Source organism: Myiozetetes cayanensis, unplaced genomic scaffold (genome assembly GCF_022539395.1).
Source record: "Myiozetetes cayanensis isolate MyiCay16 unplaced genomic scaffold, myiCay2020 scf5-8, whole genome shotgun sequence".
Taxonomy (NCBI): domain Eukaryota; kingdom Metazoa; phylum Chordata; class Aves; order Passeriformes; family Tyrannidae; genus Myiozetetes; species Myiozetetes cayanensis.
Window position 1 is genome coordinate 43,598,962 of NW_026087742.1, and position 144,179 is coordinate 43,743,140.

The 144,179-nt window shown below is 39.9% G+C and overlaps 2 protein-coding genes across 4 annotated transcripts in view; both read right to left on the minus strand.

Annotated features, from left to right (window-relative positions):
• Positions 1–869: 869 nt before the first annotated feature.
• Positions 870–82,790, minus strand: XPO4 (exportin 4). 2 transcript variants are annotated; one of them, XM_050332625.1, is made up of 23 exons: positions 82,583–82,790; positions 60,822–60,927; positions 57,890–58,031; positions 57,502–57,640; positions 46,049–46,165; positions 45,125–45,278; positions 36,341–36,453; positions 33,756–33,913; positions 33,313–33,487; positions 28,597–28,773; positions 26,285–26,427; positions 26,014–26,159; positions 24,555–24,732; positions 22,628–22,787; positions 20,798–20,967; positions 19,691–19,865; positions 18,288–18,581; positions 17,204–17,384; positions 15,567–15,685; positions 14,547–14,677; positions 13,637–13,754; positions 12,282–12,374; positions 870–9,154 (listed from the first exon to the last, which is right to left on the minus strand). In XM_050332625.1, exons 1-23 carry the CDS (start codon positions 82,661–82,663, stop codon positions 8,957–8,959), a joined length of 3,468 nt encoding a protein of 1,155 aa, XP_050188582.1. In that variant the 5' UTR covers positions 82,664–82,790; the 3' UTR covers positions 870–8,956. The 2 variants fall into 2 exon arrangements, with proteins under 2 accessions (XP_050188582.1, XP_050188583.1); XM_050332626.1 differs by lacking the exons at positions 36,341–36,453; positions 45,125–45,278; positions 46,049–46,165 and having other exon boundaries at positions 82,583–82,684.
• Positions 82,791–107,198: 24,408 nt separating this feature from the next.
• The window catches only part of LATS2 (large tumor suppressor kinase 2), a 48,942-nt gene continuing 11,961 nt past the window's right edge, over positions 107,199–144,179 (minus strand). For both annotated transcript variants that reach the window (XM_050333070.1, XM_050333071.1), the window contains exons 3-8: positions 120,381–120,513; positions 115,506–117,043; positions 112,655–113,237; positions 111,843–112,025; positions 110,538–110,644; positions 107,199–109,789 (exon numbers count right to left, since the gene is read on the minus strand). In XM_050333070.1, coding sequence (XP_050189027.1) covers positions 109,295–109,789; positions 110,538–110,644; positions 111,843–112,025; positions 112,655–113,237; positions 115,506–117,043; positions 120,381–120,513 — 3,039 coding nt within the window. In that variant the 3' untranslated portion in view covers positions 107,199–109,294. The remainder of the gene's footprint in view (positions 109,790–110,537; positions 110,645–111,842; positions 112,026–112,654; positions 113,238–115,505; positions 117,044–120,380; positions 120,514–144,179) is intronic.

Below are 144,179 nucleotides of genomic sequence, written 5' to 3' on the forward strand. Positions count from 1 at the left end.
TTGGGTTTTATGGTTCCTAATCTTTTTCTTGCAGGAAGATGTTTCTAGTTAAGCTATCGCCCCTGTCCTTTCACTGACAAAGCCATGTCACACAGCAGTGACACCAGTGTCCTCAAGATGAACCTGATGATATACATCACTGCCTCTTCACTAATAAATTTGCTGTATCAGAAAGTTTTTAAAAACACAGTACCCTGGAAAGCAATAGCAATTGTTACTCACAAGGCTTTTGTGTTTTGATGTTTATTATTTTTACTTCAGTTTTTCTCAAATAATGAAATTCTATACTTTTCTTCCTCTTGCTGTAGCACAAGCTACAGCCATATGAAAAAGTATAATTAGTCAGCCTCTTAAAAGCTGGCAGTCTCTACACAAATTCAAGTACAGTAGTGAGCTTTCATCCTCAGATAGTTTACAGACTCCCAGCTCTTTCTCTATGGAGATACAAGTCTTAAGAAACATGACAGTGATGCATGATCCCTGTGACTTCTATTTTGCCAGGCTTTGTGGATCTCTTGGAAGTAATTCAGGGGCCAAAAGGAGGGCTACATCTTCAGATTGAAAAATGCTCTACTTTAGTCACTTTTTACCACCTAGTATTGATATTTTAAATGGATTTTAGAAATGTTTAAAAGAACCCCCAAACCAACAACCCTGAAATAGAATTACCAGTATCTATCTATACCTTTGTACATTTTTGTATCCCCATCGATTTTACCATTGCTCCTGATTTATGTAGTTGTCTCAAAAAATGTCCTGAGATAAACAGTAACATACAACCTTCATGGAATTTTCTGGCCCCAAAGCCTTCTCGTGGTTGTTTTTGATTTTTTTCCCCAAACGATGTAGTCACTCTGCCATCACAAGAAGCAGGAAGGAAAATATATAAAATATATTTAGCAAAACCAGTAAAATTAAAGTGGAACAGAAAATGCAGTCAAGTAGCAAACATGTACAGCAGCAGATTTTACATTTTTTCCTACACATACCTCTGCACTTGTTTCACACACACTTTTTAAGGAGAAGAAAGAAAATAGAAATCAGATAGTGTTAAGAAAACATTTTTTTCCTGAACACTAAATGGGGTTTATTACTGCTTTTTGCTTTTGAAACTTCAATTCAGACTATATATACCTCTAAGAAAAATAAGAGGACACCCTTTTCTCTGTCCCTAAAGCAAAATTACACTGTCCTCATTTTACAGACTATACTGGTATCTTAAATAGTTACACTCACAGGATCTAGACATTATCTGGCCATCTTAAGGGATGCAAGTAACAAACATTTTAACCAAGATACAAAATAGGTATCCGATTCTTCCAGCTTTCCTGAGGCTGAGTGAATTGTTTAAATACATGTGCGCTTATCAAAATCCATGTTACAGTACATTTTAACAGTAGTTTGTTAAGAAATCATGAAAGTGCAAAACAGCCTAAAAGCAGGCAAAACGTACTTCAGAAGAACAGTCTTTCCTTAAAGTGGCAGAAGAATATAAGCCTTCCCCAAAGTAGTGTTGACCTTGTGTGAGGACATCAGTGATCTTCCTAAAGACTCCACAGTGTGGTGGGTGGGGTTTGGGCCTTGGGGTTTTTTTTCTGAGTTACAACAATCATTTGAACGAACAAAAGACCATTAGTAGTACTGGTGCAGTTCCAAAATTAAAGCGAATGCGCTGACAATTTGTTAAAACAAGTTACAAGTGAGGCTTTCACATCAATACTTGTGTTGGAGTCTAGTGATGCTTTTCATTCAGTAAACACCAAACAAAGACACTGGAAGCAGTTTGAATATGCCAGAAGTCTAAATGCAGCATCCAAAACAATAAGTTAAAGCAAATCAAACATACATGTCTTTATAACCATGAACACTAGGCCAGACACAGAAGGGAAGAAAAAGGGAAGTACACTCACAGCTTTGCTCTACTCTAACTTGCAAAGGCAACAGCATGTCAGAAAAATCAAATCTGATACCATCTAACAGATGTTAAGGTGAAAACAGCTGTTCCATAAGATTCAAATATAGAAAGGAGAAAAACTAGTAATGAATTATGTATCAGTCACAGTGGGTAACTGCAGTGTTCTCTTTGGAGATGCAGATTTGTCTGGAATGTCTTCCAAAATAAAGAAGCATGTATTATTTAATCAACAAAACCTACACTGATAATATTGCATTTCATTTCATAAAATTCCAAAATAGCTCCTTCTCCTTTCCCCAACTGTGTTGACAGAACAGCAGACTTTTATTAATCCCTATCAAGATGTTATGGGCTACAAAGTTACAGGATAACACTTGTATTATTGATTTCTTTTTCTTCTTGCAAAGTAGCTTGATTTATTTTTCTTTCTCCAGATAAGGTTGCAAAGTTTTTAATTTCTTCTCCTCCTCCTTCCCTCTTCCAGTTCATATATGACCTCCTCCTTGGCTGACAGGCCAGACAAATTCCACTTGGAGGGTTGAGCTTTCCTACCTTTCTGCTTGCAAGGCATGGCAAATCACGGAAGAAAAAAACCCACCACAACTCCACCACTCACAACTGAAGCAAATTTAGGTTCCATAAAGGCAAAATTGATGGAGTTTGTGTACACTTAGACAGACAAGTGTGAATGAAGGCTTTGTACCCAAATCATTCAAGTTTATTCCAGACCTTGTATTTAAGGTAAAGCAGAATAGTTCCATTTTCTACATGAAAGGCTGCTTGGTTATGTTGCTGTGTTAGTCTTACCAGCTGCTTTCAGGAATTTCCTCAAAATTACCTTAAATGTTTCCATCCTTCACCAAAATGTTCACTAAACTAAACCATGCCAATATAAATATAGAACTGCAGTAATTTTACTTCTGAAACCAGTAAAATTCTAGTGCTACATACAGCCAAGATATATAGCAAGCTGTCACCACCATAGCTGTCGCGTAGTTTTACTTTCAGGGTTTATAGTTTTGCCTTTTTTTTTTTTTTCTTTAAAGACGTGAGTGCATGGAAGTAAGAAGGGAGCAATAGAAAATAACTGTACTTTATCCAAATGTAATATATAGCACATTAAGAACTGCTGCCTGCAACTGAACTTCTCTGATATCCATGAAGTAGCATACTGTTGATGTCCCTTACATGGAGAACATTTCCGTGCCAGATATCATCAGAAACAGTTTAGATGAAATACCCACACAAAATTGAAGACCCAGAAATCATTCCTTCTGGGTAGACAAATACCACCAATAGTAGTGACCTGAAAGGTCACAGTTAAAAATTTTTTTGGAAAAGATTAATTTGATTATATATTTATTCACGGCCATTTCTGGTAATTGCAGTCCAGTGTGAGATACTTCTGTTGTACTCCTAATCACACATTTTTTCTGCTGACGGGCAAACTCATGTTACCCCATGAACTTTTAACCTCATTACTGAGTGTTCACTGTAGTTGAAGAGCAAAATGTGTAGCCCAAGGTTTCATAATGTTCCTATTTTTTTCTTTCTACCATAAGGAGGTATAACAACTGCTATTTCAGGGATTCAACACAGGTGAGATTTTAGAAAAATATTAAACAAGAATACACACAAATCACACATGGCCAAAACAAAATAATAAAAGTCTTTAGTGGAAAACAATTTGATCCTCCTCCTGCTTATGGATCTTAAAAATACACAAAGTGATCATTTCAAAATTGAAAAATCAGTTGTGATAAGGCTTGATTACACAGCCATTTCCCAAGTCTTATTGCAATAAAAATTGTGAAATACTTCTATGCAACTTCATATCTTCAACTGTACAGGTAAAACAATACTTGAAATTGACTAGCACTTCAATCCCTGTGTTTTTAATATATAAACTCAACACAGTACTGAATTATACATTCAAAATATTTACACACTTGACCAACAGCAGTAATTAGCATTTATTGCCTTAAAACTGCATGTTCACTGCATGGAGATTCCTTATTTTGCACAAAGGGAACAAATAAAAGAGGATAATATTTTTTTTTCATAATTATAAACTCTAGAATGGTTCAATGGGAGATTGAAACATGCTGGGGAATGCTACTACAAAGGTTTTTATCAATTTCAAGTATCAAGCTGTAACAGGTTGGAAAATCACATGGGTAGTATCTTTCTCTTGAGGTTGGAATGGTCTTCCAAATCCACTTCAGAATGGCTCACAAGGACAGGAAAAGCAGGATAGGTAAAGGGAAGAAATGAAAAAGCAAAATCATTTTCAATCCACTGAGGAAAAGGGAAAGCCAGGGATATCTTCTCAGTTGCTAGGGCCCCAAGAAATCTCATACTGACAAAGGTGTTTTATAAGACAGCTGAGAGCTTAAGGCCCTGGAGCAAAACACACTTCATGATTTGCTTCATGATCAGTGCTAGAAAGCATTAATATAATATGCTGTAAAAAGGGCATAATCTACACATACTAAAACCAAATTTACAGGGTGGGAGGAGGGGAGTAGGGATAGCTTCTTAGATTTTGTGTTCATTAGGCTTTGGTTATACCGAGTAACTGGAACAGACATGGTAGAAATGAGTGGTGTTCATTCCTTGCAGAAAAGTATAAAAAAACCAAGACCAAACCAAACAAAAAACCCTACCACAAGCAGCACTTGTCACAAGTAGAGGCAACAAAGCCTGAATAAACTAACAACTGTCCTCTCCCTGTGTAGACCAGAACTGAGGCACACTGGTGGGGAATCTCACCTTATTTAAGAATCCACCATTTCAATAAGCTGTAATTGAAATAACAACAATTTACAGCAAGCTTTCCTGTACTGCAGTAGATCAGTCCTGGGGAATACTGCACCACTGCTGCCTCTCCTAGGCTTTATCATTATGAAAATCTGTTCTCATTACAGTAAATCTTACACCTCACAAAACTAAAGTATATAATATTTACACAGCATCTCAGATCCTCAAAGCATTTTATAGGCATAAACTAATCCTCACAACATCCCTGTGAGGTAGGTAGATGTTAATGCTATTTCAACAAGAACACAGTTCTAGCAATTTGCCAATGGCCACAGAGGATCCAGTGGAAAAACTTATTAGAAAATTAGAGGAGCCTGGCTCCTACTCCTGCGCTTATATTCATCAAGCTACTTCCATTAAAAAAACAAACAAACAAACAACAAACACAAACACTCCTTCTTATGTAATTACTTAATCAAAACTGAAATTACTTGAGTGTTTTACAAGAGAAATGCTGCAATTCGTACTTTTACTAGTTTTACAGACCACAAATTAGAATTTGCTTTCCCTTTTAAAGAATTTTATATTTTAAATGGACAAATGACTGCTCTGAGCAAGCTTATTTTCTAGAACTACATGGCTTAGACATAAAGGGATTTGCCCAGGTAAACACTGGGGCTTTAGTGAGTGCTGTGCACTACGAAAGAGATGACTCCAGTTCACATCCCTCTCTTTCAACTAGTAGGATTTGGACATGCTGAGAAAACAAGTTTCTTGTTCCTGAGAAAAAAGGTGAGCCCTTTACCACTAAACAGTGAAACACAAACCTCTGGGCAAAAAGTAGCAGATTCTGGCGGTGATTCAGTGAAGCTAATTAAGGCATAAATGCACGTGAAAGTGGAAGTTTCATGTGAAAGTAGCAGTCCACTTCTGCCTGTCCATACGCCTCTGTGCTTTCAAGGTCTTGAATTTTATGACTGAACTTGATGGTCATGCTTGTCAACATCGAAAATGCTATGCTGAACAACAGAAAATTATTATGTCAGCACTAGAACTACTATAATGGGAAGGAGATAGCAAAATGGGAAAGCTACTTGATTTTTAGCTCTCAGAATGAAAACACTGGATCAATAATCTGTTTTACCAAGCGAAGTCCAGACAAATATATTTGTTACATTTATATCATGCAGCATTTATAATTCAGTTTGAGTTGCCTTTTTTTCCCTTCAAGAAACAGGTGCATTTTTAGAACCATTATTCACTTTGCACAGTGAATGGAAAATCAATGCAGTGACGCTGTAAAACTTTCAGAACACTTACATGGAGCCAGCTCTCAGTGTTCATTAAAAATGGTCTAGGAGTCTTTCCTGTGGACCTCAGTGAGCTTTCACATCCAGATTTATAGCAACTGGATGTGTAGAAGATCACTGAAGGACTTTTTTTTTTTTTCCTATTTTTTTGGTAGGGATATAGAAGCCAAATAGTTCAGGTAGAAGCAGCCACCAAGCCAGCAGGAGTATGAATGAATAAAACTTATTCCCAATTTCACTGATGTCACTGAGCAGAGACATCTTAGCATATGCTCTAAAAGAAACATAAAATGGCATGGAAAGATCCCTGCTGAATATATGAGAATGTAAGAAAAATTAAGAAACAGGGAAATATAATATTAAGCAGGAAAATTACAAAAACACCCCAAACCCTTACTAGGACATCTTCCCTTTAATATAAAATATTATTTTTTAAATGAAGGAAAAAGGAAATTCTTAAATAACCTTCAAAACTAGTCTTTGAAAGCAGGTATTCATACTTAAGCAAGACTTGATATTCAGGAGATGCTATGTGTCTCTGATGGTTACAACACAATGGGCCTGATAAGAAAAATATTGGGTATGCACATTACTTTGTCCTGAATATGAACTCAATTTGTGCTCCAATTCTTCAATTACAATATGCAAGAGGACTTCAAAATTTTAAAGTTAATAAATACTTTTAAATAGTGAGCCAGTTTTAAGATTAATAAAACAACAGTGACAGAGCTAGTTATAAAAGAAACCAATGAAATCAGTTATTCAGTCAGATCCAAACAAATTGAAAGTACTTGCTACGATGTCTTTGAAGACTTTGGTCAAGATATTTGACATCGAGCACATCATAACAAAGTAGCAGCTCCTACTACTGCTTATGTTCCCAGGCTTCAAAGCCCTTCATCTGAAAAAACCGAGGTTTTGGAACCACTGTCCCATCCACTGTACAAACTCAGAAAAACTCCAGAAGCAGTTTCAAAAACATAGCAAACCCCAGACAATTAAAAAAAAAAAAAAAAAAAAGGCAGCCAGCACAACAGTTTGAAACAGAAGGATCTGCCAGGATCATTATCTTTTGTGCAAGTGCACAGCTGAGAAATCCTTTAAAGAAATGCATTAGAGTTTCAAGACAAAATTGCGAGCAATACTCCTCTTCTAAAATACTATGCAAATATCTTAGAAATAAAATAGCTGCGAAGGTACATTATTATCTAACAAGTTTTATGGTCACTTTGTAATGTGTAAATCTGCCCTCGCCTAGTTTTGACGTCAATTAAAAGAGAAAAGTATAATAAAGAGATGGCATTTTTGGCCTTGTGGATCCATGGCTGAGACACATATGAATTTAACTTAAGGGAAAACAAAAAGCCTTAGAGCCTTAGATCACTTATAGCACAGTATTAGAGATTTGTGTCTTTTAAAAAATCTGGCTATTGTGACTAATTTTGAGATGAATAGCTGAAGAATGGCACAGAATTGCAAACATGAAGTTATACATAGCCACATAAAGGTGTATACCGTACATTTTATATAAATTTAAAAAACACGTGGGAAATATTCAACAGCATAATCTAGCAGAGATCTTAAGCAGAAGGGCCCACTTCTTCCTCCATGTATTTCCACAAAAATAATTTTACTAGACGTGCAGCATTTGTGTTTGCTTCAGTTTTCTCTGGCTCATGACAGGAGAAAAGCAGGCCTTGCTTTCATACTCGTGTGCAGCTCTGCCTTGTTGGTTCTTTATACTCAGGGCACTATATTCTGCTATTGTAATAGCTAAAGTGCTGATACAAAAAACCAAGTAAGAGCAGAGCAGCTGGGAGGGCTCTGCAGAAGTAGAGCTAGATTCAGCAAAACTAAAAAATCCTCCCACAGCACTAGACATCCCCAATTACCTTTCCCTGCTGGAGTCAAACACACACAAACCTTGAGTAAAAAGGTCTGATGCCACTGTGCTAGCATAGTTGTTTTAGCTAATGCCCCAACTTTACAAAGTTTGCCAGTAATTCACACCTTTTGGGTTGTTATTGCTTAAACCAACTGTTCAGCGTAGAAATACATTGTAGTTTCGCGCAACCCCTTAAGAATAAAAACAGATACTCAAAGTAAAATTACACATGAACCTTGCATTAGACACTCATTCTAAAATGACACATCATCATGAAAGGCTGCAACATGTAGACAGCAGCTCAGTGCCAACATCCTAAACCAACTCTTAAGAGTCAAATCTTGCCTTAAATCTTGCCTTATATTTCTTATCTAAAGTATATGAGCTTTTTTTTTTTTTCTTTTAAATTAAGGCAATGAAATGGCTACAGTTCCTAAAGTTCATTTTAGGGGAATAAAAATATACACCTTTTTTCTTCGAACTTTAGGCAGCAGAACATAATGTAAAAACATGCATTGCATTAAACATGCAATGTTGGGTTGATGTAGAAAAACAGAACTGAACGCAAGTTAAAATGCCATTTGGTTTTTCTTCCCCATTGGAACACTCAAAGGGAGGAAAAATAAAGCTTAAAATCAGCTAAACTGTTTAGAGCTTTATATGTATCTAAACTGTTTAGAACTTTACATGTATCTGCATCACACTCTAACATGATTTTGGGTAGAAAAGAAATCTGTATGTTTATATGACCACTCATATTTTAAACCAGTGCAGGGGGAAAGGCACTGCATTTATTTTTCATTGTGCCCATATCTGTTTGCACATATATGGAAAAAAATTAAATTCAGATTTTCTGTTCATTCTCTCCCACACACAAGTATGACAGATTGCAGCTAACACATAATAGCAGAAGCTGATTCAAAGTTGACCTCTCCTATTCCATTGTTTTATGTTCAAACTTCCAGGCTCTCTAGAATCTGAGATGGCTGCAAAGAACCCAGAGACAGGTACAAGATTTAGTCAGCATTCAGCATTTCTCAGTGCATTTCGCAGAAAGGGTCTACATTAGGCATAGAGTTTTGTTGTTTATTTTACACAGAGAAGTCCACCAACATTTGCCATAAATTCTTCTAAACTCTTTAAGAAGGCCATCTTCTGCTTACGGTCCAGTGTAGGAGGAGTGCTGCTTGCAGTAAGTTTGTTGAAGGCATCTGCTAACCGCTGGTAAATTACTGGATCTTGCTGAGTTGATAGCAGTGTTTCAACTAGCTCTGAATATTCAGCCTGTTAAATAAACATTAAAAAAGATACAGTATATACAACTTCTCTCATCAGGACAAGATTCAGAAGAAAAGCTGTGACAGAAAATTATTCAGTACTTCTCCACCTGTTAGCCAGTTTCACTGACCACTGTACCAGCAGCAACTATGGACCCCACAGCCTTTCACCTACCTCTAAGCCAGATAAAGTCCTTCATCCAGGCTGAGTCTTTTAGTAAGGCTAAAGAAGCCTTCAAAGCTAGGTACAGTGCTTTGCAGCACAGAGTAAGATGACAATTTCAGGGACACACTTTCAAAGGGCCTTCTGTCTCTTTCTTAGCATAGGCTTATTCCTGCAAACTGGACTGCTCTTTTTTCATGCCTGCCCCGTGTGTGGTGTGCCATGCCAACCACCTCCTCCCCACAGGTTCTCTGTTTTCTAGGGTTCCCCCTCTGGGCTAGAGAGCTTAGATTCCCTTCTAAGAGCTTCCTACTTACTCTCACGCTTACTCGGACAGAAATGGAAGACAAAGAAACATTTTAAACCTGACTAGAAGGACACTGCCAAGGGAGCACACAAAACTGGAGCAAGTCCACAGTGACTGTGCTCTGGGAGCATGGGTGAAGGACACAGGAGCCAGAATGGCCTTCCTTTCAATTTTGTCAGTGAGGGGTTGGGTGGAGGTAGACACAACACGAATTTGCCACCTGTGGGTGGTATCACAGGATCTTTTTCTCTTACATGATTATGAGTCCCTTTTGAGGGATAAGGCTGCTAGCAAGAGAGAGGATCCCTAGGACAAAGTGGCTTAGGAACATCTTTGCCAAAGGCTTGCCAACCTAGCAGGAAGGACTTTAAAGGGATTGTTGGGGGATGGTGGTAACAGCTTGTAGGTAAGTGAGGAGACAGAGACCAACAGTATTAAGAACACAGAGAAGTGTGATGGGTTTAATTGTGCTCATTGGGAAGTATTAAACAGGTTGAAAGGAGGTCAGTCTCAAATGTCTGTGTAGCAAATGCATTCAGCTTTGGAAACAGACGGAGCTAGAGCTCCATGTGCAGGTGCAGAGCTGCAACATCGCTGCAGGCACTGAGATGTGGTGGGACTGGTGGCATGACTGGAGTGTTCCAAGGGACAGATGGAGGCTCTTTACAGAAGAAGACGACAGAAGATTGCCACTTCTGTGAAAGGACAGCTCAAATTAAGGACACTTTTCTACAGATGGGGAAACAATCCAGTTGAGTGCTTATGGACGATGATCAGAGGAGAGGTGACAAAGATGATATCATGGTGGGATGTTGTTACAAATTCCCAGTGGCTTTTACTGGACTGAGTCATCTTCAGGCAACTTGAGGAAGTTTCCAGATGAGACTTAAAAGAGATTATCTCTCTGACATTTGCTCAAATACCAGATGGACTACCCAGGCATGTGACTCTGCATCTGCTACTCACAGCTAGGAAGAGCTGTTCAGGGATATGGTAACTAATGTCAGCCTTTCAGGGATCCTGAAATAGTGGAGATAAGGATCCCCAGGAAAGCGAAGAAAAAGGGCAGCCAAGTACAGAACCCAGACATCATGAGAGCAGATTTCACCTTATTCAAGAGACTGATGGGTAGTATCCTGGGGGAGTGAGCTCTGGAAACAAAAAGCTCAGGAGAGCTGACAGGTCTTTAAGGACAACCTCTTCCAAGCACAGGAATGGCCTGTCCAGATACTGAGGAAAGCAATATAAACACGTAACAAGACTGACTCAGCTAAGCAGGGAATTCATGACTGAACTGCAGGCTGAATGAATCAATGCTTTATTTGCCTTGGTCTTCACTGATAGGTTTTTCCAGACCTTTGTGACTAGAGACAGGGTTCAAGGAGGAGTAGTAAAGAGGATCAACCCAGTAATTTCTTGAGAGATCTTGAGAAATCTTAATGAATACAAGCTCATGAAACCTGAGAGAATCCATCCAAGGGTTCAGAAAGCTGGCTCACATCATTACAAGGTTGCTTTCTATCATCTTTGAATGACTAAGAAAATCATGAAGTACTCCTGGAAGCTATCTCTGGGCATGTGTAAGAGAAAGGGATTGAAAACAGTCAGTGTGGATTTACCAGTGATAAATCATGCTTTACCAAAGTGTCTTCTATGACAAAATGACTACATCTGTGGATAAGCAAAGAGCAGTGGATGCCTGACATCAGCAAGTCTTTAGCAGTCACACACAACATCCTTGTAACTAAGATGTGATTTTCTTGCCTAAATGGGTGGGCTACTACACGGGTGAAAACACACCTCTATCATCAGCCTATAAAGGCTTGAAGTTAATGGCTCATATTCCACCTGAAAGATGGTTACAAGTAGCACTGAGAGCTCTCATTTGGACCTTGACCTTTTAAATATTTTAATCAGTGACCTGGAAGAGGAGAAGAAATTCACTCTCCTCAAGTCTTTGGATGAAATCCAAGCAGGGAATACAGCCAGTGCATTCAAGGGCAGGACTGACATTTAGTGCCACCTACTCAGGCTGGAGGAATGAACTGATGGGAAACTCACCAAACCCAACAAGGACACATGCAGAGTCCTGCAGCTGAAACAGACTGAGCCCCTGCAACAATACAGACTGGGAACTGACAGGCAGGGGAGCACTTCTGCTGAGAGAAGGGCCTGAAGGCCCTGGTGGACTGCAGGCTAGGCAAGTCAGCTGTGTGTTCTGTCAGCAGTGAACACTAACTGCATACTGGGCTGTATTTATTGTTTGTCTTTACACTGCACTTGTTAGATTAGATGTGCAATACTGTGTCTAGTTTTGGACTCCTTAACACAAGGATATTGATGAACTTGAATGAATCCAGTGGTGGGTCAATGAGTCTGTCTGGCAGGTGCTGAAAGCATATGAATTATATGGATAATCAAGCACTCAACAGGCCAGTTAAAAAGGCTTTGGAATATCCATCTTGGAGGTTTTCAAAACACAGCTGGAGAAGCAACTTGATCTGATTTCAACATTGACTCCACTTTGAGAAAGAAGTTGGACTACAGACCTCCTGAGGGTTCCCCCTTCCAACCCAACTGATTCTATGATTTACCAGGCACACAAGTAACTAACTACTCTCCTTTAACAAATTACTTCTTTTCAGGGTGTGTCTAATGCCATACCTGATGCAAACACACTAATGTGTAGAATGCTTCACCTGCTGCAGTTGTCATTTCTGTATTGTGCTTCTGAAGTACCAGCATATCAAAAACCATCTGAAATCGCAAAATAGAAGTAGTTACAAAGTGTCAACTTAACTTTCTACTTTGTCAACATATGCTGCTGAACGTCATCTTCACTTCTGGTAATAATAATGAACATGTATTTGCAAGCATCCAAGGTTGCTCTTTGCTTTGTTGCGCCCCCCTTTTTTTTAAATTGAGGTTCCAGTAATTCAGAAGCCAAGTTCTTTTAGAAGTTGTCTTGGCTTAACAGCATAAATTCACATCTCAAAGCACTGAAACCTGTTGTTGATTTATATCAACTGTTCTTCAGAGAGAAATGGCACCTCTTGTATTTTTCCTCAAAAGCTGCAGATATGCCAGAGAACTAATGAAAAAAGCCTTTGCTCTTCCAGAATAAAACATGGAACTTTTTCCTCAAGTTTTGGAGACTCCTAGAGCTCACAGAAAGTCAAAGAGGGGACAGATTAATAAGAGCAGTATTATAATTTTGAGTGGAAATTTAGAAATAAGGCACGAAGCTATGTTAACTTAGAGGATATATAAAGAAAAAATTATTCAAGAGTTTCCCATTCTCTCAGCTTGGCTGATGCGTGCTTTTAACAAGCAATCCCCAGAAGTTCCAATATCAGTTTCATAAGAAAAGATGTCTTAAGCACAAATTGTTCTTCGTCTTAACTGAAGTCTACATAAAATCAGAAGACAAGCACACAAATTCCACAATTACTTTGTTGCTAATTAGTAGGAACCTGGTTGCTACCAGGTCACTCCAAAATTTGGTCAGACTGGATGGTCCTAAAAGGAAAGTACTAAGTGTGCTACTGAATTAAGAAAACACCTAATTCATTAGATACATTGAATAAATGACAGCATTTTCTTTCTAGTTCTCATCTATGATCTTTTTCATGTCATTTGTTTTAGCGCTCTACTCAGCCTCCAGTTCACACAATTCTGGAAGCTTTCTTTTCACAGTAGACATAACTGCTAAAATTGTCAATCAGTTCTAGAGCTCCCATGTGGAGCATTGGTAAATATAAATTGCATTCTGAGAGGCTCAAGTCTTTTGTTTACTGGCATTACAGGATTGCTTCCCTTTACGCCTCCATCCTACTTTGTACTCTAGTCCAATATCTTCAGTTCTTCGTGCCCTCTTTCCTATTAAACTGCCCTGTTTTTTTTTTTTAATTAGGTAATAGGCTGTTTCTTACTATATGTGTGATTCTCATTAATCCGGATTTGATCACTGTTAGGCCTCTGGATGCAAAAAACCAAATAGGAAAACATAGATGCCTTACCTTAAGAAAGTGCCTTGTTGCTAGAAAAAGAGTTGAATCTGTTTCTTGTGCTTTTGCACACTGTTCTGCTAATGGTGTTACAGCCTCCAGACAGAGCTGGCAAACCTCTGAGCTCATTCTGATAACGGGCATTAAAGAATCAAAGTCAGATTTCAATTACATTGTGCAAAAATTACACAGGTGTTACAGAAATAGAAAATATTTGAAATGCTTGTAGGTTCCAAGGTTTCTTTTCACTATAAAGCTGTTAACAAAAAAAAAATTGAATAAAAACCCCAAAACAAACAAACAACAACTAGAAAAAGGAGAGGAGAAAGAATTCAGCTTCATTGCCTCCTTTTATTAGCTACAGGCCCGAAGGTAACATAACCCTCTCTGACATAACATTTGCAGAAAGAGTCCCTTATGGTCAAGCTCATCTGTTTCTGACACGTGCCACAGATTAGAGAAAATGGTACTCCCATTATGAGAGGGAGAGCCCATTGGCACACTGACAGGAAATGCTCTGGAGCCAGCCCAGTAGAACAGCAGCAATGTTTTATATTACCAGCTGAGAAACTAATTCAGGAATGGCTTTGGGATACCAGCTGAAGGCTTATGAAGTTACACACTATGAAATGAAGTAATGGAGGAGGCAGGAATGGCTGCCAGAAAAAACTTACATGGTAAACTACTTAAAGGCTGCCCCCAAGCACAAGTCAGAGGCAATTCAGCTAATACTAGAATCTCTGATAGACACTACAGTGAAACTGTCAATCTCCAGACAGTTATCAATATACAATTATAGATACAGATACTGATAGAAAAGGAAAAAATTAAAAGATAAAAAATGAGACTTTTTAACATGTCCTTATAGTTGCTTATAGCAACTTAGATTTTTTAAAACACTCCCAAATTCTACAAAGGATACGATGACATCCCTAACTCCAGTGAGTACATTAGGCTCTTAAAGAGGTCTTCTGGAAGTTGTGGAATTTTCTCAGGGAATATTTCACAGATGAAAGTGATTAATTTGTAGTATTGATTACACAGGGATGGAAACTGTCAAAAGAAAGACATGGTTTTTTTAGATTTAATCACATAACTATTCTGGCATAATGTTCAACTGTATAAAGAAAAGAAGAAAAGACAATTTTAGTAAGCAACTTCAGTCAGAATGGCTACAACTTTATTAGCAAATGCTGCGGTAAAATAAAAAAAAGATTGTTAAAGCTAAACAGTTGATGGTGAGAGTCTGGTATCTGCTCTACACAAATTCTAAGAGTTTTACTTCAGACATGAACAAATGTAGTTCTGTGGGGTTCTCGTGAGCATTTGGAGCACAACAGAAGGGCTTCCAGAGTGCATCCTTTGACTTGGTTTCATCTAAAATGGGCACAGCCCTCTCACTCAGCGAGTGCACAGATGAGAAGGCATGTAAAGAGGGGACAACTGAGATGCACAGAAGTGTTCCCCTGATTTAAAGTAAAACATTAACACAGTGCAACCCAATGAAATGCTGTTGTCCCACTGTTTACTGTTCTACTGAGAAGCTGATGATAGTCAACTTCTACTGAGAAGTTGACAATATGAAAGTCATCTGTATTGTAAAAATAAAGAGCTACTTTTAACTAATATTACTGTTTATGCTTCCTATCATATTCCTGACACTATCTGAAAAAGGATTCCATGAGCCACATCTCAGGTTTGGCTGTGGATCTACTCACTCGCTTTTAAAAGAAAAAAGTTGTGTTTAGGACCTTCAAATATACATCTTCTCAACTTACAACATTCTTTTCAAACAATATCTAGAACTACGAAACAGTTACTCACATTTATAAAGCCTAGAAAACTCAGCTAATGGAGATGAAATGCATATAGGAATGAATTCTGGGAACTCAATACTCCAAAGCTTTCATATTTTAGCAGCTCTGTGTAAAAACACACTTACCTTCAGCAGATCTTGGGACATTAGAGGCAGAACTAGATTAACCCCATATAAGACAACATCTGCTGCTGATACTGATCTATTTGTAGCTTGCCCAGGCTCATGTCCTCTAAATACTTCATCTACAGAAAAGACAAAAACTATTTTGTATAAAAGGATGATTAAACATATTGAAGGTATATTTCTTTATAGTGAAGACATTTTAAAAAATAGGACTATTACCCTCTCCAAACAAAAACATGAGGCACTGTATTAAAATAGAAACTTAGTGAGTGGAGGCTGTCACGTAACTCTATATTTATTCACTAGGACTAAGCATTTCATAATCACTTGTACCAGATGGCTTCCTAAACCAGAACGCTTCAGATACTCTGAGGGCTCCCTTCCATTACAGAACATTGCATTTGTTTCTAGTGATAGCTGCTTCGTGCCTTCACACAGATCATTAATACAAATATTACTGCATTTTTGTACTATATATGTGTGTGTATATATATAATATTTACATATGTTTTAATATCTTTTATAAACAGAAGGAGAAAAAGAATGGTAAGTTAATATAGAAAATTCTGTCATTTGGTTGTTGCCAAGTTTTCTCCAGTTACAGGCAAGACCTACATTTCCCATCAGCTGACAGTGACCTTCCTGCATTGAGTCAGCAGCAGTATGCAGTCAACTTGCAATACATTTTGATCTCTGGGCATTACGTTCAGGTTTTATTCACATTACTTAGTGTCATGGTAAGCATTTTACTTTAAGTTGTTTTCCACACAACTAACATCCAAATCTCAAAGAGAATACGTTACATAGCACTTGGTTGTCCATTCAATGAACAAAGTCTATATCTGGTTCTGTATTTGTGTTGTGCATGCAGGGTGAAAAAGTAGAACGAAATAGCACTGAACTTTGGAGTACAAGGTTCTCTCTTTTAAGGCGTACCTCAGAAAAGCAATGAACAACATCAAAACATGCCTGGTATCAAACCGAATCTGCCTAGGTTCTTTTCTGTGCAAGCTTAAATGCATGGTGAGATCTGAACCATGCAAATGTGGTTTTGCTTATTCAAAAGCAATGCACAACAGATAAGCTAGAACTGGCAGATCATATTCAGGAGAACTGCAATTTTAAGTGGTAAATACACGTAAAAAAGTAACAGGCTGGGATACAAAAAGGCACCCTTAATTACAGCCACAAACCATAAAACATCTTCTGTGAAAGAGGAAAACAGAAGATGCTCAAACATGATGGAATTTTAATGAGTTTAACATTTCACAAAAGCTGAATCCTATACTAAGAAGACGATACACCTGCCCTCTTGCATTAGTTTACTACTCCAACTTCTCTATGGGCTTTTTGTTATGAAACTGCTGCTACTACATGTTCAGACTTGCAACATTCAGATTTCAAGCTGTTTCATGTATGCCCTATTTATTTTATGAGAGCAATAATATTTTCAGATGCCAGAATACGAGGGAAAGTCCTTCCTTTGCTACTGGCACATTAAACAGTAATTTCCATATCCAGATCTAGTCAAGCCTAAACTTCAGTTTTCACTTTACATGGATTGAACACATTCCCCACAACAGTTCTTACAGTTTAGAACACAAGTTGTGGTTTAGCAATTACCAGTTCCTTAATACCTGTATCACTGAAATCTATGAATTCTTTTGATAGAAGATTAGTGAGAAGCTCCATAATAAGAAGGAGATCCTGGTACTGGTCTTCTTCTGCTGTAACATCTATCCGTTGTCGACCTAAATTATTCTTAGAATACACCTGGAGCAGAGTTAGGCAGGCCTCATACAAGTTCATGGCTTTGGCCTATAAAACAATGTTACATAGTAAGAAAACTTCCATATGCTAAAAGTGACTATTTTGTTTTAAGATGGTATTACTTGGTAGACAATACTTCAAGATTTTAATTTCAGTATATGACTACATTTTGTAACAACTGCACAAATATCATCAAGGAAACAGCCACCTTAAACAGTCAGAACACTTACAGTTGTATATTGATGTGCTGTTGATTAAAACAGCAGACCACTACTTTTATCGATTTCTGAATCTTAACAAAAAAACCCAGATGAGTGGCTTGGGACAGGAGGACACGTCTCATCACTCTCACGAACTAGATAACCAACAAAATCCCTTGGGGCACACTTCAGCTATAAAAGTTTCGAGTCACACTACATTGTGCATATCCAGTTTGGAATAGGCTGGAACTCTTTTAGATGCGATAGTAAAATTAGCCAGTGGTGCAAAGATGTAAGCACACTGCACGGACTCAAAATTTATTTTAACTGTTAACTTCTTGGTATCTATTAATGCCTTGTCTAGGACCACTGTCTCTTTGGTATACATTTGTCACATAAAACAGTGCTGCAATTCTCTTAGATCAGACTTTGAAAAAGTTTGATACAGTTAAAAAAAAAAGTACTCAGCATGGTCTGTCCTCTTCTGCCACCCATGCATAGAGTTAGACTAGTGATAAATTGTGCTTAAATTTATTGGTATACGAACAGTTTAAATATCCTTTTAATCTTTGCAAGCGTATGTTTTAAAACAAAGGAGTTCCTTAACAGATGTGAACACATAGCCTTTCTTTCTCTATGTAAAAATCACTACATGTAAAAATCACTACACTATATTTTGTTTAAGGAACAGCACTGTATGCACATGCACACAAACACTCTTCCCCCTCCTTCCCCTTCTGGCTGTATTTACCTCTCCAAGATAGCAAATTTGTTTATGTGCAACTTCAACAAAGACTTCTATTATGAGGTTAACAGTCTCTGGTGTGTTTTTGTATACTTCCATTAATCCAATGCAATTATTAAGGAAGTCCATTAGGAAATTGAAGAGAATTGCTACGTTATCAATCTGGGTAGCCTCAGCAATGCCACAGAGTGCTTCTAATGTAGCAGTGATTTCCTGTTTCACTTCTTCCTCCTGACAGATCTGCTGAAAGTTTTCCTGGTTTATCACATTCAAGAATCGCTGCTGAAGTGGCTGAAGAACCTTGAAATTTTTTAGAAAAGGAACATTAAGATAAGCATATTACTATATGAGATGTAAGGTTCAAGTAATCTGGCAAGCTCGTGGGTTGCTTTTGGCATGGCAGTACAAGAATCAACCACTTCCAGTTTCCAGTGGCTCAGTTATGTTATTGTCTGCCACATTAACATAAGCTGAAGTGGTAGCGATTAGTGCTTCTCATTACCCATCATTACTTGCCCACAGGTTTTAAAATGGCACCTCCATAAGTATTTTAGGTTATTTTGTAGTGTTGCAAAGAATGACAGTGACCTTCTCTGGCTCACACTATTTGGTTCTCTCCCAAATGCAGTATTAGGAGAAAAAATTGTTAACAATGAAAGCATTAGGATTAACGTTCACACTTATCATTGCCATATTATGATTCTAAATAGTGCAATCACTTCTGTCGTCAGCTGTGTTTAGAAACAATTTAGAAACTTCCATAAAAATAATTGGTTTTTTTTTCCAATTTCTTCCAGTGCGTTATAGTTGTACCTTAAATCACTAAGTTCATAGCTCTGCTAATAAAAGCAAGGTTTTCTCAGAAGGTCAGTGCTTTACAAACTCCTGTGGTGCTTCCTGATGACATTTCAGCTACTTTCTTGCACCAGCCTTTCCGGTATTAAATGTCTGAGCTTTAATGTCCATTAAAGCCAAGGCACAAAGAGCTGGTCAAGGCTCTTTGTTATGTTCCACGTTACCTTTTTACTTACTGTTGTTATCATTAAGTGAATAACTAAATAATTCATAACACCACCAAATTAAAATAAAAGAAGAAATGGCACAGTTCAAGGAAAATTATTGTATCTTTAATAATAACCGCTTTTAAGCATATTGTTGTCGTATTTGCTTCAGAAAGCTTGAAGTTAATTATTAGAGGTTTCTGTTTAAGTTGAGATATTTTAGATACAATTTAGATACAAGACATATGACTACTGACCTTCAAAGAGAAAATAATTTTTAAAATTAATTGGATATTAAAACCAAAAATATGTTATATGAGTTTACTTTGTGCCACCATAAAACTCCCTAAATTAACTTGTTGTACTGCTTGCTAAAGTGGAGGTAATAAAAGCACCAGAACAGCTTACCTCTGTCCAGTATTGTTGCTTTGTTTCTGTATCCATGTGAGCAAAACCTCCTAAAACTAAAGCTTTCATTAGTGTTCTCTGCACAGAACTGGACAAATAATGAAGAGGAGGGCTTCGCCTTGCAAACTGTTTAGCTAAATTCCACCAGTTTTCACACTGAATAACTAAGTTTGCCCTAAAAGAGGGAAAAACAGTTTAAATAAGGACTTCGCAAAATTGTATCAACAAAGCACATCAGGTTGCTAGCGGTTGTCAGAAGTTTGTTAAGTTTTTTTGAAAAAAATTGCTCTATTCTAAGGCTAAATTGCCTTTTGATTTTCATCTTACTAGTGCCTGAGGTCTAAGATTTCTAAAGCATATACTCTGAAAATATATCCATTCATATGAGAGAAAAGCAGGGAAGTGCTTTAGTTTTATGCACATACACAGAGAGTTAATGGACATATTGCATGGATTAAAAGCTTAGTCTCATTATGTCATGATAATATAAGCAGTTTATTCCAAAACTGGCTCCTGTGGGGTTTTAATTTTTTTAAAAGAAAAATCCTCAAGCTTCAGAACAGTCTTTTATCAGACTGTGAATGTATGATTTCACGTCATTTCACAGAATTAAAACATTCAAGAATTTCCTGCTTCACAGTATGCAATACCAAAGAAAACTTTCTGTAATTTGTCTGAATCCACAAAATCCTGGATTTTAAAAAAAAACCAACATATGTTTAAAAACCACATTTTATACTGGTTTAGCCAATATCTGAACTCTTAATCAACAAAAATTAATAACACAAAAATCCCTGCAATAAGAGGGGAGACCTGGAGAGGGTTTTCTTCCCCCCTCACTTTAAGAGTGAGGCACAAAGGTAAAAGTAAGGAGAGTACACGTCTAAACAATAACAAAAATTACGTGATGTTTTGTCAAATATAGGTCTCACTCCTCACTTTGTTAGACAACTTTGTTGGGGTTTTTTCTCAGTTATAGTATGTTACTAAAGTAATCTGACTTACAGAAACGTAAATATGAAGTGCCCTACATCTGGATTACTTTGGCCAAAAAACTTTAAAGGAAGCAAAAGAAATGTTTTGACTTCCAGAGGTATAGCAACTTACCGCTCTCTCCTTTCCACTAATGTTACTAGCAGCTGTACAGTATCATTTGCAAGGTCCTGCTCTGAACTCCACACTGCCAGGTTACTGATCACTTTTTCTAAAAGGTAACCCACAATCCACTGGGAACCCTCTGTATCAGCACCAAATGCTGTACTAAATGGCAGACTTATCTATAAGAAAAGCATTAAAATGAGTGAGTTTTACAGACGCCAGAAGCCCAAAGTGTATGGTAATCATTGTCAGCAAATTCTTTTCAGGCTGTCACTTCTTTCCTACTTAAGTCACACAAATGTTACACAGACAAAGGCAAAGAATACACGTAAAAGAAAAATCTTTGCCAAATTTATTTTGCAATTTTAAGCACAACACCTAAAACAAAGAAAAGTTTCAACCTTATTACAAAATCAGGTTTGAGTATGTGTAGCTTTTAAGGCCAAAGAAAGTTCAAAAGCATTGATAATTAAAAGAAAGATCCCGAAATCATGTCCTAGAAGAGTTTTCATGAATTTATGACAAAATTCCTCAAAATTCAGCGATAAAAGTTATTAGAAATAAATCTAGCTCTTCATCTAGATCAAATCTTTAAAAATCTATTTTCAACTCAATTTTTCTGCATCTGCTTTCTGCAGATGCTTCCTTCAATCTACACATCTTTTAGGAAAAATGTCTCACAATGGTCCTGGCACACTAAAATATGCTTCCTTGAAATTGCCTGTTCTCCTGACTTTAAAAAAAAGCTTCTCAAGAATGAAATCCAAAGACTTTTTCAGTAATTGTGCAGGGGCTCCCTGTCAGCACACCACTAACATTTCTAACGTTAAAACTCATGATATATACATGACTGAGCATAAAGTTTAAATAGAGGTTTCAATCACTTCCATATGTCAACACGAAATAAATGTGTGCATTTCCTAGATGTTCTGTTTTGTTTCTTGACATCATTTTTAACATGGATCTCCTAACATGCTCTCCAATTCTTCCCCAGCTGGTACCTTTATAAATTCTTAGCTGTGCTTTTATGTACAAGCTAAATAGTACTATTGCAAATATCTGCAAGTCTATGGTATACCTATTTTTGTTAAGGAGGGGCCTCCTGAAGCATTAGTATTCTTAGTTGCTTCAATAGTTGAAATAAAGGGAGGAGGAGGAGGCTTCCTTCTCAAAAAGTTAGAGCCAACAGGACCTCCTCAAGACAAGTGGCCTCTGTGAGCCAGCTGGATTACAGTTAGTTCGATAAGCAAAATCAGGGTCAAATTCTAATCAGGATTAGTGCTGTCCAAACATGATATGAAGTTGCCCTTTACAAAGAATGTATTGTTGAAATCACGGTATATACAATGAGAACAGGGACAGAGAGAAAGTAGCATGACATTAGCTAATGTACACTACTTTGTGATGGTGTTAAATATCTCATAATTGTCAGCAGGTTACTCACTAAATTGTCCATCAAGGGCAACCCCTGTATTAGAGATGAACTGTAAGATCTGATGTGCAGTCAGAAGTAGCTTATAAAATCAGTAAGTCAGTGAGTTTCACCCCACTATGCGGCCTGAGAGCACTATGTTATTCTGCTATGGTGATGGCTACCAAAAAAAAATTAAAATATCACATTTGCAGCAAAATGTGCAAGAAGAGTCCCCTAACAACTTGTATTTCTAATTAACAAATGGAAGAAAACATCAAATTTCAAATTCCAAAATAAGCCACAACACATTTAACACTAAAAATGCTTTAGCACTGCTCTTTTAAACAGCTACACTGACATCTGCATTCACAGGGTAATATTATTGCTAATACTCACCAATTAATTCATAAAAGTTATATCCTTACCTGATCATACAACTTTTCATCTACTAGGAGGTAAGTCTTTGCCCAGCGCTTGAGGAACCACACAATATCTTTGCCCATCTGGGGGCTCAGGAGGTGGGTGAGATTTGCCCTTATTGCTCTAGATTCTACTTCTGACACTCTTAAAATAGCAGATAACAACCTGCAGATTTAAAATACAATGAGGATGCTGAGAGTGGTTTTTGGAGAAGCAAAGCAACTAACAAACATTTCCATTTTTCACCAAATATGACAGGTGGATCTGGATAACACAAAGCAGTTCAACTCTAATCAAGCAAAAAGCACCTGAATTTATTGTTTCTTGAAACGCAAGGAGAGAGGGAGAGAGAGAGGTAGGACAGACTGGCAAGTATCCTCAAAAATTATGCTTTAAAAGGTGAACTTTGACATGAAAATTACTGCAACAAAGAATGCTCACAAGTATTGTGACAAATGGACTACTACTTGGAGTGCTTGAAAAGCTTTTTTGAAAAGCTGCTTCTCCCCTCCTTGCACCAGAAAGTTTACTGACCAAATCAGTCCTAATTATGTAGCTGTCACAGTGTGATGCATACTAAAAAACAAATAGAGAAATGACCATTTTTTAAATTTATCTCTTGTTTATTGCTGCAGAAAACCAGTCTGAAATAGCAGAACATCACGTGATCACGTTAATAAAATCAGTCTATAAAACAACATTAAATATTAGTTTTTGCAGTATGTCAAATTTTGTAAGAACATGATAGTGCACAAGAAATTTAGGAGTTGACAGTGGGTTGTATCTTGAAGACATTTCAGAGCTGTTGAGAGAGATCCTAAAATCTCTCCTTATTTAGATCTAACTTTATTCCTCACCACTGAAACACTGCATCAAGAAATCCTGTTCAGTGACCACTTTTTGAAGCAGCCAATAGTATCAGCAGGAGATATTTCAAGCTTCTAAACATTAGGCACATACATCATTGCTAATGAAGATCCATTTTTTCTAGCTTCTTCCCAGAAGACTTTTAAGTACACAACAACTAATCTTGGGTGAAGAATCTTCCATGTCAATTAAGAGTTGAATGAAATCTTCTGTATTGTGAAGATTCAAACTAAGGAGTCCTTCATCGGCATCAGCCTTCTTGCATAAAGGAAGGGAAATCTCTCCTGCTTCTTTCATGAGCTAACAGTGATATGTGCCAAACTCGAGCAGTAACTCATGTTCACAGCAGACAAGCTCTGCTGATGCTCTGGAAAGCATTAGCTTAAGATGCACATGTGCTGTATGAATTTTAGAGTATATTATTATCTAAAGATCTTGATCTACCAATTTTTTTTACTTAAATACTTTTAGGGAATCTCTGTAACAGATAGATAACAGAGGAATTTTCAGTAGAGATATAAAAATATTTCTACTTATTTCCAAGACTTTGGCTCATGTCCTCTGTTAAGATTATTAGGTATTAGGTCCATCTAGTCACTTCAGCATTCCCATCTTGACTCAGCGTTGTCTGTTTTGATACCTTACTCTCATTTTTCTTTTCAGTCCTTCCCTGGATTACCTTGACTTGAAATATCATCTATATTTACCCTGCCTTTCTTTATCCTAAAAAACAAAAAAAAAACCTAACGCCCCCCCCCAACAAACAAACAACCTCCCCACAAAAAACCAACCAACCAACGAACAAAACACAAAAACCCCCACTTCATCCTTTTCATCTTTTCTTAATGCTCTTTTACAGCATTACCTTAATATGACTGCTGTAAAACCATTCTTCTAAATCACTTGCCCTTACTTTAATAGTAGTTAAACAAGACATTTCTTTTTCAATGTTCAGTTTTTCAGTACTGCTTCTTTACTTTTCACATTCACCAAAGTCCACTCACATTCTTATTTTTTCTCTTAAAAAGCATTTAACAAACTTAATAGCACAAGGTACATCCTTACCTAATTACAGAATCAGTTCTGTTGTACCCTGGGATGGAAGAGGCCTTTTCTCCTGGAGATCCCAGAATCTGAAGTGTTGTATTGATGTCAACCTCAGTTGAATGTTTAATGGAATATTCCATTACTTCTGGAGGTATTAGCGGAGTCTCTCCCTGAGTATCATTAGCCAAGAGGTAGCCTTACATTAAAAAAGAAAGAGTGTTCACAACCTTCTACCCTAGGTTAACTTACGGCTTTCTGATTAGAGAATCCATTGGCTTAACTGCAAACATCACACCAGAACCAAATTTTTGTACAACCTGACTAATGCTGCTTAAATAAAAAGGAGTTAACTTTGAAATCCTTAAAGCATTTCAGCAGAGAAAAACCTAAAATGACAAGAAGAAACCAGCAATATAAAAAATAACTAAAAAAGAGGTAAATTTTGCTTCATGTAAAAGTGCTACAGTCAATTCAACTATCTGGGAGAGGGACATCCCTAAACATTTTGGTGTGACTTTTTTCTTCTGTTACATGATAAAAAAAGCCTTGATTTTACAGTTTCCCCATTGGGTTCATCTCATTTGGGACTTCTGTTTTGCTAACATTTCAAATCTGTTAGAGGTTTTCAGACATCAAATACACGGCCTGTAATACAGTTTCCCTTGCAGAGCAACTGCAGATCAGGTGAAGCATGGGATTTTATACAATACTCTGGTATCCAGATAATATTAATTCCAGCTTTAGTTGAGTTTTCATTGTCTGATCTGTGAGCTACAAACAAACTCCATTCCACAGTCTTATGAAATTATAAGTACATTCATGTCAACATCTGAGTGATTAAAACATCAGATATAAAAAAAATTCCCATAAAATACATATTAGAATACAATCCTACAAAATGTATAATAATTTATATATTTTTTCTAACAAAGTAATAGTTATTATGTTTTGCAAACATAAGTAAAATATTTCCATCTAAAATTCAAAACTGAAAAGGTTCTAAAATCAACTTCCCTGAAACATAACAAAATGGCAGGACATGGATCATCAGCACTGAGAAATTCTAGAACTTGATTCTTGGTCACCACTGAGTACTACCATTATCCTGATCTCACACTGGTTCCCTTACAAAGTCATGTGCCCTCAGACAATACCACTGGTACCATGAACAGACTAATTTCTTGAATAGGCTGACTGATAACAGAGCTGAAATCTGTAATAAAATTAGTTGTGGGCATTTCCAAAGGACTTTATCTCATGTAGGGATTTCATCAGTCTTTTAAACATTCATGTTATTCAGGCAGATGAAAGTAAAACAAAGACTTCGCAAGTACTCTATGTAAGAAGAAATTATCATAAAGGATAAAAGGTAAAGTCAATTAAGAGTAGTTGATATACAGGGTTTTTTTTTTTTCCTAAGGTGTCCCAGTTGCAACAATACTACCAGCATAAGTACTATTTAAAACTGTTCACTAACCTGTGACTAAAATAAGCCAATGAATATCCTCATACAGGTCATCAAGCACTTTATTGTCAATTGAACCTGATGCTGGTGAGGCAAGTAACTGCTGCTGATGTCTTTGCAACTGACCATGCAGCCTTGTCACTCGGTCTTCTAACAAACTGTGGACAAATAACAATAAAATAACTTCACTGCTTTTAAACTGTTTCAGCCAACTCAGGTATTTCATATGTGATGGCTTTACTGGTTTGCATTCATGACTATTTTTTTTTTTTTTTGTACTTACCTTGTAAGAAGAGGTATACAGTGTTCTGCAGCAATTCTCCCCAGCATGCCTACACTGGCCAACTGGTCACAGAACTGGTCTCTGTCATCTTCCTGCAGCTCACTTATTTCTTCTTCTTCCCGAGAGGCCACACCATTGGCAGTCTTTGGTTATTTTAACAAAATTAGAAGCAAACAGTTAAGAGTCATACTTGTTACATTTACCACCACCACAGTTTTCTGCATTATTTTGGCACTTTCTTTCAAGGTATTTTACATGGATGAACAACAACTTTGTACTAAATTACACACAGAGGAGTTAAACAGAGTCAACATGGGTTCATATTGTTTTAAAATTGTAATTTTACAAACTCATTAGCAAAATGCCACATCCAGTTAATTTGTCTATTTGCTACTGTTTCCAATAGTGCTCTCAAGTCAAAAGATTCACTGTGAAAAGTGTTAAGAATAGCACTTATGAAAATTGATACTTGTCATTAATAGTTCAAACACAGGCTAGTCAATAGCAAAGCAGCTTCTCTACACTTTATAAATCAGCTCTGTTGTGTATCCACTGCTAGAAGTGTGACATACGGTGCTGAACTACTCTGGCTCACAGAGATGGCCTGCAAAACCAATGATCAAAAGATTGCTGAAGTACATTTGCACTTCAAATCACGTATATAGCAAGCCAAGAACCATTTTAAATACTGGAACTTCCATGCTTTCTTCTATTCATTAGTCGAAGATATTGTTGTCAATTGTCTGAGATCTTACATAAATCACGTAATAGGTAGTATTTTTCAAGATGAAATGAAAAATCACCTCTTTCATTAAGGATTTTCCATAACCTACTGTTTGAGAGAAAATAGTAGTTTAAAAAATACTATTTAAAAATAAAAAAGTACTTTAAAACATAAATGCTGTAACCACAGGAGAACAGAAGACTAATAATCATCATCATCTCAGTTTTATTGTTTGCTGATGCAAAGTTGCACTGTTCAATTTCTCAGTTTATCTTGGTTGCATTATAAAACTATTAAAAAAAAATCAGATCTTATTCCTTGAAGAGATAAACCATGATATGTAGAAACTAAGTATCAATAAAAAATCTTGAATAATCATAAAATTTATGCAAGTAATAAAGTAAAATATAAGAAAGAAAGCTATCAGTCTGCTTTATTTCTACAGAGGTCCTGGAAAACTGGATCCACACACAACTCCTTATACCAAGTGCTTTTAACCCATCTTTTCTTTATGTAACCCAGCAAATCATTCTCTTTTGGCAACTTCAAAGTTGCAGCTGTTTACTGAAGGGTGAGCCTCTTCTCTCAAAGCAGGGATTGAAAGTTCCTGTTACTGCTTTGATATTGAACAAGAAGCATTCTAAAACGCCAGCTGTGGCTTTTAAAAGGTTACCCATGGGATAAATGACTTATCTCACAGAATGACATGAATTAACCTGTGTATACAAGTTATGTCAAGACCGCCTGATATGAATTCAAGTTCTCTTGTGAAATATTTCTCTTGGTTTTGGCACTGTTATTACCATCTGTTACATATTGAGATAGCAGAATTAAGTTTTATATGGTGCCTTTCAGAATGAGGTATCTCAGAGATCTTTGCACAGCATCAAACTAAAGAGAGATTTTATACAGTTATTGAATTGAATCTATGCAATTCAATTCATCTAACATCTACAACTAACTTTTGGTAAAATAATCTATTTCAGGAAGATCCAGACTACTTGCAAATATACTAATCTGTTTTCTTTCTCAATGGCTAAAGAGAAACTCAATGTACTTTGAGGCTTTCTCTAGAACAGCCATCTGTTCAAAAATTCAATCAGGAATTCAATTTATCCTTAAGGACCACATGATATTCCAAGTTTCTTCTATCCTGAGCATAGTCAATCTACATTTTTTCAGATATTTATACATTATACTTTGAAGGTAATGTATGGGAGCTAACAACCATAAAAAATGCTTTTAATTTCTTCACTGAGAATTTTAATCAGGACTCTAAAGGACATCCAGAGAAGGATGGTCAAAAGTTTAGTCACTGTATCTGTGGGAAGAAAGCAAGATACACATTGATCTGAATTACAGGTTTATTTTTTTCTAATTTTTTTCAGTGATTTCCAACTTTGCATTTCTTTATTTCTTCTTCAGAATGTGAGAAACAGACTGGGAAACGACAACTGAGTAACAAATTGGTAAATTTTTTCATTTCCAAAGTCACAAATAGCAATTCTACACTCGCTGCCTTGAGTTACATAAGACATGGGCTAGTTACTATAAGTCATCATCAAAATCTACTAGAATGAGGGCTTACCAAATTCCTTGTGCCATCAGGAGCAGCTAGATGGCACTGAATGTAGGAATTAAAGACTTGAACAGCATGTTGGGTAAAGAAACCTTTATGGAAATGTTTGTCATCTTGTACCAAAGTAAGCCAAGATTCCAGCAACTTATCATATGCCTCCATATACACCATGTCATCTTTGTCAAGCTGTAGGAGATGAAAGAAACAAATCAAAAATCTTACTCCTAAACTAAACCAGAGGAACATGCTTATACTCATTATTAAACAGATGTTCTTCTACTGTTGAAACAAAAAGAAATCAGTCACAAAACCCATCTAAGGATAGCCAAGATTGAAGCAATTCATCAAAAAGGTCAGTGCAGCTTTCGTGTTTGCTAGGCTTTAAAAAACTGTCAGCATGTTTAGCTGTTGCTCTTCATCTGATGTTGCACACAGATTTATATGTATTCCACTACTACTGAAATCAAGAGAGAGAAAAGACAGTGATTCTTTGTTCCACAGGAAATTATCGCAAGACTGCCATGTGTTCAAGAAACCTTACTGCAGGTAGCCAGTTTTGATGAATAATCACAACTTCTCATTCTATAGGCAAACCAAAAACCAGTGAAATGGCACAAAATAAGCCTGCATCTGCAATTACTTGGTGCATTCCAACTGATGCTCCGTGTTTTTAATTATTCATATATGCTTGTATTTAGTACTTAAGCTGCAGAAGGAAACAACTTATCTGAAAAACAAAGTCCTGGGTTACAGGCAGACTGAAAAACCTGAACAGCAAAGAGGCCATTTCTTTTAGAAGTATTTTTAACGTAACTATCAACTTTTTGTCTTGATGTAAAAATTAAACTTTTTTAAATACATCCAACCTCAAATACCTCCAGTGTGACTGTGCAGATAAACATGTTGGTAAGATGTTAAATCCCTCTAAGAAGTCTTCAAGTTTTAACCAACAGGATGGTTCACAGAAGTTACTTTCAGATAGCAGAGCTTAGTAAAATGGTTCATTGATGAAATAAAGAGACATTAAGGCCTTAATCATGCTCCAGACACAAGAATTCCTGACTTCCAGTGAAGTTACAAACATGGTTGAATGAACAGGCAAGAAAAAGAAAACATTGGCTGATTAAGAGGAAGAGCTGATATCACGCTGGAAGTGTTTCAACATAGCTTCACTGCATCATTTTGTAACTGCAATGTGATCCTATTTGCATAAGTTAAAATATGGGACACCCTGATGCAAATCACAAAAACAAGAGCTGAAGATGACAAGGAGAGAGGTAAAATTGTATTCAACAGTAACATAAGCCACAAATTGAAGAAGGACAACACAACACGTCTTTTTAAAACTTGGCTAAAGGTCACGTGAATTTACAGACAGTCGTTCAATCCTGAAATATTTTTACACATATGTAACATATTTACATCATTAACTTACACACGTTTCATAATTTATAAGAATCAAGAGCATAAACAAATAAACAGACGTCTTTATGAACAAAATACCCTGAAAATTTATCAAATTCATTTACTTGAAGAGATAATAAAGAAGTTAATGCCATGAAGAAAAATTATTTTAACTCTAAGGTATTCTCATAAGCAATCTAGGACTAATATGCCTCTATAAAATAAATACCCAATAGTAGAAAGATTTTATCCATAGTGAATTAATATGGTCCCAAAGGGATCCTACTAAAAATCCCAATCCTTATTTCAGATCACCTACATCTGAGCTACCAAAGACGTCCTACAGATAAAGTGCTGTGCTGTAGACTGAAGAGCTGAATCATTCTGATGGATCAGAACTCAGATCTTCAAGAAAGGCAAGATAAAACAACCAAAGTTTAAGTAAAGGTGCGTAACTCCTCTAATATGGGAAACAAGAAGAAATTTGGTCCTTCTTCCTTCACAGTTTGCTGACCCTTTGAAGGAAGAACACTACAAAAAATTGTCAAGCAGCAATAAGCTAGAAAGAGTTGGAAGCACAGCAGAGAAGACCAAATTTGGCATGATCTCTGCCATCACATGATACTTAACGTGAAACAGGAACAATGCATTGAGATTCAGTTTGCGAAAAAGAGGCCTTTGATATAATTTCTTAATTTAAAGTCAAGTATAATTTGACTTTTCAGTCAACATCCTGTTCTTCATACTCTTCACTAATTCAGATGGACTATTTGATTTCTACTTTTGCAAAAGCACTAAGCACTAGGTGTTGAGCAAGGCAGAGCATAGCTGTGGATAAGCATTTTCTCTCAGACCCAGTGCCATTAAAGGAAGAGATTACTGGTCCGACTTGCACCATAAACTAACTCCCAGTATTGCTGAAGCTCACTGCCCTCCCTCCACCAGTGTAGCTGTTCAGGCAAATGTTTTAACTTCCTTCAGTCAACCTAAGCAGCAGATTAATGTGAAACAGTTTGAACACGATACTTGGATTGTGGGTTTTCCCCCCTTGGTTGAAAAACACTATTAGCTGCTTTGAAGTGGTTTGCATATTTTGATTCAGTGCCTCCATGTTTTGACAGTTTTCATAGCAGGTCTTGAGCAAAGTAGATTCCTTGTCCCTCATGGGCTTTCTGCTGTGTTCACATGATATGTTCCGCTGGCACACAAAGTGGCAGAAATATGAGGAAAACAGCTTTTTTAACCAGCAAAGCTTAAGGAGGATGCCTGCCTGCCTGCCTTCTGCTGCACTTTGTATTTCTGAAGAGCTCTGAGAACTCTACTGAGCCCAACACACATGGTATTTTATATATCCAAAAGCTCTTAATTACAGGCAGCACGTGAACTCACAGAAGGTATCACTACACACATTCTAAGCAAGAAGCTTGGGGAACACATTAATCATGGCTGGGACATTCCTAAGCCAAAAGATCGTTTCCAGGGATGCAAAAAAGTACTTCTACAGGCACAGCACACAGTATCATTACACCATCGGGACTAAGTTGGGAGTCACTTGAAAATCTTGGTAGCACAACTTATTGCTCATGCACTGTTAAAGTATAGGCATTATTTTTTGGGAAGGCACACCACTACAGAATCCTGAAAATCAGAGAAACAACATGAAGTTGAGACACCTACAAGAGCAGTAACAGAACGGGAGGGGTGAAAGTGTAATGTTTCTCTTTTCGCAGAACGATTCAAAGATTGAAGGACAGTGAGAAAATTCCCCAACAACAACAACAACAACAACAAATCTTGCATTCTCTCATTTTGATGTTGCCTAATCTGAGAACATTTAATACTGACAGGAGTTTCTTCAGCAAAACCTATGGGATTAAATACGTGTAGCAGTCACTAAGCATAACTAGCTAGTCATTTCCAAAATAAACTTTTCACCAGGTAGCATACAGGCTATTGTAAGATTTTGCTGAGAAATTAAGTGTTTTGAATGGTATTATGTTGTGCACTGTTTTCATTAAATATGATTGCATATTCTAGAACTCAAGTAACAAGAGGCTAACTGAGGAAACAAACTCCCTTTAGTCCCTTGAATTTAAATGACAGCTGCCTGTGGTTTTTATCTTTTCTGTAAGGGCTTCAGGAGCATTCCTAAATGTATCAGTGAGCACCAGAACACGCATTCAACATTCTACTAGAAAATGCCCAAAGCAAAGCAAAATTTGACCAATAAGGTCAGGAAAGCAGCTGTATTTCAGATTCTGAATTTAATCACCAATTTTGTGATTAAGACATGAAAAAACTTTAAAGTTTAAGCAAGCACTGGGTCAAATGTAATACATTTTAACCTTGCAGTGAAGAGATGATCTACTGCTCTGCAATGAATCTTAATTAACACACCTGTGTTCTCTAGTAATGAAACATGTCCACCAACTTCGTAACTAAATACTTCTATAATTATTTTCAAACTCAGGTAATTAACCTCAGTTATTATACCAAACTAGCAAAAAAATCATACTTTCTCATGTTAATAGGGAAATATTGGTTGGTATCTTGATAATCTCATTTTATATCTACATCTACTGCATATAAATAGTTTAAGTGCAAGATTATTCACCTTAATTTTTATGGGTTTTTTCCCTTGAATTATGTCTCCTTAGGAGTTTTTATTTTTAATGCAATTTTTAGAAGCAGAAAACTTGGACTTCCCCACTGGTCTTTTAGTGTTACAAACAAAATTTGAATGAAGAAAACAAAAATCCTCTTAGTTCATGTGCTAGATGTGTACACACAATTACCATCTGAACTGTGTCAGTGACGAAGGCATGATCTAAACAGCTTAGAATTTTGGGGTTAACAACAGATTTTAATGGTTACATTCACTTAAAACAGAAACCCTGAAACAGAACTCTTGACAGCAGTTAATTTGCAGTCTGTCCATATGTTCATGTAGTCATTTTAAGCTTTTGGGACTGTAGCATGTTCACTACCTACAACAGTTTTCAGAGAAGTCCTACAACAGTAGGTCAGTAATATTTTAAGCCTTTAATATTTTTAAATTAATCCATTCTTTTTAAAACTAAAAATTTTAAGACAAGTGCTTTAAATCAAAACAAAGTCTGAAAGATGCACACAGTGTGTAATTTTGGTCATTACATTGTGTGAAATAAAAAGAAAACTCTTGATGTGATTTCAGAAATATCTAGGACAAAAGCACTGAATTCACAACAGTTATTAACAAAACAACCAAATTCTCATGTCACTTATGCTTATCACAAATAGAGAGAAAAAGAAAAAGCCTACCTACTATTTGCAGCTACTTACCACTTCTTCCAAGGCAGCACTTCTTCCAAAGGAACAGGTGAGGTGTGCGAGGCAGTTAACAAATGAAGAGAAAAGTTCATTTGGAATGGCCGTTAAAATATTGCGAGGAAATACAGTTATTAGGTTGCTGATAATACTGGAAATTCCCACTGCTTCAGAGTCTTCTATTTCAATTCTGTAGATAGAAACAGTAGGTTTTCGCCATTAAGAAAAATGTTAAAAGGGAATAGGTTTTGTTGATACACTTTCAATCAATAAATCTATTTCATATTATGTAAGAACCACCAACTTTAAACTGCCTTTTCTTAATTTAAGCAATCCAACAATACGTACAAATTATATCCAGAAATAAGCAAGCCATACCACTTCTCCACAGCGATACGCTACACCCCAAACTGAAGATTAAAAGATGCCATCTAAATTTAGAGAGCAGGCATACATACCCATTGATAGTATTCAGTAATCCCTCAATGAAGTGTGCCAGGTAATCAACTTGTGAACCTTCATCAGGAAAGACTGGCCCGTGCAAAGACGCCAGCTGTGCCAGGCACTGTAATGAATCTTGGGCCATATCTGTATCTTCTCTGATTTTTCGATGTACCTTTCAGGAAGTGAGGTAGTTAATAATACACGAAAACAGGGTGTTCTTACAACAGTCACATGGCTCTCAATCCAAAAGAGCACACACCAAAAAAAGCTTACTATAACTTCCCCTCAGTCTGAAATGCGAGGGTTTGTACAACTCCCTAAACCATGGCAAATGTCAAGATTGTGACTCAGCTCACAAAATCGCAAGCCGTGAATTAGCTCACTGAAACTAACATTTAGTTAAGGCTCACCTACATGTTGAAAACTGAACTGTCTGCTGCATGTTATGTCTTAAAGAGAGAAACAGATGCCAGCCAGTCAGACATGCTGCTCCTTCTAAAAACAGCAATAATGACAGTCATCTCTATTATGCTAACTATGCCTAGGCTATAGAGTCTTGCTAAAGTTAGTCAACGAGTTCAATCAAGATTATATAGATGCTTCTTTAGCAGAGGTAAACACTGAAGACATATACAAAAATGAATGCATCACTTCCTTGGCAACACCCTCATATTATACAAGGCCAACAGTAATCTTCCTGTATTTCTGCAAACTGTTATGTCATTACTCCTTGTTATTGAGACTTCCTAGATTAATAACCTTACTATTTCAACAAACATATTCTCACATACTTATCTGAATCGTCAAGTATGGATTTAAAGAATTTTCTTAGGCTCATGCCTCCTGTTTTTTCACATAAGATTTACTGGATAAATAAAGAAATATAGAGTAGATTTTTTCACCCAGGAGCAAAATTTAGTTAAATTATTTCAGCAATATTATACATAAAAGCGCAGTTAAAACACTAACCATTTCTCTGTGGTGTTATAGTTGCAAGTTCACCCAACTCATAACTAGTTGGATTAGCTGCACAGTTAATCCCTGAAAGATCAAACTAGCAGGAGAAACAAACCCTGCAACAGAAATACCCTTCCTAATATACATCCCACACGAGGCTGAGATTAGAACTGGAGGCACTCATTTTAACATGGCAGGCCAGCCAACTTTTGCAAGGCTATTAAAATTTCTCAGATCAGATAAATGAATAAAAATTACTACCATTCACTTACGTTGCTTCAAACAGCAAGCTACTACTACAAGCCTCAACCACTGCAAATCAGGAATCTAAAACCAAAACAGACAGCATACTGCCCTGGCTAGTGTTCACTGAAATACAGGCAAGCTTTGGTTACTATTAAGTAACACACAAAGGTACTAAAACAAATCTGCATATTATTAAAAAATTTTTTTCTTATCACAAATAAGTAACTGTAAACCAATCAAGGAAACAGATACCTAACTCTGACAAGTTCATACTATTAAATGAGGAAGGGTTAAAATGTAAGCCAAAAAGTTATTTGCATGTGGAGGTTCACAGCTGACAGTAGCAACTGTCTGGATAGTCCAGACAGCTGTTCAGATTGTGTGTAGCTGCTAAGAGTTCTGCCAGTGATTTTTTCACCTTTTCAAAACTACTGGAACAGATAAATTTTTTTCTTTTACTGCAAGTTTTAAAACAATTAAATGCATCAAAAAATCCTATAAAGTAAGGACATATATCCAAACATACTGTCAAGCAGCACTGGAGAGTTAAATTTACATTGTCTAATAACAACTTTGTTCAAGTTTTGAGCCCATTATTTCTCCGCTTTGCAAAAATGAAAAAACCTTGAGAACGCTGAATTCTCAGGTCCCAAGAGATGTAATGTAAGTTAAATCGCATAGTAAATGAATTTATAAGCCAATATATGTTGCTGCTGCAGTTAAGTCCCAGCTGAGTAATGACTACAAACTTCTCCCAACAGTTGCAGAAAGAAAGCAATACTAGTTTTATCCATTTTTAATACTGTAGGGTTTTTAAGTTATAGAAATTCAGCATTACATTCCCCTCTCCCAACACTACTTCTTCCTCGTCCCTCCTAACTTACATTCTATTTTAACTTGTTTGGATTTACTTTGTGCTGACGAAAGAGGTACAGAATTCAGTATGCTGAAACTGGCTAGAAAACTACAACTACATTATTTATTTTCAGCTACTCCCTTGAGTAAATGCTTTAAGATCTGCAAACACAAACTGCTCATCTGATCTTTTCTGAGACCCCTTACACCTTATCTCAAAGATATACTCTACTACTGCTCACCAGGCTTGGTTTTGTCTGATGAGAATATGCCCAGAAGTATTAAATGTATAAAAGTTTAGATTACTATAAAACCTTTCTCTTTAGCTAACAGTTATCAATTTAAAATAATTAATAGGCAAAATACATATTCAGTAACCTAGGAAAAAGGTAATACTTCTGTCTGCTTTGATAAGCAAGCTGAAGTTAACAGAATCAGTCCTACCTGATGCAAAAGGAAGAGTCCAACAATACAGTTTTAGAACAGGAAGGAGCTGCTTTCCCTGCGGTCTGGACTATGAAAGTTGAAGAAAGAAACTTACTGTAAAGAAAAGCTCCATAACTCTGCTGTCCAGGAGAGTCTCGCGCCAGGATTCTGTTGGCTTTAGCATCACATTTTGTGAGGATTCAAACATAGCTATATAATGTCTGCCCAGTTATCTGGTGTCAAGGTCAACAATAACATTCCTACTTGGCTTTAAAAAAATCCTAGATACAACAGGATCCATTCAGAAAGAATGTAATGGAAACAAACTTTAAGCCTCTTCACATACACAGCATAATTCATGCATGAGGCCAAGGAATAAAAGGTATTAAGTATTGAAAAAAAGAATGCTCCAGGAATGTTAGATAACGGTTTGATCATAATTATGAGACATACCATAGCGATACGATCACTTTGATAACCAGAGTGTCTAATGTGACACAGTGAGAAGGGAAAAAAGCAACCGCAATTAACAGGTGTTAAAATTTATGCAAAATAGGAAATAATTTTCTAAAAAATTTTCCTGGCAGCTTTTAAAAAGGCCTTACCATAGCTAAAGATAGCTCAGTGAAATCTATATCCTATTTTTCTAAATAGCCAAATATGCATCACAGAATGCAGATACGTTAGCTCTGCATGAATCTACATTTTCTAATCACACCGAGAACAAAAGCGTAAGACAGCACAAGGCATCGTCATATTAAACATGTTTATAAGAGACGCACATGAAAAATGAGCACACTGTGAAACCATGATTTTACTGCACTTGTTTCAGCTCTCACTGTGTATTTTGGCATAACTTAATTTACAAAATTCTGCAAATGTTCTAGTACAGAAAAATGGAGACATAAGCAAAAACATTTAAACAAGCAGGTTCAATTCTTTGTCTGGTCATGCAGAAGAGTGTTCAAAGATTTTTGGAAGTGCTTCCTTTTGTGACACCACCCAATCCAAGTAGTAGTAAAAACGCTTTAACTCAGCAACTTACATTTTATTTGTCTTTCTTAAACCCTACATTATCCTCCTTGATCCCTTTCTAACCCAACCGTCAGAGTAAGTAACAGCATGTTCAGCTGCACGTAATTTACTTACTGGTAATGAACTGCATTAACTTTTGTACTGTAAGTAATAAGGTATTATAAAAAATGTGTATCAAAACCTACTTCTATGTCTATAAAAAATAAATTCTATGATGGTATCATGCAATAAAGTAGACCCTTTAACTTTTGATGGGTTTTGTTTGAGGGAGTAATATTTAAAGCAAGCATCTACTTTAATATGAAGAATTGTGTCACGATGGTAGGATGCACAATTATAATTTAGTTATATGTGTCTTCTGAGTTCTGCCACAGAACAAAATTCCTAACAACACTGTGCAAAACCACATTCCAAAACAGGGACTTTTTCCACAGCTCAGTACCAAGTGGACCTTCACTGGTGCTACGTGTCCAGAACTGCTGTCAGCACATTATACTGCCTAAGAACAATCAGGGATTTTCACATTAGGGCAAATCAAAACCAGTTTCACAATTTTAAAAATTATCAGTGTATGCTGAACCATACCAGATCTGCATTCTTTCAAATGGGGAAAAACTAAAAATCACACAACTTTCTATTTTACTTCCCTCTGAAATATAGACGGAATTTAAGTGATCAGAAATGCTTTGGGGTTCTCCCCAGTGGAAAAAACCCCACAATTTCATGCCCATATTTTAAATATCACAAGCAAACATGCCTTATCAGGAGCAATATTACAAATTAAAACTAATTTTACCTGGAAAATTAAGTTATGCCTTTTTTTCCTTTTCATGTGGAATGTTTTAGTCAAAACAGTATTTTAAAACTGTTTACTAACAACAATGCCCTTTGCTGTGACTCTCCAATAAACAAATGGCTTGGAAACACACCAATATCAGGAGACAATCACAGATACATTATCGATCTCTTAAAATAAATTTGCTCTTTGCTAGGTTGAGCCTACAGAGGGGATCAGCTACAAAACGCTTTTCATGTGGAATGAAAGAAGGGCTAGTTTGCTGTCACTATTTTAACAAGGCTCACTATTTAGCAGCCCTATCCTGTTATTTTTAGTCCTGTTTCTCACGCTAATGGACTGATGACACATCTGACAATAGGAGATTTGTGGGTAAAATATCTGTTCACTGAACATTACAAATGATGCTTCCACCTATCAGTGGAGATCTTGAACCCATTTTCCATCACGTACTAAATGTATGCAAACATTAGCAGAAGTTGGCTGTGGAGATGCTCGCTGCCAAGAAATACTCCAGCTTGTACTGTGCTATGGTTCTGCCTTATTAGCAGCCATCTAGTTATGCCAAACCTGAAAAAAATGTCACTAAATTACCTAGTACATGGGTTACACAGGACAAATGCAGTCTCCTTCATCTAAAATTAATTTACTTCTCAATACTTATGAAGAAACAAAAAGTACAGTACTAGCACAGCACTCAAGCTTAGACTTATGATTTAGAATTTTAGTAGAGATTTATGGTAAGTGTAGATCAGTCTACTGTGACATCCTGGAGAGTTTGGGAGGACTTTTATTTGTTTCTAAAATGAAAAACAATTGTAAACCACCTCTGGTAATAATACAAATGTTTCTAACATTCCTAGTTCTAACAAGGAATTATTAACTGTTACTGCAATTCACATTGAATGACATGGAAATTCAGGCTAGGAAACAGCTGCCATGTCAGCGTTTCACCCGTTTTGCAAGACTTAGGGCACTGATTCCTTTACAGACTAGAATCTTCTGCATGAATCAGAACAGATTATTCAATAATGTGAACCAAGTTCTTTTGAAAAGCATAAGAATATAACTAGATGCCTTCATGTGTGATAAGGTTCATATTCTCACTATTAGAGTCTAGAGAGGAAGAGGAGAAGATCATGATGTTTAAAGAGAGATTTTCTTTTGTCTTTGCCTATATTTATGCATGTAGACCTTATATTTGGTTTTGTTTCATGAGCTGGAAAAATAAGAGTAGTATTTTAAACCTACAAATTTTTAAAACTAATTTAGAAAACAGTTTGAGGTTTTATGTGCTTCTTGGAGAAATATATTAAGAAAAAGAAAATAAAAGACCAGCAAATGTGGAGTTTTCCTCCTACTCTTAGCCTCTGACCCAGGAAGGGACTGATCGGTGAAGATGCATATCAAGTATTTCATATCCTAAGGCAGCCATGAGGGATTATAATGTTTCACTTTAGTATTTGCTACAAATTCCAGTATCTGAGAATGGATCCCACAGTCTTTTTCCTAAGAGAGGCAAGGCTTGTTCTTCCACAAAGCAGTAAGTTTGGAACTCAATAATCAAAGCTGAGATTTCTCCTATTGGAACCCAATTCACAGATTTGTCCACAGGAAACAGAAATGGAGGAAAAGCTCCCAGAGTGCTAAGGTCCAAATATCTTTCTTAAAAGTTATTTTAATCACTTTACCTTTGAAATATTTCTGGACAGTTTTGTGCCAGTCTTAGACTTGTATTTTACAAATAAAAAACTGCATTAGAAAGGTAACTGCTTGGAGATCTGCCATCCAGTGTTAACATACTGATTTTATTCGGATTTTTAAGACCTCCTCTGGCTTTCTAGCTAGTCAGCCAAGCACATGGGATCAGTCTAAGGAGCAACTGCCTAAAACTGATGCAGAGGCTTGCTGCCCCCTATGGAGAAATTCCTCACAGACCTTTCCATAACTTACACTCTTAGCAAATACATGTGGCAACCAGGACAAGGAACATATGCTTAAATATTTAATTATTAAACCACAACAACTAGTATTCTTAACTATCGTAAGAATGAAACAATGCTTTGTGTTGGAGACACTGGACTCGGATTGCAGCAACAGGGGAAGGAAGTGTAGGAACATCCAAGCTAATTTTAAACCTGGCTGATTCCAGAGCCTCCAGCAGTTTAGCCATTCCAGTACCAAGGCTCATGACCACCCAAGTGGATTCTGCAGTTCCTGGTACATTCTGCTGCTATGGTTATACAGCTAATGGTATGCAAGCTAATCACCTCAAGCCTAACTTGCATTTAAAGCACCTATGCACAAGTGGTTGCCATGCAGATGTGGCTTACAAGTCATAGTGGCTGCCATCTAGGATGCTGATGACTACCTTTAAAAAACTGGAACCTTAAACCTACTGGGGCAAGCTAGCAGAACATCAGCTCCCCTTCATAAAAAGGGTCATTACTAAGATGTTCTTACATTGCAATCTGATTTCAAAATTCATTCAGGAAAGCCTAAATGATGAAAGACTAGTAGTTAAAAAGTTCAATATCAATACAAATATCTTTAGTGCAATTGTGACCAAATTCAGGGGATCTGTAAATCTTACTGATTTTGACCAATGTTGTCTTAAAAAGCTGCTAGAAAGGATTGCCAAGAAAACACGTAGTACCCTAGAAATTTATAAACATCAGGGATTTCAAAGTCATGTCAGCTTTCACCTAAAAGTGGTAAGTCTAACAAAAGTAAAATGTAGCTCTCTTTTGCACTTTTTTATATACAGCTATTTCAGTTACATTGAATCCCAAATTCAGTTACACTTTACATCCCAAACAGGGACAATGCCTCAATCCTTCGTTTTTCAGATAAGGACAGGCTGTTGTAGTAAATTCAGGATAATTCCAGGCTGCTAAACACAAGGCCTAAGGAAAGCAGCTGTGCTGCTGAAGAAATCTGTGTTGTCACTCTTCGGTACAGGTTGAATTATTTCTGTAGCTATGAAGCAAATCAAGCAGGGGACCACAACCTGATAAAAAACCACTGCCATGCCAGGTGGTTCCCTGCTCAGTATCATGCTCATGGGAGGTGATAAGGCAGGATGCTTTTTCAGCAGCAGTGCCAACTTGAATCATTTCTTGAAACAAACCTCGAGTTTTCTGGAGCATTCTGTGTGGTTTTCATGCACTTCCACTATGCGTAACAGATGCTTCCAGTCTGGGTTGGATTCAGTTCAAATCTTGAAAGTCTGCAGAACGGTATGGTTCACAGAACCTCCCAGACAGGTGTCTCATTCTGGTTTGAGGTTTAAAAGACATTTTCAAATTAGAGATATGAAAAGCTTTCTTCCTTTAACTGTGTGGCCAAGGAACACACACAAAAATGCTCAGATCAGAAAAAAGCTTCAGTCAGTTCATGGAACTGCCATTGCACCATTAACTTCAATGGGACGGCAATGATGCATATTAGTACAGTGCAACTCATTAGGTTTACATAACCTGCATTTTAAATCCCCTATTCTACATTAATTCAAAAATTTGCCAGCTTGCCTCTGAGCAAGTAAAGGCACCAAACACAAAACAAGAACTAAAGCTCAAGCTTCTCTTTATGTACTATGACCGTACATTAAAGAATAAGGGATAAATAAGTACTTCCATGAGAGCACCTAATGACAGATAACAGACACCTGTCTGTAGATGGGAGATAGCTGGAGAAAAACCTTATGGTCTGATGAAGAACTTTTCCATTTGAGGACATTCATCCAAAGTCCATTAGAATGTGGCTGCCAAGAACAGAGACATTCCAAAATCAAGAAGATAGGAGAAACACCTCTGGAGGCAAAGTAATATAATTTATAATTGCATCCTGACTTCACAAGACATATATGTTCATGCCAAGGTGCATTAAAACTCAGCAACATTCAGCTCCTAAACTAGAGACTTAGGGTGCTCACAATGTACTAGAAATGAGATTGAACTTCTATCTAGTGCAACAGATGAAGGCACTCTTGTGAAGGAGAGGGCTGTACCTCTTAATACTGATCACCTGCACTTCCTTAATTACTAAAAACATTCATTTAAGAAAAGATGCAGTTAAAACTAGTTCTAGCTGAGTAAACAATATTTAACAGTACTGTAACAGCACTGAAAAAAGAAACTGTACGGAAGCCAACATGCCACAACAGACTATTTCTGAAGCAGCCACAAACACCGGGTGAACTAGTATCTCAAGGTAGCAGATAAAAATAACAATAGATGATTGTCGGAAAATGAAATGGGAGAAACTGTATATGACCGAAGGGAGGCCTCCAAGGTCACTGTGCCATGTGCTTCCTATTGTAGCCACTACATCCAAAGACACTTTAAAAATACGGAGTTCCAATTTGAAAGGAGGTAGGCCCCAGCCTCTCCTCTTTTGTTGCTCCAATGAGGTGTCCATTTCAGAATGCATCTTTCATGGTGGCAGCTGACAATACAGCCTTACTACAACTCTTCTGTTATGATTGGTGGCAGCACTGTCCAAGACTGCATTTAACAAAGCAACACTTATCCTATAACACTTGTCCCATAACAGCACAGAACTCTTCAGAAGGGCTAGGTTTTGATGCAATTCTCAAACTTGGGGATTTAAATAACCTGCCTCTTGCAATGGTCACTGTACAGTTAACGCACATTTATGCTACTTTTTTGGAGGTACAAGAATCTTACTAAAGACTACATAAATATACTGCAGATTACTGTGACGCTGCAGGGAATACTGAGAATTAATACTGTCTTGCCAGGGGAAATACCAACTAAAGGAAAAAGATATATCTGAGGATACAATGGATCGTTTTACTCCATGCTTCGAGTATTAAATTTATGCCCATGCCTTCAGCAGACGTACTGTCAAGATTTGGAAAGAGGATACCAAAAGGATACCAAGTGGTCAATCAACACAGCAATTCTTAACGTTCTCATGTAATGTGCTATGTATTTAAAAACTACAGCCAAGTTAAGTTTCACTGCCCACGAGCTAACAATCAACAGTTACTTTTAAACCAGTCTTCTTAAGGAAGAGAGATTTACACCACAATACAATCAACATGGTGCTGTAAACCCCAACAGGTACTGAATCTTTGGCAGCTGAGACCCACGTTTCTCAAGGATGAGTGAGGACATTCCAACCTCTGTGAAAACAGGTTGCTACACAGAACAGGAAGACCCAAGATGGTGCTGTAATTCTTACTGCAAAATGAAACATCCAATGGTAGAAAACCAAAAAGATAGTAACAAATGGATCAGAAATTATGAAAATATTTGAAATAGGCCCATTAAGACCACTTGTGGCTCACACTAAAGGTCCATCCAATCTCAAGAAATGGCCAGAATTTGTTTAACGACTGTAGAATTTGTTTAACAACTAAAGGAGGCCAAGTAGCAGAAAACACTGTTAACCTTAAGCAGCAGTATGGCTTGCATTGCTATTTCTATTAACACTTCTTTAGTAGCACCTACAGACTAAATCAACTTCATTTATACAGATGTATAAAGGAAAGCTAAAACTCCTAAGGCTCACCATCTTAACTTGTACCTATTTATCTCCACCACTGCAAACCTTAGCCTGGGATAAAGAGCTCATGAAGAACTATAGCCTTCCCTTTCAAACTGTAACAAGATCAGTAGTTAAGACTACACCAGAGGTTTGTACAGAGCAAGACTAAAATTCAGAGGGAATCAACACTGCATAGCACAAGAACATTTCCTTTCTGCTTAAGATTACAGCTTAGAAAAAGTGTTCACACATGATTTGAATTCTTACAAATCCCAAATCCACTTTCAAAAACTTTTATAGGGTACAATAATTCGACTACAGTGTCCGTCTTGCAGGCATGTGCACTAAATTCCTCTCTGAACCCCTGCCAAATTACTTCAGGGACAAACAAAAGTGGGGTATTTACTTTTCACCCATGGCACCTTCTGTATAGCCAATATAACTGGTGTTCTGCTTTACACATGTGAACCCAGGAATATCCAGTTTTAAATAAATTTACTTTTGCTGCCTGCAGCATAATGAACAGACTCAAAGAAAACAACAACTCACAGATATCACCTTCTGACTTTCACATTATAAAAGCAAATAAAATCCCTCACAGTGGATTTGAAGGCATCAAGATTCCTGCAGTATGTATAACCTGGTAGCAATTTCAAATGTTTTAATAAAAAAGTTGATAAACCAGATCGAAGATTTGGTTCTTGGAAGGTTTGTTGAGCTTCTTAAAGACAATCTGGCTGTTAAGAGGTACTATAATGATTTACTGTATACACTGTCTTAAACCTCTATTAAATACAGAGTGTGATTGAATATTTCTACAATATTCATCTAGCCCATTTTTTGGAGTGAGTATTTTTGTATCCTTTTCCTTCTCTCCCTCACTAAGACCCTTTCTCCTTCTGATTTCCTTTTCCTCCTCTACTGTCCAACTTCACCTTTCTCTGGACTAATAATAAGCACACATCACAAAAATGTCCAAATGGAAGCAGTGGAAGCACCTGCACAGAGGAGATGCCGTTTCTTCTCTCAGCTATCAAATACTTTTTTTCAGATTGAAGAGGATCTATTATATGTTCTAGTATACGACCCTGCTCTTTTATGGGGATTTGGTTGAGCATGCGTATTCCTACATGATGGGGCATTTCCTTGCCCCTTTCTCTTCTCTGAGGGAGAAAAGTAGGACAGATCAGATCTCTGCATAAAAATTAAACATAACTTAAGACTCTTCACCATATGGTTCTACACTAAAGTAGCCTATGACACATTTTCTCTACCCTGCACCAAACCAGACAGACCCTCAATCTGTAACAGGGCTGCTCTGTTTGTTTTGTCTTTTATGTAAAATACTTTAAAACTTTAATGAAGAGCAACAGCAGCTTCTGTTAGCAAGCATAGTGGTGACCAAAAGCACTAAAGGAAGAAAACATAAATCAAGGACTAAATATAAGGTTTATAAAGTTTTACTTTTTTCTCTCCTCTCAAAGACCTTACTTCTCACACAGTAGGAAGTGACCCAAGCCAACAGAAACAAATGTCCTGACATAAAAAGGATATAATTTGGAGGAAGGAAGTTCCAGCTTAAGACCTGATTGGCTAGTGCAAGATAACGCTGAAACACTGAAGACATCTGAGCATTGAGGTTTTCACGTCTGCTGAATTCCTGAAGTACCTCTACTGTGAGCATGAAGATCTGCCGCAGATCGTCCTCCTATAGTCAGGACGAACACAATATATTGAGTATCTCAGTCATTAATTAAAATGCTGATTAAAAAGGAATACTTTTCTAAAGAGAAAACAATTTTCTGGTTTCACCCTACTTTTCATTACAATACAGAAAAGATTCTGAAGTTGTCAGTGAGAATCCACTCCTTTTACCAAAATCAATTTGCAAATACGTTTGCATAGACTATGAAAAAAATCTTCACATAAATGCCAGTTGCTAAAAGATTAAAAAACAATATGTTTTTAATAACTGGTGGAGAAAAGAGTTGGTCTTTGGCATGAAAAAAAGTTGGTAAGTTGTTCCACAACAGTCAGTTTAAAGCAATGGCTTCACAAGAACATTTCTGACTGGCCAAACAATACATCTGAGACAACCAGACTACACCATCTGCAATAATATTTTTAAATACATACATAGCTCTCCTTGGCTTTAAACCAAAGCTATATTTAAGACTATCATTGTTCCACAGAGTATTCGTTTTGTTTGCAATTGGTAGCCAAGGAATTAAAGAGCCCAACCGCATAAAGATCTGTAGCTCTCCGTTCACAAAATAGGCACAAACGATTGCACCTTCTTGATACAAGTTTTTAAAAAATACATTATCAATTTTCCTGAAGTAGCCAGTATCTGCATTTGTAGTATTTGTTCTAATAAATGCTTTTAAGGACACAGTGCACCTGAATGCACCTGGCACAGGAAAGTATGTTTAAATTCTAGAAAGAGAGGTATCATATATCAACACAGAACTAGTTTACCTGAAATATACGTTTACAGTTACCATGGAACTCCATGCTTAGTCCAATGTTGCTGGTTTTACTTGAACTTGAGAACTCGCTCAACAACGCCGTTAGAATGGAACAGGCCAAAGTTTGCTATAAAAAAAATAAGGGGGAATAATATAACTAAAAGATGTCCAATAATGTAATAGCACCTACAGTGTCCTTCAATTTTTTTATTAGCATTTTAATATGACTACTGCTTCAGTTCCTTCTAACACAAACTAGAACAAGTCAAAATTTCAGGAATATAGATCCTTGGATGAACCATCTCTGGAATCATCTTACACACAAAAAATTAATGTATTTGAGCAATATCAAAGCTGGCACCTTTGCAATTATGACTACTACAAAACAGAAACCAACTTATTGCAAACCATTTTCCAGCCTTGCCATTTACTTTCTCTCCCTGTGCACAGGGTTTTACAGGTATTAGTTTCAGGGAAGATTCTTTTTCCACTTATTTCCATTGTTCTAATAGTTCAGGTCACGTCACTCTGAAGTTTGTTTTGGCCCTTCTTTACATTTGTTACGCTTAGCACATTGGTATTTGATCATGATTAAATTTATAGCACCAAAAGTGACAGAAGCTTGTCAAAAGCAACACTTGCAATAATACACCGTCTACAACATCTTTCCCCTCTCCCTCATCAAAAACAACATTAGGAGAGGAATCCACAGAAACCTCTGATGTTTGAAAGGTCTTTGATACTTCCCTCCAAAGCACAACACCCACAAGCCTCAGAAACAACCTTTAAGACTACTCTTGTAAAACAATGTCTCTGAACCAGTGAGAAAAAGGCACATTACTTTCACAGAGACAGATTCATGAAGGCTGAAGGTTTAAGTACCCTTTTCATTCTCAAATTTTAAGGTAAGGTAAATCAAATACTTATCCTAAAACACAACCTTCTTTATGAAACACATGGCTCCAGCCTTTGTTGCTCTTTTCTTAAATATAAAAAAAAGGGCTTTTTTCCTGATGCCAAAGGCCAGTAACCATCATCACCAGTTTTAATATCTGTTAACCCATCTTTGCACTCAAAACGGAGTAAGTATTGCACACTGGAGATGCAAGTAGTACTTCAGAAGTGTGCCATACACTACTGTAACAAGCACAATAGAAAGTGTATACCAGTGAAATGAAAATATTTTTTTGTTAGAGATGTTCTTAACAAAAAACTTCACAATTACTGGCTATCCTCCCAGACTGTTTGGAGCCAAGGTGCTAGGGATGGACAGAGGGATAGGAATTGTTAAAGGGTCATGCATGCCAGCAAGTGTCCAGGGGTTAAACAGAAATATGCACACTACCTCTGAACACCCGAAAGATTAAAGTGGAGATGATACTATTTATGCAAGCTCATACAACAGCTGAGACCAGTGCCATCCACCCACCAACTGCAACATCTTTGTTCAGAAATGCCTCTGAAGTCAGTACCTTGACCCCCCCAGACAACTAGTTATCTTAGCCAGTATACACTAAATTAACATTCTTCCTTGCTAAATAAGTCCCAGACAGATCAAACATAGTGGCTTCATGATAATATATGGGTTTTCTCTTCTATGCAATAAAGCTGTATCAGTACAGCAGACAGCATATTGCTGATCAGCTGCTAAATACAAGCTTTACATTTTAAAGAAAAAACTTTATTTCAAGTGGACTATTTATCATCTGCAGTCACCTCTGTCATATGATACTAGCACTGAGTTTTAAATCCAACATTAGAAGTTCCATAGGAAAATAATTAACCTGGGTTAAAAAACCCAACCAACCAAAAACCTAAAAACACTTGAAGTTTGACTTTACAACAATGCTTCAGATAAAAATACATGTTTTTAAAGAAATAATGCACACCTGCCAGAGAACACTGTTCAACTTCATTATGTGCCAGGAGATGCAGAGGTCTCATAAGACTCTCTAAATAGTTTAAAATAGAGACTTTTATTCGATGCTTAAATTACTGACACACATTTTTCAGCTCAAAGTATTTATGCCATAAAGACATCATTAGTTGTAATTACAAATTTGTACACTTTTGCTCTATAACATACCCTGATTACCAAGTGGTATCAGCGGCTCCAATAGTACAATGTCCTGGGTAAAGCTGAGCTGCTTCTGTTTTACCATGCAAAGATCTTCACACCAAGCCACCATCCAGACCACCACAGGACAAACAGGGCAGCAATGCAGACTACCTATCACTTGCAGTTGGTTGCCAATTATTGGAAAATAAATCAGTATCTTCAAATGACAGGTAAGGAGTAATAGGAAAAAAATGTCTGTTCCCACCATGATTACAAACAGTTAATATTAGTTAAAATAATAGATATTTTTTCCTTCCTTTTTCTCCAGTCTGTTTATATGTATATAATAATGTATCCTTTCTCTTTGGAGAATAATCTGTTACTGCATGATACAAGTGTGTTCCAGTTTTTTTATGTGCTTTTCTCCTGATTCCAAGGAGAAATTTAAATGGAAGGTGACATTTTATGACTGATGGTAAAGACATCTCTTTGAAGGTGGAAAGAGCAATGGATGCAGCTAGGCTGACTGAATCTGCTAAGAGCCCAGTAAAGCAGCTTGAGCAGTGACCTGTCTCCCTAATTTCAATGAAAGCTATTTCAGGTAGTTCTGAGACATCACTACCTGCTTTGAGCATGACAGGAGAAGTTATTAGAGATTTACACACTTCATTCCCTCCAGCATCCTAGCTCACAGCAAACACCAGGGCACAATGCATCCCTCTGCTCTCCTCCCTCCTACTGAGGACACAGCATGCCATCTACTTCCTCAGTTTTGATATTTCAATACCTGGGGGTGCAAATCCTATTCCTCTACCATCCCAAGGGTGCTGTGTGCAATATGTGCACACCCATGTAATCCTGTCACCATCTGCACCTGCATTTATTTACCCCTTGCAACCATGAGGAACTGTAAGCACTCCTGTATATCCAGGTCACCAGAGCAGGAGCAGAAGCCACTGGCCAGTAATTTAAAATTTACTGCAACAACAGGCTGAGACAAGATAGCTTGAGACTGGTTTCCTAGAAGGCAGGTGCCAGCCCCCATGAGTTCAACTTTCAGACAAGAGCAGAGGAACAGATCACAGGACCTGTAACCAGTCCTTGCAATGTCAAGCATTTGCACAGAGCTATGCAAAACTACCACTGGCTTCCCAAAACTGGCATACGGTTGCAGGAATATTAACTAACTATTAGCTTAAAGGAATGTGTGCCCTGCCATCTATTAAACTCTCCTGAATACACAGCAATATTTCAGAAACTCTGGAATATAGCTTAAGTACGCTTCACTAAAAATAAAATTTGACTTTTCATAAAGTAACTTTACTCAAAGTTAACTACTAATATTTTGAATTACATTTTTTTTAAGTTACAGGTATGTTTGGTGGGAAGACACTAAGGACATCAACACAAATACTATTAGAAGATTTTAAAAATCCGAAGACAACATAATTTCAGAGAAACCAGTTCTGGCGTTCTCTGTGAACTAAAATTACTTCCTCTTATACATAACAAAATTGAATGCAACTAATATATATCCAGTTCTAGGGTGGAGTGCTTTTTTTGTTGTTTTGTGGTAGGGTTCTGGGTTCTTTTATAAAGGTTTTTGCCACACCACAGAAGAGATCAACAATCCAAGTTAGTAATACCACATAGTAGTAAGTGGAAAATGCACGTGACTCTGGGCATCATATTAAAAGCCAGATCTGAATGTCTATTGTGCAGCAATGCCATTAACTTCATACCAGTAAGAGTACACCTCTGAACCCAGTTTGACTCACTCGCTAGCGATTTCACCAGTTCTGCCACAAGTACATACCCAAACAATAACCCCATCTAACAAAATAAAATCCTCCTCCTGTTGAGAGTGGATTGCCTCTGAGAATAGCTTGGCACTCGCCCCAGTTAGCTTTATTACCAGGAATAAACTTTATGAAAGATCGCTATACATAAAATAGACTCTCAGCTGCTCAAACAGAAGATCAATGGGACTTGTGATAAGAGATTAACTTGGCAATCAGACACCCAGCGGTAACATCGTTTTAGTGGTTTTCTTTTTAAATTACTCTAATAAAACACAGATGCTACAGAAAGACTGTGCACCATTTTAACAGTAAACAACACTTATATATCATTCATAAAACTCAGATGCAAAAGGTAAATGCAACTTATTCCTCCAAATGGAATGCCCCCTATAAAAGAAGTTAAACCCATGATGTTTGAAGGGATTTCACACTTGTGCCTGGGCTGCCCATGGAATAAATGAACTGCTTCATTTGAGGGTAGTTAGGTTACAAAGCATCTGAAGGGGAGAAGAGTTCAAATACAGCTTAGGAAAAAATGGACATGTGGTACACCAGCGCTGAGGCGGAAAAGCCAACAAAGACAAATGAACTAGAACACCAAAATGGTTTCCTCTGCTCTAAAATTCAGAGCAGAGATACAGTTAGGCTGTCAGAGGATTGATTAAATTATTTTACTGCAAAACCCAAGGTATCACGCAATGCCCTCTGCAAGTGTCATTCATACCTACAGAAAGAGTTGCAAGCATATTTAAAAGAATGAAGGTCTTGCCTGAACAGAAAAAAATCACAGTATCTACCTTGTTATATTAGATCACTGCCAGCCTGAATATGCATTTAGAGGACTTTTTGTCTCCCCCTGTACAATGTAAACTCTGATACTGAAATCAAAGATAATTGGTTTTATATTTAATAACATCCCTAAACTATCTAAATTTAACTTGCACAAGAGTAGGAAGAATTTAAAAAAAAAATCTATCAGATTTTACTACAATTTGCTGTGTTGCTCCTAGGTGATGGAATCCTGTAACAAGAATGTGTCCAAAGCAATTTTACCAAATAAACTGTCTAAAGCATGGTTTTCTTTTTAAGGGCAGTAATATACTTCTTCCCTAACTTCCTTGAATAAGCACAGCTGTATTTGCTAACATTTTCAGAATATCTAAGTCTCCAGAATGCAAGCCACAATTGCAAATGGAAAGGTTAACAAGATGGCCACAGGGCCAAAAAAAAAAAACCAAACCAGAAAAGACATACATGTAGTAACTGGGGTCACTCCAGCTTTTCAACTTCCAAGTATTGCAAAGTGAGTAGGGGACCCAAGAGCTGAATTAGTGGTTCTCAACCAAAGAAAACCAGAATATATTCTGAAGAAAGGTAAGCAAGGACTGAATTTTATCTGTTTGTTCCTTCCCAAGTGAGTCAACTGGTGGAAATAAGCTGTAGAGCAGGGACAGGATGGTAGGAATAGGGCCCACAGCTGTAGTTGTGTGCTGTCAGCAGTAAGGGACTGGCTGGGGAGCGCACTCCTTTCCTCTCTGCCACCGTGCTAAGACAATTGAGCAGTGTCAGGTTAACACACCACAGCTACAGTAGCACAACAGGTGAGACCTTGTTTCCCTTCCTTGAGGAGAACCAGACAAACCAAGGGGAACCCCCAAGGGTGAGCTGAGAAAGAGAAAATCAATTTTTCTGCAAATCACTGGGGGCCAGAGGAAGATGATCTTGTGGAATGCAAAGCATGCAGGCTTTGGTCAAAGAGAGAGGGGAAGGAGCAGCCTCTACTCATAATGGAAGAGGTTGAGACAGAGCATAGGGTGCCAAACATGCTTTTCTTTGTTTCTCTGGAGATAGGTGAAGCTGTGAAGCAGAACTCAGGAGAAGGAAGAAAAAAGTAATATAATTAAAAAAATGAAGGTCTGAAAACCATTTATCTAGAGTTAACATATCCCTCTCCAGGTTCTTGTCTGAAAGACACCAGCTGAATCTTCACTCCTACAATAGGTGCATGAACAAATACCAGACTCTCAATTAAATTCAAAATAATGAATAGTAAGACTAGCCATGCAGCTTGCCATCACTATCACCATCCTAAAAAGTGCTCTTTGATGGGCAGGTGTTGTCCCTCCCCCCACTTTTCCCAGTACTCATTCCTGGTCTTTCTTGCCCACCTCTGCCTGCCATGCTGCCAGATATTCCAAATGATTGCTCCACAGCAGATGTGCCCAGAGAAAAAAAATAAGTTGTGAGGGAGAAGGTTGGGTGTTTTTAAGCAGACTCCCACAAAGATCCAGTTTATTACTGAACACATGTATATGAAGGGTGGTACCTCTGAGAGGAAGAGCAACTGAAGACCAAGCAGCTCAGGTCAACAAACATCTTCAAGGGGCTTTTCCCCTCAAGTCTGTTTATTTGTGTCACCACAATAAGAAAAGAAATACACATGTAACACATAGACAGGCATAATGTCTTCTTTCCCAGTGAGCCTCTGAGGTCACAGGTGAGAGACTCCACAGGTGCACATCTCACAAGATGGCAAAACTGAGGAAATGAGGAGTCACATAAAACAGAGGATGCCCATCTCTCCACTGCAACACTTTTTCTGACTTCCCAACCCTGTCTTTGAAACTGTGGCTCTTAACATAAATTACAATACTGGGAGCTATCAATTTCTAATGTTAAAAGTTATTAAGCAACTAAGCTGGAGTCTTGCTGTATTGCATCTCTCCTACACAGGCTCTTTTTCAACAGAAAAATCTGAAAACTGCAAAAGGCACTCTGGTTAATACAACTACTAAAAAAATACTTAAATTTAAAGTTCTCTTATATTCCTACTACCAAGTTTTAACCTCATACTTGGAATAGTTTCTGGATCCCAGAAATTCCCAAACCAATCTTTAAACACTAACTTAGGTCTTCATAGAGCACTTGTCAGCATGAAGGAACAGCTTAAATATCCTGGTTTACCATCTGGTTTTTATACTCAATGTCTCAAGGCCAGTGAGGTTCATAGGACAAGGTAACAATTTTATTAGACCAGAAGATACAGCCTAGGGGAGGAATAATACATATGTTTTTGTTAAAATGTAAAAGCCAGGAGAGCCTCTCCAACTCCTACCCTACCACGAGACAGCAACAGCTAGACAGGGTTCCAGAAGTAAAATTCCTTTTAAAGAATAGAAATAAGAACTGTAAATGCTAAATAAGTATAACTAGTTATCTATGCAGCCATTATAACGGATAGATTAATCTCAATGAAGAATAATGCCTAGAGTTCATAGCACATCCCATAGAAGCTTTAGGTAACCTGAAGCATCTGGATCTTCTCTCTAGACCGAACTACCACACTGAGAAACAGAACAATAGATTTAAACATTTTAAAAGAGAAGGAACTGTCAGGAATCCAGCACTCTTCCATTAAGTTTTGATAAGTCTCCTTCCACACACACACACAAAAAAGTAGGCTTCAGATATGGAGCTCTGTACTATAATACATTCTACTGTATGCAATGTAGATGTTAAAAAGCACAGCTTCTGTTGCTTCCCAGTCCCATGTCAGGTCTACAGCAGCTGGACTCTCTGCATCTGCCACACACATGGAAGAAATCAAGGTGTGACCCATATCCCAGTCCAGTTTTAAACAAAGTCCATCTGATTGTGATCATCTGCAGACAAGATCCTCCTCCTGGGAATCAGTCACCTTAGCTGCCAGGATTCCTGTCTTTCTGGCAGGGATGAAGGACAAATGAAATCCTTCTGCTATGCAAAAGCAGAATATTCTAACACAAAAAGAAAAGGTCAAGAAATTGAAGGCATTTATAGTTGAGAAGAACTTGGGCCAGAAAATTCTCCAAAATCTTGAAATTAGTGATAAAAACATGTATTTAGCATTTTAAAATTGGTTCATGATACTGTGTTTACTGCTAGAAGCTCAGTCCCCCAGAGATGAAGATTTTGAAAAGAGATCCTGAAATTGCTATTGGAGGGAGATTACACACTCTTTCATAAGCAGGAGGATGGATTTTACCGATGTTACAGAAGGAGCCAGGAAAAAAGAAAAAAAACCACAAGAACTCCAAAGCTAATCCTTGCCCTCCCAGAGGACTACTACCTAAACTCGGTTCTAACAAATAAGCAGCCAGACTCAAAGTTCACTTTCTCTTCTCAGACAAAGGTTTCTTCCACGAGATTCATAAAGGACCAAATGGCAGAGAACCAGCAGCAGAAGCCAGCACTCCAGGCTCAAAAGCTGGCTCTAACCATGCATCCTTCCCATCCCTGTGGTATAACCTCTCCTTAGTGCCCTGTTATTTCCTTAACATGTACACTCTGTTCCACTATTAAAAGATTACTCAATACTAAAACCATCTTTTTCATGTCCTGACCACTTTCTTCCTCTCGTCACTACTCCTCTCTCCTCTCCTCATCTTCCTTCTAATTCCCTTTTCATTCTCAACAGTTTATCCATCAGACTTGCCCACATATCACTTTGCCACAAAATTCCTTCAAGTTCTATCCTCAAAATACATCCTTTCTTAAGATATTTTTAACTAATATTAAGATATTAAGCATATCAAATCCTGCAAAAGAACGCACACAACAGACAGTACAATCTATATTCGCTGCCCTCTTTGTTATTCCAACTATAAAGATGTGATCCTGACAAGATGTTGCTGAAGAGTCCCAAAGATTTCTTGGAGCACGACTGTCTAATGATAACAAAGCTAGTACAGATGTCTGACAGAAACTGGGTGGAGGGCTGCAGGGAATGGAAAAGATTAAATATCTACTTTATTCTTGCAAGGTGAAGAAGGGTCAACAAGTTTCAGAGCCATCAGAGCGGAAAAAGTAAGCTGGAAGCAGGCAAGAGAACACTACTTTTTTATAAAGGACTTCCTCTGAATTACAAACTGCTGTAGAAAGTCATTATTAGCAATTAAAAGCTGCTGATAGCTCCCATTTCAAATCTTTAAGTATTTTTAAATATGAAGTGACCTGCTGCTGACTCCATCTGTTATTTCTCAGCTGCTGGAGTGAACATCAGGCAGAAGGTCAGAGGAACCATGGAGCAGAAGTCTGGGAGGGATACAAAAGGTGACCAAGAGAATTGACAAAGAATTTACAGTCACAAAGGTATGACAGACTCCTGAAACTTGAGTTTATATGGAGGCAGGAGTGCACATCACACTACAGGAAAGGTATGTCAAAAAAATGGAACGATTCCTTCCATAGGGAGGCACGGAGGGCTGGAAAACATCTGCTGATCTCTCCCAACACCTATATCCCTAGCCTCCTCCCTAACCTGGATAGGGACCTGTTTTTATAAATAATAACTAATACAAACACATCTCCAGAAACACCCGTGACAGTTCACAGCACTGTCCTGACCGCACATCTGGGATCTTAACATCAGCACCACTCCCTCAGCATCACACCATACCCTGAAGCACCCTCAGCTCAGACTCCACCATGGCAGCAAGGCAACTGCACCAGTGAGGTCTCACAGACGAGCACTGCTGGATGATAAAGGGACACCATTAAAGGAAAAAGTCACCTAGTCATATTTGAAAAGATATGACATGGATAATTCATTGTATGAATTATTTCATACAACCTTTCAAAGCTGTTATATATCTATGCAAGAGACATGCCCTGACCCCATTTAGAATGCAGTTGTGGCAGGTACTGTGCTGACACACCATTTTATTGCTGCTTATTATTGCATACGCCAGTCCTGGGGCACATGAACCTGTGCCCATAGCAGAATCTCTCTTGCAGCAAAGTCTCAGAAGATTACAAGAACATTTTTACGAATGAGAACTGGTTTATCATGTAAACCTTCATATATGTATGGGAGCATGTGCTTATAACTTTTGTTTGCCAAAGCTTAACAACTGCATCTGGTGCTACACAGAAGAGATGTTCCAACATCATGTCATTTTTTGCTAGTAAGTCATATTAGTATACTAGAATAGAAGACATCATTATATACCCTAGACATTTTGAACACCATTCTTACAACTTGACCACTAATACTTTGGAAAAACCATGGACAAAGTAATACTTGCGAAGAGAGGTGGATAAAGGGAAATATAAAACTAAGCCCAACTTGGCAGTGAGATGAACTTGGAGGAGAGTGAAACACTGCCCCTTCCCCCAGCCAGAGCTCCTCTGTGATGTGCTTTGTTCTGCAGCATGCCTGGGATGATACACAAGGAGTGTGCTGTATGCTGTGGTCAGTGCAGCGTGTCTGTACACCAGCGCATGCACAGAATACAACCGTGGAAGTCAAACCATGCAAGAGTTAGTTGACAGAGAAGTCCTCTTGTCAACTATCCAGGTTTCTATTAACTCCACTTTTCTATTTTTACTGAAAAACCCTATAAACTGCATGAGCATACACAGTGTCGTGCATAAAACTTGAAAACCTCAACTGTAAAACTCCACTTCAATAACAGGACTGTGTTTCCCGGAAAAAAGTATTAACTCAGTTGTGCTAAGTGAATACATATTTCTACCCAAATTATGTACAATCAAAAGGTTAAAATGGTCTCCTTAAGGTAAATAATTGTGCAATTAAGGTTTACAAGAATAAATGAAATTTCCATATCCAGAAGGGATATTACCTATGCTCAGAGGCGACACGCTATTTTTAGGACTGTGAAGAGCTGCCTTACTTCTAGTACTTTGACTGAATTTTCAGAGTTAAACAGTCACTGCTTACATCTAGTACAACTGCTGCTCTGAACACTCAGCAGTGTTATGAGCCAGTTCCCTCAAGGTTTTTGTTTGAGGAAAGCTTCAGTTATAGTTTCAGCATGGGATCTACAGACTCTTTGATTTTCTTTTGGTAGGAGAAAAAAAAATCACCTCTCTTTAATCTCTAGTTACATGCCTCTATTATGACCTATTCTAAACTTATCCCCTGGCATAGCAAATGGAATTTCACTAAATGCATAGATAGATATTGGACACCTTGTTTCCACTTTGAGCTCAGTATCGAAGGTAACACTTACTCCCTAGTAGTATGACATTAAATTGAGAATAAGTTTTGTATTTCCATTCCACATTTTACTTCCTCACAGCCCTTTCTCTCCACCTACTCGTCCCCCAGAGAACAGCAGAGGTCTATGCCTCTTGCTCAGTAGTCTATTCCAACAGCTGAGCCACAGGAAGAGTGCAGTACTGCACAGATGGAAGGGGAACAGTGTGCAGAGAACCTCCCAGCTAATGGAAAATCCCTTTTTAGATCTTGCTCTTTGATTAAAGAAAACCAGAGGAATAAAAAAACACAAAAACCCACCCAAACAACCAAAAAGCCCCCGAACAAGTGACCAACCCACAACTATGGCACTTAAAGAAACTATTCAGAAAAACTTCTTCCCTAAAAAATATGGTCTAATTGTGAACCAAAGAACCACATACACTAGCCCTAGTCTCAAAACGTTAAAAAAAAATCTCCAACTTGGTAAAAGATTGCTTAATAGCTATCAACTCAATTACTAATTGGATAAGTGCAAAATATTTTACAGTCACAAAGTATATAACGACTTAAACTGATGATACAGATTGCTTAAATTTTGAAGAAAAAAAATAAATACTTACCACAGTGGGGTTACCACTGCTGATCAACTGGCTGACTTCATGAAAAATGCTTTTGCAGTCGATTGATTTGTCTAATGATCCCCGTTTCACTATCACCGCTACTGCTAATAAAATCTGCTCCCGAACGTACTTTTGAAGGCTGCAAACGACATTGCACAAACATATTTGCAGATAATTCTGGACATCGATGCCCAATAAAATTTCAAACATACTTCTTTTTCAAGTATTTCATGCGAATTCATAAGGAAAAGCCGACAACTCTACAGAAGTTAACTGCTAAGAATGGAAGACAAATTATTGTCTTCCACCACTACCTTGGGCAACAAAAAGGATAACCCAGACTTTATGCAGGATCCTACAAGTTCAGAGGTATGTTTTCGATACTTACTTAGGCCTTTGTAAGACATAGGTTAGAAGGAATGTTCGCAGTGACTCGATGCTAGTTTTTTCCAAGAGAATCCATTCTCTTACAACTGCTTCCATTATCGCTGTAGCAGCTTGAAAAAGGACATAGTCTACTTTACTAGTTTCTGTGGGGAAAAACAAAGGCAACTTGAGGATCAGAAGACATGCATGTATTCAGCTTGAATGTATTTCCAACAAAAGAAAACTAATGGAATTTACTATCATTTATTAATAAATGGGATTTTGTTGCTATGAAAACCGAGAACAACTCAAAAGGAGGAGAAATAATCAATAACCCAATTATCAGATTGCCCAATATTATTCAAGTCAGTGACTTAAGAGACAAGTTGTCTGTGGTAGGAGGCTGGTTCAAAGATCAGGAATAAGAATACTAACACAACTGGGGAACAAAATAAACAAGATGACAGATTTAGTTGAAACACCTTAAATAATTTAAGTGATTAGGTTGACATAAAGAGAAGCAAGTCCACTTATACTTAAAGATAGTATTTGTGTTTAACTATCCAAGCAAAAATGTTACAGACTAGTATTTGAAGTTTTTCAACATCATGTTAAAGTTTCCATATTTATCTTAGGGTAATTAAAAAAAAACTTCTGACCACAGTGTAGGAATCATCAGTGCTCTTTGTCTGAATATGGGATTACTATATGTACAGATGCACTAAAGAAAGTATAAAAATATGTTCTGGAGAAAGGTAACAGATTGGGTGACTACAAAGTAAAATGTAAAGAGAAATGCCAGAATACGAATAGAATTTCTATTATAATAGAAAGCTACAAAGAATTTTTTGGTGTTGTTACTTTGTTTTTAAAAATTTTAACTTGGAAATAGCAGGTAGTATCTAAGAAGCCATTTTCAAAACATTCTGAGCTCTGTAGAAAACACAAAAAGATCATTAAGAAAGGGTGTAGCCACAGGGTGGAAAAAGCATAAAATATGAAATGGTGAAAAAAAATTCCCAAACAAGAAGCAAAGTTTGAGCTATAGTGGGTGACCTACCTGGACTAGAAAAACTGAGTTTGTTTGAAAAAACATCAGTCATGAGATGAAGGGCTTTTAACTACTACAAAACAAGCTTTCTTCCCCCAGTTACATACACAGAAGTTTATAATATAAATTTCCATTATATGCAAGTTCTACATCCAAGATTGCAGCTAATTTGCTAAAGTATTTTTATGTAATTTAATCAGGGTCCAAATCTAAACCTACACAGATAAACATGCTTAAATCAAAATAAACCACCTCTAAATCTACTTAGCTTAATTTGGAAAACTAAGTAACCACTTAAGGAAAGATGATTGTGTATGTCTAACACATACATAAAAACAAACCGAATTATTCCCGCATGGGAATTTTAATTCTGGCATTTGTCAACTTCCAGGTCTTTGGCTTTTCTATCTGTACAAAGCTCACATAAAAAAGAGAATGCAAACAAAAAAGGATGGAATTTCTCCTTTGTGTCAAGAACTGCAGGTGCACAACTGGAATCATTAACAGTACACATCTCCAGCCCCCAGTGTAAGCTTATAACTTAGTCAGAGCACCATTATCCTCTACATGAAGTTACTTAAGAAAGGAAGGGCAGGTTTTGGCAGTACATTGAACAGCAATAAGCTTACAGCAAAAAAACATAGAGCCTAGTGCTTCCTGGATTCAACTCCTTTGCCTTATGCTCATCATCTCCATTATCCTCTCTGTATCATTCACACACTCTTCTTTCCACGAATGACATCAAGATCCTTTTTATCTCTCTCTACTTCCATTCCAGTTCCTGTCTTGACCATTTTTTTCTGTTTCTTTTTAAAGCCATCTACTCTGTTCCTGTGGTTCCTGCCCATCCTGACTAGCACATATCCCTTCATTACACTTCCTCTTTTATTCTTCATCATGAACAGCTTGTCTCCATTCCCTGCTTCCTGATTTCATAATCCTTGCCTCTCCCTTCTCAACTCCCAAGTTGTGAAAATAAATAGCCTCAATTTTGCTGACCCATAAAGCCAAAAGTGTGATTGCAGTCTTCAGGACCAGATGAAGCACTCCTATAATATGCTAAAATCAGAAAAAATCCATTTGTAGAAAAACATTTTGGTTGGGAAGTGGGTGTAGGAAAAGAAGCACACCCTGCTCTATATATCATAGTATAATTTAAAAATACAGTAGTGAGTCTGCAATATTGACATCATAACATTCATGAATTTTAAGTCTCAGTCTCAATCCAGTAAATTTAGAAATAACTGTTAAAAAAATATTGTGGAATGAATGAAGTATGAAAATAATAATATTTTAAACAGAATTCTAGTATTTCTCTGCTCATTCTGGCAAATGCTTTGAAAGAAAAGTTGTTTTTTGTGGCTTTGGCATATGTTCTTTCGCACAAACTTCTAGGTTTCCCTCATCAGGGCTCAGAGTGAGCTTTCACCGAAACCTTCCTGTTGCCTGCCCCTAACACTCACATCTGGTCAGTACAATGGTGCTTGCTACATCATTACTGCTCCTGTAATTTTCAGATTATTTAGCTGCCCAACTCTAATAAGTCTCTATAGCACCTGCAAAAACAGATTTATTCTTAAGGACTTGTTAACACAACCACATTTACAGCATTTCCATTAATATCAAAGGAATTTCTGATAAAGGGTGATATCTGCTTATCTCTTTCCTTTTCCACAGATATAATCACACAAAATTTCAAAGCACCTGCTTTTACCAGATGGACAACAACTTTTCTATTTTCCTTTAACAAAACAGTTGGACACAAACAAATCAAAAAAAGGCAGCAATAGGTTTCACCCTTCATCAAAATCAAAACTGATGTTCATACTCCCAGGTGCAGAAGAACAACACAGTTCCAATTATAAAAGCGTGTACATACCTAACTTCATTTACTAAAACTTACCCAAAATGTGTTTGCAAACAGCAAATGGTGATTTTGATTTTCTAAATGATAAGAATATGTGCTCAGCATGTTGGCGTTGTTCATTATTGACCATGGAAGGGGGTGCCTAAAAAAAAAAATATAAAAAAAAGTTATTCAAGCACTGAAACTCCATCCTGATTGTAAATATAATAAAAGCAATGTCATGAACTTAGAAATGTTTGCCTTGTTAAACATCAAAACCAAGTATCTCCAGGCAAAACTACTTGCTCTTTCTCAGTCATAGTCTCTTCTTATATACCACTGTGTATTTACATCACATGTAAATAAGTGTGAATATTGAGACATCAAGCAGAGAGTGAATAATTCTAAGTATAGTGTTCCTAATGATGCATCTGAAGAAAGCTAAAAGTCAGATCTAAATTCAACCCATTTTTCTACTCAAACCAAAAATATCACTGCACACCACTAATTGCTGCTACACACGCTCAGTCCCAGAAGCAAAACACACTTTTTTTCTTCAGTTCTACATTTGTTTTAAAATATTTAATTGTGCAATAAATTCAAGGAATTGAAAAATTACTACAAATACATTCAAAAATAAAGTACTGTCAGTAACACACTACCCTCTAGTGTTTAATGTTGAAGTTGACATCCTGAAGACTTCAGTGCGATTGAAGAGACAGGTGAGCCTATCTGGGGATGGCTATGGTGGTTCCCCAGCTGCTTATACCCATCCCCTGACATCCTGGGCACCTTGGCTGCTCAGGTAGTACCTACTGCTCTGCTGCTGAAAGGCAGCTCCACAAAAAGAGTAGAGCAGAACTAAAGCACCTCTGATTGCACATGTAGAAAGACCACATCCATACTGCAGAGCCAGGTCAAGGTGACAGCACAGGTTATCGAACTTCAGCTGAATTTCCAAACTCCAAATTCCAGTCCTGTCCCTAGCAATCTGAGGAGAATGTGGGTGCCACCTATCTTTTGGTTGCAATTTATACCCACTGCTTTGGGAATAAAAGCACAAAGACCAAGGTTTTTAACTGAAGTGAAATATTTTCCAGTAAATAAAACATACCAAATCTGATTTAATTGTTTCATCCTTGATGGAACACAAGATGACAGAAGATTCACATAAGAGCAAAGAGCACCAGAGATTACAATTTAATAAATCTGAGTAAATGAAGCATGGGAAAGCAGGCTGCTGATCCTTTGATCAAGGGGGTCTTAATAAACAGCTGTCCATCTCCTTACACAGCTAATTTCTGACTTACACAGCTTTTCCTGTGCAGATATGAAAAATGCCTGTGAGGGGAGAAAAACAAGTAGTGGAGGAACGCAGTTTATGCAGAATAAATGCTCTGTCCCTTCACAAACCTGTTCTGCTCTACAGCCCGTTTTGGGGATGGGACCTCCCTGGACAGTGATTTGAACCTGTGCAGGACAGCTCTTTCCAGCTCTGGGAACAAGACCACGGTGTTTGTCCATGCCCCCTTCCAGGCAGACAGCAGTTCAGTGCTAGGTTGTGCACATGCATAGATGCAGTGTGCCTTCAGTTCATGACCACATCCTTGGAACAGCATCTCAGGGACCAAGTCAGCAGGTTGAAGGCAGATAAGCACACAGGAAAGCTTTCAGATATTTGGGACACTACACACTGCTGTATATCTGAGACAGAATTAAGCTCCATGGCAGGGTCAAGTCTTTCCAGGACACTGAGCTGCAGTGAACTGCAATCCAATGCAGAAACTCAAGTTTTAGAACTTTTTAATCAAAGATAAACTTCTAAAGAAGCAGCCTCATCAAATGGGATATGCAACATTTCTGCGATAAAGCCTCAGGTCTCCTGCATGCAGCCAGCCAACAGCAGGAGCTGCTCCCAACCACACGTGCTTCTGCAGTCTGAAGGACAGTACTTCTCTGCTCAGACCTTAGCTACATTCCCCGCAACAGAGCCAGCCATACTGAATGGCAGAAGAATATCTGGTGCAGGTTATCAAAAATGCAACAATGACCCACACAGCAACAGTTAAACACACACTTCAGTCAGTGCTACAGCAAATAAACCAAACCAACCAAACAAAAAAGCAATCCTCACATTTTTCCTTCATCATGTGGGCAAGCATTTGTGCAAATGTACTAAGAACCAGGTTGAGGAAGTAATTACCAAAATCCATCCCACCAAAGGCAGGTTCTCTTCATCTGGATCAGACAAGTGCCAGTGCAACAACAAGGAGAAAAGGAGTGGAATAACATTTCCCTTTCAACAGCACTGACCTTGCAGCTCACAACTCTGCAGTCTTGTGAAGATTACAGCCATGTTAGGAAGAATCCTTTGGGTGTGACAAAGCATAATATTTTTCAAGGTGGGGTAATTTATATTTACATTTTTAGAGCAAGAAGACCAAATTAGGTCTTGATTTGGGCTACCTGATCTTGAACTAACATTGCATTAGCATTTGAGTTTGTCATACAGAGATCCTGTCTATTTTCACTGTTCTTTATTAAGGGCACTTTCAGGGATATCAGTTGCAAACTATAGCACCAGTAAAAAAAACAGAGTAGTTATGGGAAATACCACCTTTATGCTTATAATACTAGGAAATAGACCTCTTATTTTACATTATTGTAACTCTTCTACTTCTTTGAAGTCCAGTTACAGAAGACCTTAGGCACCTTGGGAAGGTACATGGCATATCATATTCCCATATTAATTTTAAAAATCACAATAATTTAATGATACATTACACACTTGAACTCTCATAACTGTCCAGAACAGAAAAGTACAACAATCAAGGTTTAAACTGTACTATACATCCACCAGAGGGAGCTTAAAGCTCACAGTCTACTGCCTTCACTGCATTAAGACAGCATTTATCTGTACAATGAAAGTAAAGTACATTAATTTTAGGCTTTACAGAAAAGGCCAGCATATATATATTCTGCACACAAATTTCACATTACAAGAGCACCAGCTCAGTGTACTCGACAGCCCTGAATGCCGATGCCCAGCACCTTCTCAGCACAATAGGGTTAGAAAAGTACCCCGTCCTTGGAAGGTCCCTCCCCAACATACACATTCACTGTGTTTGTTCTAATTGTCTCCTTCATTCTCTTCTCTACCATCCAGCTTACAAGGAATTAAAAACCAGTGACATAATTATCAGGCTCTTTTGGCATATTGAAACTATTTGCAGCTACATCACTTTCACAGAATCACAGAATATGCTGAGTTGGAAGGGACCCACAAGGATCATCAAGTCCAGCTCAGAACCATCCCCAAGAGTCACACCATGTGCCTGAGGGCACTGTCCAAACACTTCTTGAACTCTGTGAGGCTTGGTGCTGTGACCACTTCCCTAGGGAGCCTGTTCCAGTGCTCAACTACCCTCTGGGTGAAGAACCTTTTTCTAATATCCAACCTAAACCTCCCCTGACACAACTTCAGGCCATTACCTCAGGTGCTGTCACTGGTCACCACAGAGATCAGTGCCTCTTCTTTCTCTTACGAGGAAGTTGTGGTCTGGCATTTACCTCTAACACCCATCTGTTCTCTCTTCTGCCCTACAAGTTACCTGTAAAAAGTTATCCAGGACAAAGACCACCTTTCTGGTTTTAGCATAACAAGCTACTGCCCCAAAAGAATAGAACTCTTTATAGGGATAAATCCCTATTTATTTATCCCTCTTTATAGGGATAAATAAAACTGCATCCTCTCAGCTACCATGGCTGTCTGGATACAGAAAAGCAGCAGCAGCGCCTACTGACTGGATTCAGCAGGACTACTGATTCAAATAGGAGCTATTCACTCATGGGAAAGACAAACTGAAAGAAGACAAGAGGCAGCCTAGCACTAATACTTGCAGGACCACTAAACTTACCTGAAAGCCTGGATTACTAATAAGAAAGTAATGTAACTCCTCGCCTTTCATGTCAACAAGTTTATAAAGAAATAAAAAAAAAAAAAAAAGGAGAAAAATTAAGGCAAGGTATCTAATGACTGAATTGAAACAAAGCCAATAATCATGCTACAAGATCTAAATCCTGCACGTGCTTACAGAAATCCCATACTTTCTCTGTGCTGTTGTGAAAAATCCCTTTGGAAAGGGAAGCACTGGAACAGGTTTCCCAGGAAAGTGGTGGAATAACCATCCCTGAAGGCATTTAAGAGACATGCCGATGTGGCACTTGGGGACCTGGTTTAGTGGTGAGCTTGGCAGTGCTGGGTTAATGGCTGGACTAGATGATCTTAGAGGTCTTCTCCAACCTAAGTGATTCTATGGACCTATTTAAGGAAAAAGCATGGAAAAAACAAGGTTTTTGCTTCCCTTCTCACTCCTCCTAGCAGAATCTGGGTAATCACGAGAATTCTCCTCAATCCATCAATGGTAAATGAGTCAGTAGAAAAAAATCTTTTTGAAAAGAACAGAAACACTAAACTTTAGGATGAAACAGAGCCCATGAAGTAAAATGTAGAAAAGACCTTTAACACTACACAGTCAGAAAAGAAGACTGAGGAAAAAAAAAAAAAAGAAAAATAGAGCTGGGAGTTTGAGGTTCCCTGTATTAGAGTAAACACAGAATAGAGTCCTCAGCAGTCAGCACCTTTCTAGTACTTTTGGGATACATGCAGGCAGATACAGTATGAAGGAAAGTGTTGGCACAGATCAATCAAACAGAAAAGTTGTCCAAATCATGGGCATATTTTTCTGGTGTAGCCTAAGCATGCCCCAACTTTCCTTATGAAGACTGAATGCACAGGGAATGACTTACAGCTCCTTCTGCACATAATGGTCAGTTCTGCCAAGAGCAAGTCCCTCAGTCTACACCTCAGATGCAGGCAAGCCTTCCAAAATTTGGGCAGTGATCTTCAATGGTAAAAAATAGAGATTTGGTTCTTATATCCTTGATTAAGAATCTCAATAGTTTTCTTTCACAGATTCAAATATCACCCTACATTTGATTTTTCACTTTTTGTACATTGAAAAAAACCCAGAAGCCCACTCTCACCTCACATGGGTGTCACAGCAGTGAGACAATTATTTTGGAATTATAAGAACCGTTGTGTAAAACTAATCTCAAGTCAGGTTTTCCTTTTCTTGACTATTAGATCACATACCTTACAAAAATCTAAACGTAACTTTCATGCAATTACCTTTTCTTTCCAGTGTGATAAAAACAAAACTCGATTCAGCTCTCCATCAGAAATAAAAGTTTCTCCTCAACAAGTTTGAGGTCAGCACATCCTCTTTAAGTCATGGAATATGCACACATGACTAGGAAACATCTATTGAAGGTACATGTGGAGAAAATAAGGGATAAAAATAAAAGAAAATCCCCAAGTTCTTACTTTACTTAGGAGTAGTTAGATGTACACAGAGGATCTGAAGCTACACATACATATTCAGAAACACCTGTTTTGTACAAGCATTTCCTACCTCAGTAACATACCTCTAAAAAAAAAAAAAATTTAATTATGACTTGTCAGGATGGAAAGTGCCAAAAAATTAAGGTAATAGGTACACAAGAAAGGAAGCAAATGGGTTGCAAATGAGATGTTCTCTTCATAAGGCTAAAGTTGAAGTCATTGTGTATTTGCCAGTGAGATGCTGAAGAAGTAAAACCACATCGACGTTTGAAGTCTGCTTTTTCAGCTCCTTCCCCTTACCTGAAAACAATTTTTGCTTTAAAAAAAAAAAAACAAACCACCAAACTGCATCAAATTCAACTCCCTCCCCAACTGATTTTGTTCAGGCAGTTTCATGCTGATCATCACGAATATACAAAATAGAACACTGTTTTATCATATAAGTTGCATTATTTTCTTATTGGTGTTAAATCACAGAATAGAATCACAGGATCACATAATAGTTTGAATTGGAAGGAACCTTTAAAGGTCATCTAGTCCAACCCCCTGCCTTGGGCAGGGACACCTTTACCTTCCGCTAGACCAGGTTGGTCAACACCCCATCCAACCTGGACTTGAACCCTTCTAGGGATAGGGCATCCATCCACAAGTTCTCTGGGCAACCTGTACCAGTGCCTCACCACCCTTATAGAAATTTTTTACAATCTTCTTAGAAGGCCAATAAAAAAGGCTGAATTGGCTTCTGACATATGAATCTTGACCTCTTCAACATCTTGTAGTTGAAGTTTGTTCAGTAGTTTGTTCTAGTATTGTTGCAGATTCCAGAGAATATTTGTTATTGGTCACTTAAGACACTGACAGTATCTTAAAAGTAACAACTTCTACCATTCAACATTATTATTAAAATCAATAACGGGATAGTTCTTTAATAATTATGATTTGGTTAGCCAGCTTGCACTGCTACTTCTGCATTGTGATTTTGATAAGAAAAATCCAGCTTGTGATCAAGTATAAACATAACTAAGGATGAGGTGAACAGCATTCATTCCTTGCAGACAGAAAAGCTTGCTAGAGACAAATTCCGATTTTTCAGACTTTTGCTATGGCAAGACAGCACTGAATATAGCCAAAGTCAGCATCTTTCTACAATTACACTGGGGGAAATCTGCAAATTAGTATGTCACAAAGAAGAGTCACGCACTCCTCCGGATTTTGCTGCTTGAGAGAATGCAGAGGGAGTACATTGGAGCATTTTAACATGACACCCACGGTATTCCCACCTACTTTAAGGTCCCCTATGAACAGTACAGCCTAAACACTAGTAGGATTATGGAAAGGCAAACATGCCTACTAGAAGAATTTCCTTTGGTTTAAAAAAAAAGATCAAATTGCTTGTACCTGCTACTACTAAAGCCAAGTAGGAACCTTCTTGCCAAAGGCAATGTTTATGTCTGCAAGTAAAGCACATTACAAACTTTGACAAGAGCAGAAACAAAAATCTGGTATTTCTACTGAAGCGTGACTTTGTAAAATTCACCACAAACTCTCCAAACTGAGCTCCCCCAAAATATGTAGGGGAACCTTGCCTTCCTTGCAGCCTAAAGGTAAAATAAAACTGTTCCCGAACTCTGGTCTGTGGGACATCAGCTTAAAAAAAACCAATTAAAGACATTAGCTCTTCTTCATAATGGTGTCTAGACTCTGTACCTCAGAGAGCCTGGAAGCCCCACAAGAATAAAGCTAAAGTCAACTGATCCCCATCGATACACAAGGCAAAAGCCATCACAGACGGCACTGGCACCACTGGGTCTGGACCTTGCCGACAGCCACCATCAGGCAAGACACGCTCAGAGAAGCAAGGAATAAAGGAAGCCCAGATGGCTCACCAGCATGTCCCAGCAGGCAGGGAAGCCAAGTAACAGTGAGGCATATGCAAAGGAGAAAGATCGTGAGTAAACTTGAGAAGCATGTGCAGGGGAACACCATGTGATGGTGATAACACAGCTGAGGAGTAAGAGCAAAAATAGAAAGGGAAAGAGGAAAAAAGGGAAAAATAATCAGACACATGGGCAAGTAATAATTTTTAACTAGTGCACATATTGCGTTTAGGACAGCTAAATATATTACTCTATCCATGTAAGCAACTGCTACAGCTGCAACATAACTAAATAAACAAAAGCAGTTAAATTTTAACTTACCACATGTGCTCTTCTACTAAGATGCTCAAAACCCCCTAAAACCAGATTTTGTGTCTTAAACAACAAAAACACTTTAAGAGAATTACTCCCCAGCACAGTTCTGCTGTACAGGCAAGTTATAGAAAAGAATCAGACTTTCAGAATGAAGTGATTCCAAGCTTAACTCTACCAAAGCCATAACAAGCAACATGCCCCAAGACTGCATTATCCTGACTTCTGTGCAGTCAAGTCATAATAAGTTTCCATTCCAATTATACCACTAACACTTTTCAAGTGTTTTAAATAAGCTTTCTCCTACAGTATATCACAGTACACTCAAGAACTGTCATGTGTCTTATTAAAATAGCTAATCAAAGAGATTAAATACAGGCACAGAGAACTGCACAATTAGACACACTTTTGTTCTCAGGTATTCACTCTACTTCTGTAGCAGATAGTGACACCTAACAACGCAAGGATGTCTGGTCCACTTATGAAGCAGATACCACAAGCCAACAACTCAGGTTGCACGAGGATGCTCAGCTCTGCAGTCTTTGGCAACTACTTTACAAGTGGATCAGACGTTCCAGCCTTGGGCATGAGGCCAGAAGGAATTCAGGCAACTGGTATCAAGAGCAGTTTCTGCTGTCCCAGTCAGATCTGTCATTACACAACTGCTAACCTTTGAGTAACAGTTACTACAGAAAACCTAGCTAGCATAATGAACAACTCCAACTATGTTCCAATTACTTCCTTTACATTTGCTTTTTAGAATAATCATTTAAATTATAGTAGTAACTCATCTTCCAATTTAAAAGATAACAATCTTGAAAAATAATCTTGGGTAAGATGAGATAAATAACTTTGAACCAGACCTGCCTAGAGACAACATGGTGCAGGACTTAAAACTTTATGAAAAAAAACTTTCTTTGATTTTTTTTTTAATTCTTTCCCAAAAGTAATTATTACTTGAATAATTTAAACTCCAGAGTGCCCAGTACTTTTTGGTATATATTTGGAACAAATGTGTGGCTGCTGGAGGAATTGCCTCCTACACAACTACTCACTCACGTCTTGCTTTCATGTAGAAACTTAACAATAGGGGAAAAGAGACTATTTTTTCATATCAGCTTTTGCTTTGTATTTTGGAGCTGAAGTACTTTATTAAGTCTTTTGCAAGTAAAACAGGAGCTAAATTGTGCTTTGTGATAAGATCTATTCTCAGCTTTATATATGGTCTTACATAAGATACTATATATACACATTAATTGATTAAAGAGTCAAAGTAAATCAATTGCCATCAACATCAAAACATTTTCTGAGATAAGATTTCCTCTCCAAGACAAGCAACAAAAACTGCTGAGACTTTATTTCTCTACTAACAATTTGACCCACACTTATAGACTATCACAGGTTCTCCTCTGAAATCACCATTCATTTACTTGGACAGTATGCTTCAGATACATGACTTGTGGTAACCAGTCTGCAGAGGAACTGCTTCCACTGTTCATATCTGCTTCTCAGCCTCAAAACAGGTACCAGCGATCTGCTGGGGATGCAAAAGGGAGGAACGCAAAGTGGAATCTCTGTTCAAGGAAGCAGGACCACAAAGCAGCAAGAGGAAAGAATGGAGGATGAGGAAGGTATAGCCATCAGGTAGCTGGGACAAGACAATGACAAACACATGCCTCCAAGTGGTCTACATACGTATGCGAGCCGTTCATCCACCATCAGCTCTGACTGCCTCACAACACTCATTTAAGACTTTTCTGTGCACATTGCTCAAAAAGGAATCCATATATTCAACTAAACTAATGTTACATTGACTCGTGCCAACCTTCTGAAAGCACCAGATGAACAGGATCAGCCCGTACTCCATCCATCCCACAGAGGACAGCTACAACAGAATTTGGGAAAATAACTGAACTCTGCATAGCCCAAGATTTGCAAGTTTAGGCTTGTCAGTGCTGGACCAGAGCCCCATAAAAAGTAATCATTATTACAGACCCTACATACACTATGATCAAAATCTCAACTTCTTTTTTAAATCTTAATGCTTTCTTTACAGTCTCTGTGTGAAAGAGACTGTGAAGAAAATGTTTCTAATTCGTTTCAAGAAAATTCAGTGTAATTATAGTCTTTCACTTCTGCAAGTTTAGGCAATGAAAACCAAGATACAGTGAGGCACAAGACAAAATGCTTTAGAAAATTATGTGTGCACTTTAAACCTATTTGTTACTGTTTCCACCATAACTGCAATTCAGACATCAGTTTAAGCACACTGACAACAAACAGGTCTGAGAAATATCCTGTACTGGATACTTAGGCTACAGTAGTTTGGCTGTAGACAGGATGAATGCTGACATGAGCCTAGAAGGTTCAGACACTTAAATCAAATATTATTTATTTTTCTAATCTCCACATTCACTGTTCTAACACTTCAAAGCATAAGTGAGGTCTGACCTGCAGTTCTGTTTTGCAAAATAACTTCAGTAAAACACCCCAACTGAAGGCAATGGGCAAACCCATGAGGTCCCTTGAAGTCAGTAAGATCCAACAAAGCAACAGGAAGTCAATCCATGCACACCAGAGAAAGCTCAGTCAAGACAGAACAAGTATGACTCACTATGGAAGAGAAGGACAAAGATAAGAAAAACATCATAACTAGACAGAACTGTGACAGAAAGCCTCATTGTTCCAAATCCAAATCTTTTTAAAGCATTGAATGTTAACAAATAAAATCAATCTGCTTTGACTTCAGTAGAAATGGTACCTTACTACTGCAGTAGCACAAGAACCATAAAAATATACATTACTAAAGGACACAAAAAGTCAAAGTGCCCTTACTACAACTGCACTCACACTAGCCTCAAGTCCTGCTCTCCTGTTTCCTTCTGTTGTGTTAAGGTCAATTTTTTCTGTTGTGTTAAGAGAAGGGAGATTTGCCAGAAAATAAACTCCCTTGCATTCCAACTGGTCCTCAGGTATCAGGGGGCTGGCAGTGGCTGGCCTTACATTCTGAGTGATAGCCAATTTGGCAACACCTTCCTCTGACCATGTCCTGGAGCTGGAGTGAGCTTGGCCTCATTCTGCAGCAAGGAGGAGAAGGATTGGTGGGAACAAACCAAACTTTTCCCTGGGCTCCCACCAACTGCAGGTACTTCTCTCTTTCCCCACAAGGAGGCATGGACAGATACACGTGGGTCCCAAGTGAATCTTGGGACACTGTTATCCAAAAAGGTGGGAAGGAGAGGAGTCTCAGCATCAACACACACTGCAAACTTCACTGCAGGGTGGACTATCCCCATGACAGGCCCTGGTTCTCCAGCAAGAGGCCATGCACAGCCTCCAAAATCCTAATTATAACTTGATCATAAGATTCAAGTAGCTTAAGTCTGTATTGCCCATTTCTGTGCCTACAAGACAGCATAGACACAATTTAACAAAAAGTGCCAAGATAGTAAAAATGAATTTCAATACAAAGTTTAAAGTAAAGAAAGAACCACTGTGACCTCTTTTCTACTAGACATAATAATCATAATAATGCTGGTAATGGAAATACTCATTTTCCAAAGTTCAGATGTACTTGATATATATCCCATTTATTAGGCTCACTGTACATCAAATACAGTCAGCATCTGCTCTCCTTCTGAAACTTCATATTGTCTGTACGTGTAGAAGTGTCTAACAGTAGCTATTTTTTCCTACTGTCTAATTTCAAATTATACTTGCTGAAAGAACAGCTATAACACACACACTGCTGCAAGGGCGGTATTATTTTTACTTGCATATAGTCTTCTGCAGTAAGCATGTCCAGATGGAGTAGGACATCACAGGTGTAACAGGTAGCCCCTTCCGCCTCACATATCACCCCCAACACAGATGTCAAAATACATCACCCCATGAAATATTTAAACTGATACAGTGATGCAGTTTGGTTTCTGAGTGTTTTAGGCTTTGACTCCTATCACAAAAGCATTTCCTCCCACCAAGCTAATGAAGAAAGGCAGACACACAGGGCAGCCTCCTGTGTGCTTCCCTGCCAAATTTGGTAGTTTCTCTGTCAAAATTCAGGTTTTAGCGCTTCCTCCTCCATCCATCTTGGTAAAATATCCAAACAATTTTGTTCCATCATAATTATTTGGTAAGAGTTGATTAAAAGGAAGGTAAGGTAGTCTTTAGAATTTTCAGAGTTTATCTAAATTTGATGTGAAAAGCTCCTTTGGTTTAGTGTACTTTCAAAATGGCATGGCCCAAAACACCTACCTTTATTAATGGCTTTTAACTGTTGGGGCACTAATAAAAACCTACAGACACAAGTAAAATACACACAAAATACAATATCTGAATCACGTAAGCAAACAGAAATGTAGCTATAGACAAGAAATCAAAGTTTGGCAAAAAAAAGAGCAAAAGGATAGAGACCAGAGGAGGAAGTTCATCACCCGTGCTAGGTGGAGGATTAGAAAGCCAAAAGAAATTGCAAAACTGAAACAATTTTACAAAGAGAATAACTTCTTTCCTTCAAAACCAGGAAATATTACAGACTTGCACTGAACACATCCAGAAAAAGCTCCTGTCCCGTACATCTAGAATTGTACATACTTGAGATGGTAGGATGTCCCTTTACTTTCACCTTGTTTCATCACTTTGTTCTGCTGTTACAGACTAAACTACCTTACTGAAGAAGTTATGTATCTCTGTATTCATCCTGTGATATACAAAACAGACATATGACATGTATTTCTGAGAAAACATCTTTTAAAAAGCGTTTTTTTATGAAGAACTTTTTTTTTTTTACTCCACATAGAAACATTTTGGGATTTTATTTAGAAGAGGCAATTTTTAGGACTCCCTTAAAGTAAGTATTTGAGTTCACTCTAAGAATAATCTGCATAAATTAGCCAAGTCTCAAATTCTGAACACAGTGCGAACATACTTACTGAAAAAATGATTGTGAAGAAATGTGGCCATAATTATATATTTTATTCTCAGCTCTGTTAGAGGGAGTGTTACTGTAACATGAACAGAAGACTAGCTCCAGAAACAATACTGTCATTTCTCTTGATACTAGAATTTTATATTTATATATTTCGCACTAAACAATTCATTATCCTGAAGCTACCCAACATCTGTTCCTAATCCCATTTAAAACAACCTCAAAAAATAAAGGGTTTGCAGCTCAGCCTCCCAAATTCTCTCAGGAAGAAGTACATTTGTTTTTCAGCTTGGGCCTTGGTGGTGGTTGTTCAGAGGTAAGGAAAGCACTATTCTTCCTTCACCAGGGAGGAGTGTCCATGTCTTGTAAGCCTGTTTGCACATTTCCTCAACAATCAACAATCTAGGAAGCTACCAAGATTATGGTCGAAAGAAAAGTCAAAGAGCAGCAACATTATTACCAAAGAAAACAGTAGAAGCCAGTGACTGAAGAGATGACAAAGGTAACCTAAATGTGAACAGCTAAGACCTTAGAGAAAAAAAACCACAAAATGACAATGCAGAAACACACAAAACTCTCTTTGCACTTGAGATCAGTGAAGATTAATGTAATGCTTTTCAGCCACTGCTTTAACAACACACCAATTCAGCTTTAAGGCACCCAGCATCAAACCAGCATCTAGCTACAAGGGGAAACATACTCCTCTCCCCAGCCCAGTGTTGCAGTCCCATTGCAACAAAGCTACAGATCCAATCTCTCACCTGGACATCTCCAGTTTCTGTATGCACATACCTATATATTGATGCTTTGGAGAAGTCCTCATGAAATCTACCAGTGGTAAATGCGTAAAACGTAGCTTTAAGATGAGAGGTGTAACAACAAGAGGAAACTGAGCTGTAAGGTGAAACCCAGTGCAGGCAGGCAGGGTCTGCTGGCACCAACAGTGACTGGGTGAAGCCATGGCAAGATGAACGAAGAACTGACTTAAGGGACCATTGGAATGCCAAAACCACGGACACATGACCAAGCTGTGGCAGATTACCAAAACCTTCAAGATCACCTATTTGCAGAGGCAGGCAAAATCAGCAAAAAGAAAAGAGTCTTTGCTGCTTGCCCAAGGCAGAGAAGCTACACACGTAGATCCTGGGCCAGAAAGGATGTCACTTGACTCCACATCACCAGTTTGGACACCTTCCATCTGTCCCCAGAGAGGCACTGCATGAAGGCATGACTTCTCTTGTGCTGCCACAAAACAGACTGGTGACAGTTCTTCAGTAATTCATCCACAAGCACATAAATGAGCCAATACAGTTTGTGTTTTTACAATTGTTTCTGCTGCTTCTTAGCTTTGATAATGTTTGCATAACAGCACTAATGCCACAATTTCCACTCCTAGGCACACAGTATTATCCTACTGTAGCTTCAGCAACTGGCAGATCGTTCCAAAAGCCAGTCCAACTCACTAACCTAGCAGATAATCAATCCAGCAAAAAGACAAGTAATGTTTTTTCTCTGACACTCACTGTTAGTCTGCTTCAGGTTTCTGTGAAAATATAGCCTATGTCTGTGTCACATTTACAAGTCTGGGATTACAGATATTTTTCACCTTAATCAAGCCTTTTGAAATCCCAGAGACCACCATCACAATTAACAAAATTCTATGGCAAAAAACCTTTCTGCACTTCATCGATTTCACAGTCAGAGATTAATTATACAAAGCCTTCAAGAGACCCTGGCATAGGGCATATTTTCAACTGTACCTCCAGTATTTTGCACAGCTGCACTTAACACAGTTGGACTGCATGGTAAAAATACTGAAATCTGTAATTTGAGCACAAATCAAGATACATCATTAGCCTTTCTTCATGTTCACTTTTATAGTTCTGCAAATTTTGAATTTGGTAGGCACCACTAAACCAACTTATCTGATTTACAAAGTATCAAAACCAAAAAGAAACTTCATTCACTTGCTCCTATGTTAATCTAAATCTTTATTTTCTATTAAAAAAAATCAGTTTTGATTTGATAAGTAAGAGAATTATACCTGCTATTTCCTTAGCAATTTAACAACATAATTTGACTAAAATTTCTTTCAGCAGCATAGGCAAGCCTTCTCATCTCGGTCAAGGTAGTAAAATTGTCTGTAAGATAACACAGTGAAAATTACTTCAATTAAAAAAAAACCACCTCTTTTCCCTGCATCCACTTCCCAGTCTAGTTCACTATGCAGCCACTCAGGTGGGTGTACTACTACCCTCTGCTTTGGCAGAGCTAAAGGCAGCACCGTACAGCGGCCACTCTTAGTTAAGTCTCAGAAGTAGGAAAGTTTGGACTTTTTCTGTTTCAGAGGCAGAGAAGAGGAAGAAGAGGAACTATGTAAAATATATCCTCCTGCTTTCATTTCTTAAAATCCTTATCTGAACAACTACTCCCTATTCAACGGGATGTATTAGACAGTTTGAAGGGATGAAAAAGAAGTAGAGACCTGCATCAGTCTCCTACAGCTCAGATCTGACATCTTCCCTTCGACACCACATCTCCCAGCATGTATGTGGGTTTATGCCACTCATACACCCCACTATGCATCAAAATCACAAAGACCTTATGTATACCTAATTCAGGTAGACTTTTTAGAATCAAAACACCGTCAGAAATTGATGAAAAGGAGTATTTTACTTATCTGCTTGTGACAGGATCAGCTCAACTTAATAATCAAGAGGATTTCTTCTACCTCTCCATAGGGAAAGCTGTTAATTAACTAATGAACACAGATTAGCATAACAACGATAAGACTCTTAGGAAGCAGGTTAAAGGGAAAACAGCAGTAGGTAGTGCCTGAAGAAGAATTATCCAGATGGAGTTGTGGACTAATGAAGCACCCTGGCAGATGAATGTAGAAGAAAATACACAGTATTGACATTGATAATTCAGAAAAAAAATATAGAAATGCAACTGTGACATGTCAAATGGGTGCAAAACATTATACTGATTCAAAAAAACAAACACTCCCTCTGTGAAATGGTCAGAGGAAACAAGCCCTAAGCATAAAGAATCTCATTTCACTAGCTTTTAATTTCATCAAACAGTATCTTTACTTTCCAAAGGTATCAAAATCTCTATCAGTTCTCACTTCCCTAATCTCAACTGTTCATCCTTAGTACAGATATGGCTCCATGCACATTTGTTCTCAGCTCCAAGGTAAAAGTTTCACTAGCACGGTGCACACTGCTTGTACTTATCTTCCAAGCTGTAATCTGAACCGTGTGTCTGTAAAATGCACCAACCATAAAAGTTCTGAAGCAAAAGATAATACAGCACACATCCAGCTTGTTTTGCAGGTGATGAACTGGAGGATTTCCACAAATCTTCTCAGCACTGGAATGATTAATTTGTCTGATTTCTTCCAACAGGTAACTTGCCATAACAAAAGCAGAGCTAGTCTACTTCCCCCTTTCACCCTTACTATGGAGCCATGCTTCACAGTCTGGAAAACTGCCCTACAATGAAGAAAAATTGCAACAAGAAACTGAACTTCCTTGTGGAAGTAGGAACGTCATGGCCCTTGTGGAAAATGGACTGGTTTATTATGTCAAGCTACAGAGAAGCCATGAGATGGTGGAGAATTGACAAGGCTGGTTGGGCAAAAATATGAGCTAAGCCACTTGCTTATCTTGCACCTGGGATCAAGCAAGGCTTAACAACTGAATGGTGGCTGGGCTGAAGTGGAGGCCTCACTGCCCAATATTGTCTCAGTGAAGTGCAGAAGAGCATCCACATCTCTGTGCCAGCCCTCAGCCTCACTGCCCCTTCACCGTGCATAACAATCCTTGTTATAGATCTGTTCCTTTAAGGAGATAAATGGGAGTAAAGACCTGGTGAAGGTCAGCTGGCCTTCACTGCTGCCTCAGCCAGGTGGAGGAAGACACTGAAGTGCCACGGTCCTCTGCTGCCCTTGTTTCAACTGTAAATTCTATAACTCAGTTTGACTGAAGGTAACCAGAGACCCTCTTTATCCCTCATTTACACATAAAAAAACCACACCAATATGAAAATGAGAAAACAGCTGCCCCCACCCCACATCTACGACAGTAGAGACAGATAGTCAATGATTTTTGACTACACTCACACCTTCATTTTTCCATGGACTATAAAATTGGTATTTGAAATCCTCTACTGTGGAAAGATAAGAATACAATTCCACTTTGCAGACAAGTCCATGAGCTTGCTCCTCCCTGCTTCCCAAAGCGGAGATGCCTCTTTGGTAAGATTTGCACCTGACTGTGCTGGATCATAACTGTGAGCAACTGTACATAGCACTATGCACTTATAATTTGTAGGCCTAGTGCATTTATCATCAGCAATCTAACAAATGCTGCTTCAACAAACCAGACTATTCATGAATCTGTGACCATGAAAGTTCTGATTCAACGCAACCAGACTTATAGTGCCTAACTGGATATAAATCAGAAACAAAGCACACCCAGCCCCTCTGATTTCTGAGGACCAGCTAGAATGGAAAGGGGGTTGTTTTTTGCCAGTTTCATACACTTACCACAACAGCCCTGATTTCCAAGAAAGGTAGGTCAAAAAGAGCCAACCATACAAACTGTCACGGTTGATGGTATAAACAATTTGGTCTTATTAATGTGCCCCCTTTTACTCTGTAAGCTTATGTGAACATCTGAAAGAGCAGTTTGTATGACCACCATCAGACTACTCAACTTTAGCCTGAAGTCTCCCTCAGAACGGCAGGATAAGCCACAAACTAAGTAGCACCCTGAGAAGATGGTAATGTGTGAATCCACTCTACCCCAAAAAACACACCACAGTGAAACCAGACCATTTACAAACTTTTAAAGAAGCAAAAGCCTTTGCTCAAATGGTCTTGAACCTGTTATTGGTACCCAGTCACAGTACACAGAATAGCTTAGTATGACAGGAACCTCTGGATCTAACTTCACTCAATCCTCTGCCCAAAAAAGAACTCGTTTCAAAGTTAGATCAGGTTGTTCAGGGTCTTGTTCAGTCAAGTATTAAATATCTCTAAAGATGGGAGATCCCATAGCCTCGCAAGGTAGTCTGCTCCACTGACTTCACCAACCACACTTACTGTGATTTATATTTCTTCTTTGCCTTCTCTCCAGCTGGAATGTTTCTTTCTGAAGCTCGTAGCCTCTTCTCTTTTCAGTGTGCACCTCTAAGCAAAGTCTGGCATTTCTAATATCAGGACAGCCTGAGTTAGCAAGTAAATTGTACTGTGAAGGTATATTATACACTTGAGCCAAGCTGACAGCACACCACTAACAGGGACAGACCATCCCTGTACGTGTCCAACAATCTAATTTCAGTGCTCCTGTGTTAGCTCTGCAACCTAAATGGCTGCACAGATAGCCAATTCGTCTTGCTAACCTGACAGAAATCCATTCCCTTGTTTAGTTCCTATGTCATCTCAGCAGTATTAATATCTTCTGCACAGGGTCACAAGGGAGAAAGTGGAGCTGCAGGTAAGAACAGAGCACCCCTTTTCAGAGGGAGAGGGGTGGAACATGCTATAACCTACAAATTTCCATTTAAGTGTCATAGAATATCATATGCTAAAAAATTTCAACCTGCTTTAATGAACTTTCAGCAATAACTAGACAGTCTTAGGCATGCTTCCTACTTCATCCTCTCACCTCTGGGATGACATTTACATTTCTTTCCTTAATAATACAACCTATGTCTTCTGTCATCCATGAAGACAGTTATTAAAATAGTGCTTAACTAATACTAATTATATTTGGCATTATTTACCACCTGAGTCAAACAGAACGTAAAAGATAGGAAATACATTTGGTTAGGGGATGTAATGCCAGTTGGAAATGGAGGAGCAGTAAATTCATTTGGTTCATACAGGTGCTGGTGTATGATCTTTACCAAGCCATAGTCACAGAGGCCAAAGGAGTATACCAGCCTGTTGCACTGAAAAAGTAAACACCACCTAGATTTACTGGAAAGGAATTAGGTACTGCAAAAAGCACATACTTTTTATATGGCAAATATTCTCACACACACCAAAGAAAACTGTCACAATACCAGCTTCAAAGTCATATTTGGCAGCTAACGACAACATAAGTTTCATCTTTTACAACAACTCTTCAATTTATACCAAATTTCAATAATTTCCCAAACGAAGCCTTTTGAATGTGGGTTACCCAGAATCTGTTGAAAGGTGTTACTGATAACAAAGGAAAAGCATTTCCATAGAGCTGTAGAGAAGCTTGGTGAGAACAAATTGAATCTTTCCAGTTTTCAAACATGGCATGCCATGCTTTATAAAGTCCATAAAGATCAGCAATTTGTAAGATCAGGACTCAGGTATCCTTTATCTGACACATAAAAAGTAATTTTCCAAAGGAAAACTCAACTAACCCAGATCAATGAAGAAATAAAAAAAAGGAATTATGAAAATACTTATCAAAGATTTAGAGAGCTCACAGTAATCCATACTTATCCTCGAGGAAAGTTAATTAAACTCATTCAGGTCTTTTTATTAGCACATCTGAATTTCTCTAGTCCATTATTCTCCTCAAGGCTCAATATTTCAGTCTGAAATCAAGACAAGTATCACGTAAATCACCACTCCGTGCTCCATCCTTTGATACAGTGCACCACTTTTGATGCATGCCTAGCCAACTGTATTTTACAAAGATTGCTCTGGTATTTTACAGGATTCTCTTACCTGCAACAGACTGCCACAAGAAAACTTTGCTGAATTCCTCCACAGCTCTCTGCCCAGTTAAAACTTCTGCCATCTACTGTCAGACCATTCACAACTCAACCCTTCCCCATTGCTCCAGGTATGACTCCACTGCAAGGTGCTGACCTCTACTCATGCCCTCCACCACTAGCACCAGGTTCACCATCCTCCCTCCCCCAAGTCCTCAGATTTTTACAGAAATACCTTTCTAAGTGATCCCACCAGTTTGCCTGATCAGTTCACAGCCTCTCAACTGCCACACACAGATATTTCCTGCCCTCATTCCCAAGCAAACCTTTTACCAAACAGTCCAGTCCTCTGGCTAAATGAAATTCAGATGATCGTGTCCAGGTGCAGTTCTGAAACACAATTACACCTTTGTTTTTTGCACATTTGCTAGCAAGAATGAACAGGAGCAGTGCTCATAACCCTCTCAGACTCTGGGGTCTCACACCCACCTTTGTAAAGCACCTGGTGACCTCCTCTCCTCCAACGCTCCAAAGACCAGATGATTTTTGAGAAGGAACACAGAGCAGTAACCCTATACAGTTCTCACAGCTCTTCCACAGCCAACCCTGCCTGACTCTGGGTCCTTACCCTCATGGGTAGCTTTCATAAATATCTTTTATGCAGCTTCCTCAGTAAAAGCCATCTGACTAATTCTTGTCAGTTTAGTGTTACCTACAAAACTTCCAAGAACAGCTGTGGAAAAGAAATAAGAAAAACCTAAAGAGCTTTTTATACAAGTCACCTTTCATACAGTCAGAAGCTGATGGGAAGAAGCTGGAGATTTAACAAGAATCCTAACATCCATGTGCTGCAGACTCCAAGACATTTTACCAGCACTTATTCTTCAACAGAATCATAAACATTACCATAAGAGGCCTGTATCTTTTCACTGTATTAATGCTTTTATTTAATTTAACTCCACAGTAAGTTGATTTTCCCTCTCTATGACAGCAGGGCTATGCTAGGGAAACAATGCCCACACGAGTAACATTTAGTCTTCCAGCACAGATGCAAGACTTTGGACATGTCACTCCACGTGCTGTTGGCTTGACACTGGAAATTACCTAGCCACCAGCTTCATTCCACACACATGTTCTGTCTCATAATACTTATTACATACTTCCCCTATGCAGTCAAACACTCCTGGCAATTACTGCAACTGTGTTATTTTTGAAACGGAGATACACAGACATTATGAGAACGTCTAACAATCTCTACAGTCAAGTTTTGCAAAGCACGCACAAATCAGAAACAGCTCAAAGCTTAAAATGCATCACTGGTCACACAGTTCTAGAAGTGCTTTTGTAAAAGGAAAAGTGCTTGTTGCCAAGTTATCTATCTTTACTTTCCTGTTTGGAAACATAACCAATGTTTCAGGCTTTGACTTCAAAAGGCGTAACACACACACATTTTGATAGGACACCCTGGAGTAAAGCTGATCACCTGTTGCTTTACAGTCAGGCTGTTTCAGCAAGACACTGAACTGCAATTGTTCAGGCTCTGGTCATTGATTAATTATCGATACCAGGTAAACTTTACTATTACTTCTTTGGGTTTTTTGAAACCTCTAAATATCAACAACTCACAAACTTTATTTCTGTTGGAATTGCTTTTTGGTAAGATAAATTTTACAGTGAAGGCTTTCAGCTGGACATTTTTGGAAGATCTGGAAGGATGACCTGTGAACTACACTAGCCAACATACAGCTTTTCATTCAAACTAACAAGTCTTTTACAAGGATGCGCAACCAGGATGTTTTAACACCAATGGTCACTACCAGTACCCAGATGCACCATATTTCTGAACTTCTGCCATATGGACTTGATTTTCCACGCCATTATGAGAATAAGACAGCACATTCCCAGTCAGCAGGAATAGTTAATTGAAAATAAACAGATCAGGGTGCGAAGCACCATTAATGGCTTTGCTTCAAGACGGCAGCATCGTGAACCTGTGGCTGCTCGGTGCTCCTCGGCTTAAAAGAAACCCCGGAACGGCATCGCGGCACTCCCGAGGCCGCTTCCACGCTGCTGCCGGCGCCTCGCTGCCCGCGCCGGGCTGGGACGGGCGCGACCTCCCGCCGCTGCCGCGGGACGTGCCCGGGGCCCCGGCCTCGCCGCCGGGAGGGAGAATTGCTCACTGGCAACTTCGGCGAGGGTCTCCGCGGCGGGCAGTGGCGGTGCGGGGGCTCGGGGACGGGACGCCCCGCAGGCAGGGTGGGCAGCGCAGGGCGCGGGCAGAGCCTGCCCAGGGCGGCGGGAGCGGGCGGCACATGGAGCGGCGGCGCGGCGTGAGCGGCGCGGCCGGCCAGGCTGGGGGGCCACGGAGCCCGTCCGGGCAGGGGAGGGGCAGGGAGGGACGGAGCGCGGCCGCCGGGGCGGCGGACGGGGCGGCGGGGACGCGGCTCCCACCGGGCTGCGCCCCGAGCCCCGCGCCCCAGGGGCGAGAGCGGCGCGAGCGGAGGCGGGGAGGGGAGAGGGGTCCGGTGCGGGCGCCCCTCCCGGGGGCGAGGCGCCGCTCCGGGCGCGGCGGTGCCGCCGCCCGCCTCACCATGAGCACTTTGGCCGCGTTCTCCAGCTGGGCGATCACCTCGGGGGCGCCCCCCGCCGCCGCGGCCGCCGCCGCCATCATGGTCTCTCTTCAATGACGCGCCATGCGCTGCATTCTGGGGCGAGGCGGCCGCGCGGCCAATCCCGGCCCGGCCCGGCCCCGCCGCGGAAGGGAAGCGGCGGCGCCGCCGCAGCACCGCGACCGCCGGGCGGGGACAGCGCCCGCCCTGCGCCACCCTCCCTCCCGCTTTCCCTCGCCCTCCCCTCCCCGCCCTGCGGGGCGGGCCCGGCCCGGCGCACGCGGCGAGACCTGCGGAGCCGCGGGGTGGGGCCGCCACCGCCCCCCGTTCTGCCGAGGTCACCGCACCTGCCCGTCCCGCGGGTTGTTATGGCTGGGAGGGACCTCTGGAGATCACCCACACCAACCCTCCTGCCAAGGCAGGGTCACCTGGAGCAGGTGACAACGGGAACGGGTCCAGGTGTGTTTGGAATGTCTCCAGAGAAGGAGACTCCACGCTCTCCCCGGGCAGCCTGTTCCACTGCTCTGCCCCCCCTCCGTGTAAAGAAGTTCTTCCTCGTGTTGGGCTGGAACCTCATGTGTTTTATTTTATGGCCATTGCTCCTCCTCCTGTCGCTGGGCACCACTACGCCACCAAAAAGAGTCTGACTCCATCCTCTTGGCACCCGCCCTTGAGATATTTATCTGCCTTTCCCTGTGCCTCCTGGTGAGCTCAGGCGTCAGCGAGGCCGCAGGCGCTGGGTGGTGGCACTCCCTTGTGCTTAGCAGTGCTTGCAGGCTGGTAGTGGGATGGGAATCTTTGTATAAAATACAGCTTAGAAAGTGGTGGTCAGCATCTTTACAAATGACCTGGTTTACGACAGACAAGAAACCCCCAAGCCAATGTTTAAAACTGATCTGAAATGCACTTTTTCCAACTTAAATTCACCTGGAGCTTCTTTTGTGTTATTGGATGTGGAGTAGTTGACAGTGTCAACTCCGAAAGATAGGCTGAAGAGAATGTTGTTGTACACCTGTAGGAGCAAAAGAACTCTCAGACTGTGCCTTCACTGGTGTTTCATTTTGGTTGAGTAGTTTGCCTTTTAAACAAATCTGATGGTTTCCACTTCAGTTTGCACACTGGAGCAGGGCTGGAGCTTTGATACTTTCAGATGAAGCCAAAATGAAAGATCTGCAGGTACCAAGGAGTATTCAGTGCATAGGACGAGGCCAGATCTCCCTCAGAGCACGTCCCTTGCAGTGCAGACCACTGAGCAGCATCAACTGTTTTGTTCCCCAGCTCCCACTGGACCACTCTGCTCTAAACACAGCCAGGTGTTTCCAGCCATAGTTCTCCCAGCCTTGAGGAGACATTAGCTGAGCTTTAGTGCTGAGCGTACACAAAGTTGGGAATTTATTAGCTAACAGAGCAGGCTGATAGGAGTGTTGAATGCTTGCAGACTGTTCACATAATCTGAGTATAAATGTGCAATGTTTCCGTGCAGGTGATACGATGTAATAGCCAAAGGCATGGGAAAGAATCAAGGAAATGAATGACATCAAGAAATCTATCTTTCCTATTCCAAAGAAGAATGCATGTATTTTTCTCTTAAGGAAAATATGCCCAGTGTTGTAGGGGGCATGGCAGTGCTCCCTTCTAGACAAGATTAAAAGTAGCAATAGATTGATTTTGTGGTTTACCTCAGAGGTAATGTAATTCATGGAAAAACATTACATGTGTTTCAGGGTAACATTCAACTTCACTGCTGAATAATGTGGGGAGATCAGCAGGGAGGGATGAGTATCAGGAAAATTGAACCAACAGCCAGAGTTGGAGGAGTTCAAAGGTAGTGAAAGTGTGACAACACACTTAAGTCCTGAAGTGTGTTTATTGGGCAAACAGTGCAATATACAGTGGAACAGGAGCTAAAGACTCAGAAGTTTGTGTACAAAGAGGTAATATGTAAAAAAACCCTCCCAAACAGTATGGAAAAAACTATTTTAAGGAATTCTGTGTTCTGCAAAGGACTACTTCAGTTCAGTATTTCTGTACTTGTAAACTTGTATTCAAAATGAGATTCTGCAACAACTTCTTTAACATGCTCAAAGGTCCTTCATTCTCCTATGGAGTGTTCAGCAGCACACTTGATTAGCCATGGGAGCAATAGAAATAGAATAGTATTGTTCAGGCTGGGGGGCTCAGGAGGTCTCTACTTCTGCTTCTTGTATCTTCTGACCAAGCTGCTTAGGGCTTTGTCCAGCAGGGTCTTGAAAACCTCCATGAATGGAGAGAGCACAACTTGCCTGGGCAACATGTGCCAACTTGATTGATGGCAACATCACAGGGATGTTTTTTTCCCCCTTTAATTAGGACCTCCACATATGACTGTTGCCTCTGATCCTGCTGCCGTGCACCTCAGCAGAGAGTTTTGCTCTTGGATTTCCCTTCAAGCCTTCTGACTGGATGCAGTTCCCTCAGTCTCTTCTCACAGGGCATGTGCTCCCACTCCCACACCAACTTGACTGCCCTCAACTGCACTCACTGCAATTTGTCAACTTCTTTCTCACACTGGGGGGCCCCAGAGTGTGATGTGGTTTCGCAGGCGTGATCTAACAAGTTCTGAGTAAAGAGGACTAATAATTCTTTTGATCTACTGGCTTCATGCCTGTAAAAACAACCTAGAATGTCTTTATAAAGGTAGCCTTGCTCATCACTGTGGCACCCTGCTTACCTGTGCTTAGCTTGGTAACTGTCAGGACAAAGTAAAGTGCATGGCTGGGCCTTAATTGCCCTGACACCCTCACTTGAGACTTTAGCATGTGCAGTACTGTAGGTTTGCCTGTGCCAAGTCCTGTCTCCTGTTGCCTTGGCTTATCAGTTGGCCTTCCTGTATATTACACAGATGGACCTGTGTAATATATAGCCTTGCCTCCAACCCTTTCTCCTGCATGGACCTTTTCTCTGACTCTGTCGTGTGCTGTTCCTGGCTGGACTTTCTGTCTGGACTCTGGACATGACTCATCTCACCTTGTCTTGGACTCTCAAGACTATCACCACCTCAACCTGACCCAAATTCTATGGAACTGCACCCAGGTTGGTGAGGGCACTGCCTTACCTGTCCTGTGGTCAACTTCAGTTCCCAGCTTATCCACTCTCTTGCAGTGACCCTGCTCATGATGTCCTTGACATAGTCCACTGGGAGCTCCAGATTCCTTTTTCAGTGAGTGTTCAGTCTGTACTGCTGCAGTGGTTATTCCATTTTAGGTAAGGTATGACCCACAGGATCCATCCATCAGTTCCCTGAATAGGCATAGTGTTTTGATCCATCTGTATCTTTCCCCTCTCCCCTGAAGTTTGTCTATTTGAGCACACTTCAGCATGTTCATTAAATCCACTCCTCTTTTACAAGTGATATGACACGTGCGGATGAAATCATGCATTTTGCCATGTCATCATCAGGTGTATCTTGCCCTCATTTTCAGTGAAAGGATTGAGTGGAGTAATCTTCAGTAAAAATGAACATGTTCAAGTAGTCATATTTTCTGTCAGCTGTATTACAATCTTAATGTTCTCTTGGCTAGTCTTAGAAAAGCTGATTGTTCATTTATCTTGTCAGAGTGAATGCTGAAGCTATTTCTGCTGTTGGCTAAAAAAGATGCATCAAATTCTTCCTTCACACTTCCCTCATTTGTGGTGTTAATACTCTTAAAATAGTTCTAAGCTTTTGGACTTGTTGCCAAAAGAGTGTTGTTGGTAGTGGAGCCTGTGCTTCCAGCTCTAGCAGTCCTCCTCTAGCTTGCTTTCTCCCCCATCTGATAACAGCCAACTACAGCTAGTTTTGCCTAAAGAATAAAATGTTAAGGAAAATGAATTCACAGTTGGTAGTAAAACAGTTGTGACTTGGGTTTTTTTGGTTTTGTTTTAAATATGTAATCAGTCCTATGCATGCATACAATAAAACTAGGAAAGATCTGTTGTAGTCAGGAGCATCTGACAAAGTCTAGAGAAAGGAAATAGAAGTGACTGAGATGAAGTAAGGAAATCAAAGTCAGTAGGGAAGTGGATCACATGTATGAAAGTGCAATGACGATTGCAAGCATGTAAGTGGCAAGCTTGGGAGGAATTAATCTTTCATCACTAGTTGGGTAGGAGCTTTAGAAACCATCCTCTCATCAGGACATGCATCTTGATTTATTTTCTATGTTTGATTTCCTGGTGTTCCTAAGATTGTTTTCCAACTGTGTTTAAGAGATCTCTTTCCACATAGCCTGAACTTACATTTTCAGTAGACCTCATTTCTCTGGCCAGGATGTCCAGTTTTCTTCTTTTCCTGGGCACTTTTTTCCTAACGCCTACCTTTGCTGGCTGGATTTCTGCAGCAATTCCTGTAATAAATTCTGTAAAGAAATTGAAAATAAATTCTGCAATAAATTCCTGCAATACTTCCTGATTTATTGCTGGATTTTCATCAGCACCTAGCAGAGATCTGCTCAGAGTAGTGGTTCCAGTACTAGCTCTTCCAGTTGTGATAGTCTGTGATGCTCATCTCCAGTGACACAGATCTCCTGCTAGACACTTCAAACCATTCTGATTAATTCCTTTAGACAACCTGGCTAGATTTCCATACAAATGACCTCAGTCAAGTTACCTGGGCACATTAAGTCACTATTCCCCTCTTGAGGAAAAGCTTCTGCCAAAATTATTATAAGCAAGTTTGGTAGCGCTGGCCTGTGCTGTTGGTCAGTGCTTCCTGTTATGAACCCAGTTCTCCATTGCCTTTCAATTTCGGCAAAATTTAAAATTTTGGGAATACAGTTTTCTCTGCAAGGTAATTATTACAAACTTAAGGAATATGTATGCTTGTGCTAAAATGGTATTAGCTTCTGAGAACATAACTAGGGAAAAATCAAGCAACTTTTTTTTTCTTTTTTAAATGGATTTGAAGTTTGAGAAAGAGCAAAATTTTGATTGGAAAGCATCTCTTTCCATACCTGATAATCAGTTTGTGTTTGGCCATATTTAAAATAATAAGCTGATAAGACTTATAAGTATTTGATTTGATAAAGCAAATTCAGCCTGCAGATTTCCCTTCTGAATAACAATTTGTCAGTGACAGTTCACGTAGGATCTTGGAACAATCCTTTCTCTCAAGGCTCTCACACATGACTGCACTGCACAAGCCTCATCCTCCAGAGCATGCCCCAGCTCCTCACAGCTTTTGCTTCTGGCTGCAGTCTCTGCAGTCCCCATCCATTTTTCCCTTACACCTGCTATCCTTCAGAACTACAGAATCATTTAGGTTGGAAAAGACCTCCAAGTTCATCAAGTCCAACCCCTGACCAATCACCACCTTGACAACTAGACCATAGCAGAGTCTATGCAGAGAATGGTTCTCTTCTGTTATTCTCCAAAGTCTTTTTCATGCATAAATTAAGATCCAACTCTAAATCAAAGGTCTGTGAGAGAAAGAGCTTGTCCATAGGAGGAACCTTACCTTTGCTGTTGAGGAAGAGCAGGATAAATGAAAATGATTAAGCAGATTCTAAGAATTCTGGGAGAGTACCTGTCTTTGCTTGCCCATTCTTGCATTGCTCTGGTGAGGGGTTTAAACCATGGGTCATATTTTTGCTGTGTCTAATTTTATGGGTCTTGATTTCTGGGGTCTATTTGCAGCAGAACTGAAGTACTGAAACTGCACATAAAGACAATGAGAGGTTCATGGAAGTACTTATTTGTCATCTGAAGAAGAGTCCTTTTGGATTGTTCGCACTCAGAAGTAAATGTTTGCTCTTCAGTTTATTTCTTACAAAGCAACAGTACACAACGTTGCAAAGCTGTTGCAAAGTCATTCAAGTAATTAATTTCAAGTTCTCAGTTTTGTTAAGAATGGAGTTTGGGAATACAGTGTGTCATAAGTGTGTTTAACTGGGAAGAGGTAAAATATTAGGTATTTAGGTGAACAGCTTCCCTGTTGTAAGACTGAGTCTTACTGGATGGAAGGTACAAACTATATTAACCAGTCTTCCACAGACTGAGATGCAGGGGATAAGCATGAGGTTATAGAGAGTTGGTATGTTGTGTAGTTGTGTGTGTGCAGGGATTGTGACACTGTCAGAGCAGTGAACAGTGACAGTGTCTGGGAGCAGCCACGGCACACCCAGAACAGCTGTCGAGTTGCCACAACAGCAGCCTGCAGAAGGGGAATTCAGGAGGATGTCAGACACGCAGGTGTCTTGAGTCACACTCAGTGTTTATTAAACTAATATTCCACCTAAGAATTGAGGCACATACCTCTCACTTAAACTGGCTTTTCACAAGCAATGCCTTACATTGGGGTAGATTGACACCAGGCAGGCAAAATGTCAGTAGAGGAAAAAAAACACTAGTTGGGTAGACAGTGTTACTAGATCTAGACTTCTGGCATCTTGTGACATTTGCTCCTGTATTTGAAGGTATAATAGTAGGAGCTTAAGCATTGTTTAAAACAAGTGAGCGCATTAGTTGTTGTACAGGAAATCTGCTGTATTTGTTTTTGTATCTGCTTACATTCAGTTTCTTCCTGATTGCTTTTCTAGCAACCACGGTGTTGTTTGGCACTGCAGTGTGCCAAGAAAGGGGGAGTTGAACATAACGGTCACTAAGTTTACTATTTTGACCTTCAGAGTTGTCTCTAGGATTTAGGACTGGTTGACCAGAACATGTTGCTTGTGATTCACACTTGGAAGTTTATCAGCAATAACTTAAACTATTTGTAAATCATATGTGGTTTTCCTCACACAGCTTCTGCACTACCTCTGCAAAGGTCTTCTGGGGTATTCAGGAACACTTTACTGGTACACTAGATGGTAGGATGATAGCTTAAGCTAGCCTGTTTCGTCTTGTCTATAACACTTAAAGATCTTCATGCAGCAGATATCTATGTTCAAGCACACAAATGCCAACTCAGACTGCCAGCTTACTGCCTCTTTCATCTCAAGACTGTTGTCAAGGCAAACTTGCCAACCCAAAAGGGATCAATGCAGCACCAGTGTTATTTTAGGCCACTGTCTGTAGACACTTACTTGTTTCATATAAGTGTCATTCACTCAAGATTGAGTCACTTTTGATTAGCATAGGTGCTTTAGTCTCTCCTCTGAAATTGTTCTGCTCTGACCCTGCTCTAAAGATGCCTGCAAAGGGCTTCCTACTCCTAATAGTTTATTCCCAAGGCCGTTTGCTTAGGAAATGACTTTTCATTCCTCTCAGTAGCTTACAAGTCACAATCAAGTTGTCACTGATTCTGCATAAAAAGGAAGGACCTAAGTGGAAGTCCTCAGCAAGACCCTTAGGTAAGACTTATTGTCTTAATACTAGGGGATCTGTGGGCCTCATCTGGATGTGTGAATCGCCCATGTGTTACATAGGGGTCAAAAGATTGGGGTCTGGAGAAGCTGACAGGTAGAAATATTTGTGGTAGCTCACAGATGAAGGTGCCAAGGAAGCCTACGTAGCTTTAACAACACACAGACACATCTGTTTTACTTGTACTACACTGTCATACTACTTTGGAGGTTTTTCCTTTAGCAGGTCTGACACAAGCTGGGAACTTTTGCCCCAAAATTTTCCTCCTGGCTACAGACATTCCATGGAATACTTGCAACTTGGTTCATCCTCTGAGCTGTGGGCATCGTGCTTACCTGCTGAGTTTCCAGTGGGAATAACTATTGACACCCTGGTTTTGAACCAGTGAAAAGTCTTGCCTTGAATTTGCACCTCCCTCCTGTCTCCTGCAACACACCACAGCACTGCACTGTTAGGAATGAACTCTTCTTGTTGGCCTCACATGGATTTGACCATTTTATTGAAAAAATTAGTATTTATTTTCCTGGTGTGCTGAGACATCAGAAAGAGCCTTTATCAGCTCCAGTTATACCATATAGCCCAGACCTTTTGGTAGCCTTATCAGAGATTAATATTGTTCGTGCAGATAGTTGGTATGACCAGAACTATGACAACCTAATGAAGTCAACCTGGAAAAAAAAAAAAAAAAAAGTGTTGTCTGTCATCTATGACGGGAAGATGATAAATCAGAAGTGCCTTAGAGTTCCAAGTTTAAGCCCCTCACACTGCAGAGTCATGTGCAGCCATGCATAAGCTGTTAGTATCAAAGTAATTTAGTTTTTCCTTTTACGGTACTGTTAATAATCTTTTACCGAATGTGCCTGAATACTATTTGTAGATTTCATTAGTGTGTTCTACTTCTTGTTCTCAAACCATTTATAAAGGCATTAAAATTGGATCTATTTATAGGCTTTCCACCCCTCAACACGCCCCTCCAATGCAGTCTGTGTGACAGAAATACCATCTCTGTTTTTCAGCAGCAGCCCCTCAGGGACTTCAGCACAGATTTTCTTAATACCAGATTCAATTCTGCATAGGGCAATTAATAGAAATAACTATAAAGAAATTCCTAATCCTTATCATAAATAAGGAAGAGGAATTCTCCATCTTGCAGGTGGATCTTGGAAGTCTCAAGCAGTGGTATACAAATTTTGAATTATACCCCCATCCCATGTATGTGCTCACCTCCTATTTATTTACACAGCCCTTCCCAGAAGGAATTCTAGAGACCCCCAGCCAGCCTCCCTGTCAGCAGCTGAGGTCCCTGACCCTGCTCTGCTTTCTCTGGTTTGAGGTCTGACAGGGTAGCAAATGGGTACCTTGGTGGCCAACCCTGTAACCTTAGTTGAAGAAACTGGTCAGCAAATCCTTTTACTGCTGCACAACCTCTAGTATGAGCATGGGGGAACTAGGGGATAAATCTTTCAAGCTGTTTTTCCCAGATTGGGTTCCCGTTTGGTCCCCAGACTTGGTGTTCTGGTTCTGGGAGATACAAAACTGGGCAAAAGGTGCCACGTAGAGAATCTCCACAAATTTGTTCAGTGTTACTGTGTATTCCCTGACCACTGTAACATTTCACATGCTTTCATGGCTATGCTGCATGTTTGCCAGAAGAATTCAAGAAGCTGCCTATGTTCATGCACAGGTACTTTTCTTGAGCTGATCAAATTAATTTAGACCCATTGAAGGTGTCTGGGAAATTTACTTTTTTTTTTTTCCTCCGGTGTTTATTAAATTGTGTTTGTCACTATTGAATTTTCATTTGCTAGAATGTTGTCCATTCAAATATTCATAGCAAATCTCTCTGAAGTACCGTGGCCTATGCCTATTTGGGTTTTTAAATAATTAATTTACTTGTAAAATCTGCAGATTTTTTATCTAATATTTCCTCTTCCAGATAGTGATATCTTAAACAATAATGAAATTAATACACAACCTTGAAACACCTGTTCCTAATTTTTATCAGTGGCAGCATAAATGTCTTTTAGGTTTTTGTATTTTTAACCAGTTCTTTTTTATTATACTCTTTGAATTCTCATTTCTGGGCCACTTAATTTCTTAAGTAGTCTTCTGAAAGCCTAAATAAATGTAAATTACTTCTCCTTTTTTCCATCATTTTATCACGATTTTTAAGTAAAGCTGTGATATTGCTGAAACATGATTGTCTTATACAGAAAGCATGTTAGCTGAACATTAGCATAGCACGGCATGATTTTCTAGGCATTTTTGCCTTCTCTCTTTAAGTATCATTTCAACAAATTTGTCAAATACACATAAAAGGTTTACTGGTCTATGATTTTCACCATAGAACTATTTTACAAAGCAAGCATAATCATGGCCAGCCCCTTAACCCTTACAACTGATTTAGGAGATAGATTCACTAATGGCTGTACTTTGAGCAGATATGAAGATTTTATAAGCCAAAGCACTGTCATAATGTGCTTTACCTCCTTGAGGCCATCATAGCTTTCTCTTGTCATAACTTCCCTCTCTTCTTTCCCAGTTAGCAGAATATGAAAGGAATGCATATTAAAAAGGATCTCAACAATGATTTTGTTATCAGTTGTCCATGTACCGTGTTGTCACTGAAGTTACGTTCACACTATTATTCAGATAAATTCAGTTGAAGTAAGTTGTATTCATTTGTTTCTTCAGATAAAGGCTTTGGTTTATTCAGTCACACGGTAATTTTATTTTGTGATTACATTTGCATCGACCAGAAAACCAAATACATAATAATTTGGTTGCCTTTTAGAAATTGAAATATTACATTATGATAGAAGGCATTATATCTCTGAGATAAGCAGCCTTCAGTATTAACTTTTCAAAGGAATAATTGTAGGAAACAGCTAAAACTTGCTGCTAACACAGCTTCCCAAACTAGGCCTGTTAAAACTGCAGTTGTTTGCAAACATTTTTATGAATAAAGAAAACCATAATGTTGAATTTGTGAAACAATCTCTTTTCTGTGTGAGCTCCTGGTCTCACTGGTGCAAAACCTCAGGGTGTATTCCAGGTGCAATTCCCACGGAAGTCTGTGCACAGGACAGGATTAGAGGTGAAAGCTGATGACCTGAAATCAATGTGCGATCTCTCGCAAAAGAAAAACAGTAACGTGGAGACTGATGACTTGTGACAGGCCAGCCTGTAGTAATGGATTTCCCTGCAGTGACAGAGCTAGTCTCAGAACGGTTACACCGACAGTTCTCAGCAAGAAGAACAATTCTGGCAGTCCCAACCCCACCCATCCTGACACTATCCTTCCAGCCCCCTCACTTCCTTGTGCTCCTTCACTGTGCCAGCATGACTGTCCCTGTCACCATGCACTAAAGTGGTTCAGAAAATCAATTCAGCTAAAATTAACAGGCACTGTTTCACTGTGTTATTTTTTGACCTAAGCTCTCTGCTCTCAGTTTGCTGACCAGTTACACCAGCACAGCCAAAGGGCACAGGGCAGGGGCAGTGAGCAGCAGCTCATCATTAGATGTGCAATCCTCACCTACGCAAATTCAACAGGCAACATGTGGAGCTGTTGCTTCCTCTCCGCTGCCTCTGGCACTGTTCTGGCACAAGCATTTGTGAGGGGCTGCCCACTGACCCATGCTGAGCAGCTTTCCTAAAAAAAAAAAAAACACACACAAAAAAATTACCTAACATATTTCCTGGTTTGTTTTTTCAGCAAGAATTTCCATTCCCCAATCTGGAAGGTCCCATGGTCCCACAAACCCCTGACTTGGGAAGAGGGTGACATGGAGCTGCAAAGTCAGTGCAGTATGGATAGAAAGAGCACCGAGCACGTACGTATTCAGACAGTACAGTTGCTGATTGCCGCATCACAGCTTTGGTAGCCCAGCAGCCTAATTAGAAGGCCTCCCAGAGAAATACCCATTGAAGAATGAACAATAACAATCTTATAATGGAGAACACAATTTGTATGTTACATATTTTAAAAATTGACAGAATCACTCTTACTTCTCAGGGCTTGAATTTGGTTTGGCTTGGGGATTTGGGGGGCATTACCTTTAGGAGTATGCTTCATTATAAATTTACTATATTAATTTACTGTATGAAAAACATACACTTTTAAAGCCAGCTTAAATTTAAAAAAAACCCAACCAAACCTTAGTGAGCAAACAACCAATGTAAAATTTAAATACTGAGATTAATTATCCTATGCAATCAGAAATATTGGGCAAGGGTCCTGCTTTGGCAAAATGAAGGCAGAAATCCTAATTTATAATCAGTCTGTACACATCATTTGTAAATGCTGTGACAATTTATTTTAAAACTTTAAATAGCAAATTGATAATTTATTGATAATTTGCCATAAGAAAAATATTCCCAATTAGGATTTTAACTTCAGAAAGCAAGATCACTTGTTGTATTACTCATCTCCATAAGCAGAAGTTTTCCCTGTGCAAATCACCTGCTTCATGTTATTCTTAGCTGTAGTATCTGCCAGCACATTTTTCAATAGTTCTACATAATGTTTCATTTGAAAGTGAGCATCAGAGTAAACAGTCTTGCCTAAATGACTTGAACAACTGAGATAAACAGTTCTGTTAGCCTCAAAGAGAGTATTATTGATTATTTACTCAAGAGGATGGTTTTCCTCAGACTCCAATTGCTCAGTGGGTCAGAGGGGTCAAGTTTTCAGGGTGTCACAGTAAAATGCAGTGAAACAAGACATTTCTAAGGCTTGGAAATGCTGTTTTGTGCACAGAAATGCCGACTGAAATTGTCCTTTACCTTGTCTTACCAGAAAATGGTATCACCCAGACAGGACTTTTTGTATGGATAAAGGAGGGACAAATGCCACATGTGTAACAAGAAGGTGTTACACTGAGTTAGATTTGATCTGTTTCTATTGGGCATTCAAAGGACTTGCACATATTGTACAAAATGTTGAATCAAGTTTCTGTTGGGATCTTGGGACAATGAGTGTGACAGGAGTCAGGTTAAGACTGTTTGCTTTGTTCTATGGCTGCTGTTTTCAGCCCCTCCGTTCTTCAAAGCTGTTGGTACAGAACTTGCTTTATTTGCTACCATAGATATAACTTACTGTCAGCAACTGCATTTAGAAATAACCCCATCAGAGTAATCAAAGTAAAATGTGTATTGATGCTCATATGTTGAAAAATCAGAAGAAACACAACACGATAGTCAGTAGCAGGTCTGCAAGGATCCAAGAGAGGAACATTTCAACAGTTCAAGCAATGCCACTAGCATCACCACTCTCTCTTTGCTGAGATCCAGCAGTGCAGTGTCCTCCGTCCTGTTCCTTTGCTAGCTGTAGTTATGACATCAGGATGTGTCTGAAAAAAAAAAAACCCAAACAAAAAAAGAAGAAATGCAAGAGCATTGTTTTTGGCTGGATGAACTCTGAAGCGGAAGGCCAAGGTGATTAAGGCAAATAAACTCTGAGACTGTGTTTATTAGCCAGGAAGTGGTTATTACCAAATTGTCAGGAAATGCACTGGAGGCTGATGTACCAACTCCAACATAGCTATTTGTATCAGTCATCTTTTCTCAGTGCTGTTGAAATCATGGAATAATGATGGCAACTGCATTAACTTTTGTTTGAGAACAGGCAATTCTATTTCTTTTTAGCCGCTCTTGCAACTGCATCCTGGTTTATTTAGAGGGATTGCATCTAGTTTCTCTAGTCTGAATATTTTGGTGACAGACAGTGCTCATGAAACAGTGGACCGGCCACCGCTGTCACAGAGGGTGTTCAGAGAGACGGCAGCTGCACCATGTGAGGGTGTAAAATGGCAAGAGCCAGCAGTGAGAGGAAGGATGGAGCATGAGGAGCACCAGAGAGATCCTTTCAACAGCTGTCGTTGCTGGAGGCAACTTCTCGTGAAACACCGTGACACTGTTTGGGAGACAGGTGGGATCCCAGGGGCAGGATCCTCAGCTGGAGGAATCTCTTCTAGAAACCACAGCACAGTTCAGCCTCTATGACCTGTTTAAGTTAGTCAAGACACTGCTAATAAACTTGTCCATGGACTACCTGAGGCTGCTCAAGACAACACCAGCTGCCTATGTTTGAATCCTATCCTTCCTTTCCTCATGTTTTCTTTCCAACTAAGGCATTGCTGCACCTGCTTCAGGGGTGCTATGTATTTGCAATGGTGGACAGAGGCAGAACAGCTGGTCTAGCACAACTAGAGGCAAAAGAAAATTTATCTCCTCTGTCTGAGCTGAGCAATGGTCCTGTACACACTCCTCATTTGATGCAGTTGACCTACTCCCCATTATCAATCTGTCCTATTACATGACCATGGATGGAAAGGGAATTGGTGGGGGACAATCACCTCTAAACTGGGACCCAGAGTGGGAAAAACCAGGGTAAGGCTGACCCATCAAGCAATAGTAGTCCCCAGAGTAACACAGTGATTCATCTATTTTCTCTGGCATGAAACCATGACCTTTCTATGTGGTTTTTTTCCTTCTTTTTTTTTTTGTTTGTTTTTTTCCCCCTTTGTTCTGGAACTATTCTTCAAATATTCTGCTGTCACCAGTTATTTGAAGCAGAGGATTACCTTATAGTTAACTCTGTGAATAGGTGCTTTTCTGAAAACTGAGTATTAAAAATCAGATAGGTAAGTGCCACTTGTTAGACACCAATATTAATTAAGCCTACAGTGAGAACAATATGTGAGTAAGACATAATGTAGTTCAAATTTTTGGCTTTGCTGGTATAAATCAAGAAAATAAAAAACTCATCTTAGTGGATTTAATATTTGGAAAATTTCAGGACAGTCAGTTTACTCCTGGTTACGACATGGTGTAATTTTGTTTTAAGCACTTTTTGATGTGACAGTTATCTTGGCTCTGCTTCAAAGGACACCAAGCTGCACATGCCCTTGCACATTGGCCAAAATATGCAGCAGTGGAGCATCTCCATCACAGCTTCCAAAGTTATTCAGGTCTGGCACCAGCGTTTTCACTTCCTTGACTGGCTGTACAACAGCCTGCCATGCTCTGTACTGGCATGAGGATGATGATCTGACTGTGGTAGCCTGCATTTAGCACATTTATTATAGTCTTGTTTTAACATTTCTATGGAGTTGTCATAAATATGGAATTTATTTTAAAAAGTATTCTTGGACACCATTTTTAAAACTACCAGACAATTCAATTTAAACCGTGAGAACTTTCTAAAATCTACCTCAAAAAGGTAAACTCCATTTGTCTTTAGAGGCCAGCTCAGCCTGTGACTGGGGCCAGACTGTCACCCAGCTGTGTTGACAAGCCAGTAGGTGCTTACTGGAAACGGTCGTGTTCATTTTTGGGTTCCTAAAATATTATCAGTAACATAGAAAGGTTGGGGTTGGCTCAAATTATTCTTTTGAATCTAGTGGCATCTCATGATGGACCATTTTTAAATGACTGTATGAGAAACAAATGTTTTCCTGAAGTATTAAACCCTTGGGCTCCACAGTAACTAAACGTCAAGTCAGTCTTGCTGTCCACTTCATGAGGGACAGTCATCATGAATATGAATTTTTTACACAGTTAACTTGGTTGTAGTTATGTGAAAACTGGACAATACCTAAAGCAATCAGGTTTAGAAATGAGATTTTAACACTGTATCAGCATGTCCCTCAAAGGTGGTGGCTGAGGGGTTCTGTGAGGAGACAGTTCAGCAATAGGGATGAGCCCCACACAGGATACTCCTGCTGAGAGATTAAATTAAATTTCCAGAGCATTTTTCCTCTCCTTGGCTGCTGGAGTGGGAACGTTGAGATCAGCAGTTATTAAGGTTAGCACTTAATCTATTAAATTCATGGGGTGCTCTCAGCTCTCATTAGCATCAGCAGTTGCTGAGGACATCCAGACCTCAGCCTTAATGATCACCAAGAGTAGAGCAACAAAAGGGATATCAGTGCCTGAACTTATGGTGTCACCTATTTTATATACCCTTAAATTACACAGCCAGGTCCCATAAATAATTCTTAGGGTGAGCGGGGTATCTTATTAGAATCTTAAAATAAGTACAGCCCTTTGTTAAAGGAACCACTTAAGAGAGCCAAGTCTGGTCTAGAGAAAAAACCCAACACTTCTGTCACCCAAAGCCCAGCTTTAACACCTGTGAACAACTGGGAAGCTGCTTTCGCTTGAGCATAGTCAGTGGCCTCATGGTTGGAGGTGGGAGGGGGCTCATGTTGAACTTCTGATCTCCTGGAGCCAGAAGTTTCTCTTACCCCTCTTGTGACAGTCCATCTCATCAGACCACTGGCTCTCATATTGTGGAAGGTTTCTTGTTTTCACTTGTTAAAGATGTTTTATTTTACATAAATAGCGATATCAAGCTAGCGAAGGATGAACTCTTGTTTCCAGTTAATAAGACATTCCTTTAGGAGATGAATACTTGCACTTACCAAAAAGAATCTCTTGCAGAAAACCCATATGAATTTATATAGGTTATCGAGTAGCATCTGCCTTCAGATATGGAACAAAGAATTTGAAAAATTTTGCTCTGAAGCAGAAACTTCCTCCTACACCTCACTTCAGTACTCCAGTGAGCAAGGTACAATTAGCTACCCTTTTCCTTGGAGATACCCAGAATGTGTCCAACAAAATGGGCTCTCCTGGTCAAGTAAGCACTCCTTTGTCTACGTTGAGAATCTTGTTTTGTGCCAGTCTGGCATCGGCTTGAATAAGGACCTTCAGCTTGTAAGGAGTGGGGCAAGGTTTGGTGTTTGAGTATCTCTGTCCCATGAATTCAGGGATCCCATGGGATTTGGACTTGGGGGGGGGGGCAGTTTGTGGCATCTGTGCAGCAAGTGAAAAGTTGCCAGAGCTGTCTAAATGAGGGAGAGGCAAATAAGAAATCAGATACATGTAAGCACCTTTTAGGAACTGTATTTCAACTTCTTTCATAGATTCAACACATGAGACATCCGTCTTTCAACACGCTGCTCAAGAGTCTGTTAGGGAAAGCCATGACTGGGAAGGGAGAGTAATCCTAGGAACAAGCCTTTGCATCTCCTCTGCTTAGTCTCAGTGCTAAAAGTGAAGCCAAAGGCAAAGGCAGGCAGCAGGATCACAGAACATCACGTTTTTCTGAACCTGCACCTCCCTTGTTTCACTTTTTCTCTACTGAAAGCAAGTGTGATGAGGAAGGGAAGCATGCCACCCATGCACAGGTGTTTTCCCAAAAAAATCACTGATTCCATACTGGTCACCTCTTTCTTCCTCTCACTGATCAGCTATAGCTGCCTGTGCAGGAACACAAAGGGAATGTTTCACCTTTGACTCATATCACAGGACTTAAAAATAAACTAGAAGCTGATTTGTAAAGGCACAGGTGTTCTTTCATGTCTTTTCCCTGGGCTTCAAACATCCTTTTCTGCCTCCACATTTCTACTCTTTTCTACTGCTTTTGTCTTGGGACATTTACCAGTATCTGTTCTGACAGATTCTGGTATCCCCCTTGTGACCACTTAACTGCTGTTACTCACTTTAAAAATAAATACAGACACTAGGGGAAAGAATCTTAATAGGAGCACAATATGTTCGTGTTAATGTAAGTACATATTAACTCTGGGCTTCCCAGCGCAAGAGAAAACCATCTGAAAATCAGGCTACAGAGACTGGATAAACCTACCCTATTCTCCCTGGTATTCTGTAAGCAACTAAAACTCATGTCTACAATCTGAATTTGTGATCTAGGGTGTCCTGCAGCACAGAGTTGTTCAGTGCCCGCAGGAACCACAGAGGAAGAACAGGGGGGCAAAGAAACCTGACTAAATAAATCCTTCATAGGCAAGACACTGTTAATTGTAAAGGAAAGTACAAACAGCATGTGGAATTTGGGGCACTCAAGGATATTACGCTGTGTAGAAAACCATTCCACCACTGTGCTCCCAACGCTGAGATAATTCAGTATCTGTTGGTGGCAGAGTACCTCCACAGACACGAGCAGTAATTATCCTACCCAAAAGAGGGCAGCAGTTAAACTTCTATGGCGTATTTTGTGTTAGAAATGGTTCTTAGCAGTGACAAATGTTGTTTCAAGTAGCTCAATGACTGGGAATTGTGCCAGAGCCTGACAGTAGAAGCTGTTATTTTATTGATATTTCTCAAAAGGAAGTCAAGCTTGATTATGCATGTTGACACTCAGAAAATGCAAAGTAACATTTAAATTCATAATAAAGGGACGAGGACACTTTATGTAAGAGTGAGGATGTTAATCATGTAATTTAAGTCAGTTACTGAGCTGCAAAGTGAATTTCAATGTATTACTAAAGCGCAGACAAACACCGAGATCTGCAATGTATTTTGGAAAGTTTCCTCCCTGCCCCTTGAGCTCCAGCTGCTGTCACTGGGGTTGGCCTGTCTGTGCTGCACCATGACTTGGCCTTATCAGGGAACCACAAAGTTATTCCTAAGCCCACTAATTAGCACTTTTTTCTTTTTCTTGCTGGTTACAGCCATGCTTCGTTTTCCCTGCTGGTTCTCAGCTGTTAGAAAAGGGGATTTTGGCTTCCAGATAAACTACTTTCCATCTTATTTACTGGTCCTTTTTTTTTCTGCTGCTGAGGCTTTCACCCTCTGGCCAGGGGAGCCTGCAAGCAGCTCCTTGCCATCCTTGGCCCAGAGCCCCAGATTCACCCAGGCTGGAAGGAGCCCTGCAGGTCTCTAGTCCAACCTCCTGTGCTGAACTCAGACCAGGCAGTGTAAGGTCACTTGAAGGTGTCTTACAGCTAAGGTAGAGCAGGAACGAAAGCAGGAATGTGCTGGAAGCAATCTATTCTGCTTTGGCAAAACCACTTATTAAATCAGCTGATTCCCAAAACAGCTGTTAACAAACCCTCCAAGCTATCACCACACCAAGCAATTAGAATTTTGCAGCTTGCCACCAATTTTCTCACCCTGTGCAGGAGATCTTGCAGTAGGCTTAATTTAATAGAGGCCAAACACAAGAGCAAAGCACTGCAGAGAGGCACTGCCATCACGGTCGCTCAGCAGACTGCCTCTGGTAGGTTGCCTCCGACCTCCAGCCTGCCTGAATTTCTTCATTTCACTGTGACTTTCAGTAATAAGCTTCAAGGTCATGGCTGTATTAATTACCAGGGCCAAGTGCAAGGCTGCTGGGAATATGGAGTTGGCTGTGGCTAGGGAGCTACAGAAGGAAGGGATTGGTCTCCATTGTCACACCTGTGTGTAACTTGATTTCAGTCAAACAACACCATTTGATTTTAGTCAAAGAAGGCCCCTCCATCAAACAGCACCATTTTGGGAGGATATGAAATATGGAGGCATCCCAGAATATTTTTTCCTGTGGGCATCACGTGCTGTGCTCAGCCTGACATCTGCCAGGCACCTGATGTGCTGTGCTTAGCTGTGACAGTAGAGACACAGGCTTGGCTATCACCTATGGGTGGCTGCACGTCCCATATTGTGTCCTCCTGTAGTGGTGAGATGACAAATCTCCTGGGCTGTGACAGTCCCCACTGCTGAGCTGCTCACTGCCCTGCATTAGGCTGTCCCAACTAGTAGGGACACAAAAACTACCCTGGGGGATGGGACACTAGTCCCAGCCAGTGTGGGCACAAACCCGTGGGTACCACTTGCCTTCAGGAGCAGTGGTTGCTCCCTGGTCAACTTCTGTCATAACAGGTGTGGCCCAAACAGAAGTCATGGCCTTACAACATGCTTGCTCCTGCTGCTCTGCTCGTGGCCTCAGCTTAAATGACCCAAGACTGTCAACCCTGAAATGCTTCCACATTACTATGTCTTGTCATCTACACAACCTCGCACTGGGAAAGACGCAAAGCACACCTGGGCTATGGCTCATTTTGAGAACAACAGCAGCGAAACAATCTGCGTTGCTGCAAACGTGCAGCCACTTGGGACACCAGTTCCAGTGACTGCTGCTGCCCTGACTTCATCACAGAAGAAAAGAATACTTACAAATCAGCAAACCACAGCATTTCAGTGAAGTAAAGAAAACTGTTGTGTGCAGTGGCGTCAATCCCTCAGCGACGGGTCTGGGTAAATAAGGCTTTGCTTGTCTCACGGTCTGTCCCTCAGCACGTGACACCCACTGCCCCCACCAAAGATGGTACAGGCACCAGCCCAGTGCATCACAACCTCAGTACTGCTCCTGCCGTGATTCCCCCTCCTAGCCCTGGCTGGAATATGCATTAAATGCAAAAAGAGGACAAGAAGATTGATGACATCAGAGTTACATGAGAGATGAGGTTGTCAATTAAGTTAATTTTAGGTTCAGATATTAGTTGGATTTGTTTGACCTCTTTTGTTATTTTTAGAGCTAGTTTAAGTTGGCAGGTCCTGCTGTGTGGGAAATTGAATGTTAAAAAAAAAATCCTTTGGGCCTAAATTAGAATGCACAGTTGGAAATTTCCAAGAAACTTTATTTCCAAAATCTGTTCTGGAAACTTCAAAATGACATAGTAACAGCAGTTTATTTTAATGTTTATGATTTTGAATATAATGTGTTATATACAATATAAGCCCTTGGCCTTTTTATAACATTTTTTTGCTTAGATTTCTTTGGAAACAAAGTATTTTTATCATTTTTTGGATATATGATTGTGAATGCACTGGTAAGTTCCCCCAAAATATTTCCATTTTGTCAAACCAATATTTTCCTATGAGAAGTGTTTTCTTTGGGGAAAAAAACCCACTGTGGATTTGCATTTGCCTCTTTCTGCGCAGTGACTTGGTCTTCAGCAACGCAAATAGAGTTCCCTGAGGGAAATGGCCTGTCCCCACCCCATCCCTGGGAATGGAAAGACAACTTTCTTCTGGGAGGTACTTTTATTTAAATAATTCCTCCAGAATTAAGCATTTGGGGGGCAGAGCTGTGAGACGTGTCAGTGTTACAGTCCTAGTGCACAGTGGGAAAAAGGCACACATTGAGAAGGTGGATATTGAAAAGGCATTATTACACTCACCAGTGATGTGCTGCAGGTGTCCCACGTGGCTCGCAGCAGACCATCGTCATCCTTAACAGTGCTCTGCCACTGTTATCTGGCAATTTATCTGGCACTTCCATCTGTGACAAGGCATCTGGCCTCTGGCAGTCCCCTCTTTCATCTATGGCTTTGTGGGCACACATTTTCTGAAAAGGGCTCATTTAGGTGAGACTTCTGTTCTGGCTGTGCACGGCTCCGTTCAGTGGCAGGCAAAGGCTGGGGAAGAGCCGAGGTTGTTCTTGCCCCAACATCTCAACAGCTTCAGAATCCTTCATACAGCCCTTTAGACCCACTTTCTTTCAAGATCTTTTGGCTGGGCACTGTCTCTCCTTGCGTTCCTGCAGCTACGGTACAATGCTCGATGGTGGTAATGAGGCTTCTGATGCCAAGAACAACAGCCACGGAATCCCCTCTGCCAGGCTCCGAAGGCCTTGGAGAGCAGCAGATCTGGCTGGTGACAGCCATCTCCTGTTCCGGTCTGCCTCAGGCCCTTGTGCTTGGGGAGGATGTGTCATCCCTGGAGGCTTTTCCTGGACAAAGTGCTGGCTGACCAGACCCAGCGCTGGCTGAGAGCCCACAGCGAGTGGGAGGTCGGCCTGCAGATCTCCAGAGGTCCCCGCCAACCGATGTTTCTACGTCCTATTGTTTATTCACCCCTGGCCCCATCCAAAGCAGATCCAGCTGTAAAGCCAGCCTTGATACCCACTGCTGTTCCTGTCACTCCCTGCTCTGCTTGGGTATCTGCAGTCTTCCCTGTTTCCACCGAAGTGAACTCCTTCTTTAAAAAAACCCTCCTTTTCTTGGAATTTCATCATAATATCAAGTTAAAACATGCTCTACACAGGTGCTTTTGAAGCTGTTACCTTGTAAATCAGTTCTGAATTGTGACCTTTCTTATCTGTTGGATTTCATGCCTAGAAAACCAAACCAAAAAACCTCTTACCAGTCCTTCAATGTTGAGGTAAACCCAAACATGTAAGTAGCTGGGGAACGTACCTGTAAAGTACTGGACAACTGAGCCTTTCATAATGTTCATATGCCAATGAACGTTTTGTCCCTGTGCCGAGATCCCAGTAGCAAAGTTAGACACACAGAATGTAATTGTGTGTTCCCTTCTTTCCTATCTGATGGCTGTATTATTCAGCATGATCAGGTCTTTTTTTAGTGAAATTAACTACTCTGAAATTGGCATCAGACCAGTGAAAGCCACAGGCAGTTACTGAGCTGAGCTTACTGCTGCTATTAAGGCCAAGAATGACCAATGCTATGGAAAGCAGTTGTCAAGAAGACACAGTAACTCATCAGACCATGAGGCTACAGCAATGAGAGGCTGAAGAGAGACAGCCCTCAGGAGTGGTGATTTCATTTTCAGACCTTGCTTTACTAAAGATAACCCACCAGGCTTGCCACGTTACTGGCAAGTGACCCGCAGATCCTTCTCCTTTCGGGCTCAATTTCCCATTTGGCCATAGAAAGCTATGAGTACCCCTCTGGGAAAGGAGCAGAGTTGTGCAGCCAACTATTGCTCTGAAGAAAGGAAGGAAAAAATCTCACCTATAGCTGCCCAACAGCATAAAAGTAGGAGAAAAAAAGCACTAGTAATTATGACAAGCATATTTATGGGACAGCTGATGTGGCCTTCAGAAGCACAGCCAGGAGTTTAGGGGAAGAACTTTCCATCTGTGGCAAGCACTTCATGGCACATGGTGAGCTCCTTTGTGGCACTTGGCTGGCCAAACCAGCAGCACTGTGGTGAGCTATTGCTCTGTTTTCTGGGAATGGAGGTGGTGTGGGAGCTGGGTGGCAGCGCAGCCTCTTTCTTCCCTGTACAGCATGACCCAAAGCTGTGGGTCGGGCTCACTGCACGAGCACATGTGCAGGCTCCCTGCTGAGAAGGGTGTTGTGTGCTCCCAACAAGTGCAAGACAAACAGGATGTGCCCGACATGAACGCTCTCCCCAGCACATGCACGCCCAAGGGGTAACCACTGCACACTGCAGTAAGGCTGGACCATCTCTAAACTCTTCTTCCTGGCTGCCACTCATGACCTAACAGGATCAACTATTTCCCCTTGCCCACGTGTACCCCTTCTGCATTCAATTCCCTCTTTTCTTACACAGCAGTCAAGGGGGCCAAGTACCTGGGGCTTTCCTGGGTCATGGGGATCCCAGGACCAAGACTAGGAGACAAGGTGTGCCTTAACTCTATAAATTGAGCCCCACTGAAGTTTAACAAACACCTAAGACCACACAAGGCTTGCTTCATGAAGACCCATTTCCTTCACATATCTAAAAATTAACAGCCGCTGGCACAGGTATTTTTCATCTCACATTACTGAGATAAAGGCACCTTCCAAACCACGAGAGCTGCAAGTCAGCCCATCCATCAGTCTGTTCAAATTTCTGTTGTCTGTGTCTCCAGTTTCTTCTGCAGGGCCTGGAGCTACTGTTGCATATGCAGGTGACTCCAGTTTTATGGATCAGATCCTCCAGCTGTTTTGGTAAGATGGAGCCCAGGACTCGGTTTTTATCAAATGCTGCCCACTGCTCATTCGCTGCTCAGAACAGAAAACTGAGGAAGGCACAACTTCCATGTTCTTGCTGCAGCAGATTTCTCTGCCAGGAAAAACATTTTTACACTTTTTCTTTTTGTGTGTGTGTGTTTTAATGGTAGCTATTTCTACATTATCTATTCCTAAGATTATTTCCTGTGGGAAAGATTTAATATTTTTAATTCCAATAATAATTTTAGCAACAGTTGCCATTTTCTGCCAATGCTTCTGCATTTTGGGATAGGATCAAATTATATGTTCTAAATTCTGCTTCTCATTACAGTTTCTCTAGGAAAGCTTTTAAGGCAGTTATTTCATACCTCAAAAATTACAGGGAAAAGAATTTTCTTATGCTCATGAGACCAATTTTCCATCCAGTTCCAGGCTATCGCCTGTTTCCTGCATAGTTAACCTCATTCTTCCATTTCCATTTAAAAGTCAAATGCTTCTCTCCCTCATTTAGCTTTCATGTTGTTCACACTAGGCACTTGGTTATAACTTCCACCGCCAGTTCTTTTGCATCCAATTAGGAATAATTTGCTTACCAAGAATTGTGGCTGCTGCTCGGCAAATCTGGCCACATTGAAGAGTACAGGTATTAAAGGCTTTCAGAGGCCCCTTTCTGTTCCTGTACCCCTGGCACCTCTGCTTTATAAAGTTTTCATTCTGGAGGCAACAATTTCTTCTAATTTTTGAGGCAATTATTTAAACTTCTGTACACACAATAAGTAGTGTTACTGTGCGTACATGTCTTTGCTGAAACCCAGGATGAAATTTCCCTAATGACATTTCTGTCTTCCCGAGATCAGTAGCAGGTTCAACCTTAGTAAAGTCAGGATTATGTCTCAAATGTCACCTGTGACCTTAACCAAGACGACTACTTCAGAATTAATAAACTCCTTGCTTGCAGTCAAGAAGAAATACATCTGGGCTTTTTTGTTTGTTTTGGGGGTTTTTTTAAGGAAGAGGGTTTTCTAATACAAATATTCAATTTATATAACCTCTGAAAAGAAGACACGTGATGTTTTTACAGGAAGTTCAGCAGAACCAAGAATGCTTGGCACCAATCTCAATATATGGCATATTGTTTACTTGTCCAAATTTCCTAACATTTACTCCCAAGTTTCTGTTTGCATCTGAAATGTCTGCAAAGGACGTGAGCCTTCTAGAGACAGTGCCTAATAAACTGCCCAAAAGATTTGGTTTTCAAATCAGTTCTTCTGTAGGTGAGATGGAAGTTGGCTTTTGTTCCCCGCGGCATGGATTCTAAACGACTTGACACATGCATTGTGGAAGCACCCATTTCCATCTGAGCTAGTTTCTCTTGTTTTGCTTAGTTGCAAAGATTCTGTGTTTGCAGGTGAATTATTTCCATTTTTGAAATAAATCAGAGGCAGGAGCCAGAGGAGGCAAGCAAGGGTTGCGGCTGCCCTGGCAGCATCACTACACAGAAAGTGGCTGTGTTGAATTTTATGCCACCCGTTGGTCACTCCACACAAGCTTTTCTGTAATCCTGCTCCTTATTCTTAAGGGCCATGAGGACAGACGAAACTGTCTGAAGGAACTCAGAGATTCCACATCAAATGCCGCACAAGAGATGAGATTCAGATCTCATGTTTGTAGCTCAAACCCATCGCTAACATTACAAAAACAAACCCATTAAAACTTCTGCCTTGAAAGAGGCAGCAGAAGTTATCTGTTTCAAGAACACGTAACACATTTTAGATTTTGATCCAGATTTTTAATAAATTGTGCCAGTAGAAGCTTTCAAAGGCAATGATATATCAATAAATAACAGTTAAATTGAGTTCCTGAGAAAGAACCTACCACATGAAAGAAATGTCAGATAGATGTAAATAACAAAAAATGGCATTACTATATAAAAAAGCAGTAATACTGAATCTTACATGAACTGTCACAACACAAGCACTGCATACCTCAGAACATTCCTTTCATACAAATGTAAACAAATACACAATCATTTTTGTTTAGTTCAGGCTGATGAATTCATATGTTGTTGCTTAGATATCTAAACAATGGATAGGATAGGATATGCTAAAACATTAAGGAATAATATGTGGAATAATATACGGAAAAAATAATGAAGCTCCAGATTTAAAAATAAAATAAAGCAAAAACACATTAAAGGAGTGTTTTCCCCAAATGTTATTAGGTCAATCACTTTAAATAGGACTGTTACACTAATCTGAATTAAGGATTTTTGTGTGTGTTTACTTATTTAGTTATATATAATATATATGCAAATATGTATGGCTTAATTATCTTTAGTATTCTGATATCACTTTGAATAATTCTCACTTATACATACAAGAAAAATGAATATTTTAACATAGTTAAGAACTGATATTTCAAAGTATGCCTATAATTTGACAGAAATGAAGGCCTATTGTGCTCCATCACAGCAACATTTTAACCTCTGGACAACAGGACAGAACGACCTATCAACAATGCCAACATTTTCAGATGTCAGTGCCTAAAACACTAGGGTCCTTAACGGATACGCAGCCAGTTACACGTAGGGACGCGATGCCTGGAAAAGCCACATACCTCCAGGTTCCGCAGATGTCCGTGGAGCCGCACACACCCCGCGTGGCCCTTGGGATCTGGACGCGCTGTGGGAGCACAGCGTCAGACATCCTGGTGTGCATCTGCAGCGCTGCTGCCGGAGCTGAGCCACGACCGCCTGCCCGGACCAGCCCCATCCAGGCTGCTGCCACAAACCGGCTTCGTTGTCGCGGCCTCGCTGCTGATCCTTGGTGGGGAAAGGCGCGTGCCGATGACACGAGCTTACTAAAACGATCTATCGCATCAGACCACAAGATCACTATTCAGGTACAACCTCTGCAAATCTGTTTTACAAAATTAATATTGGATACAATCATAAGAGGAAACCATCCACACAATACATAATCAACACGCGGTTTAAAAAGGTCTAATATTAGACCCTCCGAAAAACGGATCCACAGGACCTGCCTGTGAATGGCAAGAAAAGGCCATTTCAAATAGAAAAACACTGCTCATGCAACATTCTTCACACACTAGACAATGAAATCACACCCAAATTGTCACTTGCTCACACTTTCTATTACACTCCAATAAGCAGAAGAAAATAAAGCAGCTTTAAGGTTATGTCACAATTTTGAAATGTGGAAAATACATACAATAAAATCATGGTGCGAATACAATGGCATCAGTAAATTTAGAAAATTAGAGAGCAGTTTTCTTTTTTTAATTTTTCTTCTTTTTTTTTCTTTCTTTCTTACATTATTGCACAGAGACCTTTCATCATATGTTCTTCAACTTTATGCATCTTCCTAAATGTGAAATAAGTGCTATGGATAAAATAAAAATGTAGAAAAGAAGAACAGCAGCATGATTTGTCAAAGTTAATCCCTATAATTTAGTAGGAAAAAAAACCCTGCTATAAACAAAATATAAGTGCTCTTTACTCATTTAAAAAATAACGCTGACAGTTGCAGAAGTCTGTAAATGTTAATCTGAGTAGGGGGATGCTGACCTCAAATAAAAATAGGCCTAGAAATTATAGACTGCTGGCCTTGCAGATTTCGTTGAAGACCAGGATTTCAAGTGTTATTATCAACAAAGTTATTTACAGTAGAACTGACCTGAACTTTCAAGATTGCCATTTTTAGGACCTGGCCCTGCAAGCGTCTGACTCCCCAAGATGCCTCCAGCCTCAGCTGAAGGTACACCTGAACAACTGCTGCAGGATCAGCTCCTAAAGGATCAGCTAAAGGCCCTATTGGATTTGAGATTAGTCTCATCTGCAGTAATCTATACAATAATTTACACATATACAGGCTGACAAGCTCCAGTCTGATCCACCACACCTTTGTCTTCTACATCAGATTTCTCAGACTGGCCAACTTCCATTCCAGAAGGTTTGGGATACCTGAACGGATACCCGTTGTCATCAAAGAATCTTCGGAAAGTAAACTCGTAAAAAGCATGTTCTGTGTGTTTGCTGTTGGAAGAGGCCAGTGGATCCCATGTCCTGGTGCTGTCACCGCTAGCATCGTTCCAAGGACTTTCTTCTTCAACTGGATCAAAATTTGAAGTGTCCATTGGATGGCTGATTTTTGGAACATAGGGAGCTGGCTGCCTACGGATATCGGTAGAGAAGTCCATTGAGTGAAAGAAAGAATGGGCTTTAATATCATCTGCTCCATTTCTTCCAAGCCTGTCTTCAGCAGCACAGCAGAGCTTTGTGATGAGATCAGTTGCCTCAGGGCTTAGCTTGATCTGTGAGGGAATGTGCAGTGTGCTTTCCCAATTTATCACCTGCAGGTAAGAAAGGTATTAAGCAACTTGTAATCCTGTAAACAGAACCCTTGCAATGGCCAACACCAACTGTGCAGAAGTACACACATAATGAGTCAACTCATGGTCTGCATATTTCAGAGGTCCAAGAACTCAGTTATTAGACTGCATTGCCTGTTAATAATTATTTTAATGGATCAAAAAACACTGTTGGCTAGCAGACAAAAGTAATTGCATATTTTTTTAGAAAGGCAGATTCCTTCCTGAATGCTCCCATAGTCAGATTTGAGAACATACTCAGTTTACACATGATTTTGTGGAATTACTTCAAGGAATGACTTCGCTTTGTCTCTAAAATGTAAACTAGGAAAAGTGGTCACAAGACAGATCCTTTATAATAAAGAACCACCCACTGCTCCACTTTGAAACACGTTGCCAACTGCAATTCTCATTGGCATATCAGCTTATGTACAGGTCCTTTAAGGAATTTAAATGGATGAACTCATGCTTAAGAAATCAGAATTCTGCTGAGAAGACTCATAAAAGCAATACCTATCTATGCAGTTGGAAGAGTCAGTTCTGGTCTGATATTCAGTGTCTTCACTGATTGGGAAAGGATATGTGCTTGCACGGAACTATTTAAAGTCAGGCTTTTAAAATTACTCCTTTCTCTAGTGAAACAAAGGGGAATAGGTCTGTGCATGGAGGAGAAGGGAAGGGAAAAGGTTAAAATTTTGCTACCAGAGATTAGGACTTTGCTTCAGCTTACCTTCAGTTGGGTTTCTGTGGGTGTAGGAGCCAGAAAAGGAGGTTGTCCCACCAGCATCTCAAAGAGGATCACACCAACACTCCACCAGTCACAGAGCTGAGTGTATCCTGAAAGGCAAGCCAAAAAGTTGACCTCCCCAAGCCAAGGAGAATGTGTATAGAGCTACTTGCAATGAAGTATTAAAACAGCACAGATTTTTGCCTTTTCTCAGACTTCGTATTTGTGACTTCTGCTTGATGACCCAAATTTTCTGCTGCCAGTAAAGATCTAATCTTGTTGTCTGTGAACCTTTCTGAATAAATTTAGTTCTCAACACAAACTGAGTTGTGAAACCATATAATTAGAAAGAATGAAGGACGTTTTTTTGTGCCCTGTCCCACACCTACATAGCACAAACTGGATCTCAAAAGATCCATAGGGTTCAGTGGAGGTGATACCACAAGTCTGAAAAGCTGCTGAAAGACACAGCCTGGCTCTAGAGACAGAAGAGATCCACAGATGACTTTCTGAGCAAGTTCCAAGCAAAGGAACAACTTCAATCACTTAACTGCTAGAACAAGACAAATAAGGTTTATGTTTGAGATCTCCAAAAGGGAATGGAGGATTTAAACACTGATTTCAATGGAGGATTGTGTCATCAGATGATGAAGGGTCCAGTGTGAAATCTCTCAAGTAGAGAAAGATTACGCTTAGGATTTAGCTTGCAGACAACTTTGAACAACTAAATCTCCTTACTACAGTGACCAATCGGTTCTGCATAGATAGTCACAAAATACTGTCTAAATTCCTCAACCCAAGATTTTAAATGCAGGATCTCCAGTGTAAATTGTGGAAAACTTTTTGTTGGGTTCCCCAGGTTCTGGCTGGGAATCTGGAGGACATGTTCCCACAAGCTTGCATCATTCATATTTAAGTGGTCCATCTAAATCAGTGATGCAGACCCATCAGCTGGCTACTCACTGGGCCGTGTAAACTTGAGAGCAGTCAGTTGTACTCCATGAATACAGATAATCTGCTATACACTTGAAAAATACCACTGCTAACATGATCCAACACATCTATTAGCAGTCTCACTCAAAGGCCTCAGAGTGTGGATATACGAACACACACGAAGCATGAGCACCGCCACTGTCAGCAAGATGACGCTAAACACTGGAGCATGGAGAGTTCTCCTTAATCTAAGTGTTTGTGGCCTTCAGATTGACAACCTTCCAAAGCAGCAATCTTATTTAAGGGAAAAAAAAAAAAAAGTACTTCAAAGCATCAGCGTTCACTTAAACAGAAAAAAAATAAAGGTTTGTCTACCTTTACGAAGCAGGACTTCAGGAGCGATGTAATTAGGGGTTCCAACTAATGAGTGGGCTAGACATCTCTGATGCTGCTTCTTAGCTCTTTGTTCCAGTGTCTTCAGCCTATCTCCACATCTACAATTGGACACATCATCCCAAAGATCACTGGGCTCCATGCTGTCTTGTCTGATATGGCTCCCTTTCAAACGCAAGAGAGAGTTTACATTCATGGTCACAAAACATGCACACAAAGAGGAAAGTATTTACCTACATCTAGTGCCATCTTCTACTCTCGCTAAAGAACAGCATTTAAACGTTAAACCCAAGGCATTTCCTTCTGCCTTCCCCTTCACAATGGGTTTTCCATACACAATGTCCAACAACATGTCTTTGTCTCCGCACAAGGAAGTATGCTTCCATATGGGGGATACAGAACAATGGAGTATATTTAGGTTAGCTATATGAATTGTTTGTGACCTTTTTGCCAACAGACACCAATACTCCTCAACAGCGCACACAGGACATGCGTGGACTACTTAAAATCTGTAACTAAATCACTTCACCACCAAAAGAATAAACTGAAAAATTGCTGCTGCTACAGTGAACAGCCATATTACTGACAGGGTTTTGAACAATACTGGAAACAAAAGGACTGGAAACAAACTAATTGCATGAATCAGAGAGAGACAGACATGTAATATTGCCACTGACTGTTTGTCCAGGTTCACACCACCTCAGTTTCCTCAGCTGGCATTTCTGCCAAGAGGTAGGTGCTTGTTTCAAAATAAATAATGTAATACCATCCCAAATAAAGTCTAAAAACATTACCTTTCTGATAGTATTTTGAATTGTGAGTCCACCTGAATCCAGTGCACAGTCCAAAGTCAGTCAGTTTGATATGCCCATCAAGGTCTATCAGAATGTTGTCGGGCTTTATGTCTCGATGAATAAATCCCATTTTGTGCACACTCTCTATAGCCAAAGTGAGCTCTGCAATATAAAATCTAGCCAAACGCTCTGGGAAGACCTCCATCCGAATCAGTAGACTCATCATATCCCCACCAGGGATGTAGTCCATCACAAAGTACAAGTTGTCTTTATCTTGGAAGGAATAGTAGAGTTTAACCACCCACTCATTGTCTGCCTCAGCAAGTATGTCCCTCTCCGCTTTGACGTGAGCCACCTGATTCCGGTTTAGCACGTCTTTCTTTCGCAGAGTCTTCATGGCATACAGGGCATGGGTGTCCACTTTGCAGGCCAGGCATACTTCTCCAAACGCACCAATACCCAGAGTCTTGATTTTCACAAACATAGATTTGTCCATTTTGGCCCTTTTAAGTCTGTTGTAGTTGGACTCCTTCTGGTAGAGAATTTTCCTCATTTGTTCCTGTTCTGCTTCACAAAGGCCAGCCTTTAGAAAGGAAAGGAAACCACAAGAGCAAGCACTGTTATATCCATAGCAAGAGAACAATAAATCAGCATTCCCAAAATACATTTCTCAGAAAAATTAACCAAGAACCAGAAAAGATGCATTCGTGAGAGACGCACTCTCTTGTGAGTATTTCTGAAAAACTGGCAAATTCACTGTACTCTAACTTGTTACCTGAATTTGCCATATCTGAGATTGGTCTGCCTGTCTCATTTGGCTGAAGAAAAAGGCATGGGGCAATGTTGTCAGAGAGGGGAATATAACACAACAAACCTGACCATGGGATTTGGTTTACACCTTTCAAATGTGCACTTTCCCACTGCATTCCATGAAAGGTATGCACACTGCAGTACAGCTTAATTTAAACTAAAACTTAAACCTAGATACAGCAGTTCACTTTGTTCATGAATGGTTTTCCAGGGCAACTCATATTAACAGTTCCTACCTTGGGTGCCATTTGCCTGTTGGTTTTTGTGTTGAAATTAAGAACCTGTTTTTGACCTACACATTCCCAAGCACCGTGGAACTTTCTTTATAAACTGTTTTCCTCTGCCATATACAGCCTCCACTCTCAAGTTTGTAGATCTCTTGAGCATCTGTTCTCTAAACTTCTCCTCCTCTCCAGAATATGTGCATATAATCCTCAGGTCTGGCCTCTGCTTAGCCACTGCAGCCCAGACCCTGGTCATATTTTCCCCCTAAATGTATTATTTTCCCTCTGTATCTAACTTGTAAAAAAGCTGACTTGTCCACCTCCTGTCCCCAGGGAGCCTTTCCCCACCCTTCAAGACAGAGCCTGTACACTGAAACTTTGGTTGTCCCACCCTGTCCCTCTCCTGAGAGCCACTGGTGGCCTCCACCAGCAGAAGCTCCTGGGCTGATCCCCAGGATCCTCTGACAACTCATCCACTGCCATGTGCCCCTTTCTTTCTGCATACGCCGGTTCCAAAATCCTGAAGTAACTGGCATCAACTGAATCACTTTTGAGAGAAAGATTCGTGCCTGGTGAGAAGGGGCACTGGGGAAGGGAGAGGAAGTTGAAGCTGACTGATAAGCAGGCTAGAAACCCAAGCATACACCCACAGGGCTGCTGCTTAGGTTGATTTAATTTCACATCTGTAGTCTAGGTATCTAAAGATAAGTGTGGGCAGCCAGACTGTGCAATGAGATCCCCACAGTATAAAAATTAAATCTGTATGAATAAAGGATGGAGGAAGTCTGCAGAAACTTGCAGAACAGGTAGGATGAATTTTCAAGCTGAAAGGAACAGCCAAATCAAAACCAGGAATATTTTTAAAATGAAAGGTAAGACCATCAATCCATAATAAAGGAAGTGTTTATTTTTTAAGGTAAAATAATTAGCGTGTTTTGTTCTTGGTTAATTCTACAATAATGCAATATTCAGATAACCAAAATCTCCTGTGTGTATATTTTTAGTCAGTAAGGAGGTTGCTAGGGGAAGGAGTTGTTTTGTTTATAGCTAAATTATCTCTGAATGAGAAAAGCTGAAGAGTCATAAGAACTAACGCAATTAGCTGCTGTTTTGCTTCTCCAGAGATCATTCCCTATCTCAGTTTCACGAAAATACTCACTAAATCTGTGCAACACAACACAGTCTGTACTTGCAGTCAGGACAAACTATTAACTGTCACTAAAATGCTGACCTTTCAAGGGATTTCAGAAACGTCTTCTTTTAATTTTAACCTCAACAAACAAACCACTGAGTTTTCTGGAGCAATGTGAGCATCAAATGAATTGACTCTGGAAACTGACTGTGCTAGGGAAGATTGGGTAGTTAATTATTATCCACTATGTGTTAATAATAGCTTTCCTTAGAGCTTATCCTTAAATGCAAAAGTAGACTAGTCATATTCTAGTCATGCCTGGGTAAAAAAAAAAAAAACAAACTCTTCCTCTTTCACATTTAAAAATTAAAACCAAAACTGCCAGAGCAACCATCAAAACTTGGCAGCTTTGTTTTAAGCAGCACTATCAGCTACTTTCCTACCATGGGGGTTTTCCTTCATTTTACTTTTCTTATATGAAGATATATCATTGCACATCTCAGGTTTTCAAACAGTCTTCCCTATCTGTATCCACACTTCTAAATGAGTACAGTCTGGTATAGGGAGGTGTCTGATACCTACTGCTTCCACTGGAGACTGCCTCTTAATTTTTTTTGACAGATTAAAAATAGTAATAATCAATTTGACACACTAGTTTTTCTTACAACAAAACAAGGAGAATTACTTTTGCCATTTCTTGCTCCAATTGCAATCTTCTGTTAATTTTCTGCTGGTAGGTCTTTATGACATTTTCTACATGTTGCTCCATGTAGAACTTGAAGGCAAAAGGCGAGTAGCTCTTTATTCGGGATTCTCGCTTCTCCTCATCTTTGCCATTTTTTCGCACAGGCACCGGAGACGTCTGAATCTGCTTTTTGTCCTTGCTTGGCTTTTCAGCTTTAGTGTTCTTGCTGCTCTTATCATTTCGCTCACTGTTCTCTTCAGCCTTATTGCACGTCGAATTGGGGACCACACGGAGCGTCTGCTCCACACCCATGCACAAGCAGTTGATATCAAACTGCTCAGCGTTACCAGGAAGCAACAAATGCTTGGGATACGGTGGTGGTGGACACCGCAGTTCCTGGTTACCATAATCCACATCTAGTTGATAGGCATTAGCTGCCCCAACAGCTGGCGCGTGCTGCTCAAGGATCTCCAAGCCATCCACAGCCGGTGCCTGCGCGGGTAACCAGCCGGGATGGGAAGGTCCCACTGCAGTCTGAGGCTCAGGTCTCATCACTCGCATGCTCTTCACTGGCTGAAGAATATGAGCAGATGTGACTGCTGTGATCGTATTTGGAGACGTAATTGAAGGATCAGGTTTTCCTGGAGGAACCTGTCTTATAGACACTGTCACTTGTGGCTGCTGCTGGTGGTTGTTAAAGGAGTTCGTTCTGCTCGGCACTGTGGCATCAGGTCTGAAGGACACGTGTTGCCGTGGAGATGTTTCTATTCCTGGATTTTGTAAGGAATCTCGGCGTGACGGTGTTGCTGCCTGCCACTGCTGAACTTGAGGATTACTCATGTCGTATAGGTCCATGTTTAGGCTATTTCTAGATGGAGTTAATAGATTCTGTGGTGGACTGTCTGAAAAATCGTTAGCAAAGGCTGGACCTCTGGGTATCACATGCATTTGATGAGAAGAAGGACTTGTCTGTTTGTGATGAGAATGTGATATATACAGGCTTGCCGGTGCCTGCTGAAATGCATGACCAGTATTATTCTGAACAACTGCCCCTTTATTTGGGAGATTGGCATATCCTCCCTCCTGCTGCATCTTGTTTTGGAAGGATGGACTCCGCTGAACACCATACCCCATGGGCTCCCCCTGCACCATCATGTGCTGCCTACTGTAATGTTGGCTGTTGGAGCCATGGGACGCCTGCAGCTGCAAGGCCTGACTGCTGTGATTAGCCACTGGATAATTAATCACAGAAGACTCAATATTTGCAGGGTATGCTTTCTGCTGATGGCTGGTTGGTGTGCTGTGAGTGCCTACTCCAGAGGGTCGCTGTACAGGAGCATTCATAGCTGAAGACTGCGAAGCAGAGATTAAATAGTCCATGTATGGCCTTGGAACTTCAGTAAGCATATTTGCACCTTCTGCTCCAAAGCCTGTCCCTTCATAGGCTGCATTACTGATCTGATGGTAGGACGGAAAAGATTCGTTGGATCCTTCAAAGCTTGGCCTGCGGTTTACGTTATTTGGCACAATACCCTTTCCTTTATAAAAAGAACACAGAAGAATGTTAGGAAACAATTCAGGTGAATCAATTACTTTGTATTGTATTACTCATCCATCTATACGTACAGACATACACACACAACGCACACTGCATAGGGACTATGTGTTATAAAAACACCTTTTAAAATCTAAATTAACTACTCTGAACATTTAAAGTTATAGGTGCCAAGTATTCCTACTGATAACGAGCTAATGGCCCACAACACTGCTCATGCCAGGAATCATCAGGGAGTCCTATCAAATCATGAAAATAGAAGCACAAATTCACTAACTATGAACTCATCAGATTACACTACAGCCTGGGTTTTAAAGCTGGACCAGTACTACCACTTATTACTCGCAGACAGGAGGAAGCTACAGAGCAGGGGGTTAAGTACAGCACCCACGGGAGGACAAAAGCTCCCAGAAGGACTGTCAGTACAACTTAAAGTCAACATTGCTATAAGCTACTAGGTCATCACACAGTCCACATCTTCCATACAGTGAGCCCAAACGGGGCATCTGTTTACATCTCTCTGTTCCATCCTTCTCCTCAAAAATCCTTCTTTCCCTCTCCTTCACTTAAACAAAGGCATCATAGAGTTTGTCCTGTATCGTTTCCAACGTGTTGGACACAAAATATCTCCTCATATTACTTATGTTCCATCTGTTTGGAAGGAAAATCTTTCAGGGTGTCAACATATTAATCTTAGCTCAAAGAATGTGCAGAGACAAGATAGCAGCATGCCTACAATGGAAGTGTTAATGGCACTTTTCATCAGTTCTTTGATCTGAGGACAAATTGCAGGTGTACAAAGCATTGGCTACGCTAAAAAGACAAGGGAAGACACTGTGCTGTTGTTATTTTTTTTGTTCCCCTTCTGGTACTTTAGCTTTCACAAATCACAGGATTTGGCCCTTCTATGCCCAAACAATTTCCTTTTAAAATCTCGACTTCGCAAGGCCCATAAGAATAGTCATGCTGAACTAACAGGCTTGAACACTGGACTGCAAGCTTTTTGCACTACAGTGTGTCCAGCTGGGCCAGATGTAGCACCCCTGAGCACAGCTGCTGGACTCTTCACCTTGACGCACATGCCCTGCCGCATACAGACACACAACAATGTGCACGTTATTAAGACAGGTTTATGCCCCCTCTCTGCACTCTGGAGAGGCTGCCCCCATGCTAAATGACACCTTCATACACAGTGCAATGTTCTGAAATGGAATCAGGTTGGACAAATTATCAGCGTTCTTTAAAGCGAAATCTACAATCGGCAGCTCTTTCTCCTGCGGTAACACAAGGCCAAGCTTACCGAGGCGGTACTTAGAACAACAGCCCCTGACAGCTCATCTGCTGGGACACAGTGAGAGGCACTGATGAGGCCGTGGCATCCTAAGAAATGCGTGCTCTGGCCTGGAAGTGGGAGGCAGCCATAAGACCCATTTGTCATCTCTGTCTGTAGGATTCATGCTGAGCCTCAGAGGCAAACTGACTTTGCTTTCCCCTGTCAGAGGCCAGGGAGGAACGTAGCAGCAATAATTGTCCTTCTTTGGGACAAATAATTCAGCTGTGCAAAGAATCTTGATGTCAAGAGAGATATGATGTCCACCTCCTAGATTTGTATACCAGTAAGTCTGTCCTGGTCTGACAGTGCATTTGGATTTGTAAAGATACCAAACATGGTAGCTGCAGATTATTTTTTTTTTCCCCTCATATTCCTATCCAACATGGATAGGAATGGTCTATTTCCATACACGAGTACATGGAATTCAAAACTAGAAGATTTAAATTCTGAAACTGCAAATGAAAAATTGCTCAGTAGCATCACATGCTTCCTAAGAACTAGAGGAGACATGCTATCCTGGCACAAACAATACCATATCAAACACACCAGTATGATTTTGTGGCACTTTAGGCAGGTAAACATCAGTTGCATGATATTTAAGTTTTGTATTCTGTGTATCCTAAAAGCAAAGGTGTATCTTCATCTGGAAAGCTTAAATATTGAAAACAGCTGCATGCATTGGAATGTTAAGAAAGCAAAACTAGATGCAAATGAAAGACAAACTGAGCAATTAAAATGTTAGCCTAGAAAGGTTTTCCACCCTTTCATGGGAAATGTATGCTCTTTAGGACTGGGTGTCTTCTTTCAGTTTAAGGAATAAAGCCTTTATAATATAAAGCAAAATACAGTTTAGTAACTCCGTCAAAGTTATTTGGAATTTTGTTTAAGGCCCAGCTGAGGTCAGATTTGAGCATGTATTAGGACAGAGCTCTCCAAATAACAAATTGGCCAGTACTACTTAGTCTGTCTTGTAGGCATTCTGCAGGGCAACACTCTCAGAAATGTTTTCCTAGAGGTTTCCAGAATTACCCCAAATAATAAAACAGGAAGTCTAAGACTGATAGAAGGGGCAGCTGATCTGCGTCTTACACAGCCAGAACTGTCACCCTTTTCCACCACACCTGAAGCTTCATTTCTGAGCGTGACCACCTGAAAAATGAGATTCTTCCCTGTATGTGGCCACCCTCTTTAATGAAGATCCCCGTCCCATCCAGGGATTTCTCTTTGTAAACTGAATGGGATTTCTCTTCCTCAGCTTTCCTCATCTATGGACATGCCTCTCAATCAGCTACACCAAACTGAACACCTTTCCCAACACAGGTCTTCAATTTGACCAAGAGGCAGAGGATGGGTGCCTGTCTGCTTGGCCAATTTTTGAAACTGAAAGAAGTAACAAACTATCCAAACCAGATCAAAGGCATTCTGCAGGGCTCTTAAGTGCTAATATCTGAATGAAAACAACTCATGCAAGGCCTTTTGTCAGCTATGGTCTGATGTTTGCTGTTGAGGCATATGCAGGGCCCAAATGCTCCAATTTGCTAATTTACACAAACCAGCATAAAACAGCAGGGATGAGCGGAAAAGTTTCTGCCATCTTGGCCCTCACTGTTTTTGCAGTGTACTTAAAAGGATGTTAACATGAACAGAATTCCTGGGAAGTGAGCTATTTCACAACTCCACAGCAATTACCTACAAGCATACGCTTTTACCTCGAAGTAAACTGGAGTCGACTGAGCTGACTTGCCCCAAAGGATAAACAGATTTCTGCTTGAGAAGGTGGACTATGAATATGTATGTAGACAACATTTTCAAGGCAGGTGAGCTGACCAGCTCACCTTGCAGGGCCATATACACTTCACTGTCTCCTGCAAGACTCCTATGCAATACTGTCAATCCACTACTTCTCCCCAGCAACAGCCCTACTTTAAAAACTAGCTTATTGCAAGCAAGAAGAACACAGATTTAAAAAAAAAAAGTTCATGCTTACCAGGTGAGGTTTGCTTAATTACACGTACTATCTGTTCGTTTCTAGGATCCAAGTAGCTCATCTTACTGATATATTCCAGAGCTGCTTCAATACTTCTGCTGCCCGTCTGCTTCAGTGCTCGGACAGCCATCTCCTGCATAAAGCAAACAAGAATTGAATCCCACTGAGACAAAACCCAAGCACTGTACTGCAGGACAGTAAGCAGTGTTTGTACATTTACAGAAACATTTTAAAAATCAGATCACAGCTGCCTGAAACTAAACGGACTCATATTTTGAAAACATCTGCATGTCTTACACAACTCAAAAATTAGAAGAAGAAAGTAACAAAACACACAACCTTCCCAGAGTCTGGCAATTAAAGAAGCATCAAATCGAAATGTGTACTTGAAGATTCCTTAAAATAATTTTTGAATCAGGTCTGGTAAAAGCAGCATAGTTAGACCCTGGATGAAATGAAATGAAATATTTAGCTTTTGGTATTTGAGAGCATGTCTCTAAGTCACACCTGAACACAGTAAAAGTTTAATCCTTTCACAGATGCCACAAGAAGCTAATTAATTAGGTGGGGGCTGATTTCTGCTCACTAGAGTTAATGGGGAAGAAAAACTGCTGTTTTCAGTACAGCTGGGACATCATTCACTATTTGTTTAGAAAATGACTAGGCATACCAAACTGAACGTCCCATTGTTGGCCTTTTCAGCTGTATTTTATTGGGCACACGTCCATCACTGAGCAGTTAATATGGGTCCCAGACAAACAACCTGAAAACTAAAACTGGAGCCAATACGAATGGTGTAGCTAAACTACTCTAACACAACCATGGTTCTACAGCCAGCAAGTCAGAGCCCCCTGCAGTTTGTCTGTACTTTTACTTATAGCTCAGGTATACAGAATACCTTTCAACAATGACTGGCACTGCAGGCTGCAAAACAAAATTCACAAATCCTCATGAGGCTGCATGGTCTTTTCTAAAATGCTGGAGAAACTGAAATCCAGAGCTTTAATGCTGAATTGAACTGAAGTCAGTGAATTGAACTCACTGAACTTCAACCATCAAAAAGTTAGATACCTGGTCAAAAGCAGTTGCTGAGAACCTTTCTATAATCACCTCCAAAAGGCAATTCATAAATAGATATAACAGGAGATAAACTGACCTTAGGTGACAGGTGATTAGAGGACTAACTTGAATTGGACTTCCAGCTCTTAGATGGCTGAAGCTGTATGAAACGAATTTCCACCGCCAAGGAATTGCCTGCAAACATTAGTGTCCTATTATCTTGCCACTTTACTGCTATTTTTAGGGGAATTCTGTCATTGCAACCTGCCCCCTGAGCACTGAATCAGATGGCGTTTGTGCCTCCTTGGCCTGGCTGACTGATTGCAGATGTGACGGCTGGGTTGGCACAGGCACAGGGCCCTCCCACGGGCCAGCTCTGTGCGCTGGCGGGCAGTCAGGTAGTCCCAGCTGGAGCAAAGAGCAGCTCCGCTTGACTGAACTGCAAGTCCATGTAACATACTCGCTAATTGTTTACTTAGCAAGGGAGGATCATCTCAGATGACACTAATTCACACTTAGCACAGAGCCACACGCTGGCACTTGGCATTTTGCTTCACTTAGCTCGGTCCCCCTCCTACTCCCCCCAAAATGGCAGCATTTTCTCCATTACTCAGAGGTTCTGCTTGGGGAACAGCTATAGCGAGCTGAATATTTTTCATACAATTTATGATTCATAATTCATAGAAAGGCAGGAGTTGGTTTCACATTTCCTATAGCTGAAATACTTCACTGGCATCAACACATTACTAAGGACAATTTTAAATCAACAGAAAACTATTATGTATAAAGGAAAGAATCTCCCACAATGTTTTTTCCTCTCTTTCTTTTTCTTCTTGAGGGTACATTTCTAAAGCATTAGCAAATTTGCATTCTTCTGCTCAGCATTCTCATCATCCAGGGACTCTGGGCTTTATAGCCCTGTTCCACAGGGCTGCTAACACACTCTGATCCTGTGATTCTGTGATTTACAGGAGTTGGATCTAGCCTTAAAGTTTCCTAAATCAAATATGCTCCATAAACAGGTTTGTGCTGGCTTGGATATTGGTTTTTTTTGGTGTTGTCTGCAATGGAGTACCAAGAAAACACATGCTTGGTAAGCAATTATATTAATGATTAATAAAACAGCACATATAATCAATTTTTCCCTCTCTTAGCTGTGTTGGCTGTATACCATTCAAAGGAGCTAAAATAGGATAATTTTTTATCCCCAGCATAGTGATATCATCTCTGAAAACAATGCTCTTCCTCCCCATACTGTGGCAGTACTTTCTCCTCTATTGCCATTGCCTAGGTCTGAAAAGCAGAATAAAAATGACATTGGTCTTCTTCAAGATGCATGTTCTACCTTCAGCACATACGTTAGTGGATTCATATCTAAGCTTCAGTGGGAATAATGTGAGGGGACAAGCACTATACATTTCTCTGTGCACTGCTGAATAACCTAAGAGGCCAGCAAGGGCTTGAGACCACCAGGTGTGTCCCTTACAATCCTGCCCTCGCAAGCTCCCAGTGCAGCAGCAGCCCCATGCTCCAAGATCACTGCTTCTCATCTTTCATGAGGTCAGCTCCCATCCTCCCAAGGGTTTCCTCACTACATACCCTGTTTGCTTAGAACTGCTGGAAAAACGAAGTAAGTTTTTTTGTGTGGCTGAAAAGAACACCTGTGATTCTCCCGTACACCATCCTGTAGCTTTGTCCCTTTCCTCTGTAGCTCTCATGAGACACAAAATAGCCCCAGTTTCTGATACTGGTTCACCAAACCTCACATCATCTGCAGGCGAATGGAGAGTGACCAGCAAAAAAACCCCCAGACATTACACATACAAAAGGAAAAGGTTCCTCAGATCACATATAACCATAATTCTCCACCCAGGGGACAAATCCCTCTGGGAGCACATGATACTGCAGGAGAGTGGAGAGCAACAACAAGCTCCAGCTGGCCTTTGTCCTCCTCAGCATCGTTTCTCCCATTGCTGCCACCATCCATGCCCACAGCTCTCTTCTCTCTGGTAGTCACCTGAAAAGGGCTCCCTTACTTCCAGCACCTTTTCATTAGGGACAGAGGACACGCTGATGTGTGGCTGAGGCTCACAGAGGGTGTGCTCTGCCCAAGGTGGCTGCTGGCTCATGGGGCATGGTGGCCCTCTCCTTCCTACATTCAATGCAGCAATGAGCTCTGCTGAGCAAGGCAGCAGGGCTGGGATGAGGCAGGGAAAGGCCGGCCTCCAGGAGCCTGCTGAAGGGAAAGCTGGCTCCCCACTGGCAGCAGAGGCCAAAGCCTGAGCTGGATTTGCCAGAAATCAATATAAGGACTGTTCTGAAGAAGGGCAGAAGATGGATTAAGCAGTGTCAATAATTACACTCGTTTGAGAGCAGCGGCTTAAGTGAGATGGAGGGTGTTTGTGAGAAGCAGCAGAATGGTCAAGAAGGAGAGAAATCAATGCCCAAATGTTGCAGACTGATATGGTAGACAGTAGAAAGGCTGGAAATAAGAGGACAGACACTGAGAAAGGATAAGAGTGCACAGCTACACTAACACTGACAGAGCTGTCTAGATTTTATGCCACTCTAAGGTAAGTCTATTTTAGAAAGAGAGGGGGAAAAAAAAAAAAAAAAAAGACCAGAAATGAGACAGGAAAAAAAATCTACTTGGAGCTGTAGCTAATGCCAAAATGCTCAAGTATAGGCACAGGATCAAATCCAGCTCCCACTGAGGTCAACAAAGATTTCCATTAACTGCAAGGTACACTGCATCAGGCCCTCTGCTTCAGATCGTTTCCTTTTCACCAGGCCAAATGCTGTCAGCTACAGCACGGGTTGAGAAACCTGGCTGCTGACTGTGTTCTGATGCCCCACAGCCAGCTGTCAGGCTCCAAGGAGAAACACAAATCACTGGCAGTGCACACATAAACCACAAGGGAACAGAGTGGTCCCGGCCCCAACTCGTTCTTTGTGTTTTGTGTATTCCCTTTGCAGGATCCGAACACCTCTCCGTGCAAGGCTTCTATGCACCTTTTGCTTCCAGACACCACTAATTATTGGTGAAAAAAATAAACCAGAAAAACTAAAAGTGAAAAGCTACAAGGGGAAAATGTGAATTTACAATTAATTCTAATAACTCCGTAATTAATGTTACAGCTGCAATATTAAAACGAGGTTTCAGTGGTCAGCTGTGGTTCTGGAGAGATATAATGGAAAACCAAAGTTAGGCCACGAACCACAAAGGAGATTGAGGAAACTCTGCAGGATCCCAGATTTGTGGATTCATGGAGGAAAATTAGGAGGGTGGAGTTTCCCAGCTCATTCCTACAGTGGTCTACCTAAACCAGACAGCTGCATGGTCCACGTGCTCTCAGTTACTTCCCCAGTCTCACGATGGTAGATGGCAGCTTTCCAACAGATTTCAAGATTTTGCTAAAAGGAAGGCCACCTTTGAGCTCAGATGCTGAAGAGGGAAAATCCTTGTTTGAAGGTAAACAGATATGTCGATGTGTGCATATAAAGCCTTCATCTCACTCTGTGCTCTGTAGGCGATGCAAAAGGCTTTCCCCATTTTACCCTCCCGCCTGGCTGCACTCCACCAGCATTGGCAGAGGTTTGCGTTCTTGCTGTACTACAGGGTTGTCCAGCAACATTTTTCATTCAGAAAGCTCCCTGTTGCCAAGATGTATTTATCATCCAAGCGAAGATTGCACAAGAGGTTACAATAAGTAAGATTTTTTCCCAAGAACATTGTGTCTGAAGGAGACAATAGGTCCTCCAAGATTTGGCAAGGGTAATTAATTGCTAACAACAACAAAAATTAATTACTTGCTTCCCATTCACAAAGAAGGATGGGCGACAGATGCAGGAAACAGATACAGGTTCCCTACAGAAGGGAAAAAACTAAAGCTCATGCCAAAAGAAATGATCCAGCATTGATTACGAGCCTTCCTGCAATAGCCCACCATTGTAGGATTTTTCATTCATGATTTTAAACATTCAAAACCCAAGAAGTTCAGGAAACAATGCGTACAATATACTCCAACAGAGCTGCTGCAGCCCCACAGAACAGATAAACTTACTTTGTAATATTCACTATCTGTAATTATTCTCTAGTTGGACACTTCATCTGATTTTGTACTCTACTTTTGTTCTGCCTGTTTTCAGGTTGCTAACACCAGGGCCTCAGTTTTGCACATACACAGTCCCATGCCTGCTATAACCCTGATCACAATATTCTAGCCACATAATTAAGAAATTATCCTGAGTATCATTAGTGCTTTTCAGTTTTAATGTATCAAAAAAAGCAGGAGGAAATTAGTGCTGGTGGAAACCTACTGAGTGACCATTTGTCTGCTGCAGTATCACTTGGCCCATTCATAAATCATTCTAATGGAGAACGGAACAGAAACAGTTTAGAAACAGAGATCTACCCCATGGCTAGGTACAAGTTTTCTGCCCCCCAGTGCTCCTGTTACAAACTCCTCCAAAGCTATACTGCTTTGGCAGTGATAAACTTCCGTCTTACCTTCAGCCTAAATTATGTAGGGTCAGTTTACTCCCTCTGCCTTTAGTTCTGATTGTCTTTTAACTTCAGCAGTTCTGCTGTTACCTACAGAGAGCGAGACCCCTTCATCCTAAGCAATGATTACAGCTTGGCCTCCCAGGCTGAACAAACCACATTCTTTCAGTTGTCTCTTGTAAAACAGGATCTTCATTCCCTTTATAGCTGTAGTGGCCCATCTCTTTATCAAGAAAGATCAGAGTGGGACATGATTTTGATAAGAGCTGCACACACCATTTTTGAAGATGTGCAAAGAGTGGTGGAAAAGTTATCCTTGTGGTAAAGTCGCTCTTTTTTCTTGGCTGATTTCAGCAGAGGAAGTTTGAGTATGGGGCTTTATCCTGGCTTTTGGTTCCTGCTTACAGCATTTCTAACTTTTTGTGCTTCAATTCTGGTAGCACTCCAGCTCTGAAGGTCATCTGGTATTTTGGTCAGGTGTTCTAGCCCTGCTTTCCACTGACTGTGTACTCCCACTTCCCACTGTCAGAGTAGTTGGTTTTTTTTTTTGCCCCTCCCCTTTTTTTTAAATACCAGACTTACTAAGGGTTAAAGTATGCAAAAGAGACACACTGTAGTACATAAAATTCAAGCAGAAGAAAAAGAATATAGATAGGCGACAAAATGTAAGACTCACAAGTTAAATCACATCAACACATGAAACAAAATACGTGACTGTAAATTAGGAAGGGGGAATTACACATAAGGAACAACTTTAACCAGAAGGTTCTTATATAACATTTTCAAGGGATATTTAAAGAACTAACAAAAGGAGTATGACCAAAAGATGGAGGGAGGATTTTGGAAACGATACAGCGCTCTGGTAAATTTCCTATCAGAAGAAGAACAAATAAAAATAAATCTAATGTTACAGTCACTGCTATGCCACTGCTCATTCTGCTTGCCTTCCAACTCTTGTAGTCTTTATTTAGCTGGTCATCTACAGAAGGTAAGCATATTTACTATTCTCAGTTTGTATGGCATCCACTACAATAGGGTCCTGCTTTTGTGTTTATGGCAGCATGATAACTTATTATCAAAGTGAGGTAAGTGAGCCCAAAATATGCAACTTGGGAGTAGTAGACAAAAAGATGTTGGAGGGGTGAAGTGTGAATTCTGCTGGGTCCCAGCACAGAAAACCTTGTATTGCTACCACCACAGAACAACCCTGAAATAAGATTACCTTAATCCTCTAAACCACAGGACATGGCACATTTCACAGAGTCACAGAATCATTAAGGTTGGAAAAGACCTCCAAGACCATTGCGTCCAACCTTGGACAGAACACGACCTCGTCAACTAGACCACAGCACTAACTGCCACATCCAGCTGTTTCTTGAAGATCTCCAGGGATGGTGACTTCATCACCTCCCTGGGCAGTTCATTCCAATGCTTGACAACCCTTTCAGTGAATAAACTGCTCCTGATGTCCAACTATATTCCTTCCATAGCTATATTTCCTACAGCTATGGAAGGGATAAGACAAAATAAAACAAAAGCAATAATATAGTAAGATAAAGTAATAATAAAGTAAGATAATCTACTTGCTTTTGTTTTACTTGCAGAGAGCATCTTCTGATGATCAAGACTAGAGTTGTTCAAGCTGTTTCCAGTATCTTTTCAGATTTAAAACTGCTCTTGGTGATTAAAAAGCAAACAAATGAACCAGACAAGTGATGCCAATATCTGAAATTTATCACTTCAGTTTTTGTATTTCACTAGCCCTAGAGTGAATACAAAGTTCTTTCACAAGTATCACAATAAAGACTTTTTGACTTTTTTTCCCCAGCTGCTTTCCCTTAAGTCGATGACTAATCAAAGCTATTTAAGTTCTTCCAAGAGAAGAAAAAAAATACTCTATAGATTTAGCAGCAGGGTACTTATAAAGAAAAACCACCATAACACTTTCACCAGCTTGGAAAGGGTAAGAGAGGAAAAAAAAAGAGTTGGGAACAGTAACTCGAAATACAAAAGAGCTCCTTTACATCAAAATACTTTTTAACACTATGCAACTCATATTAAGTAGCAGCATAGAACATTGTGGGAGGGTTGTGTTTATTTGTTTGTTCTTTTAACAGAACCTCTGTGGTACATGCCCCCACCACAGACACACCGTGTTTGGCCGTGGGTCACGGGGCGTACCTGCCATTTTACACCACAGTCCTTGTGCTCCGCGAGCTGTTCAAATATGGCTCTTTGCCTGAAAAGGAGAGATATGAACTTCAGGCTATGAGCCAATCCACTGTCCCAAAGTTAAGACATTTGGAAATAAACCAAGCATGGCTGCTCAACATATTTCTGAACAAATGCCTGTAAAGTGAGGGGAGTATTTATAACAAGGCAGTTCCAGACAAAGAGCGCGTATGTAAACACTTCAAGAAGCTCTGATGAACTATTCAAGAGATGCAATCTGTTTAAAGGAAAAACACACATGCACTGCAATGTCAATTTTCAAATCCAATCAGAACATTTAATCAGACAACTCCTGTTGATGTCCCAGGAAGTGTGTGTATGTTCTGACACACATTTAGGTATTATATAGCATGCACACATCTGTGTATATGATTTTGTTTAATCAATCTAATTTCAAGTAAGCCTGTGAGCCCTCTGAAGGCAACATATAAAAAAAGACAGAACACCTTCTTCCATGAAGAAATAAGTCTCTCATTTGTATCACCAATCAGTGAAGAAGAGTAATTTCATTATATATAAATATATAGACATTTATTGTAGCATTTCTGGAAGCATGTCAGGCACTCTGGAAAGGATCCAGGAGAAGGCTGCAGGAAGCTGGAAGAGGTCCTGCCCCAGGCAACAAACCTGCACTCTGCATGAAGCTCAAGTGCAACGAAAGAACATGCAAGGAAAGAGACACCACAGTATTAACACCACCACCACAAGGGGAGTGAAAATAACCGAGAGCCACCATGAATACCACTTTTTTTTTTTTCTTTTCTTCCAAATAGGCTGCGAAGGAAGGACAGAGCTGAGCTGCTCTGTCCCAACCAGAACACAGGTATGAGAGGAAAAGGGAGTAGAGTGTGCAGAGCTTCATCATGGAGACAACTTAATAGACAGACCTGAGGAACAGTTACAAAGAGCTGTTCTCCCTGTCCACACTGGCCTTGCAAAAAAGCACACCTGTGGCTGAAAAGCTGAAGGCAGAAGACTAGTTTCCCTAGATATTTGGTGGAGAGAGTGATACACCCAAGATATGCAGTGACTTGCAGCCTACCTCAGAGGCTTTCTTACCTAGCAGGCCCTTTCTGAAGGCACCCTCTCTCTCCCTCAGCTCTTCAATGAGCACACACTCCTCATTTAGCGATCAAACTTGGCCAACAGTAACAGGCAGTAGTAATAGCTCCCCAGTAAGAAAATTGCTATACTGGAAAATACACACATTCAGATCCCACATTAAAACTGAGGTGTAAGGAGTAAGCACACAGAATTCCATTTTGAACACATGTAGTACTCCAGGACTATCTATATTCCAAAATTTACAGGCCAGGTTTACACTAATGGCAAAATAAAGGAGGGCAGAAAGTGTGTATTTGTACATCTGCAGTGCTCGAAGTACCTCCTAACTCCACAAAATCCTTTCTACTGAGATGGCATCCCAAGCCTTCTGCAGGCACTGTGCTGAGCCCTACATAGACACAAGGGAAGAATTCTCCTCTGCAAAGGATTTTTAATTTAAAACAGAACAAACAACTGTATATCCAGCCATAACTGTTACTCATTACTCTTTAAGTATGCTCATTGGAGAGCTATTTAAACTATTTAGAGTTCAAGTCTAACCAAATGACCCGTGGCGGGTGCATCAACAGACAAGAAGTTGGACAAATCTCTCCTATTCTTTCCTCGGCACTAAAGCAGAGCAACTATTAAGTGCTAATTCAAAAATCTTACACTGAAGCAAATCATGTTATAAACAGCATTTACAAATTACTGCACTGGCAGGTTTACATTACAGAGCATCATGGAAGAGCTTTGCTTACTTCATGCTTGAATGAATGCACATGCATGCACATGCAAGTGTGCACACAGCTCCTTCCCAAAGGTGCTATTTTACTTCCCTGAAATTCCCTTGCTTCGGTGACAGGAACAGGGAACTTCCCACTCTCTGCACAAAGTCTGTAGCAGGTTTAGCCTAGGCTGCAGTTCACTCCTTCTGGCAGCCACTCTAGTGACCTGTATTCTGTCACACAGTGCCTCAGGCACATGCCTTGCATTAACCAGCACAGTTTCTCCTGTTCCTACAAGGCAAGTCACAGCACTATTCATCAGTACTTTTAATATTACAAAAGATAAAATCCTACAATAACTTTTGAACTCTGAAGAAAATGAAACAGAGAGTAATTAGAAAACAAATTCAAGTGTAAGCAAACGAGCTGTCCCAAACCAAGAAGCACCATCATCTTCCTGTAATGTTCACTGAAAACCTCTTCCAGATTCCTGTTCACAATTCTTAGTAACTAGAGGTGTTACCTAACACTCCATTCCCTTTTCATACCAAGCCCAGCACTGGGTGAACTCTAAGGTTACAGCTGTCACTCAAAGAACAGGAGTCACCCATCTGGTACTCCAAAGCAAATCCTTTCTACATGGCGGAGAAGTCCAAGGTAGTGGAGAGCCTTTTACTAAGCCTCTGGATTTCGATTCAAGTAACTTGACTTGAACAAGACTAACCTGAATGTAACTTGAATGAATCTTGAATGCAACACCACCCATCTCCCTGTCTTCTATTTTCTTTATCCTAACAGTAAAGCAGTTGACTTGATGTAAAGAGCAGCGAACCCTTTCAGCAGCAGCAATGAGTAGCAGGGTTTGCCAAAAGCTATTAGCAAACAGTATCAGCTGTTACAGCCTTTATAACTAGGAGGAAGATACACATGGGGCAAGAATCTTCAAATATCCAGTCAGTATTAGGTTTGAAACTTTCCTCTGGATTGGTATGATTTACACTCAGAAAGCAATGATGAATCAAGAAACTCTATTCAAAGACAGAATTCAGCTTGAAAAGATATGAACAGGAAGCATTTTGCTATCACTTCTTCATAAAGTGTATTGATGTAATTAGGAGAGCAGGAGAGGTGCTGTGCATGTCACCAATGCAATCAGAAAGTTTTCCCACCCAAGAGAATGGGCAGACTTCAGCCAGACTGATTCCTCCACTTCCACCCTTGTCTGACTCAGCCTAATGAAACAAATTTGCAAACTTGGCCAACAGTGCTGACATTAATATCAATGTGAGTATTAAAGGCCAATTTGAGAATATTAATAACACTGCAGCACCCATCAAATAGGCAGTACAAGCTCCTGGAGAAAAAAAATCGTACTAAATTGCCTTCAGGAATTTATCAATTCCACTGAAATCTGACAAACTCTCAACACACACGGAACACAGTAAGGAACCTTGCTCAGAAGGCATCTTCAAAGTTGAGGCAGAATTGAACCCAACCTCGAGGGACAGGTGTACCACACTGCAGAACAGCACTGTTCCTTAAAGAAAGGTGCTCCAAGTTAGCTTCATTGCCAGTTGTATACCAGGATCCTCATACATGAAATCCAGCCAAGAATAACCTACTACTCTGCACTCTGGGGGTCAAAGTGAGTGTCCCTACACTCAAGGAGTGCAGTCCTAAAAAATAAAATCAAATCCCTACCTACTCCTGATATAATGCATCTTTAATTATTAAATATTTTAAGAAGGCAACTGCCGCCAAAGCAACACGTTGCTGTGCAAAGGCCAGCTGTCATTTAAAAAGCACTTCAAGTACAAACTCCTTCAAGTCTACCCTTGGAATAGGGTTCTTTCATGTTCTTTCTCTCAGGTGGGATATTTTATGGTGTTAGTATTTTACACCTATTAGCAATCAGGGCATATTTGCTGCAAGAGCAGCAGGGCATCCATGTTCTCCTCCAGACTCGCTTTTCCCATACTGAGCTGTCAGAATGATAATACAACCCTTTCCTTTTTCTTTCTTTCTTTTTTTTTTTTTTTCGAGACAGCAGTTAGTTACTCTATGAGGGCACCTAAATCAAGCTGGATAGAATAGCAGTTCAGTGAAGGTTTCATGATGAGCTTATTCCTCTTCATTAGCAGCAAGTGATGTGTTTGCTAATTTTATTGCTCACGCATTAGCCAAAAATGCATTTGGCTGGCATTACATTTACAATAACGCTATCTGTGTACAGAAGCATTTCTTTTCAGTGGCCACAGATAGCAAGATGAATACTTCTCGTTGCTCTTCCTTCTACTATAAAGATACATACATACTGAGTTATGTATAAAAGAGGATTTCTACAAATACTCACAGAGCTTACAAATGATTTCTTAGCTGAACTGGATAAAAGGGACCTGTAAACTAAGTATTCAGATTCAGCAAGATGAGTTATGAGGTTTGTTTTCCAGGAATAATGCCCCCAAGCACAGAAAAGAATTGTTTCAAAGACTGGAAGAGTGGTTTTGTGCTGCCACAACCAGCTGTTCCCCAGAAAGTCATGTGGTGCTGCAAATTTGCAATGCTTTAGACCTGTTTATTGCATTTCTCCATATGCAACTCTACAAATTGAATTTTGCATCTATTCCTGTTAACAGTGCCTCTGTCATTTTTACTGAGTGCTCTCTACTTAAGGCATTACCATTTTTCTTACATTTCATAAGATTTTATATAACATTATATGGTGGGGTTTTTTCAGTTTTAAAGCACTAGAATTTTCAAGCGTTGTTTTAAAACCTCCAAGGCAAGAAAAATTCAAGTAAAGACAGTAAAATGAAGTTGCCCGTTCATATTCAAAGCCAAGTACTAACATAATGTTTCAAACAAGATTCAAGCATATTCCTGATATGGCCTTTAGAAGTTTACAAGAGTTTTGTTCCCCTAATTTTCCTTTGGGGAGTACTTTTATAGAACTTATAAAAGCTCCAGGATGTCTGGTTGGAATGCATTACCACTGAACTGTTCTCTCCTTTGAGGATTTGTACCACAATGGGACCCCAACTGACATCAAGCAGTAATGCACAGTCTAAAAGAAAAAATATATCTGAGAAATACAGCTCCACTGTGAGACAAATGAAGGCTACTTCTCTCAGCCTCCCAGTGCAACACAACATATCTCATGTGATTGAAGAAACATCTGGGTTTTATCTTGAGATTCCAAATATTTTTCAGTAGAGACACATACACACACACAGAGAATGCAAGTGCTGTACAAGACAACTTGCCGTATTTACTGTTCACAGTAGGAAGATGCAAAACTTTTATGTACAACACTATTTTTAAAAAATTTGTTGGCATTTTTGAAATTTTTGTGTTAATTATGATGTTATCTTTTTTTTTTTCCAAATTCTCATTAAAAAATATAAAAAGGCATTCAGCTTTTAACACTTAAAAATCAGTATGCTCAACCTTGTAGTGCAATATACACAGTAGCACTAGGGATCTCATTAGACATTTTCCAGAAGTCTCCATGCAGCACTTCGTTTCGCTAACTCTATCAAATACACATGTATAACTACAGGTCCAAAAGTAAGAACTGCTAAACACCACTGACTGGCATTTAATGACTTTTAAGACTACAAAAATATCTCTTTGTACTAAATGCTTTATACAACTCCAAGTCAGTGTAGCTTTCTGCAGTTGCAAGATAAAACTCTCAAATCTACCAGTGCTAGAGGCAAAAATAAAAAAGAAAAAAAAAAAGAGAAAGGAAGAAAAAAAAAGCCCAGCTGCATAAAATATCTTAAGGTCAGGCTTTTTACATGTAAAGCAGCCGCAGCAAAATTATTCACATTCTTAGTACATAGCTGACCAGGACAAGATTCCACAGAGAGGTAAACAATTCCCCCAAGAGAGCAGCTGCATCTTCTTCAGACTGGGAGCTACTGTGGGGAGGGAGAAATGACCACTGAGGTCCCCAAAACTGACAAGAAGTGTGTAGAAAAGGTTACTTCTGCTCCCTGATAGTGCTTCACTTGAACTGGTCCTTTACTGTGCTCCGTGAGAAGTGTAAAAATAAGTAAATAAACAAATAAATATTTAAAAATAAATTGAAGCCAGTTAGTAACATACACTTTAATTGATGTCCTAGAAGAATGATGTAAGCAGGAACCCAAGGTCAGTTCAACATAGAAGAGTAGGGCGACAGATAATATCGAACAAAACTGAAAGGAATACAGTCATCCAGCTTTGCTTTTATTGTGTAATTATTTTCCAAAGTATACTTTGAAAGAATAAAACTATATCTTTCTAGGTTTCCACATTATTTCTCATATTGTCCTTTTTTAATGTTTTTTTCTTTAGCACTATCTTTTCTCAGTTCACCTCAATGTTATTTCTGTTGGCTACTGGCCAAGTGGCACACTTTAATAGTCAAGACACAGTACTAAAGAGGCATCTTTCTCACTCTGCTCCATTTACATGCAAAAGCTGTGAGATGTATTTTAGTTTGATTTAAGAAAATAAAGCCTCTGGGAAGATTCTCCTCAACGTCATCCCCTTAACATTAGTATTTTCTCACAAACCTGCCACTAGCCATCAATGAACTCAACACAGCAATATGAAAAGTGACCACATCAGCATTCATAACTTAGTATTCATACATATCTTCCAGCTGCAAGTGTGCTGGCAAAAATGTCTGTCTTGTCCCTGGCTGCCTGTCGCTGCTCCTCGTGCCGGAGGTATCGTTTGCCTCCCTCTTGCCTGACCGCCCTGCCGCCCGCTTGCCACCAGAGACAGCTGGGTTAGCACAGATTTAGCATTTTGCCCCAAGTGAGTTAGAGTTAACTCCAGCAGCAGCTCCACTGGGACAGTAAGACCTGGATGAGAGGAGGAGTAAGATGAGACAGCAGTGAGCAGATGGCCCTCTCTGGAGCACAGCTGGAAGGAGGAGAGCACGGGAGCACAAGGCTGATCTTTCTCTCAGCATTTCCTCCGATAGTGGTTGACAGCCAAGGCAGCTGCCACCACTCTCAACTTCTCTGCTCCCTTCTGTGCCTCCCTGCCGTACCCCTCAGTTGTGCTCATGTCCCTCCCGCCATCCCCCAAAAGTTATTTTTAACCTGGATCACTTCCCCGCTCAGCTCCGCAAACACTGTGCTGGCACAGCTTGTGAGAGTGAGCTGGTGACGAACAAGGGGCAAGACCGGCACCTCTGGCAGCAACAGCAAAAGCTGCTCTCCTGGAGTCCCAGCCCAGGAGTCTCCTCTGCTTCCTTCACGCCAGCCTACAAACTTCTCAGGTGACTGGAATATGCCTGTGATATCTCAGACCGTAAGGTTTTTCTGATTTTGTTTCCTCTATGTTGCCTTTAGAAAGCTTTTAATTGCCATATTTTGTGCGTTGGTATCATATTAAGTTTAACAAGCTAATCCCCCTCTTACTTTTGCAGTTATCACCTAATATTTCAAGGCAACAACAGGACATTTTTCAGAAATACATTTGATCATTTAAAAAGATATAGCCAAGGGGAAATAGTCTTACATGACAGGCTATAAATCAACATGTTAGACAAGTAATTTTAAACCACAGGAGGAAGAAAAAAAAATCTCACTGTATCAAGCCAATAAAAACTCTCTAACACTCTAGAAAATATTGGACCTCTTCCATAACAACTATATTTCTTACAAAAATACAGTATTTTGAACTCTAAAGAAGTCTGAACTTGATTAAACTGAAACAAAGGAGAGGGAGGAAAGCAGAGCAGAGGACATGATTCCACTCATCCTTCACAGTTGAAGTCTTAGGAGGAAGTTTGAGAAGTTTCAAATAGATATACTCCTTTGAACAAGTCACTTAATGTTGACACATTTGCTCAGTAGTTCCCAGTAATGCTAGCAGTAGATCAGTATTCCTCACCTCTCTCCTTTAAGCCTTTACTCCAACTTTTAGGAGACTTGTTTTCCAATGCTCTCCACCCGTATCACTTGACAGAATAACAACTGTTTTTCAGGCTTCATTATTATTATTATTACATTCAATACTGGGCCCAGGATCGTTTGGGGTAAAAAAAGCCTCCTCAGCAAGTTCACTGATGACACAAAGCTGGGAGAAGGGGCCCATACCCCAGAGGGCTGTGCTGCCCTTCAGAAGGACCATGATAGGTTGGAGAGATGGGCAGAGATGAACTATCTGAAATTCAACAAAGGCAAATGCAGGATCCTGCACCTGGGGAGGAATATCCCCATGCACCAGTAACAGGCTGGGGGCTGACCTGCTGGAAAGCAGCTCTGTGGAGAAGGACCTGGGGGTCCTGGTGGACAACAAGCTGTCCATGAGCCAGCAGTGTGCCCTCATGGTCAAGAAGGCCAACAGAATCCTAGGGTGCATGAGGAAGAGCATTGCCAGCAGTTTGAGGGAGGTGATCCTGTCCCTCTACTCAGCCCTGGTGAGGCCACATCTGGAATGCTGTGTCCAGTTCTGGACTCCTCAGAACAGGAGAAACATGGAGCTCCTGGAGCAGGTCCAGCAGGTCCCTTCTTTACTGTAAGGGAGGTTGGACCAGATGACCCACTGTGGTCCCTTCCAACCTTACTCATCCTGTGATTCTTATCATCATCATCATTATTATTACCGCACATGCTCAGCTGCATGAATACCATTCAAAGACAGCAATGGTTCTTCTAAGATCTTTAAGGGTGCAAAATATTAAGAAATCAGTAACAGACAAGTGATCACTTCTTCATTGAGAAAACATGTTCTTAAAATTGAGGCCTAAAGCAAAATCCCACTGAGCAAAATTTTTCTTGAATATTTCAGAAGCAGAATGAAAACTGGCCATATGTGCTTTAATGGGGTAACATTACCAGTAATGAGCACACTACATGGCATGGGAGGCAGGATTCATAATACAGAGTTCCAGAAACTAAGAGACTACTGCACATCGTTCAGTCTCAATTTGTGCACAAAGTAAAAAAAATACAGTTATCTCTGCACCTGTTCAACAAAGCTGCCAAAGGTAAGGATATATGCCTGATTGGGCAATCAAGTTCCAACTTCCTAAATTTCCCCTAGGAGAACTGGGTGGAGACAGTACTCCTACTGGTTTCTAACCTGTGTGCACATTGCCGAGTACTGGTAAATATGGCATTGCATCATACTGCACTGCAGGCTCATGGGAAGATCTGTGCTTGTATACTTTAAGCATGCCAAACCCAAAACACAGCTAAGCCTCCATGGCAATGACACATGGAGATATTTTGATAATCACATTCACTCTACACTGAGAGATGGTCTTGGAACAGTTTCTACAGTCCAGAGAAATGATCTTTCCTCACTTCCACTGTGTGTGCATCTTACTTGGGCCTCCAGCTGTGTGCACACTGCCTTGGACAGTGCTGTGACATGCAGAATCACAGATGCAGTGACTCCTGAACAGCAGTTTTCAAGAAGTGCTTCCAAGGTCAACATTCACTTCCTGTAACAGGCATTGTAACTGTCTACTCCTTTTCTCCAAGGCATCCATCAGCATTTAAAATTGTGGACATTATGACTACTTATTTTTAATCAAGCTTTCCACCTTCAGAGACTAACCACAGAGGCCAATGATAAGGAAGCTTAGAAGTACGTGTATTCATATACATACATATAAAATTATGTGTGAAAACCTGAATTCAAGCTTTTTTATTTTTTCCACAAAAAAAGTGAAATGTGCAGGATTTACATTTCAGAACACACAATAGCTGAGATGTTGGAACTATCCGAAGTACTACCATGCAAAGCAAACAGTAATATAGTCATAGCAGTTCCATACGCAGCCCATTACTTGAATGACTATAATGATTCTTATATATCAATTTTAATAGTCAGTTTTCAACTTACAGCTTTTCTTTGCAAAAGGGAAGAACTAAAAATCAGTAGACTAGAAGTACCCTAACCTGTAATAATCTGACAGCCCACATTTTAAATGGGATCTATACCTTAAAAGCCAAATGGGCTTTCAGAGAGTATTACAATGCTCCCATCTAAGTGATCTGCTTTAGCAAGCAACTTTGCATTCTTTCTAACCTGAAGCGTATGGGCTGTGACACCCCACCAGCTGACTACTCATTTATTCCTGCTCTGAAGCCACGTTTTCAATACAACCTCAAGCTCTGCTCCAGAAGAATGACAAGTAAGCAGACAGTAAGAATGACAGAGATATTTACACAAACAATAAAACCACTAAATATAATTTCCTTTTATCTTCTCTGCACTGCAGCCTTCTTGCATTCCATCGCTAGAAAAATCAGTTCAGGTTGTAATGTCTTATGGGTAGAGACCTCATGTTTTGCAACGATGTTGCACCACACAGCTTCACTGCACTGTCAGTGTATCAATGGCTTTGTATTTCATTATCACTGCAATGCAAATGTGAAACCCGAAGTGAACAGTAAAACTCTTGTTAGCAAATTTACCCTGGCAACACTATCCACATCACATCAAAGTTTTCCCAATTTCTAACATGCACGTCCCAGACCAAAGATCTTGCTCTGCCAGGACAGATACCATCATGGTTTTTTATAATGTTGTTAGAAATGCCTGGAAAATTCTGTGGACACTAACATCGTAATTTAGAAAACAGAGGGAAAATACCAGGTATGCTACAAGCTACAGGAATATCTTAACTGGTTATTAATTATCACATAAAGCTGAGTTCAACTCTCCATGTAATCTGAAATCCATGCTACAAATATTAAATAGATAGGAACATATTTCCATTTAAGGTCAAAATCTGTGCCAAACCATAAGTCTAAGTAAATGGACTTAGCATGTGTGCACACTGGTAGAACAGGAGGACTATTTTACTGCTCAAAACAAGCCGCAAAGCTCTGGCCTGATGAAATCACAAGGAATTTTACTGCTGATTCCAGTGAGTGCAGAACTTCAGCTCAAGAATCTTCATAATCTAGCACAGTGGGGCTGGGGATATAATCCCAGTCTAGATATATGCCCACTTGATCTGAAATCCCAAACTACTCTTCCCAACTGCCTCATCTCACTGCATTCTGCACAGCAGTGCTCAGGGAACAGAGACAGGTTCCACCAGGAACTCAAGACTCTGCAGGCTCTTCACGTTTTGTCTTCTGACACAAGCAACCAAGGGACCCCCTGTAGATGCAGGTGGGGTCTGAGGAAGGAGGACACTGTTACTCAGTAGCTGATGAAATGAAAGGCCTCCCCACCCCCAGCAGCACTTCCTGCAATGCTCCATACACTAAAGTCATACACCACTACAAGCTGGATCGCAGCTCAGTGCATTCCACTGCACTTTGTCACGCTTCCCTGACCGATATTATGCCAAAAATTACTAGCTTTAACAGTTCTCTGGTGAATAAAAGAGCTTTTGCAACTCTGAAACAGAGCTGAGTTTTTAATTCATGTTAAATCTGCTTTTCTGTTTCTGAAGGAACATTTTCAATGCTGCCTGTAATTCCCCCTCTGTGCTTTTTTTCTTACTTCTGTAGTGACTTTTGTGAAGATAAAGAGAAAATTCAAGCTCACTAGTTTTAAAAAGCTTAAAGAGACCTCTAAAATATGCCTGAAGGAAGTAAAAATATGAACTTGCAAAATACAAAAATGAAAAAGATCCACATATTCATATAAACCTAGAAGAAATACATGGCAATAAGATTCACAAGAAGGTTACCAGAGAGAACAAAATTCAAAGTAAGACAGACTATCTAAATCAAGCATAGAGCAACATTATCCAAAATTTTCACCTTTAATGTTTATTTATGCAGTACCCAGCCTGAGCACAAGCTTGGAATACAGACTGCTCCTGCAAACATCCCTTCTGGTCAGATACTCTTAAGCACTTGCAGCTGTAGACTATGCCCTAAGAAACTTTCCTTTGTAATCTTTTATTCATACCTACAATTACTGAAAGGACGTGACTATTAGAAAACTGTAAAATTAATCTAAGTATTTAACAGAGTAAAATGCTCATTATGCCAATGCTTGATTCCCCTCTCTAGCAGAAGAATACTGGCATGATGCACACGCACCCAAAAAAGGGATCCCACTTCTCTCCAAGCCAGCTAGCTTTGCTCAGCACATCAAGAACTGTTGCTGGCTCCAGCCCATTTTTGGAACAGAGTATTTCACTATCAAACCCCATCTCCAGGCTGACCTGGAAACATGCCTGCCCTGATTCCTTGCGTATGGAAATAATAAAGCTATTTTTACACAAAAAGCAAATCCTTTATTTTTTTCAAAGGCAACAACAGCCATTGCAACAATGCATAGGAGCCAGGCATTCAGAAAAGAGTAAGTACAGAAAGCAATTAAGCCTTGTGAACAGAGCATGTGGGCAGAATGGCAGGGGTTAAGCATGACTTTAGAAAGCAAGCACACAAAAAACGCTGAAAAGAGAGTGGAGAGGAGGAATGCAAGGTAACCTGGAGCTTTTAAGTTCAATAGGCTGGGAAGGTGGGGAAGATGCCTCTGCAGTGACCATCAGCTTCTGCAAGCAGCAGGCACACACTGTGGGGGGCACTGGTGGGAACCCTGGTGTGCAGAGAGCAGCTTGGGCTCAGGCTGCTGCTTCTTCCACACTGCAGAGCTGAAGAAAATAACTTTCCCAACACCCAAGCATGATCCCTTCAAAGCAGATACTCGAGTTAAAACAATCCGTTTGCTACTACTAATGGCTGAGCTCAGCACTAGCACCTCTGTGAGCCCCCCAAGTAAATTCCAAAAGTCATACTCTTCTCCTCACACACCCAGTTATTGGTTTTTAGCAGGGGCCTCATCCTTGTTACACTTCCCATTTGCCCTCATCATTGTTAGTTCTATTGAGCCTCTTCCCACAAAACTACTATGTGAACGTGGCAAAACAAACTAGATCTGTGGTCTAGTTGGCAGGGTTTTCCCCAAATTCATGGCCTCGACAACTTGAGCACAAGGAGGGTTGATGGTGCCCTGCTAGTCTGACTCAGGGTTTTGTCTAATGATGGACAATAGTCCTACTTCACGTTAACGGGAGAGAGGAAGAGAAGGAAGTTTTATGCACAGCAGAAAATAGGATAACTGGCTTCCCCCAGCAAGATGTGCTAATGGTTCAGCTGCTGTTGTTTGGTCTGTGTAGGGCAGGGTGATGACTGAGTTCATACTCTGCTACACAGCGATGAGCTTGGGAGCACAAACAGTTCTGCACAAGGCAAGAGAAGAAAATGTGATTCTTTGCAAAAAAATAAGGAATTCTGTTAAGCATGTAGCATTGCTATTTGCCCAAAATAGCATTCCTGGAGGTGCTGAACACACAGCAGGACGTTCTGACCTTCCCAGGAATCTGGGAGAAAGCAGTTCTGTCTCCAAACCAGAGCTGTGCCTCAGACTCTCCCTCCTGAGCAGCAATGTTCCAGTCTCAGGGGGCAAGAGATTCTCCCTGGCAGCAAATCTGAGCACCCATTTCTTCCTGAGCGAGGAGCAGGGCCTGCAACAGCAAGTTCTCATCCTCCACCTTACAAATCACGGGGAAGTTCCTGGAAAAAATTGTTGCAAAAGGTTTTACAGCACCAAAGTACTACTGAAAAATACATTTTTTCTAGGTTACTTTGATGTGGCTAAGAGCCCTGAAGGTTCACTTCTCAGTAAACAGAGAGGTGAGGGGTGGGGGGAGGCACACCAACGCAAATGAAAATTCTTGTGGTTTGCTTTTGAATTTTCTGGCTCTTCCCAGTGAGGTCCTGCTTTGGTAGTATGGGGAACTGGCTCACCATGTGCCATGGCAGAGACTGATGACTTTTGCCCACTTGTAGACTCCTAGGATCTAGGTCTTTGATTTGCACTGTTGAACACTGCACTAACATCTTCTCTCCACTATTTGCATGGCTGCAAATATTTCACACATTTCACAGATTATTCATAAAAAACCTTCAAGAAAGCACTCAATGAACTTAGTGCTTGCACTGGAGAACATAATAAAATGATTTTCTGAGAGGGAGAGATGGCCAAGGTGCAAAGAAAATGATCATAGAAAGGAAACAGAAGTGAGTTTCTAGCATAACTGCTGGAGCACCTGAAAGAAAAATCCCATCCTGCCCCAGCACACAGCCAGCTGGTTGCTGCCATGTCTAGGCAGAACACACCGCACAGGCAATCAGGGGATCATCTAAAATACAATCAAGAAACTGTGCTGGACAATCAGAAAAAAAGAGGCTCCAGTAAGATGGAAAGCACATCTCTGGAGAAAATCATTGAGACCTTTTTTGGAGCCAGGACAAAAATAGCCCAATATAGAGTGAATTTGTCTTGATTCAAAGATCTCTGTCATATGGCCACAACCTTTTACACTTTTAATTGGGAAAACCAGATAGGTTGTTTGTGGGTTTTTTTTGTAAGCAAGGATACCCCACAAACATTAGTACTTCCAAGATTCCAAATACATTGATTAAATTATATTTTATATATCTTTATCAGGCTGACATCTGGCAGGACATAAAATCAGTGGAATAAAATCAGTGAAAAGCATAAATGGGACAGGTGTCTAGTTTAAGCACAGACTGTACAGAGTCCTGACACTGAATGGAAGAAAAGATGAAGAAATGAAAACATACGGGGTATGCTGGCAAAGTCCCATTACAGTTGCACCTACAATTCTTCAAGATGCCACATCAAATCTAAAAACGTAACGCTGAAGTCTATAAAAGACTTCTTTCTTAATGGTTTTCAATTATTAAGAAAAAAATTCAGTTCATTTAGGGTATTCAGAGGCACATAGGGAAAGGCCTGTAGCAGGTTTTGAATATTAGTCCTTCAAATCTTTGGAGCAGAAAAAACAATGCCATATGATAACAGGTAAAGAAAGGAAGGTATAGACTTGAATAGCCTTGAAGATATGTTAAAAGCTGATAGAGTGGAAGAACAAAACAAACAGGGAGGGAGTGAAACCACAGATCAGCAACAGTGATCTCTGAGTCTCTGCTGACATTTTCTTCTGTTTTGAAATAACCACCATCCAATGGATTCATAAATGGTGTATAAAATCCAAATGTATGCAAGGAGCAAAAATGAGCATCTTTGCATGCTTTGGACTAAATGAGTTATTTATGAATCTTGCAATGGAGTAATGAAGGATACAGAAAACTGTTGCAAAATGCTTGGTCACGCAAGCAATATACATTTAAATCTCAACATTTTTCCATTTACGCTGCATTTATATTTCTCTAAGTGCCTAGAAGACAGTGTGTGTCACAGTAGCAGTTTCACATACGCACACATACACTGATAACAATTCAAGACAAAGCAGCACAGAACACAGTTATTTTCACAGACTGTCCTTGCCAGAGCCATTACCTGATTCACAAAGTTAGGGGTACACGGCGTTCTTTCGCTTCAGCTTTCTGAAAATTAACTGACCTAGAAATAATTTCTTTTAAACTATTTTCATATCCTCTCCCATTCTCTTCATCCTTCGCCTCCCTGGGGAAATATTTTTAATTACTTGGATTCACTCAAAATGAAGAGCACAAGTCTCTCATCAGGAAAAATCCATCTTTCACTCTGCAGGGAAGCAGAACACGGCCCCAAACATCAGAATCTTGTTTACTTAGACTAAAAAAGAAATCTTCGGGGCAGTACCAAATCCTGTGGATTAAGTTCTTCACGAACAGCTGGTACCATGCAGACAACTGCAGTCATCATAACACATTTATGCATTCACGCATCTCTTGGGTGAAACCTAATTTCTATGAGTCAATTTGTGTCCAAGAAGTCTCTTCTGAAGTGTCAGTGACAGTCCAGATGGCAGGACAAGACCATTAGAACCAAACCAGTTTTGCTGTGCTGCAGCCATACCTGGGAGACCCCATAAAGATCACAGCTGACAGAACCACCTCAAGAGAAGCTGCCAAGTAATATAAAGTCAAAAATATTCCAGCAGCATCAGTATTTTGGGTGACCTGCAGCAGATGTGTAGAGCAGGCAAACAGCAAGAGTTTGACTGGTTGACTTTCACTAGGCTTTTATTAAAGCATCTTCTGAAGATGGGAAATTGGGATCACTCTCAAGCCTGGACAATACGAGACTGCTACTGCTAGTTCAACACCACAGACCATAATATCAGAGCAACTTCAGCCTCTTATTTGGTAATCAGAGACATTGTTAAACTTAATTTTATTTTTTTCCAAAAAGCTAGGGAATGATAGAAACTTAGAATTAAGGACCAGCTTTTCCTTCCCTGAGCCTCAGACCCAAGCAATGTAAAAATGACAG

Excerpts from the sequence above, each read along its gene's own strand:
- XPO4 (XM_050332625.1), bottom strand. The coding sequence starts at position 82,663 with ATGATGGCGGCGGCGGCCGCGGCGGCGGGGGGCGCCCCCGAGGTGATC. Across the intron at positions 45,279-46,048 it reads ACTGTAAACGTATATTTCAG|GAGGACGATCTGCGGCAGAT; the intron begins GTAAACTAGTTC and ends TCCTGACTATAG. Across the intron at positions 24,733-26,013 it reads TTGGCTTATTTTAGTCACAG|GCTACCTCTTGGCTAATGAT; the intron begins GTTAGTGAACAG and ends TTTTAATGTAAG.